General features: G+C 50.3%; 6 protein-coding genes and 1 long non-coding RNA gene across 8 annotated transcripts; 5 read left to right on the forward strand and 2 right to left on the reverse strand.

Moving 5' to 3' along the window:
* Positions 1-3084: 3084 nt before the first annotated feature.
* On the forward strand, positions 3085-12398 carry LOC111942543 (uncharacterized). Its single transcript, XM_086872484.1, has 4 exons — positions 3085-5486; positions 6724-6877; positions 10151-10229; positions 10416-12398. The coding sequence occupies exons 3-4, from the start codon at positions 10178-10180 to the stop codon at positions 11309-11311; spliced, it is 948 nt and encodes a 315-aa protein (XP_086728610.1). The 5' UTR covers positions 3085-5486; positions 6724-6877; positions 10151-10177; the 3' UTR covers positions 11312-12398.
* A 13494-nt stretch (positions 12399-25892) lies between these two features.
* Positions 25893-29890, forward strand: LOC147647131 (uncharacterized). The gene is made up of 3 exons (XM_086872634.1): positions 25893-25972; positions 27456-27534; positions 27721-29890. The coding sequence occupies exons 2-3, from the start codon at positions 27483-27485 to the stop codon at positions 28725-28727; spliced, it is 1059 nt and encodes a 352-aa protein (XP_086728760.1). The 5' UTR covers positions 25893-25972; positions 27456-27482; the 3' UTR covers positions 28728-29890.
* Positions 29891-30466: 576 nt separating this feature from the next.
* On the forward strand, positions 30467-47854 carry LOC147647132 (serine/threonine-protein kinase pim-1-like). The gene is made up of 4 exons (XM_086872412.1): positions 30467-30484; positions 46279-46645; positions 47280-47456; positions 47713-47854. The coding sequence occupies exons 1-4, from the start codon at positions 30467-30469 to the stop codon at positions 47817-47819; spliced, it is 669 nt and encodes a 222-aa protein (XP_086728538.1). The 3' UTR covers positions 47820-47854.
* A 967-nt stretch (positions 47855-48821) lies between these two features.
* On the forward strand, positions 48822-49454 carry LOC147647133 (uncharacterized). Its single transcript, XR_015281664.1, has 2 exons — positions 48822-48950; positions 49237-49454. It is a non-coding gene; the product is annotated as an uncharacterized LOC147647133 (long non-coding RNA).
* An 852-nt stretch (positions 49455-50306) lies between these two features.
* On the reverse strand, positions 50307-56039 carry LOC147647134 (uncharacterized). Its single transcript, XM_086872492.1, has 3 exons — positions 53511-56039; positions 52321-52486; positions 50307-51790 (listed from the first exon to the last, which is right to left on the reverse strand). The coding sequence occupies exons 1-3, from the start codon at positions 53701-53703 to the stop codon at positions 51670-51672; spliced, it is 480 nt and encodes a 159-aa protein (XP_086728618.1). The 5' UTR covers positions 53704-56039; the 3' UTR covers positions 50307-51669.
* A 548-nt stretch (positions 56040-56587) lies between these two features.
* Positions 56588-61380, reverse strand: LOC147647135 (uncharacterized). 2 transcript variants are annotated; one of them, XM_086872493.1, is made up of 7 exons: positions 61160-61380; positions 60732-60803; positions 59879-59992; positions 59153-59224; positions 58697-58768; positions 58423-58494; positions 56588-58335 (listed from the first exon to the last, which is right to left on the reverse strand). In XM_086872493.1, exons 1-7 carry the CDS (start codon positions 61254-61256, stop codon positions 57848-57850), a joined length of 987 nt encoding a protein of 328 aa, XP_086728619.1. In that variant the 5' UTR covers positions 61257-61380; the 3' UTR covers positions 56588-57847. The 2 variants fall into 2 exon arrangements, with proteins under 2 accessions (XP_086728619.1, XP_086728620.1); XM_086872494.1 differs by lacking the exons at positions 56588-58335; positions 58423-58494 and having other exon boundaries at positions 58495-59224; positions 61160-61355.
* A 76413-nt stretch (positions 61381-137793) lies between these two features.
* LOC147647136 (olfactory receptor 14J1-like) lies at positions 137794-138726 on the forward strand. The gene has a single exon (XM_086872527.1). It carries the CDS (start codon positions 137794-137796, stop codon positions 138724-138726), a length of 933 nt encoding a protein of 310 aa, XP_086728653.1.
* The last annotated feature ends 1463 nt before the right edge of the window (positions 138727-140189 follow it).

Raw genomic sequence — 140189 nt, forward strand, 5'->3', positions numbered from 1 at the left:
TCCTCATCTGGGTGGATTGGTTGTGAAGAAAGTCAGGAACTGGAACTGTCTGGTTGGGGATTATTTTGAGGACATCATGTAATCTAATTATATCATGGAAATGATAAATTAGTTCTCTGGCTCCCGATATGAATTCATTAGGGTTCCCAGGGCCTGGTCCATGGTGTTGCAGGATTTGTTCTGGTGGCTGTTCGTCTTTTCCCCATTTTTGGGTGCTCCCTCCAGCCAGGGCTGCATCAATTTTTGGCTTTTCTCTAATTAAATCAGCACATACTTGGATTCCCAACTGATTTCCTTGAACTTGTGGCAGAAAAAAAACCCCAGTGCTCTAATTCACCCTGGATAACATGGAAAGTGAGAGCAAAAGTTGAGGTGGGGAGTGGGATGATTCCCCCCCATTTTTTATAGTGAAGTTTTCACAACATTCTCCATTTGCTGTTTTCCTTTGCAGCTTAACCAATTTCTGTGCCAGAGTCAGATATCCTCACCATGGGCTCTGCCTTTAGCTGTGCAAATTCCATCTGTGCCCCCAGGCAGAGCTTGGGGTGAGGGGCAGAGGAATTCAGCCCAATTCCTCCCCCAAGCAGGAAGACCCTGGTACATTGTCCAGGCTTTGCCCCAGGGGTGTTAATTTGCATTTCTAAAGCTCCTCTGCTGGCTGCCTGGAATGAAGCTTCTCTTCCAGGGCAGCCATGGGATGACTCACATGGAGAACACCCCCCCCCCCCTTACAATTTTTTTATTTTTTTTTTTAATACAATTTTCTATTAACTGTTTAGCTTTTAAAGGGCCTCTTTTCAAACTCTTCTACTTTTCAAAATGCAGCTTAAAGGTGAACATGGAAAAACCCATACCATAATGTTGCCATCACTAAGAGCCATGCACAAATATAAAAACAAAAATTAGAAAGAAATCAAGTATTTTCTTTTTCTTCTCTTCTGACTAAAAACTGATTCTCACACCCCTGGCCCAAGCAGAACTGACAACAGAAAAGTAGAATTATTACGAAAAATTCTTCTAATGGTGTAATCCATTCACTGAAACTGTGAAAAGCAGAAACTCTCCAACAATGTCTTTAGAGAAATAAAGCATGACTTGATTCTGAACAGAATCATTTCAACCACACACAGTCTGCATGTGCAGAGAAAATCATTCCATGACATGTGAGTTTTACTAGATGTTTCCTAAACTTTATTCAGTCTGAACCCATAGAAATTCATTGGTTTAGTGTTCATTGTTTCCAAGTTGTGGAGTCCTTAGTGTTTGGTTTCCTGTTGCACCGGGATTTCTGTGTCTCTGATGTGAATTAGGTCTGCACTCCTGGATTTCCTGCTCAGCCTTTCCCAGACCCCCTTGGATCCCCATTCCTGGGCCCTGGGACCCCCCCCGCATCTCCTTCCCCAGCTCCGGGACCCCCTGCAGCCCCTTCTCCTGCACCAACAGCGCCCTGCACCCCCTTTCCCGGGGATCCTCCCCTGCCAGCCCCTGGATCCCCCGGTTCCGTCAGCCCGGGGACCCCCGGAGCCCCATTCCCGGCCATCCCGGGGCACCGCACCCCCAGGCCTCCCTTTCCAGGGAAAGCCGAGCTGGGCACGGGGCTCTCCAGCCGCTCTGGCATTTCTGATCACCCAAAGGAGGGGGAGAGAGCAGCAGAGAGAGAGAGAAGGAGATTGGGAATCGGGGCTCGGGCTCCCAGCGCCCGCTCCTGCTCCGCCGGGGCTGGGGAGCCGCAGCCGCAGGAAAAATGGGATCCGCGGATGCCGGGGCTTCCCCCGCTTTGGGCCGAAGCCGGCGGGTTCCAGGCAGAGTTTGGGCGCAGGGCCCGGGAGTTGAGCCCAGTTTGTCCCGGGGGTCCCGCAGTGCGCGGCCGAGGAGGGTCCCGGGGGATCCCGGGAGGGGATCCAGGGGAATTCCCTGGAATTGCCCCGTCCCCTCCCCCCGCGCTCCCTCGGGCACTTTCGCTTCCGCCTTGGCCGCCCTGCGCCGCCGGGATCTGCCCGGCGACCGGTGACGTCACTGCAGCCTCGGGCTGCCACTGGCGGGCAGCAAAGAGCGGCGCCAATGGCGGCGCCGGAGGCGGCTCTGGGGGCGGGGCCGGGGCTGTGGGCGGGGCCGCAGCGGAGCAGCGCGATGGCTCCAGCGCTGGGGCCGGGGGCGCTCCCGGGGGGCGGCGAGAGGTGAGGGGGACCCCGGCACCGGGACTCTTTGATCGCCCATTCCGGAGCGCCGAGGGGCCCCTAAACCCCCATTCCTGGGCACCGCCATCCCACCGAACCCCCATTCCCGGCCGTGGGTCCCACCCTGCACCCCCTTATCCGGCACCAGGAACGCCTGCACCCCTTTCCCGGCCGTCCCGCCTCCCGCAGCCCCCAGAGCCCCCTTCTCCTTGACCCATTTACCCCCCGGACCCCTATTCCTGCCTCTCCCAGCAGCCAGCCCCTCCTTTCCTCAGCACTCAGGACACCCGGGACCCCTATTCCCAGCCATCCCGGCTTTCCCTGCAATGTCCTGGGAATGGGGACAGCGGGGACCCTTGGAGCTCCCTTTCCTGGGTACAGGAACGCCCTGAACTCCAGCCATGCCACATCTAGCCAGCCCTAGCCTCCCCTCTTGGCACTCCTGGCATCCCCAAATGCCCTTCCCGGCTCTCCCCATTCCCCCTTTCCTTCAGCCGTGACCCCCCCGATCCCAAATCTCCAAATGTCCCCCCAGTTCTCCTCTCCCTGCGTTCCCTGCACGCGGCGATGTCGGAGCCCGGCCCGGGCTTCCCGCAGTCCATGTCCATGGGGTCCCTGGCTGGGATCCCCTTCCAGCGCCGCCGCAGCGAGCGGGGCCGGGCGGAGCTGAGCCGGGATCTTGGGATAGCCAGGGCTGGGATATTGGGATAGCCAGGGCTGGGATCTTGGGATAGCCAGGGCTGGGATCTTGGGATAGCCAGGGCTGGGATCTTGGGATAGCCAGGGCTGGGATATTGGGATAGCCAGGGCTGGGATACTGGGATAGCCAGGGCTGGGATCTGGGGATAGTCAGGGCTGGGATATTGGGATAGCCAGGGCTGGGATACTGGGATAGCCAGGGCTGGGATCTGGGGATAGCCAGGGCTGGGATATTGGGATAGCCAGGGCTGGGATCTTGGGATAGCCAGGGCTGGGATCTTGGGATAGCCAGGGCTGGGATCTTGGGATAGCCAGGGCTGGGATATTGGGATAGCCAGGGCTGGGATATGGGGATAGCCAGAGCTGGGATATTGGGATAGCCAGGGCCGGCACAAGGAGCGGCACCGGCACGGGGCCAGCGGGGAGCTGCAGATGCTGCAGCAGCGGCACAGCCAGAGCGGGGCTGAGCGGGGGGAGCCGGGGCTGGGGGATCTGTGGGGCTGCGATGGCAACTGTGGCACCGCCATGGGGATCCCTGAGATCCAGGCTGAGGGATTAACAAATTCCCTGGCTCACAGCTGCAGGGAATGTCTCCGGAAATATGTCAGATATGGGCAGGAGGTGCTGGAGTGTAAAGATGGGGAGGGCAGAATTCCCATGGGAATATGGGAATTGAGAATGCAGGATTTGGGAGAGCAAAATTTGGGAATGTGGGAATTCCCACGGAAATTCCATGGATGGATCTCAGACATCCCATTCCTGTGAGACCTCCAAGGATGGATTCTACAGCAGTCCAATTCCCATGTGAACTCTGTGGATGGACCTCACTGCCATGCCATTCCACAGAATTCCCTGGGCAGATCTCCCCATCCCACTGCCATGGGAGCTCCAGTCCGGTTCCCCCCAAACCCATCCTGGGGCTTGCCCTGTTCCTTGCCTTCCCCACCCCCCACAAGACTCCTGGGGGTCCCCCCATGACACAACCAGCCCCCCCAACTCTTCCTGGGTTCCCCCTCATCCCCCCCACAACGGGAATTCCTGGAAGTCCCCCCGTGTCCCCTCCCGCAGGACTTTGGGGGTCCCACCCGACCTGTCCGTGCACCCCCAGATTTCTTCCACAGCCCCCCTGTGATGGTGGAGGGTGGGGGCCGAGTGCTGGTGCCCCCCTGCCTGCAGCAGATCCAGCGGTGAGGGCAGTTTGGGGGGTCCCTCAGCATTTGGGGTCCCTGGGATTTGGAGTGACCCCCCGGGCCCCCCAGGATCTCCCTGAGCACGCTGACGCTTCCCGTGCGCAGTGAGAAGGTTCAAACCCGGCATGGGGTCCCCAGCACTGCCACCCACATTGCCCAGGTACCCCCAAACCTGCCGAGAACCCCCAAAGCCCCCGGGACACCCCAACCTCCCCTGATCCCAAACACAGCCCTGGATGCTCCAAAAACTCCCCAAAACCGCAAAACCCCATAGAGACATTGAGAAGGTTCATACCTGGCATGGGGTCCCCATGTCCATTACCAGCAGGTTCCCCAAAACAACCTTGAGATCCCCAATTTCATCGCTGGGATCGCCCAAATTCTCCCATCAGGACCCCTGTAAACCCTCTTGAGAACTCCCAAAAAACCACCGTGGCCCCAAAAACACCCAGAACTTCTGAAAATCCCCAGGAACCCCTCATGAAGGTTTATACCGAGCACGGGATCCCCATAGACATCATCGGCATCACCCAGGTACCCCCAACCCCTCCCGGGACCCCCAACCCCTCCCGGGCTCCACTGCCGGAACCAACGGGAGCGGTGTTGCCCTTTTAAGAGGAGTTACAGTGGGACCCGACAACACCGGGGGCCCTTAAAGCGGCCATGGTAGAGAGAACCCCCAAAATTCATCCTGGGGGGACAAAACATCCCCTACAGGGGCTTGGGGTGGGGACACCCCTAAAAATGTCACTTAAAGCCGTCATGATCCCCCCTCAAAAGGGGCTTGTGGGGCTGCGGCCGCACAAACACCCTAAAATGGGGAGGAAATAACACCCCTGTAGTGGTGGGATCCCCCCCAAAAATACCTGAAAAAGAGGAAAACTCCTCTTGAGAGGGGCCTGAAGACCCTGAAAGGCCCTGGAAGAGGGACAAGATCCCCTCCTGTGCTGGGGCCTCCCCGAGCCGGGAACTCTCCCGTTCCTGCACTCGGGGGAGCCCCGAACGACGGCGGCTCCTGGGCTGAGCCCCCCTCAGCCGGGGCTGCGGGGGGAACTGGGGGGGCTGGGACGGGGCTTGGGGCTCCTGGGGTGAACTGGGGGACCCTCAGTGCTCCCACCTCCCCCTGTTCCCCTGTCCCGCCCCGTTCCCATTGTTCCCCCAAAGCTCCGCTGCCCCCAGCTCGGTTTGGGGGGGACCCAGCCCTTTCCCATCGTGTCCCGGCCCGGCCCCGCTCACCCGAGGGCTCCGAACCACGCCCAGGGACAGAGGAGGGACAGAGGAGGAGGAAGAGGAGGGACAGAGGAGGAGGAAGAGGAGGAGCAGGAGGAGGAAGAGCTGGAGCAGGCAGAGGAGGCTCCACCTGCGCTCCCCGCTCTCTGCATCTGCAGCTCCTTCGGGACCATCGCCCCCCATCCCGCAGGTGCCCGGGGAGGGGGAGCTCGCCCCAAATCCCCCGGGGCTCCCTGGCTTTGGGGTTTTTTGGGGGGATGTTTGGGGATGGCAGGGCTCCAGAGCCGAGCCGCAGATGCCCCTCGGGGGCACCCCGGGGGTCCCCGGGAGGTGTTTTTGGGGGGTCCCGGTGGCGGTGGCGGCAGAGCCCCGGCAAAGGGGCCGGGGGGATGCGGGTCCGGCATGGCCGGGAAAGGGGTTCGGGGCTCCCGGTGCCGGCAGTGGCTGCTCCCAGCATTGCCCAGTTGCTCACCCCGTGTGGCTCCAGTTTCCTCTGCGCCCCACGATAAGCCAAATCACTTCCAGTCATTCCCTATTAGAGTACAATTTGTCTCCATTTTATCCCATTTTTCCACATTTTTATCCAATTTTTCCCCATTTTTATCCCATTTCTTTCCCATTTTTGCTCTATTTTTTCTAATTTTTATCCCATTTTCATATAATTTTCCCCTATTTTAATCCTATTTCTTATTTTTCCCCAATTTTTTCCCCATTTTTTTTCTTTTCCTCTCAATTTCCCCCTTTTTTATCTCATTTGTCCTCATTTTTTCCCTTTTTTTTTCCTATTTTTCCTCCATTTTTACTCAAATCATCCCCCATGTTTTCCTATTTTTCCCATTTTTTCCATTTTTAATCTATTATTTCCCCATTTTATGCTATTTTACTCCATTTTCTCCCAGTTTTTTCCCCATTTTTACTCCTATTTTCCCCGATTTCTTCCAATTTTCCCCCATTTCTGCCTCATCTTTACCTTTTTTTTCCTATTTTTGTCCCAGTTTTCCCCATTTCCCCCCTCTCCCATTTTTATCCTGGTTTTATCTTACTTCTCCACAATTTTATCCCAATCTTCTTCCATTTCTTTCTCCCATTTTTCCCAATTTTTCCTCCATTTCCATCCAATTATCCCAAAATTTTCCCTATTTTTATCCAATTTTTTCCCATTTTTTCCCCCCATTTTCCTCCATTTTTCCTGACATTTTTCTCACTTTTCCCCTATATTTTTGTAGTTTTCCCTAACTTTTCCCCATTCTTCCTCAATTTCTATCTTATTTTTCCCCATTTCCCCCTATCTTCCCCATTTAATTATCCCAAAAATTGAAATTTGGGGGAAAAATAATAGAAATTTTGGTGGGAAAAAAGGGTGCTTTGGTGGTAAAATTTCATGAATTTAAATCACAGCTTTCCCATGATTTTTCCATGATTTCCAGCCAGAAGGAGGTGTGGGATTCATCCCAATGTTCTGGAAGCTGGAAGAGGACCAAGCCATCAGTCTCCCAAAAAACCTGGAGTAGCTCATCCGCAATTCCACCTTTCCCCAGTCCCTGGATTCTCAGGTCTGGAAATTCTTCTACGATCTCCCAGGTAGGCAATTCCTAAAATTCCATGGAAAAATGGGATAGGGGGATTTAATCCTGGTTTTTTCCTGATTTTTCCCATTTTTTTCCCATTTTTTATCCCCATTTTATCCTGATTCTTCCAGATTATTTTCCTCTTTCTTTTCCTCATTTTGTCCCAGATTTTTCCAGTTTTTTTCCCAATATTTTTTCCAATTTTTTCACTCTTTTTTTCCCCCATTTTTTTCTGTTTTTTCCTAGTTTTTTCCTAATTTTCCCTTGCTTTTTTTCTGATTTTTTCCCTCCTTTTTCTCCCAAATTTTCCCATTTTTTTCCAGTTTTTTATCAAATTTTCCTGATTTTCCCCTGATTTTTCTCTCTTCTTTTCCCAAATTTTTTTATCTTTTCCCCAACTTTTTCTCAAATTTTTCCCTGATTTTTCTGGTTTTTCCCATTTTTTCCCTGATTTTTCCCAATTTTTTCCCTGATTTTCCCCCAATTTTTTCAATTTTTTTCTGATTTTTTTCAGGTTTTATTCCCTTTTTCTTTTCCTGATTTTTCTCTCATTTTTCACATTTTTTTTTCCTGATTTTTCCCTCTGATCTGTCCCAATATTTCCCCATTTTTTCCAAATTTTTCCTAAATTATGCTTGTTCATTTCCTAAATATTTCCTGGCTTTTTCCCAATTTTTTTAACATTTTCCCAGGTTTTGTCCCCCAGGTTTTTTTCCTCATTTTTCCCTTGATTTTTTTTTCTCTGATTTTTCCCAGTTTTTTCCACCATTTCTTTTCCTGATTTCCCCCCATTTTTCTCTGTATTTCCTAATTTTTTTACTGATTTTTCCCGATTTTTTCCCAGGTTTCTTTTTTCTCTCTTTTCTTGATTTTACCCATTTTTTCCCAATTCTTTTCCAGTTTTTTTCCCGATTTATCCTTTTTCCTTTCCCAATTTTTTCTGGCTTTCCCCATTTTCTTCCTGAAATTTTTCATTATTTTTTTCTGATTTTTTACAGATTTTTTAATCCTTTTCCTGTTTTTTTTCCCTGATATTCCCCTGATCTTTCTTTTTTTTCACATTTTTTTTCTGATTTTTTTGCAAGCTTTCTCAAACATTTTTGTTTTTTCCTTGATTTTTCAATTTTTTTTCCGAATTTTTTCTTGATTTCGCCTGATTTTTCCCAGGGTCTTTTTGGCTTTCTTTTCCTGATATTTCCCTGATTTTTCCCATTTTTTCACTTCTTTTTTTTTCCATGCCTTTCCTATTTTTTCCTGATTTTTCTATCTTCCTTTCCCATTTTTTTTCTAGCTTTTTCCCAATTTCTTCTCAAATTTCCCTGAGTTTTCCCTGTTTTTTTCCGAATTTTTTTCCCATTATTTTTCTACTATTTTTAGATTTTATGCCTCTTTATTTTCCTGGTTTTTCCAAGTTCTTTCCCAGTTTTTCTCCTGATTTTCTCAGGTTTTTTTCCAATTCTTCCTGATTTTTCCTTCTTTTCCTATTTTGTCCTGATTTTTTTCCCCATTTTTCCTGATTTTTTTCAAGATTTTTTCCACTTTCTTTTCCTGATTTTTTCCCCAATTTTTCCCATTTATTCCTTGACTTTTCTCTTTTTTTCCCAAATTTTTCCTGATTTTCCCTTTTTTTTTTTTTATTTCATCCTGGTTTTTTCTATTTTTTTCCCCTGATTTTTCCCTTCTATTTTCCTTTTATTGATCCTGCTTTTTTTCCCATTTTTTCCCCAATTTTCCAGTTTCCTTCACACTCCCAGTCTGATCCCAGTCACTCCCAGTATGAGGCCAGTGGCCCCCAGTTGCTCCCTGGCAGTGCCAGTGTGACCCCAGTAGCCTCCAGTGTGATCCCTGGGACTCCCTGTCTCCCAGTATATCCCAGTCAGCCCCAGCACGCTCCCAGTCATTCCCAGCTCCTCCCAGTTGCTCTCAGCATGATCCCAGTTGTTCCCAGCCACTCCCAGTCAATCCCAGTATGATTCCAGTCACCCTCAGTGGGATCCCAGTCTCAGCCAGCAGGGACCCAGCTGCTCTCACTGTGATCCCAGTATGATCCCAGTTGAGTATGATCCCAGAATAGTTGTAATTCTTCCCAGTTGCTACCAGTATGATCCCAGTTGTCCCTGGAATAGTCCCAGTCCATCTCAGCAGGGTCCCAATTACTCCCAGTTGCCTCCAGTGTGGTTCCAGCTGTTCCCAGTTGCTCCCAGCCACTCCCAGTCACCCTGAGTGCAGTCCCAGTTGCTGCCAGTATGGTCCCAGTCTTGCCCAGCATGGCCCAGCTGCTTCCACTGTGATCCCAGTTAGATCCCAGTTGCCCTCAGCGTGGTTCCAGTTGCTCCCTGTTTCTCCCAGTGTGATCCCAGTTGCACCCAGTAGCCCCAGGTATAGTCCCATCCCCTCCCAGCATGGTCCCAGTCATGCCCAGTTGCTTTCAGTTGGCCCCAGCATGGTTCCCGTTGTTCCCAGTGTGTTCCCAGTATATCCCAGTTGTTCTCAGCATGTCCATAGCCATTCCCAGACACTCCCAGTAACCCCAGTCAGGTGCTTGTTATCCCAGTATGATCCCAGTCACACCCAGTATATCCCAGTCCAGCATTCCCCAAATTCACAGTCCCCCACCCGTGGGATCATCACCCCCCCCATCCCAGCAATAACCAGGGAGGGGGAGCTCGGCCCAGATATCCTGGGGGGTCCCTGGGTTGGGTTTTTGGGGAGAATGTTCGGCGAATGAAGAACTCCAAAGCTGAGCAGAAAATGCCCCTTGGGGGGTCCTGGTGGCAGCTGCTGGCAGAGGCAGCCTGGAGGAGCAGAGCCCTGTGTCCCCCAGGACCCCCAGAGAAGGGGAGCGCCACAATTCACAAGACCCTCAACAGCCTGGAGAGGGGTCAGGGGGGTCTCCATGGACCACCTGCACCCCCAAGAAGAGAAAAAGGGGAGAAGGGACCCTGGGACCCCAAAAACCTCCAACATCCCTAAATGCTGAGATAGAAATGAGAGGAACTTTTTGGATTCCTGGCACTCTCAGAAGCAAGGGGAGGGCAGGGACCGAGTAGATGGGGGACCCACAGTACAAGCGTGACCCCCAGCAGCTGGGACAGGGGGGAACCCATGAACAGCAAAGGGGAGAGACCAGAGATGGGGAACTCCTGGGAGGCATTTTCAGGACTGAATCTTGGTGTTTAGGAGGTTTATATGGGCACAAGGTGCCCTGTGACTTCTAGAGAGGGCCTTGGGCAGGAGGAACACCCTATTCCAATGTGCTCATGAATTGTATTTTTCCCCAAACCAGGATTTCCCATTCCCAAACCTTGGCTGGATGGAGGAGGAGGCTGTGAGGAAGAGGAAGACGTCCCAGGACACCCAGGCAGGTGAGGAGGAAGTCAGTGCCCCTTTCCCCCTCTCTCCTGCTCCATCTCCCAGCCCAGCCTGGCCCCCGGCTGCAGGACAACCCCGCTGCCGACGCCGTCCTGCCGGGGACGCACTGGGGGGATCTCCTTCCCCTTCCCTCTGGCACGGAGGCAAATCCCATCCTCTCCTTGTCCTTCCTCCCCCAGACAAGGAGCTGAGGATGGAGACCAGGGAGGACAAATCCCCACAGCAGAACCTCGTGGAAGAGGCCGTTTTGAGCAGCTCCATGGCTCAGGAATCCAACAGGGAGGAAAATCCCCAGAGATCCCACAGGAGGAGGGGCTCCAAACTCAGCCCAGGGTGCTCTGAGGAGGAAAGGCCCACCCTGTGCCGGGAAGGCGGCCAGAGATCCAGCCAGGGCTCTGAGCTGGTGGTCCATGAGGAGCTTCAGGATGGGGAGAAGCGCTACAAGTGCTTGGAGTGTGGGAAGAGCTTAGGCCAGAGCTCATTCCTGATCCGCCACCAGATGATCCACACTGGGGAATGGGCCTATCAGTGTGGGGAATGTGGGAAAGGCTTCAGCTGCAACTCCCAACTCATCATCCACCAGCGCATCCACACTGGGGAGAGGCCCTACGAGTGTCCTGAGTGTGGGAAGAGGTTTCAGAGCAGCTCCCATCTCCTCAGGCACCAGCGGATTCACACGGATGAGAGGCCCTTCCGCTGCCCTGACTGCGGGGAGGGCTTCAAGCACAACTCCACCCTCATCACCCACCGGCGCATCCACACTGGGGAGAGGCCCTACGAGTGTGGGGAATGTGGGAAGGGTTTCAGCCAGAGGTCCCAACTGACCATCCACCAGATGATCCACACTGGGGAGAGGCCCTATGAGTGTCCTGAATGCAGGAAGAGGTTTCAGAGCAGCTCCCATCTCCTCCAGCACCAGTGGATTCACACGGATGAGAGGCCCTTCCGCTGCCCTGACTGCAGGAAGGGGTTCAAGTACAACTCCACCCTTGTCAGGCACCGGCGTATCCATGCTGGAGATGGCCCTACAAGTGTCCCCAGTGTGGGAAGAGCTTCACCCAGATCTCTAACTTGACCCAACAGCAACAGAGGCAGTGGTAAGGGAAGCCTCTGCCTCGAAGGTTGGGCCCTGCGAGCCCAGGAAGAAACTCCATCCTGGGCCCCTCGTGGGGTGACAGCCCAGGGATTTCTGATTGGGTTTGGGCCCCTGGGGTTTTTCCCTTGCTGTGTTCCCAGTGGTCCCTGACCTTGAACTCCACCCTGGTTCTCAAACCCCATCTCCCTGCCTCTGTTTGGGGCTGTCTCTGGATCTGAGTTTGTTCCTGAGCTGAATAAATGGTTTCCTGAGCAGAATCCCATCTCGTTGGTGTCCCCGACTGGTTCCTGGTAAATGTGGCCTCCGTGGACATGATGTTGCGGCCCCGGAACGCAAGACCCCACAAAATTGAGACCTGCCCCCAGAGCCCCCCAAAATTCCCTAAAATTCACCCAAGTCCCCCAAAATTCCTTTAATTTCCTTAAAATGCCCTTTTTGTCCCCCTCCAGGACCAGGTGCCTCGGCTGGATCTCAGGGACAGCCCCAGGAATTTGGAGGGGGTCTCTCCTCCCCTGCCACTCCCAAGAACCTGCTGCTTTTGGGAAAAAAAAAAAATTAAAAAATTCTTTGGATTCAAGGAGGGGTTCCCCCATTTTTGTCACATTTTTTGGGGGTTCTCCCCCAAATTTTATCTTTTTTTGTTTTTTAGTTTTTTGTTGGGTTTTTTTTTCTATTTTTTGGTGGCTTTGGCATTCTTCAAAGTGGGTTTTTTTTGGAGAGGGGTTCCCACAATTTTTTTGAGGGGTCCCTCAATTTCTTTGGGGGGAATCACCCCCTCCCTCAATTTTTCCTCTGTCCCCCTTTCCCCAAAATGGGGTGGGGGTGGTCTTTTTTTTCTTTTTTTTTTTTTATTTTTACCTTTTTTCCCTTTTTTTCCCCTCTTTTTATTTATGTGCATTTAATTTGGGGGGACTGGGGCAGGAATTTTGGAGAGGTGTCGCCAAGGGTGCTGGAAAAGTTGGGGGCACTCCCATCCCCAAAAAAACGGGAAAAATCCCAGGAAATCTGGGGTTTCCCCCCCTACCCAAAGTGCGAAAAATGTGAAATAAAAAATTTATGTTCTCAGCTTTTTGGTGATTTTTGAGGAAGGGAGTTGCAATTTTGGGGGGCTTCTTGGTCACTGGTTTTTTGCAGGGGATCTCCTGAGTTTTGGGGTGGAATTTGGGAAATTGGGGGGAATTTGGGGGTTTGGGGGGGAAATTTGGTGTTTTGGGGAGAACTTCTGGTTTTTTAGGGGGAGGATTTGGGGTTTTGGGGGGGAAATTTGGGGGTTTTGGGGAAAAATTTAGGGGGTGGGGAGAATTTTGGGGGGAAAATTTGGGATTTTTGGGAAAATTTGGAGTTTTGTGGGAAATTTTTTAGTCTTGGGAGGATCTGGGACTTTTGAGGGTGTATGGGGGGTTTTCGGTTTTGGGGGGGATTTGTGAGGAATTTTGGGATTTTGGGGGAGGAATTTGGTGGTTTTAGGGGGAAATTCAGGGGTCCTGGGAGAAGTTCTGATTTTGGTAAGGGGGATTTGGGGAGAATTTTTTTGGTTTGGGGGAATTTCCATTGATGGGGAGGGGTCCTGATCCCACTGAGGAGGGGCACTTTGGGGAGGCCTGAATTTGGGGAGGGGTCTCAAGCGGAATTCCCCATTTTGGGGCAGGGTTTGGGGTGGATTTGGGGAGATTTTCCAGCGATGGGGAGGCATCTCAGGAGTGCGATTTGAGGAGAGGTCTCATCAGAGCACCATCCTGAGCTGGAAGCGAGGGGGATGTTGGGAGTGGAATCTGGGGAGGATCCGGGGGGAGATTTTCCAGCCATGGGGAAGGGTCCCGGTCCCGGGGCAGTTCCTGAATTTGGGGAGCAGTCTGGAATTTGGGAGGGGTCTCATTGGGTAAGCAGGAGGGGCTAGAAGGGGGGCAGGATGTTGGCACAGCCGCTCTCCAGGGGGGCCGTGGGCAGCTCCTCGGGGGGTGCCGGGGGTCGCGGCTGCAGGCGCTGCAGCAGCGAGGTCAGGAACAGGAACAGCTCTGCCCGCACCAGCGCCTCCCCCAGGCACAGCCGCTGCCCTGTGGGGAGGGGGCGTCAGCACCGCCCCACCACAAAGGGTCGGGGGTCCCAAAAGGGGTGGGGGTCTCCAGAGAGTCTGGGGGTCCCAAAGGGATGGGGGTCTCTAGAGGCTCTGGGGTCCCAAAGGGGGCTGGGAGTTCCAAAAGGGGCTGGGGGTTTCAGGGATTGGGGATTCAAAAAGGGCCAAGGGGATTCCAAAGGGTCTGGGGACTTTGGGGGCTATGGGATCCCAAAAGGGTCTGGGGTCCCAAGAGGGTCTGGGCTACCCCAAAAAGGGTCTGGGGGGTCCCTAATGGGTCTGGGAGCTCTGGGATTGGGGTCCAAAAATGGTCTGGGTGTTTCAGGGGTGGGGGTCCCAAATGGGTCAGGAGTACCCACCCCGAGGAATTTTGGGATTCCAAAAGAATGTAGGGCCACACCCCAAAGGAATTTGGGGATTTTTGGGATTCCAGAAGGATTTAGGGCCCCACCCCAAGGATTTATGGGATTTTTGGGGTGCCGAGAAGGGCACAAAGGCCTCATTGCACTGGAACTGACCCTGCTCATCCAGGATGTTCCCAGGGTCAAATTTTGAGGATTTTTGAAGGATTTGGGGTTGTATAGGACCGAGCTCAGCAGGGGGTAAATGTCTGTGTCCTGTGGGGTCAGGTGTGGGGCCAGAAGTGTCATTTGGGGTCAGGTGTGGGGTCAGAGGAGTCCTTTAGAGTAATTTGGGGTTATTTGTGGTGATTTGGGTTCATTGGTGTCATTTGGGGTTACTAGGGTGTAAGAGACAGTCTGAAGTTTCCCTCATCTGCCTCACAACCATCACAAGAACAGAGACCGAGACCCTGAAGACCCCAAGGGAATTTGTGCAGGGGTTCTGGCCTGGTTGAGGTGGAAGCTTGCCAGGTGATGGTTTGCAGGTGTGCTTGTTGTGCTGTCAAGGTACACTGCCTTCATTCCTGCTGCTGAGCAGGGACTCGTAAGGAGCGGCCTGTTCTGTACCTTACCCCTGCTTCCCAGAGCAAGGGGTCTCATCACAATAGCCTGGGAATTTCCCCACCTCTTGGCCAGCTGCCCCTCGCTTTGAAACAGACTGTAAAAGTGACTTTTCTAAGTTACTTTCTTCGAGAGAGATCTCCCCGTGGAAGAAGACACCGGTGACCCCATCTCGTCTGTTGGTAACTATAACCACCTCTTTTCTCTCTTTACATTGGCTCTTTACCCCTCTCTCCCTCTTTCCCTCTCTCCCTCTTTCTCTCCCCCTCACATCTATCATGCAACCCATGTTGCTGGCACTAAAATAAAGGTGCATTATTGCTGTTGTGATTTAAACTGAAATCCCCTGGTGTCCTTTATGCACTCTGAGCTCAAACGAACCTCTCACGACTCCCACTTGTGTTAGGGGATCGTGACACTCGGCAGCGGGGTGACCCAAGGTGCGGCTTAGAGCAAATGCTCCACGGCACAAGGATATTGGTAGGCACATGGTGGAGACAAGGATGAGGAGGAGACCTCCAGTATGGGTTCCAAAGGCTTTTACTCCACTGCAGGGTCCAGGGACTGAAGACTGAGAACACAACTGTGTGGGGGGGTTTTTATATGGGGGAGGCCAGAGGGAGGGTACAAAATTTTAACCAATAGGAAGAAGCTGTGGGAGGAGTGGAAGGTTCCATTCAACAATACAATAGGGGAAACAAGGGGAGCAGAGTGGGTCACATGGGCCAATGGGGCATTGGAGATCAGGGGATTTCCGGAGGGGTGGTTCAGGTAGGAGGCTGGCCTAAGGGAAGACTGACAAATGGGTGTAATGACAGATGGGGAACATGAGAAAACAAGGGGTGGGCTTGAGGCAGGATTTGATAGGTGGGTAGGAGGATACAAACTAGGAGCAAACCAATGACTTAGGGGAATAATGGGAGAAACCACTCAAACAAAACACACCACAACAATAGAACTGTTAACCATTACAGGAGGTGGCATCTTCAGGAGGCAATGGATGTGAGTGAGCCCTTGCCACATTGACACTGATTGTTCTGTGTGGAAAGGGACACTGAGAACTTGCCTCCAGCATCCTCCATGGATCTCAAACTGCCATGTGCCAGGGCTTTCAGATAATCCATGTTCTGATCTCAATCTAGAAGGGAGAACAAATGAGAACCCTTTCCATGGTGCCCCCAGCAGAGCTGCATCCGCCTTTGTCCAGCAGGAAAAGGGATGCGGGAAAAGCGGGCAGGTGCCACCCTGCTCTATTTGTGTGCCAGACCTGAGCCTCAAATGTTTCTGGTTTCTTAGCTAATTTCTCCCTGGCTCCTCTTTAACATGAGCAAAAGAAGAGCATCACGCAATCCAGTCTGGCAAATAAGTGAACAGCTGAGTGCTTCCACTAAATTAAAAACCCAATGTGCTTGAAAGCCGACCTTCTGTTCACTCAGGCCTCCTCACCTTTGTAGATTGGGTGAGTTTATAATACTGGTATGTGGGTTTTAGGAGTATGTGGGTTTTTATCTGTGATAGAGATGAGGAAGTGTTGAACTCGTTCCAATGAGCTGCCAAAAGCAGTGACTTTAGTCCCTCTTTGGCTGGGGAGTAGCACCGGCCTTGTTGAACACTGGCAGCAGCACGAGCAGGACTCCTCCAGCAGCAGGGACACGCCACAAGCCAGCAGGGAACTGTGGCACCAGAGGGGACCGTGGCACCAGAGGGGACCGTGGCACCAGAGGGGAGGGTGGCACCAGAGGGGACTGTGGCACCAGAGGGGACGGTGGCACCAGAGGGGACCGTGGCACCAGCCATGCCCAAGGTCTGAACAGGGTGGCAAAGTCAGGTGGCGCTACCCGGCTGCATGAACAGCCCAGGCAAGGCGTGGTGAGGAGCCAGATCTGGGGGCCATCCAAGGAGTCCTGTCAAGAGCAAATGGTTCTAATATTCTCTCTGGGATGAAAAAGGAGCAATCTTTAGGGTGAACTCGTGCTAATAAATATTTGCTCACATATGGTGGGGTTTCTCTGCAAATGGGCTTTGATGGGAAATTTCTGACCACATTTAGTTTTACTCTTTAAGTCGAGCACCTGAGTAGCTTTCTTAAGGAATGGAGAATTGTTTGTAGCTCAGTATTTTCTCAGGAGGAGCCTTACATTTTAGCACAGGAGGAAGGTAAGGCAAAGTTTAAAAGCTTTCCCCTCCTGAAGTGACACACTTTCTGAGGAGTCTGAGGAGAATTCCCCTCAGCCACTGCCAGGGCTGTTTGCCTCCTCTGCAGGCTCAGGATTCTGGGAGTTCCACGAGCCTCAGCTCCCACAGTATTTTCCTCTGAATATTTCTTGTTTTGCAGTACACAGGGAGAATATTTTGTGCTAGATTCTCTTCTGGGTTTTGAGGTGAATCTTAGTAATTCTGTTGATTTTCCTGTCCAGACAAACTTTTGGTAGATAGGAAGGAAAAGGGAAGAAGTACCATGGAAAATCAATTGCTCAAAATCTGAGAGGCTCAACCACAGTAAAAATGAAGTCTAAATTGAGGATTTTTTTTATTTTTTTTTTTCCCTTGCTAGGTGGGGTAAAACATGAAGTGTTAATAAAGTTCTTTGAAAAGATTCAGCAAGCACCTAGCTATATGAAAATCAAAAGAATGAAGGATGAGACAGGGCATGGGAAGAATCTTCAGCCCTTCCCTGTTGAAAGTAAAACAGTAGGAAAACTGCCTCTGGCTGTTACCCACAGGTAACGTGTTATTTGCAGCAAAGAGCAGATGGGCCAAGCTGTTGGTGGCCCAAGGCCTGCCGTGGCTGGCCCACTTTCAGTCCTAACTGGACCAGGGTGGCCGGCTCGAGAGGGGAGGAGGTGGGGGGATCTCAGGGGGCTTCTGCTTCACAGCCGGGCTGGGGGGCCGTGGGGGAGGCACGGAGTGCTGGTGTTCTGCTTTCTGGAACGATTCCTCCTTCTGAGGCCACGTCTGAGAGCTGTCAAACCGGACAGTCTTTGGGCTCCCTGGGGGCGAGGGAGAGTCGCGCCTTCTTGGCCGGGAAGCTGGAGCTGCAGCAGCGCGACTGTGGAGAGAAGAGGTGGCTGAGGCCCCCAGCTGCTGCTGGCACACAGGGACCCTCCTGCACAGCAGGGCCCAGAGCTGCCAAGGCTCCCCAGCACGGCTGGAGCTGCTGGCACAGCTTGGCCCAGCTGGACAGCTGCCCCTCAAGGCCCTGGAGAGCAGGGGATGGCTCTGGGCAGGGTCCCTGGCCAGGAGCGGGCCCCAGAGCACCTCTGCCTGTCAAGGGCAATCTCGTCCCCGCTCTTTCTCCTGCCCACCTTGCTTTGCCTCTGCCCGCTGCTCCTGGGGCTGCTCTTGGCCAGGCAGCCTCAGTGGCAGCCAGAACTGGCTGCAGCCCCAGCGGGCTCCCCAGGACAAGGCCCAGCAATTAAGAGGCCAATGGAAGCCCTGGGCAGCAGCAGAACTCTCAGCAGAGTGTTTTGGGCAACCAAGGACTAGCCACAAGTCCACAGCAGCCTCATTGGGAATGTCTCCTGACTATGAGCAGCCTTTCAAGAAGCTGGAGGGTGGGGATGAACAACAACTTACCGTTTCTTGTCCTTCCACCACCGGAATCCAACATAGCAGAGGACCATGGAAAGGGGCACTGTGAACAGTGTCACTACAGTGCCTATCATGCAGGACTTGCGCACATCCTGCGGGCAGAACACTCTTGGGGTGCTCGGTGCATTCTCAGCATTTATATTGGACTTGCCAAGCGCTTCTGTGGGAGCAATGGGCAGCGTGAGGCCTGTGCTGTGCTCCACGGCTGAGCTGGCAGCACACTGGATACAGCCAGGACGTTCTCTGTTTCCCCCAGAGCTGGGGCCTGCAGGTACCTTGCCAGCCCTTGGCACAGGCTGTGCCACACAATAAAACCCAGAAGGCCAAGAGCAGAGCCCAGGGGCAGTGCAGCTGCTTGGGCAGTGGCTCCTTCCAGGGACACGGGCCAAACCCATCCCTGAGCAGCCACTGCCACCCCTGACCCTCCCTGCTCTGTGACAGCTCCCCCAGCCCAAGGGGACAGAGCCAGGCCCTGTCAGGGGCCAGTGCAGCCCCTGCCCAGTTGGGAGCCAGGGCTGGCTGTGGCCCTGGGATCGCAGCAGGGCTCCTGCTCAGGGCTGCTCCTGTGTCTTGGGCCTCTGGATGCTTAGGGCCAGCTCCAGGAGCAGCTGCAGTGGGATGGATGTTGGTGAATGAGTCCCATTTCCCAGGGGCTGGGAATGAGCACCAGAGGCCTGGAAGCCGCGGCACCTCCAGCTTTGGCTGCTGCTCAGCCATGCAAGGGCCAGCCATGGGGGAAGAGTTGCTGGCACACAGCCCGGCCGAGGGAGAGCCCAGCACAGCAATTACCTCCTGTGCCTGGGCCTGGCATCTCCTCCTTTCCTGCATCGGGAGCTGGCACAGAGACATTGCTTCCTCTAGCATATGTCATTGTCTGCACAGGCATTTCCTCCAGCACTTGAGAAAGGAAAAGGGACAGCTGGATAAGACAGAACTGTTCGCCATTAGGTGAGGTGGTATCTTCAGGAGGCAATACTTGTCAAATCATGGATAAGGATCAAGAGGAAAGGCCAGGTTATTGGGGCTGGGTCAGGGCCCTCCCTCCTCCAAACAGTCCCTACACCTGATCTAGCCCAAGACTGGGAAATTGCAGGGGATCTTAGGTTGTTTATGACCCATGGTGCAGTTTGGGATCCCTGTCAGCTGATGCCAAATGCCTTCCTGCAGAGGGTGGGGAAAAGCTGCAGCCAGGCCAGCCTGGGAAACAGCCCTGCAGGCCATGAAAGCAGCAGCAGGGCAGCAAGGCTGCCATGGATCCCTTCCTGCTGTGCCGGGCACGGTGTGTCCAGATGTGCAGAGAAAGCCCCCGGCTGCTGAGTGTCAGGAGAAGGCTGAGGGACATGGACCCACCACGGCGTCTCTCCAGATCACTCAACATCTTGTCCAGAAGTTGGGATGCCTCCAGGGATTTCTTGTCTTCTGTGTCTTGGTTCTTCCATCTAGGAGGACCTTAATGGAAAGTAGTTCCATTTCTCCTTCAGGCCAGAGTGGCAGTGAGTGCACTTGGGTGACTGCTGCCCTCCAAGGCACTCCCTCCTCTCCACCTTCCACTCAGGAGCAGGAGCAGGGGGACCATGTGCCTGCAGTGGCCTCACACTGGGATGGAAGGAGCCCCTTTGCATGGCAGACAGGAGAGAAAAAACTCCCTGGAGCTGCCAGCAGCTCTGAACTGAGCCCCAGGCAGGGCCAGGGCTTGGCAGGGCAGCTGGAGCAGCTCAGGTTCCCTGGGGCCAGAAAGAAGCCACACAAGTCACAGCCCTGGGGCACAGCCCTGGGCCTGGCCCCTTCCCTCTCTGCTCTTCTCCGTGGCTGCACAGGGCACACGGAAGGTGACACTGGCATTGCACATGGGAAGAGGATTGACAGCTAAATGCTCCTTCCTCCCACTGACAGCAATGCTGTGGGATCACTCAGGGCTCCAGAAGGGAGCAGGGCGAGGTTTCCAGAATCCATCAACCTTCAGACTCTCAAGGGAAATGGCACATGAGTGAGCTCTTGCCACCTTGACACTGATTATTCTGTGCAGAAAGGGACATTGAGAACTTGCCTCCAACATTCTCCATGGATCTCAAACCATTATGTGCCAGGGCTTTCAGGTACTCCATGTCACGATCCCAATCTAGAAGGGAGCACAGATCAGAACCATTCCATGGTGTGCTGGGATCCCATTCTGTTTTAGGGAACTGGGCACTGCAAGGTGAATGGGTAAGGCTGTGGGAGCCAGATGTCAGTGGACATGGCCAAAGGTGCAGAGGGGCCTGGGGAGCTCTGGGCTGGCTCTGGGCACTCTCCACCCTCTTTGCAGGCCCTGTGCAACATCTCTGGAGGGGCAGCAGGACCTGCGAGGGCCCTTGAGGATTCTCTCCCTCCCACAGAGGAAACCCTTTCTAAAGCCCTGGGGAAAACCATCCCCAACACTTCCCAGGGAGAAGGGAGCACTGTCCCAGGAAAGGGAAGCCAGGCTGCAGGCTCACCTGCTCGCCCTGCTCGCCACGGAGCAGCCTGGGCAGCCCTGTCAGGCAGGGCCACTGCCAGGAGGAGCAGGAGGAGGAGGCGCAGAGCAAAGGCCATGGTGCCTTGCCCACTGCCAGTCCTGCAGCTCTTGCTGCCACCACTGTCCTGACACTGCTGTCCCAATGTCAGCACCGCTGCTGCCGCCGCCGCTGCTGCCACAACAGTCGTGGTCAAGGACTGACTGCTCGGTCCTTGTGGTGCTGGGCAACCACGGGGCTCTGGGACCTCTGTGACCTCAGAGCCTGCTGTCACCTCAGCCTGCTGTCACCCCACAGGCTGCTGTGACCTCATGGCCAGGGTGGAATTGTGTGGGGAGTGGGATCTGCCTGCTTCACTAGGGAGCTCATCCTGCCCAGCAGCTCTGTCCAAGGGCTATGACAGGGTCCCAGCCCAGCTGATCTCACAGGCTGGGGGATGAAGGGATGGAGAGCAGCCCTGCTGAGAAGGACTTGTGGCTGCTGCAAGGTGAGAGGCTGAACATGAGCCAGCCATGTGCCCCCAAAGGAGGGTGCCCAGCAGCTTTAAGGAGGTGATTCCACCACCCCTTTGCTCTGCTGCAAGCCCACCTGGAGTACTGCATCCACCTCTGGGTGCCCAGCACAGGAAGGACATGGTCCTGTTGGAGCTGGTCCAGAGGAGGGACAAAATGCTCTGAGGGCTGGAGCCCCTCTGCTTTGGAGACAGGCTGGGATAGCTGGGGGTGTTCAGCCTGGAAGGGAGAAGGCTCCAAGGAGACCTGATTGCTCCCTTTCAGTACTTTAAGGGGGCTTGTAAAAAAGACAGGACAGAATTTTTAGTAGGGCCTGTTGTGACAAGACTGAGGGGGAATGTTTTCAAGCTAAAAGATGGTAGATTCAGACTAGACATAAGAAAGACATTTTTTACACAGTGGGTTTTGAAACCCTGGCACAGGTTGCCCAGAGAGGTGGGCATCCATCCCTGCTGACATTCAAGCTCATGCTCTGAGCAACCTGATCTAAAGGTGTCCCTGCTCTCTGCAGGGCACTGGACTAGATGGCCTTTAAATGTCCCTTCAAAGCCAAGCCATTCTGTGCTGCTGTGCACCAGCAGAGCAGTGCTGGAATAATGCTGGGGTGATGATGCTGGCACCTGTGTTTTGGTAGTTGTGCCATTTAGCTGTTGGCCAGAAGAGGATTGATGGGCTGCACAGTGAAGTCTGCAGAGAACAGTGTGCTCAAGGAGAAACAGGAGAGGAACAGGGCTTCCAGCTCAGATAAACGCCAGCATTTTGCTGCCCATTCCTTGTTAAGAAATAAAGGAATGTCCTGAAGATCCCTTCAATGTGGGTGCACTATTGGCTCTATCAGTACTTGTGTTCTGTAAAACAGGTGAGTTGTTACAGCTTCTTGCCCCATTTATCACTGGATAAAACCCAAATACTGCATTGCTCCATGTCTACTTTCTTCCAAGGAAAGGCAGATTTTGTTCATTCTCGAGTGGGACATATTCATCTGTTGACAAGCAAATTCTTCTTGCCATTCACACCATGTTGATTTGCTCTAATTGGATTGTAATTAAGATCTACCACTAACTGTAATTAAGACTGATGGATTGTGAGGCGAAGTGTTGCATAATTTGCCCTGGAGAGAGTTTTTCTCTAATTCAATGACATATGAAGACAGGTGTTGCCTACCATACTTGTGGCGTTAGTCTCCCGCTCTGTCCTTTCCTCTCACCCAAGGGGAGGATGGAGGTCTGCAGGTCTCATCTGTGCACAGAAAGAGTTAATATCTCACCCAGACCTGCAGATGCTCATGATGGTTTCTGCCGGGCAGTGGCCAAAGCAGTCACGGTGATGGATTTCAGGCAGCGCTGGGGCTGTGCCAAGATCTCAGGGGGCCCAGACAGAACAGTCGTGGCTGTTCTGCCCACATGGCTGGTCCCAGGCCCCTGCTCCCTTCAATCCCAGCTGCGGGCCGATGGCTTCCCCTCCCTGTGCCCGGCAGCCGCTGGGGCCGTGCGGGCCGTGGTGAAGGGGCCTGGCCCAGCCCAGAGCCGCTCCCGGGGCCTGGCGGAGCCCGGCTCGGTGCAGGCCAGGCTGGAGCAGGGCCGGCCTGACCAGCACCCAGTTAACTCTTCACAGCTGGAAACAACAGAGAGCTTTCCTGGGCTTGCCTGTCTTTAAAATGTGGATTTCACACAGGAGGATACAGCTTCTAAATTATTTAATACCTTGACAATTCTCAGAGCCAGCCAGCTGTTGGTTTTGCTAAGCACAGAGGAAGCTCTTAGCAGCTCCCTCCTAGAAAAAGTCATTTGCATGGGTGGCTTCTTCCCTCCTCACCAAGTATCAACTAATACAAAACCAGCACAGACACTCAGGGTGTAATAGGAAGCAATTTTGAAGCAATTGTTTTAAAGCAAAATCAGTTATTAAGCACAGATTGATGTCACTCCCCCAGACCACTGGAGACGGACAGTGACTCTGTCACCTCCCCCCTGGCCAGCCCATTCCAATTCCCAATCAGCCTTTCTGGGAAGAACTCCTTCCTATTGTCCAGCCTAAACCTGCCCTGGTGCAGCTCAAGCCTGTGTCTCCTTGTCCTGCCCTCCAGCAGATCCCCACTCGCAGCCAGCTTGGTGTCATCTGCAATTTGTGAGTGCTGGACTCGACCCCCTCAGCCAGACCCTCAGTGAAGATATTAACCAGGCCTGGGCCCAGCACAGATCCCTGGGGACACCACCAGGGACTGGACACCAGCTGGATGCAGCACCATCCCCACCACTCTCTGGGCCCGGCCTCCAGCCAGTTCTGCAGCCAGCAAAGAGTGCTCCGGTCCAAGCCGTGGGCTGCAGCTTTTCCAGGGAATGCTGCGGCTCTCCGTGTCCAAGGCCTTGCTCAAGTCCAGCTCGACACATCCAGAGCCTTTTCCGCACCCACCAGGCGGGTCAGCTGGTTATAAAAGGAGATCAGGTTGGTCAGGCAGGACCTGCCCCTCCTAAAGCCACGCTGGCTGGGTCTGAGCCCTGGGCCATCCTGGAGGTGCCATGTGATGGCACTCAAGGGGATCTGTTCCAAAACCTCACCAGGCACTGAGCTCAGGCTGACAGGCCTGCAGTTCCCCAGAGCCTCCTGCCAGCCCTTCTTGGGGATGGGCTCACACTGGCACCTCCAGTCCTCTGGGACCTCCCCAGTGAGCCAGGACTGATGAGGAGAAATGATGGAGAGCACCTTGGGGAGCTCATCCACCAGCTCCCTCATCCCCCTAGCATGGATCCCATCCGATCCCATCCACCTGTGAGCATCTGAGTGGCTCAGCAGGTCTCTGACTGCTTCCTCCTGGATTACAGAGGGCTCTTCTGCTCCCTGTCCTCATCTACCAGCTCAGGAGAACACTTGTCCTGAGGAAATCCTGTCTTGATGTTGAAAATTGAGGCAAAGAAGGAGTTAAGTACCTCAGCCTTTTCCTCATCTTTGGTTTCCATATCTCCCCCAATAAGGAATGGAGGTTGTCCATAGCCTTCCTTTTGCCATTAATGTATTTATAAAAACATTTTTATTATCCTTCACAGAAGCAGCCAGGTTAAGCTCTAATTGAACTTTCACCTCTCTGCTTTTCTTTCTGCATGACCTAATGACACCCTTAAACATTTCCTGAGTTGCCTGCCCCTCTGTCCAAAGGTGATGCACTCTCATCTTTTCCCTGAGTTCCTCCAAAAGCTCCCTGCCCACCTAGGTTGGTCATTTTCCTCACTGGCTCATTTTTTGTCACAGGGGGACAGGCTGTTCCTGCTCCTTCAAGACTTTTTTCTTGAAGTGTGTCCATCCTTCCTGGAATCCTTTGTTTTAAAAGGCTCTTTCCCTTAGAAAAACTCAGTACCTGATTTGGTACTCCCCAAATCTGCAACCTTAATTGGCTGAAGTCTCTTCTTCCTAAGTCCAGTGTAGGAGTTTTGTTGATGCCCCTCCTTCTTTCACAGAATATTTCAAAACTCGATGATTTCATGGCCACTGTACCCCAGGCAGCCTCCAACCACCACATCCCCCAGCAGCCCTTCTCTGTCTGTGAACAGCAGGAGACACAGCTTTCCTTGGCAGTGGCAAGTGAAGGAAACCTCCCCAAAGTGCAGCTTGGCAGGTTCAGCCTGGAGGGGAGGAGAAAGAAAAGTCCCTGCCAGGGTAGAATTTTGGTGCAGGAGGTGTCCCAGCGTGAGACTGGACCATGCCATGGCTGTGTGTGCCAGGAGCCGGCAGTCAGTGGGGCCCAGGGATGCTCCAAGGGACTTGGAGTTTTGCTTCTGACTCCTTGAGCAGCTTCTTCAACCTTCTCTCAGTGCCTGAGGGTGCTGGACTCAGCCCCAAATGCACCCTGGGTTTCATTAAAATACAGAAAGCCTCGGGGGCTCTTTCTCTTCCTTCCACTGTCTTCAAGTCCAAGGCTTGTGCAGCTGCTTGGAGTCAGTTTGGAGTTCTGTTAAGGAGGAAGATTTGAAAATCCACCACATTTTTTTTTTTGATTTTTAAATCAAGGGTGTATTTTTTTATTTTCTAGTTGAGAGGTGTCAGAAGCATTCCCCAAGTGATCCTAATGCTGAATGTCTCCTGAGGAGGTCTGGTCACAGAGAAGAATGAGCCCCTTGTGGGCTGCCCCTGTTTGGACAACCTGCTCCTCACCCCGAGCCTCAGCATGTCTGACATCGCCCAGCTGGGACTGACATCCCAAAACATTGAGAACATTTATCAACTTTTCTTTATCATTAAAATCTAATTAATTAATAAAAAATTTAATTTTTATAATAATATTATTCTGTATTTTTATAACCTATTTTTTATATTTTTATAAAAGAATTGATACATTTTTAGGAACGAAACCCGTTATTGATCCTTGCTTCTAAGTACCACAATCCCCTTCTTTAATTAATTGACCACTCTTTATGCTCATTATTCCTATTTTAGTCCTTTGATCATCATTTTTAAATTATTCTCAGACAGGGTAAAAGGGACCACTTTGGGGTCAATGGAGACTTTTCTGAGGAACATTTGGGGCAGTTTTGGGTCTGGGGAGGGAATTTAGAGAGAACTTGGGGGTCTGGAGGACACTTGGGAGAGCCGGGTGGGCCACTTGGAGGGGGACTTGGGGATTCTGTGGGACAATTCGGGGTTCGGGGGAGCACTTGGGAGTCCAGGGGGGCACTTGGAGGTCAGGGAGGGGAATCTGGGGGCCCTTCGGGGTCCGGGCGGGCACTTGGGGGGCTGTAACGGGGAATCTCTGGGCCGCGGGGGATGATGGGAGTTGTAGGCGCCGGTATAATACGGTTTAATGGGGCCGCGGAGCATCACGGGAGTTATAGGCACAGCTCCAATGGGTTCCAGTGAGGCGCGGGGCATGACGGGAGATGAAGTCCCGGCTGGAATAGCGCTCTATGGGCGCCGCGGAGCATGATGGGAGCTGTAGTCCCGGAAGTGGCTTCGAAGGCGCGTTTGGCGGTGTGGGGAAGCGCTTGGAGAATATTTTTGCGTCCAAGCCGTGGCTGCAGGTGCTCGGGGTGAATGTACACGGCTCGGGAGCACTTGGGAGGAGCCTGGGGAGCTGTGACCGGGCTCTTTAGGGCGGGGGGCACGGCAGGAGGTTTGGGCGCGGAACTGTGTTGTGGGATGATGGGAGATGAATTCCCAGCAGTGGCTAGAAGGGGAATCTGTGGGGTCGGGAGCATTCGGGGATCCAGGGACACTTTGGGGGGTCCCGAACGGGCAGTGAGGGGGCACTCGGGGATCCTGAAGGGTCTGGGGGACACATGGGACCTATGGGGGTCGATCCCGGAGTTCTGGGGAGCGCAGGGCATATTCCCAGTTCCTCACAGCCTGGTCTCAATTGCCCCCTGCAGGCTCCTACTGACTGCCAGTCTCATCCCAGTATGATCCCAGTATGATCCCAGTATGATGTCAGTACACAGCCAGTGCAATCTCAGCCACTGCCAGGATGATCCCAGTACAAACCAGTTCCTGCCAGTGCTGCCACTCCTGGGATCCCCCAGCCCTCTCTGCTTTCCCCCCTCCCACATCTCCCCAGAGGAGCCCCAAGGGCTGGCAGTCCCCAGCCAGGGTCCCCAGCCAGCCCCAGGTTGGATCTGCAGCCCCCAATTTTCCCAGTTTCCCTCTCCTTTTCCCCGGGCCGGGTTCCCCCCGTCCCCAGCGGGTGGGAGCAGCGGAGAGCCCCGCGCTGCCCATCCCGACCTGTCCCGGCTCCATCCCCGCTCCTGCCGTGGGCTGTGAGGGGTTTGGGGACGGGGCACCGAGGGTGTCACTGCTCCTGGGGGAGGAGGGGGAGGGATGGAAGAGGAAGGATGAAGAAGGAGAGAGTGAAGGGATGGAAGTAGGAGAAGGAGGTGGGGTTAGGGAGGAAGAGGAGGAGGAAGGATGGAAGGGGAGGAGAGGGAGGAAGAGGAGGGACAAAGGAGGATCAGGGAAAGGAGAAGGAACCACAAGGCTGAGCACTCCTTGAATTCATAGCCCCCTCCTGTGGGATCATCACCCACCATCCCACAGGTGATGGGGGAGTGGGAGCTTTGCCTGGATATCCCTGGGGGGGGTCCCTGAGTTGGGTTTATTTTGGGGGGGGGGGATGTTTGGAGAACATGTGGATGTGGAACTCCAAAGCTGAGCGGAAAATCCTACTTGGGGGGACATTGGGGGGTCTCACCATCCCTAAGTGGGGAAATGGAAACAGGGGGAACTTTTCGGATTCCTGGCACTCCCAGCAGCCTGGGGATGGTAGGGACCGAGCAGACAGGTTGTCCCCAGTACAAGCTTGACTCCCAGCAGCTGGGACAGGCGGGAACCCTTGAACCCGAAACAGGAGAGACTAGAGATGGGGAACTCCTATGAGGCATTTTCAGGGCTGAATCTTGGTGTTTTTTGGAGGTTTTATGGACCCCAGATATCCGGTGACTTCTAGAGATGAGCTTGGACAGAGGGACCTTCAAACTCAATGTCCTCATCCCTTGTATTTCCCCAAACCAGGATTTCCCATTCCCAAACCTTGGCTGGATGGAGAAGGAGGCTGCAAGGAAGAGGAAGATGCCCCAGGACACCGAGGCAGGTGAGGAGGAAGTCAGTGCCCCTTTCCCCCTCTCTCCTGCTCCATCTCCCAGCCCAGCCTGGCCCCCGGCTGCAGGACAACCCCACTGCCGACGCCGTCCTGCCGGGGACGCACTGGGGGGATCTCCTTCCCCTTCCCTGTGGCACGGAGGCAAATCCCATCCTCTCCTTGTCCTTCCTCCCCCAGACAAGGAGCTGAGGATGGAGACCAGGGAGGACAAATCCCCACGGCAGAACCTCGTGGAAGAGGCCGTTTTCAGCGGTACCACCGTGCAGGAATCCAACGGGGAGGAAAATCCCAGGAGATCCTGCAGGAGGAGGGGCTCCAAAGCCATCCCAGGGTGCTCTGAGGAGGAAAGACCCACCCTGTGCCGGGAAGGCGGCCGGAGATCCAGCCGGGGCTCTGAGCTGGTGGTCCATGAGCAGCTTCAGGATGGGGAGAAGCCCTACAAGTGCTTGGAGTGTGGGAAGAGCTTCAGACAGAGCAACAGCCTGATCCGCCACCAGATGATCCACACTGGGGAATGGCCCTATGAGTGTGGGGAATGTGGGAAGGGCTTCAGCTGCAACTCTCAACTCATCATCCACCAGCGCATCCACACTGGGGAGAGGCCCTACGAGTGTCCCGAGTGTGGGAAGAGGTTTCAGAGCAGCTCCCATCTCCTCCGGCACCAGCGGATTCACACGGATGAGAGGCCCTTCCGCTGCCCTGACTGTGGGGAGGGCTTCAAGTACAATTCCCACCTCATCACCCACCGGCGCATCCACACTGGGGAGAGGCCCTATGAGTGTGGGGAATGTGGGAAGAGCTTCAGCCACAGCTCCAGCCTGATCTGCCACCAGAGGATCCACACCAGGGAACAGCCCTATGAGTGTGGGGAGTGTGGGATGACCTTCAGCCGGAGGTCTCAACTGACCATCCACCAGATGATCCACACTGGGGAGAGGCCCTATGAGTGTCCTGAGTGTGGGAAGAGATTTCAGACCAGCTCCACTCTCCTTCTGCACCAGCGGATTCACACGGATGAGAGGCCCTTCCGCTGCCCCGACTGTGGGGAGGGCTTCAAGCAAAACTCCCACCTCATCACCCACCAGCGCATCCATACTGGGGAGAGGCCCTATGAGTGTCCCCAGTGTGGGAAGAGCTTCACCCAGAGCTCTCACTTGACCCAGCACCAACAGAGGCACCGGTAAGGGAAGCCCTGTGAGTGCCCCAAGTGCAGGAAGAGCTTTGTGCACTGCTCCAGCTCCATCCCCCATCAGAGGACCCACGTTGGGCAGAGCTCTGATGACCCACATTCCCAGTGATCTGTGTTGGGAACACACTGGGCTGGTGGTCATTCTGGTTTGGTTCTATCTTTTGATTCATCTTCATCTCTTTAAAACAGACAAAATTGGAATAAAAGTCTACAAATTCATCAAAGGCATCTAAAACCTCACATTTACTAATGCTTCAAGGGAATCTGGGAGATACTTGGGAGTATTCAGGGGTTGTGGGGTTATTTGGTGGAGTTGTCTCCATTTCTTGGCACTTAAGGAGACGAGAGGGTTCGATCTGTCACCTCAAAACCACTCAGTGCCACTGAAATCTACTCAGTCCCACCCAAAATGACTGGATTCCGCAGCCCCTCAGGGTGTGTTGCCTTAAATTTTAGCTTTCATATCTTTCATGTTCTGCACTGCCTAGGTTTGTAGTTTTGAACTTCACATTAGGTGTCACTGAGCTCTCTTCACAGAGTAGGTAGTGTAGGTTTTCCAAGCAAGGCAAACACCCCAATTCAGGAGCCAGCACCGTGGCCTCCCCCCCTGGCCACCCTGGCCAATCTACCCACAAGACATCAATGTGATGGATGGCAAAGCAATGGCGTTTATTGCAGGAGAATTTGACCTTTTATAACCTAGGGTCATTGTGTTACTCCCATCTGCTTACGTTACACTTGAGTGCTATTTGCTAATTACAGAAGGTTTTACTATCCTAACAGAGAGGGGTTTTTGCTAACTTTCCGTTACATCCCGAAATCTTCAGATCGCCAGGCCTTAAACTACAACAGGTAGACAAAACAATTCCTTTTCTAGCTTGATACCAAGGGCAGTCGTTACAAGTTCCAAGCCCAAAAGCATAAACAAGGGTGGACTGAAGAGAGAAAACAAGAAGGATGGGACTTCATCATCTGAAGCTGTCACTGCACAATGAGCCCCAATGTCCAGATGGACCTAAACTTCTAAAAATGTGAGACCTCGTGATGAGTTGTCCATTTTTGTGGCCATTTTTGGTCAGTCCTGGGTGTAGCTCTGGCCAGGCTCTTGTACTGCCCAAGGTGTATACTTTAAGGCCTTTTAATAAACTTTATTCTTAACTCTGTCCAGCCTCTGTTCTAGGTCAGCCTTCTGAAGGCATCAGGTGGAATGGGGTTGGAAGGGGATTGGGTGAAGTGGGATGCAGATCAGGAGGGGTGAGATGGGCATTGGGTGGGGCAGGATGGGTGGGATGGGGATTGGTGTAACTTTTCTCTTTTTGCTTCTTTTGGGCTGAATTCCCTGTGGATATAACTTTTCTCTAGTCTCTCAGCTTCCTTTGTGCTGAATTCCCTGTGGATATAACTTTTCTCTAGTCTCTCAGCCTCCTTTGGGCTGAATTCCCTGTGGATATAGCTTTTCTCTAGTCTCTCAGCCTCCTTTGTGCTGAATTCCCTGTGGATATAACTTTTCTCTAGTCTCTCAGCCTCCTTTGGGCTGAATTCCTCTGGGATCCTCCCTCATGGGGAGTCCCACTTATCTCAGTCCTTAACATTCGAAGAAAACTCCCGGGCTCATTAGATTCTGGTTTCTGGTGTTTATTGAAGGATCCTTACAAAAACCTGGCAGGTCTATCCAGACGAGCTGCACAAGCTTAAATCACCACAGCCTGGCTCATCTCGTTCTAATGATACAAAATGGCCCCGAACCACGCGGTCTTTTCACCTTTATACCAATTTTTACCCTATTAACTACAGACACGTGTATTGTTATTATATCTCAACAAACAGGTTTTCTAGATCTACTCACATAATTAAAAGTGCGACTAACTCTAAACCAATCATTCTTTGTGCTTCTAAAAACTGCAGAAGCATGGAGAAGAAGGAAGAAGAAGGATTAAAAACTACACCTTTTTTCCTTCATCTTTACTCCACGTGTGAAACCCTCTAAAAATCTATATTTTCACCTCAGTGTTAAAAGAAACATTTTTCTGCTTTCTATTATATTTCTTAAAAACCCTGGCTTGCTCAGGGATATTTGGAAGCCGTTCTGTCAATATTATATATGATTCATATATTCTTTAAATAATTGAATAGACAGAGAAATGTCCCTGCATTTCTAGACTCCTACACGTTTCCACAAAATCCCACAAAATTCCACAAAAATCCCACAAAATTCCATAAACATCCCACAAAATTCCCTAAATCTTCTCAAAACCCTACCATATTCCAGAAACATCCCACCAGATCTCTAAAAATTCCACAAAATCAAGAAAAATCCGTCAAAATTTTTCAAGTCTCCACAAAATCCCATAAAATTCTGGAAAAAAATGCCACCAAATTGCAGAAATATTCTCAAAACCCTACCAAACTCCAGAAAAATCCCACAAAATCTCCAAAAATTTCCACAAAATCTAAGAATAATCCCACAATATTTGTCAAGTCTCCACGAAATCCCTAAAGATTCCAGAAAAAAATCTCAGAAAATTCCCTAAATCTTCCCAAAGCCCTACCAAATTCCAATAACATCCCACAAAATCCCCACACATTTCCACAAAATCTAAGAAAATACCTCAAAATCCTTCAAGTCTCCTCAAAATCCCACAAAATTGCAGAAAAATCTCACAAAATTGCAGAAAAATCTCACAAAATTGCAGAAATCTTGTGAAAACCCTACCAAATTCCAGATACATCCCACAAAATCTCCACAAATCTCCAAAAAATCAAAAAAATATCCAACAAAATTCCAGAAAAAAACTCCAATACAATTGCAGAAATATTCTCAAAACCTCACAAAATTTCACTAACATCCTACCAAATTTTCACAAACTTCCACAAAATCTAGAAAAATACCACAAAATTCCCCATGTCTCCTCAAAATTCCTCAAAATTCCACAAAATTCCCACCAAATTTCTTCAATATTTTACAGAATTCAAGAAAAATCCCACAAAATATCAGAAAAATCATATGCAATTCCCTAAATTTTCTGAAAACCCCACCAAATTCTAGAAACATCCCACAATATCCCCACTAATTTCCACAAAATCGAAAAAAATACCTCAAAATTCTTCATGTCCCCTGAAAATCCCTTAAATTTCCCCAAAACTGCTACAAAATCTCCCCAGTATCCTGCAAAATTCAAGAAAAATCCCACAAAATTCATTAAATGTTCTCAAAACCCTGGCAAATTCCAGAAACATCCCGCCATATCCACAAAATTCCCACAAAATCTAAGAAAAATCCATAACAATTCTTCAAGTCCCCACAAAATCCCTCAAATTTGCAGAAAAAAATCTCCAAAAAATTCCCTACATCTTCCCAAACCCCTACCAAATGCCAGAAATATCCCAAAAAATTCCACAAATTTCCACAAAATCTAAGAAAATACCTCAAAACCCTTCATGTCAACTCAAAATCTTTCAAGATTCCACAAAACTCCCACAAAATCTCCTCAATATCCTACAAAATTCAAGAAAAATCCCACAAATTGCAGAAAAATCCCACACAATTCCCTAAATGTTCTCAAAACCCCAGCAAAGCTCCAGAAACACCGCACAAAATCCCCACAAATTTCCACAAAATCTAAGAAAAATCTCTCACAATTCTTCAAGTCTAAAAATCCCACAAAATACCAGAAAATTCCACAACAGTACAAAAAATCCCAGAAAACTCCCGAAATATCCCACCAAATCCCCACAAATTTCCACAAAATTTCAGAAAAATCCCACACAATTCTTCAAGTCTCTCCAAAATCCCTCAAGATCCTACAAAAATCCCACAAAATCACCTCAATATCCTACAAAATCTAAGAAAAATCCCACCACATGCCAGAAAAATCCCACAAAATCCCCACAAATATCCACAAAATCTAAAATAATACCTCAAAATTCTTCATATCACCTCAAAATCTTTCAAGATTCCACAAAACTCCCACAAAATCTCCTTAATATCCTACAAAATTCAAGAAAAATCCCACAAAATCACAGAAAATTCCCTAAATGTTCCCACACAATTCCCTAAATGTTCTCAAAACCCCACCAAATTCCAGAAACATCCCACAATATCCCCACAAATTTCCACAAAATCTAAAAAAATATCTCAAATTGTTCATGTCTTCTCAAAATCCTTAAAAAATTCCACAAACCTCCCACAAAATCACCCCAATATCCTACAAAATCTAAGAAAAATCCCAAAAAATGCCAGAAATATCCCACAAAATTCATTAAATGTTTTCAAAACCCCACCAAATTCGAGAAATATCCCACAAAATCCCCACACATTTCCACAAAATATAAGAAAATACCTCAAAATCCTTCATGACTCTTCAAAATCTTTCAAGATTCCACAAAACTCCTACAAAATCACCCCAATATCCTACAAAATCTTAGAAAAATCCCAGGAAATTGCAGAAAAATCCCATACAATTCCCTAAATGTTCTCAAAAACACACCAAATTTCAGAAATATAACACAATATCCCCACAAATTTCCACAAAATCTAAAATAATACCTCAAAATTCTCCGTGTCTCCTCAAAATCCCACAAAATCCCAGAAAATTCCACAACAGTACAAAAAAATCCCACAAAATTCCAGAAACATCCTACCAAATCTCCACAAAATTCCACAAAATCTAAGAAAAATCCCTCACAATTCTTCAAGTCACTACAAAATCCCCCAAGATTTTACGAAAATCCCACAAAATCACCCCAATATCCTACAAAATTCAAGAAAAATCCCACAAAATTCACTAAATGTTCTCAAAACCCCACCAAATTCCAGAAACATCCCACAATATCCCCACAAATTTCCACAAAATCTAAAAAAGTACCTGAAAATCCTTCATGTCTCCTCAAAATCCCACAAAATACCAGAAAATTCCACAACAGAACAAAAAAATTCCACAAAATTCCAGAAACATCCTACCAAATCTCAACAAAATTTCACAAAATCTAAGAAAATCCCTAACCATTCTTCACGTCTCCTCAAAATCACACCAAGTTTCCAGAAAAAACTCCCAACAGAATTGCAGAAAGCTTCTTAAAAACCTACCAAATTCCAGAAACATCCCACAAAACCCCCACACATTTCCACAAAATCTAAGAAAATACCTCAAAACCCTTCATGACTCCTTAAAATCCCTTAAAATTCCACAAAACTCCCACAAAATCACCCCAATATCCTACAAAATTCAAGAAAAATCCCATGAAATTGCAGAAAAATAACATACAATTCCCTAAATGTTCTGAAAACCCTACCAAATTCCAAAAACATTCCACAATATCCCCACACATTTCCACAAAATCTAAGAAAACACCTCAAAACCATTCATGCCTCCAGAAAATCCCTTAAATTTCCACAAAACTCCTACAAAATCTCCACAATATGCTGCAAAATTCAAGAAAAATCCCACAAAATTCATTAAAGGTTCTCAAAACCCCACCAAATTCCAGAAACATCCCACAATATCCCCACTAATTTCCACAAAATCTAAGAAAATACCTCAAAATCCTTCATGTCTCCTCAAAATCCCACAAAATACCAGAAAATTCCACAACAGTACAAAAAAATCCCACAAAATTCCAGAAACATCCTACCAAATCTCAAGAAAATTTCACAAAATCTAAAAAAATCCCTAACCATTCTTCACGTCTCCTCAAAATCCCACCAAATTCCAGAAAAAACTCCAACAAAATTGCAGAAAGCTTCTTAAAAACCTACCAAATTCCACAAACATCCCACAAAACCCCCACAAATTTCCACAAAATCTAAAAAAATACCTCAAATTGTTCATGTCTCCTCAAAATCCCTCAAAATTCCACAAAACTCCCACAAAATCACCCCAATGTCCTACAAAATCTTAGAAAAATTCCAAAAACTGAAGAAAAATCCAACAAAATTCATTAAATTGCTCAATACCCAACCAAATTCCAGAAATATCCAACAAAATCCCCACACATTTCCACAAAATTTCAGAAAAATCCCTCACAATTCTTCATGTCACCTCAAAATCCCTCAAGATTCCACAAAACTCCCACAAAATCTCCTCAATATACTACAAAATTCAAGAAAAATCCCACCAAATTGCAGAAAAATCTCATACAATTCCCTAAATGTTCTCAAACCCCCACCAAATTCCAGAAACATCCCACAATATCCCCACATATTTCCACAAAATCTAAGAAAACACCTCAAAATCTTTCATGCCTCCAGAAAATCCCTTAAATTTCAAAAAAACTCCAACAAAATCTTCACAATATACTGCAAAATTCAAGAAAAATCCCACAAAATTCATTAAATGTTCTCAAAATCCCACCAAATTCCTGAAACATCCCACAATATCATCACAAATATCCACAAAATCTAAGAAAATACCTCAAAATCCTTCATGTCTCCTCAAAATCCCACAAAATAACAGAAAATTCCACAACAGTACAAAAAAATCCCACAAAATTCCAGAAACATCCAACCAAATCTACACAAAATTCCACAAAAATCAAAGAAAAATCCCTCACAATTCTTGAAGTCGCTACAAAATCCCTCAGGATTTTACGAAAATCCCACAAAATCACCCCAATATCCTACAAAATTCAAGAAAAATCTCATGAAATTGCAGAAAAATCCCATACAATTCCCTAAATGTTCTCAAAACCCCACCAAATTCCAGAAACATCGCACAATATCCCCACAAATTTCCACAAAATCTAAAAAAATACCTCAAAATACTTCATGTCTCCTCAAAATCCCACAAAATACAAGAAAATTCCACAATAGAACAAAAAAATCCCACAAAATTCCAGAAACATCCTACCAAATCTCAACAAAATTTCACAAAATCTAAGAAAATCCCTAAGCATTCTTCACGTTTCCTCAAAATCACACCAAGTTTCCATAAAAAACTCCCAACAGAATTGCAGAAAGCTTCTTAAAAGCCTACCAAATTCCACAAACATCCCACAAAACCCCCACACATTTCCACAAAATCAAAGAAAATACCTCAAAGCCCTTCATGACTTTTCAAAATCCCTCAAAATTCCACAAAACTCCCACAAAATCACCCCAATATCCTAAAAAATCTAAGAAAAATCCCAAAAATTGAAGAAAAATCCCACAAAAATCATTAAATTGCTCAAAACCCCACCAAATTCCAGAAATATCCCACAAAATCCACACACATTTCCACAAAATCTAAGAAAATACCTCAAAAGCCTTCATGTCATCTCAAAATCTTTCAAGATTCCACAAAACTCCCACAAAATCTCCTCAATATCCTACAAATTTTCAAGAAAAATCCCACCAAATTGCAGAAAAATCCCATACAATTCCCTAAATGTTCTGAAAACCCCACCAAATTCCAGTAACATCCCACAATATCCCCACACATTTCCACAAAATCTAAGAAAACACCTCAAAATCCTTCACGTCTCCAGAAAATCCCTTAAATTTCCACAAAACTCCTACAAAATCTCCACAATATCCTGCAAAATTCAAAAACATCCCACAAAATTCATTAAACTTTCTCAAAACCCCACCAAATTCCAGAAACATCCTACAATATCACCACACATTTCCACAAAATCTAAAAAATACCTCAAAATTCTTCATGTCTCCTCAAAACCCCACAAAATACCAGAAAATTCCGCAACAGTACAAAAAAATCTCACAAAATTGCAGAAACATCCTACCAAATCTCCAAAAAATCTAAGAAAAATCCCTCACAATTCTTCAAGTCCCCTCAAAATCACACCGAATTCCAGAAAAAAAATCTAAAAAAAATCCCTACATCTTCCCAAAACCCTACCAAATTCCAGAAATATCCCACAAAATCCCACAAATTTCCACAAAATTTCAGAACAATCCCTCACAATTCTTCATGTCACCTCAAAATCTTTCAAGATTCCACAGAACTCCCACAAAATCTCCTCAATATCCTACAAAATTCAAGAAAAATCACACAAAATTCCACAAAAATCCCACACAATTCCCTAAATGTTCTCAAAACCCCACCAAATCTCCAGAAACATCGCACAAAATCCCCACAAATTTCCACAAAGTCTAAGAAAAATCTCTCACAATTCTTCAAGTGTAAAAATCCCACAAAATACCAGAAAATTCCACAACAGTGAAAAAAAATCCCAGAAAACTCCCGAAATATCCCACCAAATCCCCACAAATTTCCACAAAATTTCAGAAAAATCCCTCACAATTCTTCAAGTCGCTACGAAATACCCCAAGATTCTACAAAAATCCCACAAATCACCCCAATATCCTACAAAATTCAAGAAGAATCCCACAAAATTCCTTAAATGTTATCAAAACCCCACCAAATTCCAGAAACATCCTACAATATCACCACACATTTCCACAAAATCTAAAAAATACCTCAAAATTCTTCATGTCTCCTCAAAACCCCACAAAATACCAGAAAATTCCGCAACAGTACAAAAAAATCTCACAAAATTTCAGAAACATCCTACCAAATCTCCACAAAATTCAAGAAAAATCCCTCACAATTCTTCAAGTCCCCTCAAAATCACACCGAATTCCAGAAAAAAAATCTAAAAAAAATCCCTACATCTTCCCAAAACCCTACCAAATTCCAGAAATATCCCACAAAATCCCCACACATTTCCACAAAATTTCAGAAAAATCCCTCACAATTCTTCATGTCACCTCAAAATCTTTCAAGATTCCACAAAACTCCCACAAAATCTCTTCAATATCCTACAAAATTCAAGAAAAATCCCATGAAATGGCAGAAAAATCCCACACAATTCCCTAAATGTTCTCAAAACCTCAGCAAATCTCCAGAAACATCGCAAAAAATCCCCACAAATTTCCACAAAATCTAAAAAAATCCCTCAAAATTCTTCATGTCTCCTCAAAATCCCACAAAATAACAGAAAATTCCACAACAGTACAAAAAAATCCCACAAAATTCCAGAAACATCCTACCAAATCTCCACAAAATTCCACAAAATCTAAGAAAAATCCCTCACAATTCTTCAAGTCGCTGCAAAATCCCCCAAGATTCTACAAAAATATCACAAAATCACCCCAATATCCTACAAAATTCAAGAAAAATCCCACAAAATTCATTAAACGTTCTCAAAACCCCACCAAATTCCAGAAACAAATTACCACAATATCCCCACAAATTTCCACACAATCTAAAAAAATACCTCAAAATACTTCATGTCATCTCAAAACCCCACAAATATACCAGAAAATTCCGCAACAGTACAAAAAAATCTCACAAAATTCCAGAAACATCCTACCAAATCTCAAAAAAATTCAAGAAAAATCCATAACAATTCTTCAAGTCCCCTCAAATTCACACCGAATTCCAGAAAAAAATCTAAAAAAAATCCCTACATTTTCCCAAAACCTTACCAAGTTCCAGAAATATCCCAGAAAATCCCACAAATTTCCACAAAATTTCAGAAAAATCCCTCACAATTCTTCATGTCACCTCAAAATCTTTCAAGATTCCACAAAACTCCCACAAAATCTCCTCAATATCCTACAAAATTCAAGAAAAATCCCACAAAATCGCAGAAAAATCCCACACAATTCCCTAAATGTTCTCAAAACCTCCGCAAATCTCCAGAAATATCGCACAAAATCCCCACAAATTTCCACAAAATCTAAAATAATACCTCAAAATTCTCCATGTCTCCTCAAAATCCCACAAAATAACAGAAAATTCCACAACAGTACAAAAAAATCCCACAAAATTCCAGAAACATCCTACCAAATCTCCACAAAATTCCACAAAATCTAAAAAAATCCCTCAAAATTCTTCATGACTCCTCAAAATCCCACAAAATAACAGAAAATTCCACAACAGTACAAAAAAATCCCACAAAATTCCAGAAACATCCTACCAAATCTCCACAAAATTCCACAAAATCTAAAAAAATCCCTCAAAATTCTTCATGTCTCCTCAAAATCCCACAAAATAACAGAAAATTCCACAACAGTACAAAAAAATCCCACAAAATTCCAGAAACATCCTACCAAATCTTCACAAAATTCCACAAAATCGAAGAAAATCCCTCACAATTCTTCAAGTCGCTGCAAAATCCCCCAAGATTCCACAAAAATCCCACAAAATCGCCCCAATATCCTACAAAATTCAAGAAAAATTCCACAAAATTCATTAAATATTCTCAAAACCCACCAAATTCCAGAAACATCCCACAATATCCCCACAAATTTCCACAAAATCTAAAAAAATACCTCAAAATACTTCATGTCACCTCAAAATCCCACAAATATACCAGAAAATTACACAACAGAACAAAAAAATCCCACAAAATTCCAGAAACATCCTACCAAATCTCAACAAAATTTCACAAAATCTGAGAAAATCCCTAACCATTCTTCACGTCTCCTCAAAATCCCACCAAGTTTCCAGAAAAAACTCCAACAGAATTGCAGAAAGCTTCTTAAAAACCTACCAAATTCCAGAAACATCCCATAAAACCCCCACAAATTTCCACAAAATCTAAGAAAATACCTCAAATTGTTCATGTCTTCTCAAAATCCCTCAAGATTCCACAAAACTCCCACAAAATCACCCCAATATCCTATAAAATCTAAGAAAAATCCCAAAAATTGAAGAAAAATCCCACAAAATGCATTAAATTGCTCAAAACCCCACCAAATTCCAGAAATATCCCACAAAATCCCACAAATTTCCACAAAATTTCAGAAAAATCCCTCACAATTCTTCATGTCACCTCAAAATCTTTCAAGATTCCACAGAACTGCCACAAAATCTCCTCAATATCCTACAAAATTCAAGAAAAATCTCAAAAATTGCAGAAAAATCCCACACAATTCCCTAAATGTTCTCAAAACCCCACCAAATCTCCAGAAACACCGCACAAAATCCCCACAAATTTCCACAAAATCTAAGAAAAATCTCTCACAATTCTTCAAGTCTAAAAATCCGACAAAATACCAGAAAATTCCACAACAGTGGAAAAAAATCCCAGAAAACTCCCGAAATATCCCACCAAATACCCACAAATTTCCACAAAATTTCAAAAAAATCCCTCACAATTCTTCAAGTCGCTACAAAATACCTCAAGATTCTTCAAAAATCCCACTATCACCCCAATATCCTACAAAATTCTAGAAGAATCCCACAAAATTGCAGAAAAATCCCACAAAATTCATTAAATGTTCTCAAAACCCCACCAAATTCCAGAAACATCCCACAATATCCCCACAAATTTCCACAAAATCAAAAAAAATACCTCAAAATACTTCATGTCACCTCAAAACCCCACAAAATACCAGAAAATTCCGCAACAGTACAAAAAAATCTCACAAAATTCCAGAAACATCCTACCAAATCTCCACAAAATTCAAGAAAAATCCATAACAATTCTTCAAGTCTCCTCAAAATCACACTGAATTCCAGAAAAAAATCTAAAAAAAATCCCTACATTTTCCCAAAACCTTACCAAATTCCAGAAATATCCCAGAAAATCCCACAAATTTCCACAAAATTTCAGAAAAATCCCTCACAATTCTTCATGTCACCTCAAAATCTTTCAAGATTCCACAAAACTCCCACAAAATCTCTTCAATATCCTACAAAATTCAAGAAAAATCCCACAAAATCGCAGAAAAATCCCACACAATTCCCTAAATGTTCTCAAAACCTCCGCAAATCTCCAGAAATATCGCACAAAATCCCCACAAATTTCCACAAAATCTAAAATAATACCTCAAAATTCTCCATGTCTCCTCAAAATCCCACAAAATAACAGAAAATTCCAAAACAGTACAAAAAAATCCCACAAAATTCCAGAAACATCCTACCAAATCTCCACAAAATTCCACAAAATCTAAAAAAATCCCTCAAAATTCTTCATGTCTCCTCAAAATCCCACAAAATAACAGAAAATTCCACAACAGTACAAAAAAATCCCACAAAATTCCAGAAACATCCTACCAAATCTTCACAAAATTCCACAAAATCGAAGAAAATCCCTCACAATTCTTCAAGTCGCTGCAAAATCCCCCAAGATTCCACAAAAATCCCACAAAATCACCCCAATATCCTACAAAATTCAAGAAAAATTCCACAAAATTCATTAAATATTCTCAAAACCCACCAAATTCCAGAAACATCCCACAATATCCCCACAAATTTCCACAAAATCTAAAAAAATACCTCAAAATACTTCATGTCACCTCAAAATCCCACAAATATACCAGAAAATTACACAACAGAACAAAAAAATTCCACAAAATTCCAGAAACATCCTACCAAATCTCAACAAAATTTCACAAAATCTGAGAAAATCCCTAACCATTCTTCACGTCTCCTCAAAATCCCACCAAGTTTCCAGAAAAAACTCCAACAGAATTGCAGAAAGCTTCTTAAAAACCTACCAAATTCCAGAAACATCCCATAAAACCCCCAAAATTTCCACAAAATCTAAGAAAATACCTCAAAACCCTTCATGATTCCTCAAAATCCCTCAAAATTCCACAAAACTCCCACAAAATCCCCCAATATCCTATAAAATCTAAGAAAAATCCCAAAAATTGAAGAAAAATCCCACAAAAATCATTAAATTGCTCAAAACTCCATCAAATTCCAGAAATATCCCACAAAATCCCCACACAGTTTTCCAGCAAATCTAAGAAAATACCTCAAAAGCCTTCATGTCATCTCAAAATCTTTCAAGATTCCACAAAACTCCCACAAAATCTCCTCAATATCCTACAAAATTCAAGAAAAATCCCACCAAATTGCAGAAAAATCCCATACAATTCCCTAAATGTTCTCAAAACCCCACCAAATTCCAGAAACATCCCACAATATCCCCACAAATTTCTACAAAATCTAAAAAATACCTCAAAATTCTTCATGTCTCCTCAAAACCCCACAAAATACCAGAAAATTCCACAACAGTACAAAAAAATCTCACAAAATTCCAGAAACATCCCACCAAATCTCAACAAAATCTAAGAAAAATCCCTCACAATTCTTCAAGTCTCCTCAAAATCACACCGAATTCCAGAAAAAAAATCTAAAAAAAATCCCTACATCTTCCCAAAACCCTGCCAAATTCCAGAAATATCCCACAAAATCCCACAAATTTCCACAAAATTCCCTCACAATTCTTCATGTCACCTCAAAATCTTTCAAGATTCCACAGAACTGCCACAAAATCTCCTCAATATCCTACAAAATTCAAGAAAAATTCCACAAAATGGCAGAAAAATCCCACACAATTCCTTAAATGTTCTCAAAACCCCACCAAATCTCCAGAAACATCGCACAAAATCCCCACAAATTTCCACAAAATCTAAGAAAAATCTCTCACAATTTTTCAATGCTAAAATCCCACAAAATACCAGAAAATTCCACAACAGTGGAAAAAAATCCCAGAAAACTCCCAAAATATCCCACCAAATACCCACAAATTTCCACAAAATTTCAGAAAAATCCCTCACAATTCTTCAAGTCGCTACAAAATCCCTCAAGATTCTACAAAAATCCCACAAATCACCCTAATATCCTACAAAATTCAAGAAGAATCCCACCAAATTGCAGAAAAATCCCATACAATTCCCTAAATGTTCTCAAAACCCCACCAAATTCCAAAAACATCCCACAATATCCCCACACATTTCCACAAAATCTAAAAAAATACCTCAAAATACTTCATGTCTCCTCAAAATCCCTCAAAATTCCAAAAAACTCCCACAAAATCTCCCTAATATCATACAAAATTCAAGAGAAATATGACAAAATTGCAGAAAAATCCCACAAAATTCATTAAATGTTCTCAAAACCCCACCAAATTCCAGAAACAATCCACGAAACCCCTACAAATTTCCACATAATCTAAGAAAACACCTCCTTCATGTCTCCTCAAAATCCCACAAAATAATAGAAAATTCCACAACAGTACAAAAAAATCCCACCAAATTCCAGAAAGATCCCACCAAATTGCCACAAATTTCCACAAAATTTCAGAAAAATCCCACAAAACTCTTCAAGTCTCCTCAAAATCCCTCAAGATTCCAGAAAAAAATCTCACAAAATTCCCTGAATCTTTCCAAAACCATGCCAAATTCCAGAAACATCCCACCAAATCTCCACAAAATTCCAAACCAGCTAGGAAAACTCCCTCAAAATTCTTCAAGTCTCCACAAAATCCCTCAGAATTCAAGGAAAATCCCACAAAATTGCAGCAATCTACTCAAAAGCCCAACAAATTCCTGCAACATCCCACAATATCTAAACAAATTTCCACAAAATCTTAGAAAATACCTCAAAATTCTTCATGACTCTGCAAAAGCCTACAAAATTCCACAAATCTCCCACAAAATCTCCTCAATAGCCTACAAAATTCACGAAAAATCCCACCAAATTGTAGAAAAATCCCACACAATTCCCTAAATGTTCTCAAAAACCCACCAAATTCCAGAAATATCCCACAAAATCTAAACAAATTACCACAAAATCTAAGAAAATACCTCAAAATTCTTCAAGTCTCCTCAAAATCCCTCAAGATTCCAGAATGATCCCACAAAATTATTTAAACTTTTGCAAAATCCCATAAAACTCAAAAAAAATCCCATGAAATTGCAAAAAATTAAAAAAAAATCCCTCAATCTTCTTAAACCCCCAACAAATTCCAGAAACATCCCACAAAATATCCTCAAATTTCCACTAAATTCCACAAAAATCCCACAAAATTCCTGAAACATCCCACCAAATTCCAGAAAAGTCCCACAAAATTATTTAATCTACATTTGTCTTGGCAATTGTAGATCCTGGCTGCTCTTGCCCCTCTTCTACTTGCCACTTGAATTTTAGCAGTACAGCTGCAATTGCCTCTTTCAATCAGTGCTACCCACTGTGCTTTTGTCACAGGGAACTCAGGATTTTTGTTTCAGGCATCATGATCAGTAGAGATCAAAATGCTCCCAAGTCCCTCAGCACTAAGTCGAGGGGAATTAAAGCCACACAGGTCACATTTGCAGTGCTCAAACACAGCCCTGTTGCTGCTGCTGCTGCTGCTGAAATAGAATCAACTGACAGAGGCCATCACAGAAATTGCCTCTGCAGTGGCAAATAAAATGAAAAAATCCACCAGGAGAAAGAAATACCCAGACTTCCCAACTAGCTTCATTGTTTCTTCTGAGCAGCAGAAGAAAAAGGAACAGAGCACCTTTCAGGCAGCTCCACAAGCTCAGGGTTCTCATTTCATTGGGAATCTGAGATGCAATTGGCCTTGTTAAAAGGATAAAAGCAAGGGGAATGAATTGGGAATTATTAGGAAAAAATGACCCTTCTTACACACAAAGTTCACCAAGTCATTCCCTGCATTTCTCCTTTTCACATTCTTTCTCTCATCCACTGAGAGGTCCAGCTTATCATGTTCTGCTGCTTATCATCACCTGATTGTGCTCTTGATTTCTCCCAGTGCAAGAGATGTAGAATCATCTAAACTGAACACAGAAACAAACTCCCTCTGTCAGCCCATCTTCATGTTCCAGATCACTTTCCAGATATCCATGGGGCTGTTGGAATGATGAGCTCTCCACTGCTGGCTGCAGGCTCTGGAGATTCTTTCTCCACATTCAGCCAGGCTTGTATTCCCCAACAATTCCTGGTAGCCCATCATGTTTTCTTTGGGTAGAAGAGGAACAATGAAAACCTCACCAATGGCACAACTCCCCTGTGCACAAGGAAAAGAAAGAACAAGTTGTCAAGTTCTTCAAATATTTGTCCTGCTTTGCTGCAAGAGTTGTGCTGCACTCACAGTGTGGGAAGCCAAGAGAAGCTGCAGCTGGGGGCACATCTTGTGACAGGAGCTGTGCCTTGTTCTCCAGGACAGGTTTTTGGAAAGAACAGACGGGACTGGGGAGAAGATTCTGGGAAAACTGAAATAGCTTTGTGAAGAAATGAAAATAAAATCCAAAGAAACAACCACTAAGTTTTTTTACTATTTTTCTCTATTTTTATGTTCCCCTTTTCCATCTTGCACTGTTTCTCCATCCCATTCATTCCAAATGGCTCTCACCTCTAAGATCTGAGACTTGGCAAGTTTTAGACCCTGTAAAATACCCTGAGCTATACCCAGTTTGCCTTGCCCTGTTTTTCTTGGAAAGCAATGCTGGAGACACAAGTGCAGTGCTTGGCTCAGGTACAAATTCTGCATTCAGGGAATGTGCTCAGACGGTGTCTGAGCCTCAGCAGGGACAAGGCACAGCAGCAGCCAAGGGCATTGCTGTGCCCCTGTGCAGGAGTCCAGACTCTGGCTCTCGGCTCAGCAGGGCAAAGTTGCCGTGTTTGGCCAGGCTCAGGGGCTGCCCGGGGAGCGCGGGGCTCGGGGCGGGGCCGAGCGGGCAACGGACAAACGGACACGGGGACAAACGGCCCCGGGGCTTCAGTTGCAGCAGCAGCGGCGGCAGCAGCAGCAGCAGCAGCAGCAGGAAGCGAATTTAAAAATTTTCTGTCTCTCCTCTCCCTCTCCCGCGGTCCCGCATCCTCTCCCGGTCTCCCTTTCCCAGTGCCCCTTCATCTCCCAGTTTCCTCTTTCCCCGTGCCCGCCCGGGCCATGCCCCCAGCCCGCCCCCGGCCCCGGGCGGGGCTGCCCCGTCCCCGTCCCCGTCCCCTCCCCCGCCCATCCCGCCGAGGTCTCCTCTTCGCCTGGCTCTGGCTGTGCTGGGCGGGCATCAGTGCCAGGGGTTGGGGCGGCATCGCCGCCCTTTGGCTCCGCCTGGCCCGGCCCCGACCCCGACCCCGACCCCAGCCCCGGCCCCGGCCCCGGCCCCGGCCCCGGCCCCGGCCCCGGCTCCTCCCGGGGCCCGCGGAGGACACAGGCGGTGCGGCCGCTGCCGCCGCCTCCGCTGCGGCTTCCCCGGCCCGAGCTCCGCCGCTGTCGCGTTCCAATGAGGGAACGCCTGCGGGTGCCCGGCCCGGGGAGCTCGGGGAGCGCTCGGGGGCCGTTCCTGGCCCCGGGCCGAGCACTGACGGCCGCGTCTCTTCCCCAGGGAAGGCGCAGCAGGCCCTGCAGCAGCGCTACCGAGTGGGTTCACTGCTGGGGCGCGGCGGCTTTGGCAGAGTTTTTGCGGCCACTCGGCTCTCGGACGGACTCCCGGTGAGCAGAGGGGCCGGCGGCGGGCGGAGGAGGAGGAGGGGGCGGAGGAGGAGGATGGGGCTGGACACGGTGGGCGGTGAGCTGAATCCGCTGTTCCCTTTGGCTTGCAGGTGGCCATCAAAAAGGTGCCACGGAACCGCGTCCGGCACTGGGGCGAGCTGGTGAGTGAGCGGGGCCAGCGGCAGAAGCCGGGCCGTGCCGGGCGGGGATGAGCCGGGGCCCGGCAGGGTGGGAGCCGCCAGGACACCTGCAGGGAGAGCGGGCGTGGGGCCAGCGGAGGGCACAGAGCATCCCGGGCTGGCTGAGGGCTCCCCGAGCCCTGGCACGGCCTCAGCCCCACTGACGGCACCGTGCTCCTCCCGCAGCCCGACGGCACCAGCGCACCCCTGGAGATAGTGCTGCTGGACAAGGTGTCCACAGGCTTCCCCGGTGTGGTGCAGCTGCTGGAATGGCTTGAGCTCCCCAACACCATCGTGATGGTGCTGGAGCGCCCGGAGCGGTGTCAGGACCTGCGGCGTTTCATTCGGGCACGGAGGTTCCTGTCCGAGGAAGAGGCGCGGGAGCTGTTCCAGCAGGTGCTGGCGGCCGTGCGGCACTGCACCAGCTGCGGGGTCCTGCACCGAGACATCAAACCGGAGAACGTCTTGGTAGACCTGGACACCGGCCAGGCAAAACTGATTGACTTCGGCTGTGGCACCTACCTGCAGGACACAGCCTACACTCAGTTTGCAGGTGAGCCCACACAGGGGTGGTGATCCTGGTCCTGGCATCTCCTGGCCCAACCTGGGTGTGGCAGCAGGGATTCTCCCTTTTGCTGCCAGTCACAGCACTGAGTCTTCAGCCAAGTTGCTTCTGAGCAGAGCTGGGTGGGGACCCATCTTCCAGCCCTGCTGGCAGCCTTTGCTGCCACTCTGCCCAGGACTGGGGCTGGGGCTGGGGCAGCCAGCCTGACAAAATCCCCCGTGGGTGGGGATAGCAGAGAGGGGGAGGCAGAACCTGTGCACCAGCTGGTTTGGTGTACAGGTGAGAATGGGCTTGGACTGCTCTGCTCACCTGGTTTGCCTTGGTTCAAGATATTTTTTGGGCAATGCCAGCAGGGAGGATGTGGGTATGGTTTTTCCCCAGCACTGAGTGGTTATTTCACTTTGTGTGTCATGGTCAGGCCTTGCCAGGGTTTCTGCTGCCCTCTTCCAGCACCAGTGGCTTCTTTTCCAACCCCAGGTTTGTACCCAAGTCCCAGGTGCTGGTGAGAGGGCAGCAGGTCACCCCGTGTGCCACTGGGGCAGCCCCCACATGCCCAGGGATGCTGGGGCCAGGCTCTGGGAGCAGCAGCATCCCCCTGATGAGCTCCATCCATATTCCATAGGAACACCGTCATACAGCCCCCCGGAATGGAACGACTTCGGCTGGTACCATGGCGAGGCAGCGACCGTCTGGTCCCTGGGCATCCTGCTGCACGAGATGGTCTGCGGGGAGCACCCTTTCAGGAGGGGCAGGAACATCAGATGGGGCCAGCTCCCGCTGCCACAACGGCTCTCCCAAGGTGGATCCTCACCTCTGGGCACGGGGGGAACACCAGTGCTGGGAGACAGCAGCGGGCTCGTGAGCATCCCGCTCTGGCAGCTGCTGAGGAGGTGGCACATGTCCTGCTCTCCTGCTCTCCTCCAAAACAAAGAATTGATGGGAAAGTTTAGGCCCAGCTCTGAGCACATTCAGCGTGGCCTGGGCACGGGAATAGTGGGGCAAAGCAGACAGGAGCCTTCTCCAACTGACCAGTGGTTTGTGGTTTCTCTCCCCAGACTGCCAGATTCTGATCAGGTGGTGTTTATCCCTGAACTCCTTGGACAGGCCCTCATTAGAAGACCTGTCCTGTGATCCCTGGATGCAGGATATTCATCAGCCCTAGAAGAAGGGAGAGAGCCACAGGCACAGTGATGCAGGGACCTGGTAAGTTACAGCTCCACACATGCCCTGGCAATCAGCAGCAAAGAAACCCAGGCTTTTTTGTCCTGCCTGTGTCACTGCACTGGGGTCATCGAATGGGAACACACAGCCCTTGTGCTGGAGCTGAGCTGCTCTGCCCAGCACTGGTGGCACCATCTGAGCTGGTTTTGCTTGTCCTGGTTCACTGACAGCCGGGCCCTGGGCAGAACCCTGACAGCCTGGTGTCACCCCAGGGAAGAAGGAGCCCCTGGAGAAGCTGTACCAGGTGGGGCTGCTGCTGCTGCTGCTGGAGACATGGAGGACAGCAGCAAGGATGACAACCTCTTCCTCCACCTGGCCAGTAGGAGCTGGCGATGATGGACTTTGATTCTGGCACCTTCTTCAAAGCCAGGCTCCACAGTGAATTTTCAGGTAAGTCCAGACCCAGGGGGATGCTCCCAGATTTGTGCATTGGCCGGGAACCAAAGGTTTCCCCTTTGCTGGGGCAGATGCAACTGATTCCTCAGTGGCTGCCCAGCTGGTTTTTGGCAGGGCTGGGGGCGTGGGCTGGGGTGGTTACGAAATGGGAGTGGGATCCTGGCCCTGCCAACAGCCCCCAGCACCCACCGTGCCCCGGGCTGGGGCTGGGGCAGCCAGCCCAACACAAACAAACCCCCATGGCAGGAGCACAGGTGGGACTCCAGAACCTGAGCATGGCTGCTTTGCTGTGCAGCCAAGGAAGGGCTTGGGCTGCTCCACTCCCCTGCTTTGCTTTGGGATCACCGTGATTTTGGGGGACAGTGCAGGGGGAAAGGGAGAAAGCATGGGCTTCTCTCACCCATGGGTGGGTTTTTCCCCAGAATGTAGGAGTTGGGCCTTCCTCAAGCTCCTGACAGACATAAGATTTTTTACCATTTTTCTTGTTTCCCCTTTTTGTCTGTAACCTATTTTCATTAATTTGTTGTTTGTTTTTCTAAAGGAAGCGTTCCAGGTGGGGTCCAGTCTGGATCGGGAAGTGCTTGGGACCAGCTGTGGCGTGGATGGGCCGTGCCCTTGGAGAAGACTGAGGACATCGTTTGGGACCAGCTTTTCTTGTGGCAGCGGATGGTGTGAGGTGGGTCCTCATCTCCTTGGCATGGGTGGGACAAGAGCTTTTGGGAGATGGCAGCGGGCACAGGAGCATCCCGCTCTGGGCAGCTGCTGAGGGGCTGGATCTGCCGTGGCTGGCTGCAGGCTGGGCACATGTCCTGCCCTCCTGCTCTGCTCCCCAAGGCAGCAGTGATGGGCAGCTTTGGGCCCAGCTCTGAGCACGGCCAGCATGGCCTGGGCACCGCGGCTGGCTGGGACAAGGGGACAGGAGCCTTCAGCTGACGGGCGGTTTCTGCTTTCTCTCCTTGCAGCTGGGCTCTGCGGATGCTGAGGCTGCTCTGGGCTCTGCCAGGGCTCTGCTGGGCTCAGCTCCGGGCCGGGATCAGCCAAAGAAGAAACGCTGTGACCTGCAGCAGAGACTTGAGCATTTTGGCAATGCAGCTCAAGTCTGCAGAGTGTCCACCTCCAAGGGAAAACATGATACCCCCCCAAAATTAAACTTGTTCCATAACTTCTGAAATGAAATTCACCTGGGATGATTCCAAATGACATTTTTCAGCTTGCTCAAGCTGTAGCTCAGCCCTTCTCTGAACAGTTCTGTCCCACACCTGCCTTTTACTTCACAACTGCTCCCTCCTTTCCCCCAGTGAGTTCCCAGCCCATCACAGTCTCCATCACACTGCAGCCTTCCTTGATGCCCCTCACCACAAGGAAGGCCGAGCCCCAGTCTCAGGGACTCATCCTGTCACTGGCTGAAGAACAGCAATGTTTCAGAAGTCTGGTGGGAGTTTAGTGTCTTTCAGAGCTGCTCTCCAGCCCTCCGGTCTCCTCACTGCTGAGTTCCCACTCCCTTTTCCTCATCCATCAGGATGAGCTCTGTGAATCCCCTTGTGATAAATGGAAATGATTTGTGCTAACTAAATTGTAACTGTTTGGAAAGTTATTATTAGAAGCAATCAGGGGAATTGGTGTTACAAGCAGATGTACCCCTTTAAAAATGTTACGTGTCAAAATTAAGATAGATTATGTAGTTCTGGGATAAGTAATGTCCCAAGAGAAAATTGACCATGAGATGGACAAAGTTGGAACGACTTTAGGCATAGGGCCTGAAAATTATGAAATGTAAGACTAATTAGTGGAACACAATGCTTACTTGCATAACATAACACTTAGTAAGCATGCACAGCCTTTAAAGTTATCCAGAGGACAACAAGGATGAGTGTAAGCCTTCATCCAAAAGTCCACCAAAAGAAGACTGAAGACCCCCTAGCAACAAATGAAGTATGCACCATGACGAATAGTGACGTAAAGTCAAAGAATCAGAAATATGAGAAAACTTAAGAGAAACATTAATGAATATTATAAGCATACAGTATATGAGTTTTGTTTGAATTGCTTTGTTTTGTATGTGAGGTGGGGTGAGAAGTCCTCTCTGTAGCTCGGTCAGTTTTGCTTATGCTTTAATCATACTTAATTACTGGCAAACTATATTCACATACATACATACATACATACATATATATATATATATATGAAGATATTCACTAAATTGTACTCTTTTACTAAGTTGTATTCCTTTTATACCAAATTGCTATTCAAATTACTAAACTGAATTCTTTTACTAAATTTTATTCTTGTATTCAATTCACTAAATTGTATAATTTTTTCCCTTGTTATTTAATTGCTATTAACTCAATCGATCTAGTTGTCTGATTTTAATTTCATTTACAACAGCACCAAGAAGAAAAGGGTCTTACTGAGAGCAAGCAAACTTAATCCTCTGCCAGGACACAAATTTAGAGGGCAAAAAATTAAAAAAACCCACAGCATCAGCCACACTTCTTAGTGAGAAGGGTTGGAACTCTCTGCCCTCAACTTCCCCTGCAGGTTTACAAAGGGAACTGGGATCTAAGCTGTGCCCTCTGAACCAACAGAGCCAGCCTCCCTTCAGGGTGAGAAGCCACGGCCTCAGTTCCAGCCCTGGGTGCCTCCTGTTCCCCAGAGAATGGCTGTGGTTGTAAATGTGTGTTTGGCTGCAGCACAGGGCCAGGGTGAAGCTCGGCAGCCTCATCAGAGCCCACGGCCGTGGCCCTTCCCTGCTGTGGCCCTCACCTGGCCCGGCCCGGCCCGGCCCGAGCAGCCCGGACTGGCCTCAAGGGATGGGCTCCACCTGCCCGCTGTGCCCACAGGCCGGGCCCAAGGGCTTGCAAGAGGCTTCCTCCCAGCTTTGCAAAACCTCGGCCAAGAGCGTCCCCTTTGCTGTGCTGAGAAGAGTAAAAAACCCTCTCAATTTAACTCCACTGCACTCCTCATGGGGGATCCCTGCACACCTCAGGAGAGAGCCCAAATTTTCCCTGTGTGCCTCATGAGGTGCAGGCCCAGGTGATGCCACTGAAGGAAATGTGCCCTCACAGCCCAGGGACGCTCAGCATGGGCTCCCCCAGCTCCTCAGGGCCCCACCGCTGGTCACGGCAGCCCCTGCCTGGCTCCTGCCTGCCCACACTGTGGGCACCCCCAGCTGTTCCTGGACATGGAGCTCAGCCAGGGCTGGTGCTGTGTGGGCTTTGCTGGTGGTACCAGCTGGACACTGGGTTGAGAGCTCCATCTCTTTATTGGAACAAAAAGCATGGGCCAACCCCTGCTCTGGTGCACAGGGGCTGCCCAGTTTCAGTCCTGGCAGGGACCAGGGCCAGGGGGCTCAGGGGTAGAGGTCTCGCATGGGAGGTGGGGTTCTTGGGATGCCCTCAAGATGGGGATGCAGATGTAGCTTGGCACATGGGGACAGATGTGAAGAGCGGGGATGACAGATGCAGCTTCTCAGTGACCAAAGTCTTTCGCCAGTCTTCTGAAGGTGCAGAGGTGCTCCTGTGGAGAGAGGAGGTGGCTGAGGCCCCCAGCTGCTGCTGGCACACAGAGACCCTCCTGCACAGCAGGGCCCAGAGCTGCCAAGGCTCCCCAGCACGGCTGGAGCTACTGGCACAGCTTGGCCCAGCTGGACAGCTGCCCCTCAAGGCCCTGGAGAGCAGGGGATGGCTCTGGGCAGGGTCCCTGGCCAGGAGAAGGCCCCAGAGCACCTCTGCCTGTCAAGGGCAATCTTGTCCCTGCTCTTTCTCCTGCCCACCTTGCTATGCCTTTGCCCGCTGCTCCTGGGGCTGCTCTTGGCCAGGCAGCCTCAATGGCAGCCAGCACTGGCTGCAGCCCCAGTGGGCTCCCCAGGACAAGGCCCAGCAATTAAGAGGCCAATGAAAGCCCTGGGCAGCAGCAGAACTCTCAGCAGAGTTATTTGGGCAGTCAAGGACTAGCCACAAGTCCACAGCAGCCTCACTGGGAATGTTTCCTGGCTATGAGCAGCCTTTCAAGAAGCTGTTTGAGGCCGAGATCAGGAAAACACTCACCGTTTTGTCTTCCAGCAATACCAGATTCCGGCACAGCACGCCATCAGGAAAAGTGCTCCACCAGCCACAATGGCCATTAACTTAATCAAACCATGTGTTCCCTGGTAGAAAACTCTTCTCATGCTTTCCCAGATGTTCTGAGCACGTGCTGTGGTGCCGGCTGCATCTGTGGGGGCAATGGGCAGCGTGAGCCTGTGCTGTGCTCCACTGCTGATCTGGCAGCACGCTGGATATAACCAGGACATTCTCTGTTTCCCCCAGAGCTCGGGCCTGCAGGCACCTTGCCACCCCTTGGCGCAAGACTGCTCAACCCCCTGAGCTTGAATGCACAATTTCTCTGTGCTGTGCTGGTCTTCTCCAGGCAATACTTGTCAAAGACATGGATAAGGATCAGGAAAATTCCTAGGGTTTTGGAAATGCTCCAGGGCCCTCCCTCTTCCAAACAGACCCTAAACCTGAACTACCCCGATACCAGGAAATCTCAGGGGATCTCAGGGTGTGCATGGCCTGTGCTGCAGTTTGGGCTCCTGTCAGCTGATGCCAAATGCCTTCCTGCAGAGGCTGGGGAGAAGCTGCAGCCAGGCCAGCCTGGGAAACAGCCCCGCAGGCCGTGAAAGCAGCAGTGGGGCAGTGAGGCTGACATGGATCCCTTCCTGCTGTGCCGGGCACAGCGTGTCCAGATGTGCAGAGAAAGCCCCCAGCTGCTGAGTCTCAGGAGAAGGCTGAGGGACATGGACCCACCACAGTGTCCCTCCAGATCATTCAGAATTATGTCCAGATATTTGAGTTCCCCCACTGCTACATTACTATCTCCTATAGGTTTGTTCTTCTTCCTCAGGGGAACATAATATAAAGTATTTCCATTTCCCAGGAATGGATCCCACACAACCAGTGCTCAGCCTGTGGGATCAGCAGGGACACACCACACCCCTGTGATGGGAGCTGGGCTTGCTTGCAGAATCCAGCTCAGGAGCTGGGAAAGTCCTCCCTGCAGACACACCTGTGACTCAACAGCCACAGAAGCTTCTCTCATCTCTTCTGTACAGGCAGCACTGAGCCACAGGAGCAGTGAGAGGATCACGCAGGACGAGGGCACACACGTGCACGGCTCTGTCCTGGCACCTGCAGCGATGCCGCCCTGGCCAAGCCTTGAGCTGGCAGCTCTCCCAGGGGGAAAGGCCTTCACTTACCCTCATAATCTTCCTCATCATCAGGCTCAGTAACTGATATGGACGGGGAATCCAGATCATCCTCATCATCAGGTTCATCTGCAAAGAAAGGCAGGACAGAACAGCCCCTGTGACACTGCTGAAGATTCTTCTTCATGCTGGAGTGGCAGTGATTGCACCTGGGTGATTGGTGCCCTCCAAGGCACTCCCTCATCTCCACCTTCCACTCAGGAGCAGGGGCAGGGGGACCATGTGCCTGCAGTGGCCTCACACTGGGATGGAAGGAGCCCCTTGAATGGAAGTCAGGGGAGAAAGGACTCCCTGGAGCTGCCAGCAGCTCTGAACTGAGCCCCAGGCAGGGCCAGGGCTTGGCAGCGGCAGCTGGAGCATCTCAGGTTCCCTGGGGCCAGAAATGAGCCACACAAGGCACAGCCCTGGGGCACAGCCCTGGGCCTGGCCCTTCCCTCTCTGCTCTTTTCCATGGCTGCACAGGGCACACGGAAGGTGACATTGGCATTGCACACAGGAAGAAGATTGACAGCTAAATGCTCCTTCCTCCCACTGACAGCAATGCTGTGGGATCTCTCAGGGCTCCAGAAGGGAGCAGGGCGAGTATGGATACTAAATCTGAACCACAGTGCCTGTACAATTGCAGGCCGCATGGCTCCTCAGGCTGCCTGAGAAAATAGCCTGGGAAAAATATGAGAAAGAATTAAAACAATTCTCAGGGACACTAAACAGCCTTGCAGGTGTTGTTTTGCAGCCTGTTGTTTCTCCTTGCAGGAGACAGTCAAGGGGGGCAAAGTGCCCCTGACCAATGATAGTGATGTAATACTTTGCTAACCAATAAGAGTTTCCTTTCTGTACTTTTCCACGTATCTGTCTATAAGACAGAGCTGAAGCAATAAACTAAGGAATTCTCGTGTGGTGACTCCCTTGAGAGTCCATTGTCGTTCTTTAAAGCTGTTCCCAATCGGAACGACATCTGGTGACTCCGACGTGATGCTACACCGACCCCTGAGGTCCGGTAACCCGACATAAACTGCAGCCGACCCCTGAGGTCAGAAGGCAACCGACGTGATCTGCTAATCCCCTGAGGGTAAGCAGCGAGCGGGAAAAAGCCAGCCCTTCCCCCTAGAGGGGTAAGTGGAATTCTCCCGGGCTTTCCAAGAGGAAGCTGGTTCTGAAAACCAACGGGATAATGGAGCCTGCCTGTGAGTGGGTTTGGAACGGCCATCTTGGTGAAGCAGAGCTCAAAATTCCCGGGTCTGAGCCGTTAGCGTGTGCATAATTGCATTCGCGGAGCCGCCAAGATAAAGTCCTCATAATGAAGGACTGTACTTCAGCTGATGAACAGCTTGCCTACCTTGCATGGCAGGATGCCCTGCCCTGCATGGGACTCAGTGTTTCTGAAGATGCCATGCGTGCTTTATTTCAGTGGGTGAAAGAGCAAGGTTTTGATATAACTATGGACAATGCCTTTGATCTCGAGATTTGGCTGTCGATAGAGCACCATTTATGGTCAGAATTCATTAACGGAGATATCAGCGTGTGTAGCCTAGCAGCTACCTGGGGAGTGCTTTTTAAAACGCTGAAACGGAGCCAGTCTGAGGACAGTGAAACCGGGAGGAGAAACTTTGATGCTGAAAGTTCTTCCGTTGTACAAGATAAGAGACCGGGAGATGAAACCGTAGATGAGCTGCATAGTGCTCTTTTAGCTCTGCCCAGACCCTCGGACTTCGGCGGCGAGCGAGAGCAATCTGCGGCCCAGAGATCTCCCTCTCCAGAGAGGTTTGAGCGGCCGCCATCCGCGGAGCTCGGCACGCGAGCTTTGCCAACGGGAAAGCGGCAGGAAAGCAGAGACTGCCCGCCTCCGCCTGTGCCACCCGCAAAGCCTCCGCCGGCGCCAAAAGCGCCACCGCCGGCCGCCGCAGAACCTGCTTTCTCCAGCGCCTCCGCGCTGTCCGAGCTTCTTCCTTCTGTGCCGCAAACAGAAACGCAGACATCCCCGCTGCGGCCCGTCAGCGCGGCGGGGGAGAGAGAGAGAGTCAGCGCTCAACTCCCCCGCGCCCGGCGCGCGGGCCGCCGCCGCTGAGGAGTCCAGGCGCGGATCCAGAGCGCGGCGGGCCGCTGCCGCCGCCGAGGCGGGGGGAGGGGAAACAGCAACCGCGTTCCCCCTGCGCCTGCCCGCCGCCACCAGCCGTGGTCCGGCCGGCCGCCGGCCGACCGAGGGCGGAAGAGCGGCGGGGAGAGGGGAGGTAGCGGCCTCGCCTTCCCCCTGCGCCTGCCCGCCGCCGCCGGCCGCGAGAACCCCAAAAAACCCGAACTCAAGCCCAAATCTGGGGCCGGGGCCAGGCCCGTGGCAGGCATCGCCCCCCCCGCGCGTCCGAAGCACCGGCGAGAAAGCGCGGGGGGGGGCCGGCGAACCTCACTCGCCCCGCGCGTGCGCGGGAGGTGCTAGCCCTGCGCCCACTGCGCTCCCCCTGCGCTCCAGCGGGGAGGCGCGGGAGAGAGAGAGAGCGCTTGCCGTGCTGCGCTCCCGATCTGAACTCTAGCAGCGGCCCCCCCGCACCCATAAAGGTGGCGGGGGGAAAGAAAGACAACGGCGGGCCACTCCACCGGGACCTTCTGCACCAACCCAAAGAAATACCTTGACAAAGTCTGTCAACTCCAGCGGCCTGAGCCGTGCCAGCGTCCTGCAGTCCCTGCGGGACCCAAATTTACTCACTCAGTTTGTATCTTTTAAGTTTCGTGTTTACAGAACTGACAAGTTTTGTGTTTACGAAACTGACAACCAGCCACGAAGAGATAGTAACTTCAAATTCCCTAAACCTTCCTGAAATTCATGAACTACTGTTCAAACCCGATGAACAGCAACAGCAACCATGTAAACTTTATAAATCCCTCAAAAATCCCTCAATTGTATTTGAAAAAAAAAAAAAAAAAAAAAAAAAAAAGCGGGATAAGAAGAGGGGATCAAAGCAGCATAAATTGCATATAAATTGCATTGTGCATTGTTTTTATCACTTTGGTGTTCTTTCAAACTACTCTATTGACATGTTAGACTGGCAATTCAAACAGACTAACAATGTTGTATATAGTTTTGTATAGTGTGTGTATTAATTCACTGAATTAGAAATATTAGACTCAACCATCAAGTCCTTGCAAAGAGAACAAATCCTAAATACCAAAACATAAACCAAAATTCTAAATTAATTCTAGATCAGCATCCATTCAAAGTTCTAGCAAAAAACTTCTTGAGCTGTGTTAGTTCTTTATTCTACAAGGGCCCAGTAAAATACAGAACAAACACTGCCTTTTTATTTAACAGAAAAGGGTGAGTTATGGATGCTAAATCTGAACCACAGTGCCTGTACAATTGCAGGCCGCATGGCTCCTCAGGCTGCCTGAGAAAATAGCCTGGGAAAAATATGAGAAAGAATTAAAACAATTCTCAGAGATGCTAAACAGCCTTGCAGGTGTTGTTTTGCAGCCTGTTGTTTCTCCTTGCAGGAGAGAGTCAAGGGGGGCAAAGTGCCCCTGACCAATGATAGTGATGTAATACTTTGCTAACCAATAAGAGTTTCCTTTCTGTACTTTTCCACGTATCTGTCTATAAGACAGAGCTGAAGCAATAAACTAAGGAATTCTCGTGTGGTGACTCCCTTGAGAGTCCATTGTCGTTCTTTAAAGCCGTTCCCAATCAGAACAACAGGGCGAGGTTTCCAGAATCCATCAACCTTCAGACTCTCAAGGGAAATGGCACGTGAGTGAGCTCTTGCCACCTTGACACTGATTGTTCTGTGCAGAAAGGGACATTGAGAACTTGCCTCCAGCATCTGGCAAGGTCTTCAAACCACCATCTACCACCACTTCCAGATGTTCCATGTCACGATCCCAATCTAGAAGGGAGCACAGATCAGAACCATTCCATGGTGTGCCGGGATCCCCTTCTGCCTTAGGGAACTGGGCACTGCAAGGGGGTCAGGTAAGGCTGTGGGAGCCAGATGTCAGTGGATATGGCCAAAGCTGCAGAGGAGCCTGAGGAAAGCTCTGGATTGGCTCTGGACATTCTCAACACCTTTTCCATGCTCTGTGCAAAATCCCTGAAAGGCAGGCACTGCCAAGCAGCAGAGATGGCAGCTCAAGCCTCAGCAGGGCTCAGGCCCAGAGACACAGCAATTACCTCCTGTGACTGTGCCTGGCATGGCCTCCCTTCCTGCAGCAGAGGCTGCCCATGAGCCACTGCTTCCTCCAGGAAACGCTGCCTTCAGCACAGCCTTTGGGTTCATCTCTTGAGAAAGGAAGAGCCACAGCTGGATCAAATGGAACCATTCCCCACTGGGGAGGTGGCATGTTCAAGAGGCAATATTTGTCAAAGTCATGGATAAGGACAAGGAAAACACCCAGGTTATTGGGGCTGGCCAGGGTCCTCCCTCCTCCAAACAGGCCCTATACCTGATCCAGCCTGAGACCAGGAAATTGCAGGAGATCTCAGGCTGTGCATGGCCCATGGTGCAGTTTGGCTCCCTGTCAGCTGATACCAAATGCCTTCCTGCTGAGGCTGGGGAGAAGCTGCAGCCAGGCCAGCCTGGGAAACAGCCCTGCAGGGCATGAAAGCAGCAGCAGGGCAGTGAGGCTGCCATGGATCCCTTTCTGCTGTGTTGGGCACTGCATGTCCAGATATGCAGAGAAAGCCCCCGGCTGCTGAGTGTCAGGAGAAGGCTGAGGGACATGGACCCACCTTGTCCTTCTTGCAGAATTTTCTTCAGCATTTGCCTCATGGGTTTGGATGGCTCATGGGGTTTCATAACTCCTGTAGCTTTGGTATTTCCTCTTGGAGGACCTTAGAGCAAAATAATTCCATTTCATAGGAATGGATCCCAGAAAACCAGTGCTCAGCCTGTGGGGTCAGCAGGGACACACCACTCACCCCTGTGATGGGAGTCAGGCTTGTGTGCAGCAACCAACCCAGGAGCTGGGAAAGTCCTCCCTGCAGACACACCTGTAACTCAACAGCCACAGAAGCTTCTGTCATCTCTTCTGATCTGAACAGGCAGCACTGAGCCTCAGGAGTGGTGAGAGGATCACGCAGGGCGAGGGCACACATGTGCATGGCTCTGTCCTGGCACCTGCAGCGATGCTGCCCTGGCCAAGCCTTGGGCTCTGAGCTGGCAGCTCTCCCAGGGGGAAAGGCCTTCACCTACCCTCACCATATTCCAGAGCCTCAGTCCTGGGTGTGGGTTGGGAAGCCAGATCACCTTCAGCAAGAGGTTTGGCTGAAAAAAAAGGTAGGACAGAACAGCTCCCGTGGCTCTGTAGGAGACCCTCAGGCTCCCTGGGGCTGGCAAAGGAGCCACACAAGGCACAGCCCCGGGACACAGCCCTGGGCCCGGCCCCTTCCCTCTCTGCTCCTCTCCGTGGCTGCACAGAGCACATGGAAGGAGACACTGGCATTGCACACGGGAAGAAGATTGACAGCTAAATGCTCCTTCTTCCCACTGGTAGTGACCTGTGGGATCACCCAGGGCTCTAGAAGGGAGCAGGGCGAGGTTTCCAGAACCCAACAAGCCTGAGATTATGTTAAGAGATATGGCACATGAGTGAGCTCTTGCCACCTTGTCATTTTGTGTTCTGTCAGTAAAGGGAATAGAAGAACTTGCCTTCAGCATTCTCCAAGATATTCAAAGTATCATTCAGTAGCACTTCCAAATAATTGAGGTTGAGTTCCAAATCTAGAAGGGAGCACAGATCAGAACAGTTTCCATGATGTGCTGAGATCCCCTTCTACCTTAGGGAACGGGGCAGTGCAAGGGAGTCGCGCTAAGGCTGTGGGTGCCAGATGTCAGTGGACATGGCCACAGCTGCAGAGGGGCCTGGGGGCTCTGGGCTGGCTCCTGGTCACTCTCCACCCTCTTTGCAGGCCCTGTGCAGCATCCCTGGGAGAGGTGGCTGGAACAGCCCAGGCCCCACTGGGGCCCTCTCTCTGCCACAGCTGAAAGAATTGTAAAAGCAATGGGGAAGAACTACAGCAGGCAGTGCCACAACTGTCCCTCAGGCCCTCCCTCCCTCCTGCCCACGTTCTGCTGGGACAGCTCTCCCATCCCATAGGGACAGAGCCAGGTTCTTTCAGGATACAGTGGAGCCTTGCCCTCCCCCTCTGCCTATTCCCCACCATGGGCACCCCTTTGCAGCTGCTGCCAGGATTTGGGACCTGTCTCCCATGGAGGGACCCCAGCAGGACTGCTCAGTAGCCAAGTGCCCTGAGCCTGCTGGGGATAATTCCACTGGGCTGTGCCGGTCTTGTCTGGGCTGTGCCTGCACTGCCAAGCAGCAGAGATGGCAGCTCAGGCCTCAGCAGGGCTCAGGCCCAGGGGCACAGCAATTACCTCCTGGGACTGTGACTGTGCCTGGCATGGCCTCCCTTCCTGCAGCAGAGGCTGCCCATGAGCCACTGCTTCCTCCGGGAAACGCTGCCTTCAGCACAGCCTCTCCTTCCGTCTCTGGAGAAAGGAAGAGGGATACATGCATCAGGTGGGGCTGTTTGTTCCCCAACATGAAGGTGGCATCTTCAGGAGGCAATAGTTGTCAAAGATATGGATAAGTTTCAGGAAGGCATCCAAACTTTGGAGCCAGGCCAGCCACATCCACCACAAGACTGGGAAATTGCAGGGGATTTTAGGGTGTGCATGGCCCGTGCTGCAGTTTGGGCTCCCTGACAGCTGATGCCAAATGCCTTCCTGCTGAGGCTGGGCAGAAGCTGCAGCCAGGCCAGGCTGGGAAACAGCCCTGCAGGCTGTGAAAGCAGCAGAGGGGCAGCAAGGCTGACATGGATCCCTTCCTGCTGTGCCGGGCACAGCGTGTCCAGATGTGCAGAGAAAGCCCCCGGCTGCTGAGTGTCAGGAGAAGGCTGAGGGACATGGACCCACCACGGCGTCTCTCCAGATCACTCAGCCTCTTGTCTCCTGTAGGTTTGTTCTCTCCTCTAGGAGGATCTTAACAGAAAGTATTTCCATTTCAGATGAATGGATCCCACGGAACCAGGGCTCAGCCTGTGGGATCAGCAGGGACACACCACTCACCCCTGTGATGGGAGCTGGGCTTGCGTGCAGCAACCAGAAAAGGAGCTTGAAATGTCCTTGCTGCAGACACACCTGCAACTCAACAGCCACAGCAGCTTCTGTCACCTGCTTCCTGCCAGGGTGTCAGTGTTTATTCCTTGTTGGGACAGTGAGAACGTACCTGCATGGGGCTCCAGAGGCAGAAAATCTTCATGAAGCCAAGCTGCTGGAGAAGCCTTCCTACCACCATTGTCTAGAAGGGAGCACAGATCAGAACCATTCCATGGTGTGCTGGGACCCCCTTCTGTTTTAGGGAACTGGGCACTGCAAAGGGGTCGGGGAAGGCTGTGGGAGCCAGATGTCAATGGACATGGCCAAAGCTGCAGAGGGGCCTGGGGAGCTCTGGGCTGGCTCTGGTCACTCTCCACCCTCTTTGCAGGCCCTGTGCAACATCCCTGGAGGGGCAGCAGGGCCAGCCCAGGGCCCCTCGAGACTCTCTCCCTCCCATAGAGGAAACCTTCCCTAAAGCCCTGGGGAAAACCATCCCCAACACTTCCCAGGGAGAAGGGAGCACTGTCCCGGGAAAGGGGACTGAGGCTGCCGGCTCACCTGCTCGCCCTGCTCGCCACGGAGCAGCCTGGGCAGCCCTGTCAGGCAGGGCCACTGCCAGGAGGAGCAGGAGGAGGAGGCGCAGAGCAAAGGCCATGGTGCCTTGCCCACTGCCAGTCCTGCAGCTCTTGCTGCCACCACTGTCCTGACACCGCTGTCCCAATGTCAGCACCACTGCTGCCGCCGCCGCTGCTGCCACAACAGTCGTGGTCAAGGACTGACTGCTCGGTCCTTGTGGTGCTGGGCAACCACGGGGCTCTGGGACCTCTGTGACCTCAGAGCCTGCTGTCACCTCAGCCTGCTGTCACCCCACAGGCTGCTGTGACCTCATGGCCAGGGTGGAATTGTGTGGGGAGTGGGATTTGCCTCCTTCACTAGGGAGCTCATCCCGCCCAGCAGCTCTGTCCAAGGGCTATGACAGGGTCCCAGCCCAGCTGATCTCACAGGCTGGGGGATGAAGGGATGGAGAGCAGCCCTGCTGAGAAGGACTTGTGGCTGCTGCAAGGTGAGAGGCTGGACATGAGCCAGCCATGTGCCCCCAAATGAGGGTGCCCAGCAGCTTGAAGGAGGTGATTCCACCACTCCTCTGCTCTGGTGTGAGCTCACCTGGAGTACTGCATCCACCTCTGGGTGCCCAGCACAGGAAGGACATGGTCCTGTTGGAGCTGGTCCAGAGGAGGGACAAAATGCTCTGAGGGCTGGAGCCCCTCTGCTTTGGAGACAGGCTGGGATAGCTGGGGGTGTTCAGCCTGGAAGAGAGAAGGCTCCACGGAGACCTGATTGCTCCCTTTCAGTACTTTAAGGGGGCTTGTAAAAAAGATGGGACAGAATTTTTAGTAGGGCCCATTGTGACAAGGCTGAGGGGGAATGTTCTCAATCTAAAAGATGGTAGATTTGGACTAGACGTAAGAAAGACGTTTTATACACTCTGGGTTTTGAAACCCTGGCACAGGTTGCCCAGAGAGGTGGGCATCCATCCCTGCTGACATTCAAGCTCCTGCTCTGAGCAACCAGATCCAAAGGTGTCCCTGCTCTCTGCAGGGCACTGGACTAGATGGCCTTTAAATGTCCCTTCCAAGCCAAGCCATTCTGTGCTGCTGTGCACCAGCAGAGCAGTGCTGGAATAATGCTGGGGTGATGATGCTGGCACCTGTGTTTTGTTGGCCATTTAGCTGTTGGCCAGAAGAGGATTGATGGGCTGCACAGTGAAGTCTGCAGAGAACAGTGTGCTTAAGGAGAAACAGGAGAGGAACATGGCTTCCAGCTCAGATAAATGCCAGCATTTTTCTGCCCATTCCTTGTTAAGAAATAAAGGAATGTCCTGAAGATCCCTTCAATGTGGTTGCACCATTGGCTGTATCAGTACTTGTGTTCTGTAAAACAGGTGAGTTGTTACAACTTCTTGCCCCATTTATCACTGGATAAAATCCAAATACTGCATTGCTCCATGTCTACTTTCTTCCAAGTAAAGGCAGATTTTGTTCATTCTCGAGTGGGACATATCTATCTGTTGACAAGCAAATTCTTCTTGCCATTCACACCATGTTGATTTGCTCTAATTGGATTGTTATTAGGATCTACCACTCACTGTAATTCAGACTGATGGATTGTGAGGCAAAGTGTTGCATAATTTGCCCTGGAGAGAGTTTTTCTCTAATTCAATGATACATGAAGACAGGTGTAGCCTACCATACTTGTGGCATTAGTCTCCCACTCTGTCCTTTTCTCTCACCCAAGGGGAGGATGGAGGTCTGCAGGTCTCATCTGTGCACAGAAAGAGTTCATATCTCACCCAGACCTGCAGATGCTCATGATGGTTTCTGCCGGGCAGTGGCCGAAGCAGTCACGGTGATGGATTTCAGGCAGCGCTGGGGCTGTGCCAAGATCTCAGGGGGCCCGGCCAGAACAGTCGTGGCTGTTCTGCCCACATGACTGGTCCCAGGCCCCTGCTCCCTTCAATCCCAGCTGCGGGCCGATGGCTTCCCCTCCCTGTGCCCGGCAGCCGCTGGGGCCGCGCGGGCCGTGGTGAAGGGGCCTGGCCCAGCCCAGAGCCGCTCCCGGGGCCTGGCGGAGCCCGGCTCGGTGCAGGCCAGGCTGGAGCAGGGCCGGCCTGACCAGCACCCAGTTAACTCTTCACTGCTGGAAACAACAGAGAGCTTTCCTGGGCTTGCCTGTCTTTAAAATGTGGATTTCACACGGGAGGATACAGCTTTTAAATTATTTAATACCTTGACAATTCTCAGAGACAGCCAGCTGTTGGTTTTGCTAAGCACAGAGGAAGCTCTTAGCAGCTCCCTCCTAGAAAAAGTCATTTGCATGGGTGGCTTCTTCCCTCCTCACCAAATATCAACTAATATAAAACCAGCACAGACACTCAGGGTGTAATAGGAAGCAATTTTGAAGCAATTGTTTTAAAGCAAAAGCAGTTATTAAACAGAGATTGATGTCACTCCCCCAGACCACTGGAGAGGGACAGTGACTCTGTCACCTCCCCCCTGGCCAGCCCATTCCAATTCCCAATCAGCCTTTCTGGGAAGAACTCCTTCCTATTGTCCAGCCTAAACCTGCCCTGGTGCAGCTCAAGCCTGTGTCTCCTTGTCCTGCCCTCCAGCAGATCCCCACTCGCAGCCAGCTTGGTGTCATCTGCAATTTGTGAGTGCTGGACTCGACCCCCTCAGCCAGACCCTCAGTGAAGATATTAACCAGGCCTGGGCCCAGCACAGATCCCTGGGGACACCACCAGGGACTGGACACCAGCTGGATGCAGCACCATCCCCACCACTCTCTGGGCCCGGCCTCCAGCCAGTTCTGCAGCCAGCAAAGAGTGCTCCTGTCCAAGCCGTGGGCTGCAGCTTTTCCAGGGAATGCTGCGGCTCTCCGTGTCCAAGGCCTTGCTCAAGTCCAGCTCGACACATCCAGAGCCTTTTCCGCACCCACCAGGCGGGTCAGCTGGTTATAAAAGGAGATCAGGTTGGTCAGGCAGGACCTGCCCCTCCTAAAGCCACGCTGGCTGGGTCTGAGCCCTGGGCCATCCTGGAGGTGCCGTGTGATGGCACTCAAGGGGATCTGTTCCAAAACCTCACCAGGCACCGAGCTCAGGCTGTCAGGCCTGCAGTTCCCCAGAGCCTCCTGCCAGCCCTTCTTGGGGATGGGCTCACACTGGCACCTCCAGTCCTCTGGGACCTCCCCAGTGAGCCAGGACTGATGAGGAGAAATGATGGAGAGCAGCTTGGGGAGCTCATCCACCAGCTCCCTCATCCCCCTAGCATGGATCCCATCCCATCCCATCCACCTGTGAGCATCTGAGTGGCTCAGCAGGTCTCTGACTGCTTCCTCCTGGATTACAGGGGGTTCTTCTGCTCCCTGTCCTCATCTACCAGCTCAGGAGAACACTTGTCCTGAGGAAATCCTGTCTTGATGTTGAAAATTGAGGCAAAGAAGGAGTTAAGTACCTCAGCCTTTTCCTCATCTTTGGTAACCATATCCCCCCCAATAAGGAATGGAGGTTGTCCATAGCATTCCTTTTGCCATTAATGTATTTCTAAAAACATATTTATTATCCTTCACAGAAGCAGCCATGTTAAGCTCTAATTGAACTTTCACCTCTCTACTTTTCTCTCTGCATAACCTAATGACATCCTTAAACATTTCCTGAGTTGCCCGCCCCTCTGTCCAAAGGTGATGCACTCTCATCTTTTCCCTGAGCTCCTCCAAAAGCTCCCTGCACACCCAGGTTGGTCATTTTCCTCACCAGCTCATTTTTTGTCACAGAGGGACAGGCTGTTCCTGCTCCTTCAAGACTTTTTTCTTGAAGTGTGTCCATCCTTCCTGGAATCCTTTGTTTTAAAAGGCTCTTTCCCTTAAAAAACTCAGTAGCTGATTTAGTACTCCCCATATCTGCATCTTTAATCGGCTGAAGTCTGTTCTCCCTAAGTCCAGTGTGGGAGTTTTGTTGATGCCCCTCCTTCTTTCACAGAATATTTCAAAACTCAGTGATTTCATGGCCACTGTACCCCAGGCAGCCTCCAACCCCCACATCCCCCAGCAGCCCTTCTCTGTCTGTGAACAGCAGGAGACACAGCTTTCCTTGGCAGTGGGAAGAGAAGGAAACCTCCCCAAAGTGCAGCTTGGCAGGTTCAGCCTGGAGGGGAGGAGAAAGAAAAGTCCCTGCCAGGGTAGAATTTTGGTGCAGGAGGTGTCCCAGCGTGAGACTGGACCATGCCATGGCTGTGTGTGCCAGGAGCCGGCAGTCAGTGGGGCCCAGGGATGCTCCAAGGGACTTGGAGTTTTGCTTCTGACTCCTTGAGCAGCACCTTCAATCTTCTCTCAGTGCCTGAGGGTGCTGGTATCAGCCCCAAATCCAGACTGGGGTTCATTAAAATACAGAAAGCCTCGGGGGCTCTTTCTCTTCCTTCCACTGTCTTCAAGTCCAAGGCTTGTGCAGCTGCTTGGAGTCAGCTTGGAGTTCTGTTGAGGAGGAAGATTTTCAAATCCACCTTTTTTTTTTTTTTTTTTTTTTTTAAATCAAGGGTGTATTTTTTTATTTTCTAGTTGAGAGAAGAGGTGACAGAAGCATTCCCCAAGTGATCCTGATGCTGAATGTCTCCTGAGGAGGTCTGGTCAGGGAGAAGAATGAGCCCCTTGTGGGCTGCCCCTGTTTGGCCAACCTGCTCCTCACCCCGAGCCTCAGCATGTCTGACATCGCCCACCTGGGACTGACAGCCCAAAACATTGAGAACATTTATCAACTTTTCTTTATCATTAAAATCTGATTCATTAATAAAAACAAAATTTTACTTTTTTATAATAATTCTGTATTTTTCTAACCTAATTTTTATATTTATATGAAAGAATTTATACATTTTTAGCAACTAAAAACATTATTGGTCTTTGTTTCTAAATACCAAAATTCCTTTCATAAATTAATTAACCACTATTTCTCCCTCTTTATGCTAATTACACCTATTTGTAATCCTTAGATTATCATTATTAAAATCTCCTCAGACAGGGTAAAAGGAGCAAGTTTGGGGTCCATGGAGACTTTTCTGAGAAACATTTGGGGCAGTTTTGGGTCTGGGGAGGGAATTTAGAGAGAACTTGGGGGTCTGGAGGGCGCTTGGGAGAGCCGGGTGGGCACTTGGAGGGGGACTTGGGGATTCTGTGGGACAATTCGGGGTCAGGGGGAACACCTGGGGGTCCAGGCGGGCACTTGGGGGGCTGTAACGGGGCTCTCTGAGCCGCGGGGGATGATGGGAGTTGTAGGCGCCGGTATAATGAGGCTTAATGGCGCCGCGGAGCATCATGGGAGTTGGAGGCGCATCTCCAATGAGTTCTGGTGAGTCGCGGGGCATGACGGGAGATGAAGTCCCGGCTGGAATAGCTCTCTATGGGCGCCGCGGAGCATGATGGGAGCTGTAGTCCCGGAAGTGGCTCAGAAGGCGCGTTTGGCGGTGTGGGGAAGCGCTTGGAGAATATTTTTGCGTCCGAGTCGTGGCTGCAGGTCCTGGGGGCGAATGTACACGGCTCGGGAGCACTTGGGGGGAACCTGGGGAGCTGTGACCGGGCTCTTTAGGGCGCGGGGCACGGCAGTAGGTTTGGGCGCGGAACTGTGTTGTGGGATGATGGGAGATGAATTCCCAGCAGTGGCTGGAAGGGGAATCTGTGGGGTCGGGAGCATTCAGGGATCCAGGGACACTTTGGGGGGCCTCGAACGGGTGCTGAGGGGGCACTCGGGGATCCTGAAGGGTCTGGGGGACACATGGGACCTATGGGGGTCGATCCCGGAGTTCTGGGGAGCGCAGGGCATATTCCCAGTTCCTCACAACGTGGTCTCAATTGCCCCCTGCAGGCTCCTACTGACTGCCAGTATGATCCCAGTATGATCCCAGTATGATGTCAGTACACAGCCAGTGCAATCTCAGCCACTGCCAGGATGATCCCAGTCCAAACCAGTCCCTGCCAGTGCTGCCACTCCTGGGATCCCCCAGCCCTCTCTGTGTTCCCCCCTCCCACATCTCCCCAGAGGAGCCCCAAGGGCTGGCAGTCCCCAGCCAGGGTTCCCAGCCAGCCCCAGGTTGGATCTGCAGCCCCCAATTTTCCCAGTTTCCCTCTCCTTTTCCCCGGGCCGGGTTCCCCCCGTCCCCAGCGGGTGGGAGCAGCGGAGAGCCCCGCGCTGCCCATCCCGACCTGTCCCGGCTCCATCCCCGCTCCTGCCGTGGGCTGTGAGGGGTTTGGGAACGGGGCACCGAGGGTGTCACTGCTCCTGGGGGAGGAGGGGGAGGGATGGAAGAGGAGGGAGGAAGAAGGAGAGAGAGAAAGGATGGAAGTAGGAGAAGGAGGTGGGGTTAGGGAGGAAGAGGAGGAGGAAGGATGGAAGGGGAGGAGAGGGAGGAAGAGGAGGGACAAAGGAGGATCAGGGAAAGGAGAAGTAACCACAAGGTCAAGCACTCCATGAATTCATAGCCCCCTCCTGTGGGATCATCACCCACCATCCCACAGGTGATGGGGGAGTGGGAGCTTTGCCCGGATATCCTGGGGGGGTTCCCTGGGTTGGGTTTGTTTTGCGGGCAGGGATGTTTGGAGAATGTGGAACTCCAAAGCTGAGCGGAAAATCCTACTTGGGGGGACATTGGGGGGTCTCACCATCCTTAAGTGGGGAGATGGAAACGGGGAACTTTTCGGATTCCTGGCACTCCCAGCAGCCTGGGGATGGTAGGGACTGAGCAGACAGGTTGTCCCCAGTACAAGCTTGACTCCCAGCAGCTGGGACAGGGGGGAACCCTTGAACCCCAAACAGGAGAGACTAGAGATGGGGAACTCCTGGGAGGCAATTTCAGGGCTGAATCTTGGTGTTTGGGAGGTTTTTATGGAAGGCTTGTGATTTCTAGAGATGGACTTGGGCAGGAGGAACCCCCTATTCCAATGTGCACATGAATTGTATTTCTCCCCAAACATGGATTTCTCATTCCCAGACTTTTGGCTGGATGGAGGAGGCAGCTGTGAGGAAGATGCACCAGGACACCCAGGCAGGTGAGGAGGAAGTCAGTGCCCCTTTCCCCCTCTCTCCTGCTCCATCTCCCAGCCCAGCCTGGCCCCCGGCTGCAGGACAACCTCGCTGCCGACGCCGTCCTGCCGGGGACGCACTGGGGGGATCTCCTTCCCCTTCCCTCTGGCACGGAGGCAAATCCCATCCTCTCCTTGTCCTTCCTCCTCCAGACAAGGAGCTGAGGATGGAGACCAGGGAGGACAAATCCCCACGGCAGAACCTCGTAGAAGAGGCCGTTTTCAGCGGTACCACAGTGCAGGAATCCAATGGGGAGGAAAATCCCCAGAGATCCTGACGGAGGAGGGGCTCCAAACCCATCCCAGGGTGCTCTGAGGAGGAAAGACCCACCCTGTGCCGGGAAGGCGGCTGGAGATCCAGCCGGGGCTCTGAGCTGGTGGTCCATGAGCAGCTTCAGGATGGGGAGAAGCCCTACAAGTGCTTGGAGTGTGGGAAGAGCTTCAGCCACAGCAACAGCCTGATCTGTCACCAGATGATCCACACTGGGGAATGGGCCTACGAGTGTGGGCAATGTGGGAAGGGCTTCAGCTGCAACTCCCAACTCATCATCCACCAGCGCATCCACACTGGGGAGAGGCCCTAGGAGTGTTCCAAGTGTGGGAAGAGGTTTCAGAGGAGCTCCAATCTCCTCAGGCACCAGCGGATTCATACGGATGAGAGGCCCTTCTGCTGCCCTGACTGTGGGGAGGGCTTCAAGCGAAACTCCAACCTCATCACCCACCGGCGCATCCACACTGGGGAGAGACCCTATGAGTGTGGGGAATGTGGGAAGAGCTTCAGCCACAACTACAGCCTGATCTGCCACCAGAGGACCCACACTGGGGAACGGCCCTATGAGTGTGGGGAGTGTGGGATGACCTTCAGCCGGAGGTTCCAACTCATCATCCACCAGGTGATCCACACTGGGGAGAGGCCCTATGAGTGTCCTGAGTGTGGGAAGAGGTTTCAGAGCAGCTCCCATCTCCTCCAGCACCAGCGGATTCACACGGATGAGAGGCCCTTCCGCTGCCCTGACTGCAGGAAGGGCTTCAAGTACAACTCCCACCTCATCACCCACCGGCGCATCCACACCGGGGAGAGGCCCTGTGAGTGTCCCCAGTGTGGGAAGAGCTTCACCCAGAGCTCTAACTTGACCAAACACCAACGGAGGCACCGGTAAGGGAAGCCCTGTGAGTTCCCCAAGTGCAGGAAGAGCTTCGTGTGCTGCTCCAGCTCCATCTCCCATCAGAGGACCCATGTTGGGCAGAGCTCTGATGACCCACGTTCCCAGTGATCTGTGTTGGGAACACACTGGGGTGATGATCATTTTATTTTGGTTTCAATTATCTTTGGATTTATCTTCATCTATTTAAAACAGAGAAATAGTGGTAAAAATCAACAAATTCATCAAAGGCATCTAAAACCTCACATTTTACTAGTGCTTCAAGGGAATCTGGGAGATACTTGGGGTATTTGGGGGTTGTGGCGTTATTTGGTAGAGTTGTCTCCATTTCTTGGCACTCAAAGAGACGAGAGGGTTTGATCTGTCACCTCAAAACCACTCAATGCCACTGAATTCTACTCAGTCCCTCTCCAAAATTATTCAATTCCACAGTCCCTCAGGGTGTAATGTCTTAAGTTTTAGCTTTCATATTTTTCATATTCTGCGCTGCCTAGGTTTGTAGTTTTGAACTTCGTATTAAGTGTTAGTGAGCTCTCTTCACAGAGTAGGTAGACAAAACAATTCCTTTTCTAGCTTGATACCAAGGACAATTGTTACAAGTTTCAGGCCCAAAAGCATGAACAAGGGTGGACTGAAGAGAGAAAACAAGAAAGATGGGACTTCATCATCTGAAGCTGTCACTGCACAATGAGCCCCAATATCCAGATGGACCTAAACTTCTAAAAATGTATGACCTCATGATGAGTTGTCCATTTTTGTGGCCATTTTTGGTCAGTCCTGGGTGTAGCTCTGGCCAGGTTCTTGTACTGCCCAAGGTGTATCCTTTAAGGCCTTTTAATAAACTTTATTCTTAACTCTGTCCAGCCTCTGTTCTAGGTCAGCCTTCTGAAGGCATCAGGTGGAATGGGGTTGGAAGGGGATTGGGTGAAGTGGGATGGAAATCAGGAGGGGTGAGATGGGCATTGGGTGGGGCAGGATGGGTGGGATGGGGATTGGTGTAACTTTTCTCTTTTTGCTTCTTTAGGGCTGAATTTTTTGTGGATATAACTTTTCTCTAGTCTCTCAGCCTCCTTTGGGCTGAATTCCTCTGGAATCCTCCCTCATGGGGAGTCCCACTTATCTCAGTCCTTAACATTCGAAGAAAACTCCCGGGCTCATTAGATTCTGGTTTCTGGTGTTTATTGAAGGATCCTTACAAAAACCTGGCAGGTCTATCCAGACGAGCTGCACAAGCTTAAATCACCACAGCCTGGCTCATCTCGTTCTAATGATACAAAATGGCCCCGAACCACGCGGTCTTTTCACCTTTATACCAATTTTTACCCTATTAACTACAGACACGTGTATTGTTATTATATCTCAACAAATAGGTTTTCTAGATCTACTCACGTAATTAAACGTGTGACTAACTCTAAACCAATCATTCTTTGTGCTTCTAAAAACTGCAGAAGCATGGAGAAGAAGGAAGAAGAAAAATTAAAAACTACACCTTTTTTCCTTCATCTTTACTCCACGTGTGAAACCCTCTAAAAATCTATATTTTCACCTCAGTGTTAAAAGAAACATTTTTCTACTTTCTATCATATTTCTTACAAACCCTGGCTTGCTCAGGGATATTTGGAAGCCGTTCTGTCAATATTATATATGATTCATATATTCTTTAAATAATTGAATAGACAGAGAAATGTCCCTGCATTTCTAGATTCCTACACGTTTCCTCAAAATCACACAAAATTCCACAAAAATCCCTCAAAATTCCATAAACATCCCACAAAATTCCCTAAATCTTCTCAAAACCCTACCATATTCCAGAAACATCCCACCAGATCTCTAAAAATTCCACAAAATCAAGAAAAATCCGTCAAAATTTTTCAAGTCTCCACAAAATCCCATAAAATTCTGGAAAAAAATGCCACCAAATTGCAGAAATATTCTCAAAACCCTACCAAATTCCAGAAAAATCCCACAAAACCTCCAAAAATTTCCACAAAATCTAAGAATAATCCCACAATATTTGTCAAGTCTCCACGAAATCCCTAAAGATTCCAGAAAAAAATCTCAGAAAATTCCCTAAATCTTCCCAAAGCCCTACCAAATTCCAATAACATCCCACAAAATCCCCACACATTTCCACAAAATCTAAGAAAATACCTCAAAATCCTTCAAGTCTCCTCAAAATCCCACAAAATTGCAGAAAAATCTCACAAAATTGCAGAAAAATCTCACAAAATTGCAGAAATCTTGTGAAAACCCTACCAAATTCCAGACACATCCCACAAAATCTCCACAAATCTCCAAAAAATCAATAAAATATCCAACAAAATTCCAGAAAAAAACTCCAATACAATTGCAGAAATATTCTCAAAACCTCACAAAATTACACTAACATCCTACCAAATTTTCACAAACTTCCACAAAATCTAGAAAAATACCACAAAATTCCCCATGTCTCCTCAAAATTCCTCAAAATTCCACAAAATTACCACCAAATTTCTTCAATATTTTACAGAATTCAAGAAAAATCCCACAAAATATCAGAAAAATCACATGCAATTCCCTAAATTTTCTGAAAACCCCACCAAATTCTAGAAACATCCCACAATATCCCCACTAATTTCCACAAAATCGAAAAAAATACCTCAAAATTCTTCATGTCCCCTGAAAATCCCTTAAATTTCCCCAAAACTGCTACAAAATCTCCCCAGTATCCTGCAAAATTCAAGAAAAATCCCACAAAATTCATTAAATGTTCTCAAAACCCTGGCAAATTCCAGAAACATCCCGCCATAGCCACAAAATTCCCACAAAATCTAAGAAAAATCCATAACAATTCTTCAAGTCCCCTCAAAATCACTCAAATTTGCAGAAAAAAATCTCCAAAAAATTCCCTACATCTTCCCAAACCCCTACCAAATGCCAGAAATATCCCAAAAAATCCCACAAATTTCCACAAAATCTAAGAAAATACCTCAAAACCCTTCATGTCAACTCAAAATCTTTCAAGATTCCACAAAACTCCCACAAAATCTCCTCAATATCCTACCAAATTCAAGAAAAATCCCACAAATTGCAGAAAAATCCCACACAATTCCCCAAATTTTCTCAAAACCCCAGCAAAGCTCCAGAAACACCGCACAAAATCCCCACAAATTTCCACAAAATCTAAGAAAAATCTCTCACAATTCTTCAAGTCTAAAAATCCAACAAAATACCAGAAAATTCCACAACAGTACAAAAAAATCCCAGAAAACTCCCCAAATATCCCACCAAATCCCCAAAAATTTCCACAAAATTTCAGAAAAATCCCACACAATTCTTCAAGTCTCTCCAAAATCCCTCAAGATCCTACAAAAATCCCACAAAATCACCTCAATATCCTACAAAATCTAAGAAAAATCCCACCACATGCCAGAAAAATCCCACAAAATCCCCACAAATATCCACAAAATCTAAAATAATACCTCAAAATTCTTCATATCACCTCAAAATCTTTCAAGATTCCACAAAACTCCCACAAAATCTCCTCAATATCCTACAAAATTCAAGAAAAATCCCACAAAATCACAGAAAAATCCCACACAATTCCCTAAATGTTCTCAAAACCCCACCAAATTCCAGAAACATCCCACAATATCCCCACAAATTTCCACAAAATCTAAAAAAATATCTCAAATTGTTCATGTCTTCTCAAAATCCTTAAAAAATTCCAAAAACCTCCCACAAAATCACCCCAATATCCTACAAAATCTAAGAAAAATCCCAAAAAATGCCAGAAATATCCCACAAAATTCATTAAATGTTTTCAAAACCCCACCAAATTCGAGAAATATCCCACAAAATCCCCACACATTTCCACAAAATATAAGAAAATACCTCAAAATCCTTCATGACTCTTCAAAATCTTTCAAGATTCCACAAAACTCCTACAAAATCACCCCAATATCCTACAAAATCTTAGAAAAATCCCAGGAAATTGCAGAAAAATCCCATACAATTCCTTAAATGTTCTCAAAACCCCACCAAATCTCCAGAAACATCCCACAATATCCTCACAAATATCCACAAAATCTAAGAAAAAACTTTCACAATTCTTCAAGTCTCCTCAAAATCCCACAAAATAACAGAAAATTCCACAACAGTACAAAAAAATCCCACAAAATTCCAGAAATATCCTACCAAATCCCCACACATTTCCACAAAATTTCAGAAAACTCCCTCACAATTCTTCAAGTCTCTTCAAAATCCCTCAAGATTCTACAAAAATCCCACAAAATCACCTCAATATCCTACAAAATTCAAGAAAAATCACACCAAATGCCAGAAATATCACACAAAATTCATTAAATGTTCTCAAAACCCCACCAAATTGCAGAAACATCCCACAAAATCCCCACACATTTTCCACAAAATCTAAGAAAAATCCCTAACAATTCTTCATGTCTCCTGAAAATCCCTCAAATTTCCAGAAAAAAATCTCAAAAAATTCCCTACATCTTCCCAAAGCCCTACCAAATTCCAGAAACATCCCACGAAATCCCCACACATTTGCATAAAATCTAAGAAAACACCTCAAAACCCTTCATGTCACCTCAAAATCCCTCAAGCTTCCACAAAACTCCCACAAAACAACCTTAATATCCTACAAAATTCAAGAAAAATCTTACAAAATTGAAGAAAAATCCCATACAATTCCCTAAATGTTCTCAAAACCCTACCAAATTCCAGAAACATCCCACAATATCCCCACTAATTTCCACAAAAATCTAAGAAAATACCTCAAAATTCTTCATGTCTCCATAAAATCCCACAAAATACCAGAAAATTCCACAACAGTACAAAAAAATCCCACAAAATTCCAGAAACATCCTACCAAATCTCCACAAAATTCCACAAAATCTAAGAAAATCCCTAACCATTCTTCACGTCTCCTAAAAAACACACCAAGTTTCCAGAAAAAACTCCCAACAGAATTGCAGAAAGCTTCTTAAAAACCTACCAAATTCCAGAAACATCCCGCAAAACGCCCACAATTTTCCACAAAATCTAAAAAAATCCCTCAAAATCCTTCATGTCACCTCAAAATCCCAGAAGATTGCACAAAACTCCCACAAAATCACACCAATATCCAACAAAATTAAGAAAAATCACACCAAATGCAAGAAAAATCCAACAAAATTCATTAAATTGCTCAAAACCCCACCAAATTCCAAAAACATCCCATAATATCCACACAAATTTCCACAAAATCTAAAAAAATCCCTCAAAATCCTTCAGGTCTCCTCAAAATCCCACAAAATACGAGAAAATTCCACAACAGTACAAAAAAATCCCACCAAATTCCAGAAACATCCTACCAAATCTCCACAAAATTCCACAAAATCTAAGAAAAATCCCTCACAATTCTTCAAGTCTCCTCAAAATCCCATGAAAATTCCAGAAAAAACTCCAACAAAATTGTATAAAGATTCTCTAAAACATACCAAATTCCAGAAATATCTCAAAAAAACCCCACAAATTTCCACAAAATCTAAAAAAATCCTTCAAAATCCTTCATGTCACCTCAAAATCCTTAAAGATTGCACAAAACTCACACAAAATCACCCCAATATCCTACAAATTCTAAGAAAAATCACACCAAATGCAAGAAATATCCCACAAAATTCATTAAATGTTCTCAAAACCCCACCAAATTCCAAAAACATCCCACAATATCCCCACTAATTTCCACAAAATCTAAGAAAAAACCTCAAAACCCTTCATGTCTCTACAAAATCCCTTAAATTTCCACAAAACTCCTACAAAATCTCCACAATATGCTGCAAAATTCAAGAAAAATCCCACAAAATTCATTAAATGTTCTCAAAACCCCACCAAATTCCAGAAACATCCCACAATTACCCACAAATTTCCACATAATCAAAAAAAATACCTCTAAATACTTCATGTCACCTCAAAATCCCACAAAATACCAGAAAATTCCACAACAGTACAAAAAAATTCCACAAAATTGCAGAAACATCCTACCAAATCTCCACAAAATTTCAAAAAATCTAAGAAAATCCCTAACCATTCTTCACGTCTCCTCAAAATCACACCAAGTTTACAGAAAAAACTCCAACACAATTGCAGAAAGATTCTCAAAACCCTACCAAATTCCAGAAACATCCCACAAAACCCCTACAAATTTCCACAAAATCTAAAAAATACTTCAAATTGTTAATGTCACCTCAAAATTTCTCAAGATTCCACAAACTTCCCACAAAATCACCCCAAAATCCTACAAAATCTTAGAAAAATTCCAAAAATTGAAGAAAAATCCAACAAAATTCATTAAATTGCACAAAACCCCACCAAATTCCAGAAATATCCCACAATATCCCCACAAATTTCCACAAAATCTAAGAAAATACCTCAAAATCCTTCATGTCTTTTCAAAATCCCACAAAACAACAAAAAATTCTACAACAGTACAAAAAAATCCCACAAAATTCCAAAAACATCCTACCAAATCTCCACAAAATTCCACAAAATCTAAGAAAAATCCCTCAAATTTCTTCAAGTCTCTTCAAAATCCCTCAAGATTCTACAAACATCCCACAAAATCACCCCAATATCCTACAAAATTCAAGAAAAATCCCAAGAAATTGCAGAAAAATCCCATATAATTCCCTAAATGTTCTCAAAACCCCCACCGAATTCCAAAAACATTCCACAATATCCCCACTAATTTCCACAAAATCTAAGAAAATACCTCAAAATCCTTCATGTCTCCAGAAAATCCCTTAAATTTCCACAAAACTCCTACAAAATCTCCACCATATCCTGCAAAATTCAAAAATATCTCACAAAATTCATTAAATTTTCTCAAAACCCCACCAAATTCCAGAAACATCCCACAATATCCCCACTAATTTCCACAAAATCTAAGAAAACACCTCAAAATTATTCAAGTCCCCTCAAAATCCCACAAAATACCAGAAAATTCCACAACAGTACAAAAAAATCCCACAAAATTCCAGAAACATCCTACCAAATCTCCACAATATCCCACAAAATCTAAGAAAAATCCCCCACAATTCTTCAAGTCTCCTCAAAATCACACCAAATTTCAGAAAAAAATCTAAAAAAATTCCCTACATCTTCCCAAAACCCTACTAAATTCCAGAAATATCCCACAAAATCCCACAAATTTCCACAAAATCTAAGAAAATACCTCAAAATCCTTCATGTCTCCTCAAAATCCCTCAAGATTCCACAAAATTCCCACAAATCTCCTCAAAACAAAATTCAAGAAAAATACCACAAAATCGCAGAAAAATCCCACACAATTCCCTAAATGTTCTCAAAACCCCACCAAATTCCAGAAACATCCCACAATATCCCCACTAATTTCCACAAAAATCTAAGAAAATACCTCAAAATTCTTCATGTCTCCATAAAATCCCACAAAATACCAGAAAATTCCACAACAGTACAAAAAAATCCCACCAAATTCCAGAAACATCCTACCAAATCTCCACAAAATTCCACAAAATCTAAGAAAAATCCCTCACAATTCTTCAAGTCTCCTCAAAATCACACCAAATTCCAGAAAAAACTCCAACAAAATTGCAGAAAGATTCTCTAAACCCTACCAAATTCCAGAAATATCTCAAAAACCCCCACAAATTTCCACAAAATCTAAGAAAACACCTCAAAACCCTTCATGTCTCTACAAAATCCCTTAAATTTCCACAAAACTCCTACAAAATCTCCACAATATCCTGCAAAATTAAAAAACATCCCACAAAATTCATTAAATGTTGTCAAAACACCACCAAATTCCAGAAACATCCCACAAGTACCCGCAAATTTCCACAAAATCAAAAAAAATACCTCAAAATACTTCATGTTACCTCAAAATCCCACAAAATACTAGAAAATTCCACAACAGTACCAAAAAATTCCACAAAATTGCAGAAACATCCTACCAAATCTCAACAAAATTTCACAAAATCTAAGAAAATCCCTAACCATTCTTCACGTCTCCTCAAAATCACACCAAATTCCAGAAAAAACTCCAACACAATTGCAGAAAGATTCTCAAAACCCCACCAAATTCCAGTAACATCCCACAATATCCCCACTAATTTCCACAAAATCTAAGAAAACACCTCAAAACCGTTCATGTCTCCAGAAAATCCCTTAAATTTCCACAAAACTCCTACAAAATCTCCACAATATCCTGCAAAATTCAAAAACATCCCACAAAATTCATTAAATGTTCTCAAAACCCTACCAAATTCTAGAAACATCCCACAATATCCCCACTAATTTCCACAAAATCAAAAAAAATCCCTCAAAATTCTTCATGACTCCTCAAAATCCCTCAAAATTCCACGAAACTCCCACAAAATCACCCCAATATTATATAAAATCTAAAAAAAATTCCAAAAATTGAAGAAAAATCCCACAAAATTCATTAAATTGCTCAAAACCCCACCAAATTCCAGAAATATCCCACAAAATCCCCACACATTTCCACAAAATCTAAGAAAATACCTCAAAGCCCTTCATGTCACCTCAAAATCCCAAAAGATTGCACAAAACTCCCACAAAATCACCCCAATATCCTACAAATTCTAAGAAAAATCACACCAAATGCAAGAAATATCTTACAAAATTCATTAAAGGTTCTCAAAACCCCACCAAATTCCAGAAACATCCTACAATATCCCCACACATTTCCACAAAATCAAAAAAAGTCCCTCAAAATTCTTCATGTCTCCTCAAAACCCCACAAAATAACAGAAAATTCCGCAACAGTACAAAAAAATCTCACAAAATTCCAGAAACATCCTACCAAATCTCCACAAAATCTAAGAAAAATCCCTCACAATTCTTCAAGTCTAAAAATCCCACAAAATACCAGAAAATTCCAGAACAGTGCAAAAAAATCCCAGAAAACTCCCAAAATATCCCACCAAATACCCACAAATTTCCACAAAATTTCAGAAAAATCCCTCAAAATTCTTCAAGTCGCTACAAAATACCCCAAGATTCTACAAAAATCCCACAAATCACCCCAATATCCTACAAAATTCAAGAAGAATCCCACAAAATTGCAGAAAAATCCCACAAAATTCATTAAATGTTCTCAAAACCCCACCAAATTCCAGAAACATCCCACAATATCCCCACAAATTTCCACAAAATCAAAAAAAATACCTCAAAATCCTTCATGTCTCCTCAAAATCCCACAAAATACCAGAAAATTCCACAAATGTGCAAAAAAATCCCACAAAATTCCAGAAACATCCTACCAAATCTCCACAAAATTCCACAAAATCTAAGAAAATCCCTAACCATTCTTCACATCTCCTAAAAATCACACCAAGTTTCCAGAAAAAACTCCAACAAAATTGCAGAAAGCTTCTTAAAACACTACCAAATTCCAGAAACATCCCACAAAACCCCCACAAATTTCCACAAAATCTAAGAAAATACCTCAAAACCCTTCATGACTCCTCAAAATCCCTCAAAATTCCACAAAACTCCCACAAAATCACCCCAATATCCTATAAAATCTAAGAAAAATCCCAAAAATTGAAGAAAAATCCCACAAAAATCATTAAATTGCCTCAAAACCCCATCAAATTCTAGAAATATCCCACAAAATCCCCACACATTTCCACAAAATCTAAGAAAATACCTCAAAACCCTTCATTTCATCTCAAAATCTTTCAAGATTCCACAAAACTCCCACAAAATCTCCTCAATATACTACAAAATTCAAGAAAAATCCCACTAAATTGCAGAAAAATCCCACACAAATCATTAAATGTTCTCAAAACCCCAGCAAATTCCAGAAACATCCCACAATATCCCCACACATTTCCACAAAATCTAAGAAAATACCTCAAAATCCTTCATGTCTCCAGAAAATCCCTTAAATTTCCACAAAACTCCTACAAAATCTCCACAATATCCTGCAAAATTCAAAAACATCCCACAAAATTCATTAAAGGTTCTCAAAACCCCACCAAATTCCAGAAACATCCTACAATATCCCCACACATTTCCACAAAATCTAAAAAATACCTCAAAATTCTTCATGTCTCCTCAAAACCCCACAAAATAACAGAAAATTCCGCAACAGTACAAAAAAACTCACAAAATTCCAGAAACATCCTACCAAATCTCCACAAAATCTAAGAAAAATCCCTCACAATTCTTCAAGTCCCCTCAAAATCACACCGAATTCCAGAAAAAAATCTAAAAAAAATCCCTACATCTTCCCAAAACCCTGCCAAATTCCAGAAATATCCCACAAAATCCCACAAATTTCCACAAAATTTCAGAAAAATCCCTCACAATTCTTCATGTCACCTCAAAATCTTTCAAGATTCCACAAAACTCCCACAAAATCTCCTCAATATCCTACAAAATTCAAGAAAAATTCCACAAAATGGCAGAAAAATCCCACACAATTCCTTAAATGTTCTCAAAACCCCACCAAATCTCCAGAAACATCGCACAAAATCCCCACAAATCTCCACAAAATCTAAGAAAAATCTCTCACAATTCTTCAAGTCTAAAAATCCCACAAAATACCAGAAAATTCCACAACAGTGCAAAAAAATCCCAGAAAACTCCCCAAATATCCCACCAAATACCCACAAATTTCCACAAAATTTCAGAAAAATCCCTCAAAATTCTTCAAGTTGCTACAAAATACCCCAAGATTCTACCAAAATCCCACAAATCACCCCAATATCCTACAAAATTCAAGAAGAATCCCACAAAATTGCAGAAAAATCCCACAAAATTCATTAAATGTTCTCAAAACCCCACCAAATTCCAAAAACATCCCACAATATCCCCACAAATTTCCACAAAATCAAAAAAAATACCTCAAAATCCTTCATGTCTCCTCAAAATCCCTCAAAATTCCAAAAAACTCACACAAAATCTCCCTAATATCATACAAAATTCAAGAGAAATATGACAAAATTGCAGAAAAATCCCACAAAATTCATTAAATGTTCTCAAAACCCCACCAAATTCCAGAAACAACCCACGAAACCCCTACAAATTTCCACACAATCTAAGAAAACACCTCCTTCATGTCTCCTCAAAATCCCACAAAAGAATAGAAAATTCCACAACAGTACAAAAAAATCCCACCAAATTCCAGAAAGATCCCACCAAATTGCCACAAATTTCCACAAAAATTCAGAAAAATCCCACAAAACTCTTCAAGTCTCCTCAAAATCCCTCAAGATTCCAGAAAAAAATCTCACAAAATTCCCTGAATCTTTCCAAAACCATGCCAAATTCCAGAAACATCCCACCAAATCTCCACAAAATTCCAAAGCAGCTAGGAAAACTCCCTCAAAATTCTTCAAGTCTCCACAAAATCCCTCAGAATTCAAGGAAAATCCCACAAAATTGCAGCAATCTACTCAAAAGCCCAACAAATTCCTGCAACATCCCACAATATCTAAACAAATTTCCACAAAATCTTAGAAAATACCTCAAAATTCTTCATGACTCTGCAAAAGCCCACAAAATTCCACAAATCTCCCACAAAATCTCCTCAATAACCTACAAAATTCAAGGAAAATCCCACCAAATTGCTGAAAAATCCCACACAATTCTCTAAATGTTCTCAAAAACCCACCAAATTCCAGAAATATCCCACAAAATCTAAACAAATTACCACAAAATCCAAGAAAATACCTCAAAATTCTTCAAGTCTCCTCAAAATCCCTCAAGATTCCAGAATTATCCCACAAAATTATTTAAACTTTTGCAAAATCCCATAAAACTCAAAAAAAATCCCATGAAATTGCAAAAAAATTAAAAAAAATCCCTCAATCTTCTTAAACCCCCAACAAATTCCAGAAACATCCCACAAAATATCCTCAAATTTCCACTAAATTCCACAAAAATCCCACAAAATTCCTGAAACATCCCACCAAATTCCAGAAAAGTCCCACAAAATTATTTAATCTACATTTGTCTTGGCAATTGTAGATCCTGGCTGCTCTTGCCCCTCTTCTGCTTGCCACTTGAATTTTAGCAGTACAGCTGCAATTGCCTCTTTCAATCAGTGCTACCCACTGTGCTTTTGTCACGAGGAACTCAGGATTTTTGTTTCAGCCATCATGATCAGTAGAGATCAAAATGCTCCCAAGTCCCTGAGCACTAAGTCGAGGGGAATTAAAGCCACACAGGTCACATTTGCAGTGCTCAAACACAGCCCTGTAGCTGCTGCTGCTGAAATAGAATTGACTGACAGAGGCCATCACAGAAATTGCCTCTGCAGTGGCAAATAAAATGAAAAATCCTCATCTCTGGGCACGGGGGGAACACCAGTGTTGGGAGACAGCAGCGGGCTCGTGAGCATCCCGCTCTGGCAGCTGCTGAGGAGGTGGCACATGTCCTGCTCTCCTGCTCTCCTCCAAAACAAAGAATTGATGGAAAGTGTAGGCCCAGCTCTGAGCACATCCAGCGTGGCCTGGGCACGGGAATAGTGGGGCAAAGCAGACAGGAGCCTTCTCCAACTGACCAGTGGTTTGTGGTTTCTCTCCCCAGATTGCCAGATTCTGATCAGGTGGTGTTTATCCCTGAACTCCTTGGACAGGCCCTCATTAGAAGACCTGTCCTGCGATCTGTTGGGAAGGTAGAATTAGAAAGAAATTATAAGTATGACTTTGTAGCCAGAAAGGCTAAGGAAGAAATACAAATGATAGCACGGTTTGAATAATTCAAAGAAACCGGGCTGGTATGCCAGAACACATTCTTTCCTGCAATAAAACCAAGCTGAGACCCCTCATCCCAGCCTTATAAGGAAAGGTCTGAAGGACCCTGAGATAACTAAAAATATGCAAAAATAGCGATTTCTATAGGTTGTACACAAATGTTACTATATTAGTATACTTAGAAAGATTGGTTAGTAAAGGAATAGAATATTCAAAGGTATAGGTTATATAAGTAGTGGTATAGAAGAGCTCGGTCTCTTTTTTTTCCGTCTCTCTTGCGCTCTCTCTCTTGCCCTCTCTTGCCCTCTCTTGCTCTCTCTCTCTTGCTCTCGCTCTCTCGCTCTCTCTCTCTCTTTCTACCCCATGCCCTGAAATAAACTTCTAACACTTAACTCGATTATAGAGGTCTTTGCCGTGTCTCTGACCGTCCCCAGAAAGCGTCTCCTACAGCGATCCCTGGATGCAGGATATTCATCAGCCCTAGAAGAAGGGAGAGAGCCACAGGCACAGTGATGCAGGGACCTGGTAAGTTACAGCTCCACACATGCCCTGGCAATCAGCAGCAAAGAAACCCAGACTTTTTTGTCCTGCCTGTGTCACTGCACTGGGGTCATGGAATGGGAACACACAGCCCTTGTGCTGGAGCTGAGCTGCTCTGCCCAGCACTGGTGGCACCATCTGAGCTGGTTTTGCTTGTCCTGCTTCACTGACAGCCGGGCCCTGGGCAGAACCCTGACAGCCTGGTGTCACCCCAGGGAAGAAGGAGCCCCTGGAGAAGCTGTACCAGGTGGGGCTGCTGCTGCTGCTGCTGGAGACATGGAGGACAACAGCAAGGATGACAACCTCTTCCTCCATCTGGCCAGGGGGAGCTGGCGATGATGGACTTTGATTCTGGCACCTTCTTCAAAGCCAGGCTCCACAGTGAATTTTCAGGTAAGTCCAGACCCAGGGGGATGCTCCCAGATTTGTGCATTGGCCGGGAACCAAAGGTTTCCCCTTTGCTGGGGCAGATGCAACTGATTCCTCAGTGGCTGCCCAGCTGGTTTTTGGCAGGGCTGGGGGCGTGGGCTGGGGTGGTTACGAAATGGGAGTGGGATCCTGGCCCTGCCAACAGCCCCCAGCACCCACCGTGCCCCGGGCTGGGGCTGGGGCAGCCAGCCCGACACAAACAAACCCCCATGGCAGGAGCACAGGTGGGACTCCAGAACCTGAGCACGGCTGCTTTGCTGTGCAGGCAAGGAAGGGCTTGGGCTGCTCCACTCCCCTGCTTTGCTTTGGGATCACCGTGATTTTGGGGGACAGTGCAGGGGGAAAGGGAGAAAGCATGGGCTTCCCTCACCCATGGGTGGGTTTTTCCCTAGAATGTAGGGGTTGGGCCTTCCTCAAGCTCCTGACAGACATAAGATTTTTTACCATTTTTCTTGTTTCCCCTTTTTGTCTGTAACCTATTTTCATTAATTTGTTGTTTGTTTTTCTAAAGGAAGCGTTCTAGGTGGGGTCCAGTCTGGATCAGGAAGTGCTTGGGACCAGCTGTGGCGTGGATGGGCCGTGCCCTTGGAGAAGACTGAGGACATCGTTTGGGACCAGCTTTTCTTGTGGCAGCGGATGGTGTGAGGTGGGTCCTCATCTCCTTGGCATGGCTGGGACAAGAGCTTTTGGGAGATGGCAGCGGGCACAGGAGCATCCCGCTCTGGGCAGCTGCTGAGGGGCTGGATCTGCCGTGGCTGGCTGCAGGCTGGGCACATGTCCTGCCCTCCTGCTCTGCTCCCCAAGGCAGCAGTGATGGGCAGCTCTGGGCCCAGCTCTGAGCACGGCCAGCATGGCCTGGGCACCGCGGCTGGCTGGGACAAGGGGACAGGAGCCTTCAGCTGACGGGCGGTTTCTGCTTTCTCTCCTTGCAGCCGGGCTCTGCGGATGCTGAGGCTGCTCTGGGCTCTGCCAGGGCTCTGCTGGGCTCAGCACCGGGCCGGGATCAGCCAAAGAAGAAACGCTGTGACCTGCAGCAGAGACTTGAGCATTTTGGCAATGCAGCTCAAGTCTGCAGAGTGTCCACCTCCAAGGGAAAACATGACACCCCCCAAAAATTAAACTTGTTCCATAACTTCTGAAATGAAATCAATCTGGGGTGACCCCAAATGACATTTTTCATCTTGCTCAAGCTGTAGCTCAGCCCTTCTCTGAACAGTTTTGTCCCACACATCTTCTGCCTTTTACTTCACAACTGCTCCCTCCTTTCCCCCAGTGAGTTCCCAGCCCATCACAGTCTCCATCACACTGCAGCCTTCCTTGATGCCCCTCAGCACGAGGAAGGCCAAGCCCCAGTCTCAGGGACTCATCCTGTCAGTGGCTGAAGAGCAGCAATGTCTGTCTGTGCCAGGGGCTCTTGGATGTCTCTGTATCCATGGACAGAAGGGTCTGTCTGTGCCAGGGGCTCTTGGATGTCTCTGTATCCATGGACAGAAGGGTCTGTCTGTGCCAGGGGCTCTTGGATGTCTCTGTATCCATGGACAGAAGGGTCTGTCTGTGCCAGGGGCTCTTGGATGTCTCTGTATCCATGGACAGAAGGGTCTGTCTGTGCCAGGGGCTCTTGGATGTCTCTGTATCCATGGACAGAAGGGTCTGTCTGTGCCAGGGACTCTTGGATGTCTCTGTATCCATGGACAGAAGGTCTGTCCTTGCAAAGGTTTCCATAATATCTTGGTACCCATGGGTATGGAATGAACACAGAGGGTGAAAGTGTCAGTCACGTTGTTTGCACACTCCTACCTTTCCATACAAGACACATCCGTGCACACCCCCACGTACAGATACATTAAAAGGATAGGGATGGATAGAGATTTCCCACAGAGCTCTAACTTTGGCAGAACTCACCTTGTAAGCCATGGCCAGGGCATTTTTTTCCCAGCTCTGTGTCAGTAGGTGTCCAAGAGCTGAAGGGAACAGCATTTAGAAGCAGTTTCAGGATTTCTAGGCAGGAAAGGGAGCTGACAACCATCCACATAACTCACCATATTCGTCGGGATGGGCTGCTGGTTCTTTAGGAATATGGCACAATGGAGACACGAGACTTGGGATAATCCCAGCTCTCTGTGGATCTGTGCAAAGGTGGAGCAGCAGAAACACCTTGTGTCTTCTTTGGGGACACAAGGTCCAAGGAGCTGGGGTGGCAGAGCGTGACCTGGGCTGGTGGCAGGTGAAGTCCCATTTCATGACATCCCGGAGTGGCAAAGGACAAAGCTCCAAGCAGCCACAGCCCCACTGAGGAAGTCCTTGGAGTGCTGCACATCCCATAGGAAAAGCTGCATTCCCTCAGTCCATTCGGATTTATCACTTTCATTTGCAACACTTTAGGTCCAAGTTTCAAACTGCAAAATTTTTACACTCAAGACACAGTCATGAAGAACATGTATTTCAATTTCCTATTCCTTTAACTGCAGTGCAAAATATCTTAATATTGGAAAACATCCATCAAATCTCTAAAAGAAGGCAGCTAATGGATCCTTTCCACTAGCACGTGTACAAACCAAGGAACTAAAATCAAAGCTGAGTTCTCTTTTTCAAAAGATCAGTTACCTCTTTCTTACTCCAGAGTTATAGAACATTTTTCACTACACATTTGAGGGTAATTTTTATCTTTCTTTTTTTTTTTTGTGTTTTTTTTGTTTTGTTTTGTTTTTTGTGTTTTGTTTCTTGTTATTATGTTTTGGGTTTTTTTATACATAAAGCATGTCCTAGAAAAGGCACGTCCTTTGCTCCTGGTTCCCGTGTGGAGCAGCTCCCTTCCCGCTGGCTGAGCTGCTCAGGCAGAGCCCGGCAGCTCCTGGCCCTGCAGGGCTGAGGCTTTTCCCCGTTGCTGGGCACAGACTGATGGAGCAGCACTGCTGAACACGGGCACACGCAGAGGGAGCAGAGCAGCTGCCTTTGCCCACCTGAAGCTCCAAGGCCAAACTCTGAGCAGGCACGGCTGCAAGAGACTCGCAGGCTCCCTGTTGGCTCTGCTGCCCCACTTGTGCCCGGCCCAGCTCTGCGGGAGGCAGAGGGAGAACAAGGGGCAGCTCCCTCCCAGCCCCAGCCCAGGGACCCCTCGAGGCAGCCCCGGGCCTTGGGCCACTGTCAGCACCCGCTGCTCCAGCCACCGCTTCTGCTGGCACTGACAGCAACAACCAAACTGGGGCTGGTCCCCAGGGAGCAGCAGCAGTGCCTGCATCTGATCCCTCAGCCTGGGGCAGCCCCCTGGGGGAACAGAGGGCACAGCAAGAGGGACAAAACCAGGCAGGGGCAGAGACTGGGAAGAGCCAGAGCTGGGAGCAGCAACAGCTGCTTCATTGCACTCCTGGAGAAAGCTCTTGGCTGGCTCAAAGCACTGAAAGGTGTGAAAGGCAGAGAGGAGGCCACACCAAACAATGCTCCTGTTTTCACACTCTCCTGTATTAAATGGAAATGATTTGTGCTAACTAAAGTGTAACTATTTGTAAAGTTATTATTAGGAGCAATCAAGGGAATTGGTGTTACAAGGCAGATGTACCCCTCTACAGATGCTACATGTTAAAATTAAGGTACAGGATGTAGTTTTGAGATAAGAAATGCCCTAAGACAAAATCGACCTTGAGATGGATAAAGTTGGAATGACTTTAGGCATAGGGCCTGAAAATTATAATATTTAAGACTAATTAGTGGAGCACAATGCTTACTTACATAACACAACGCTTAGTATGCACACACAGCTGTTGGGAAGGTAGAATTAGAAAGAAATTATAAATATGATTTTGTAGCCAGAAAGGCTAAGGAAGAAATACAAATGATAGCACGGTTTGAATAATTCAAAGAAACCAACCGGGCTGGTATGCCAGAACACATTCTTTCCTGCAATAAAACCAAGCTGAGACCCCTCATCCCAGCCTTATAAGGAAAGGTCTGAAGGACCCTGAGATAACTAAAAATATGCAAAAATAGCGATTTCTATAGGTTGTACACAAATGTTACTATATTAGTATACTTAGAAAGATTGGTTAGTTAAGGAATAGAATATTCAAAGGTATAGGTTATATAAGTAGTGGTATAGAAGAGCTCGGTCTCTTTTCTCTCTTGCGCTCTCTCTTTTTTTCCGTCTCTCTTGCCCTCTCTCTTGCCCTCTCTCTTGCCCTCTCTTGCTCTCTCTCTCTACCTCTCTACCCCACGCCCTGAAATAAACTTCTAACACTTAACTCGATTATAGAGGTCTTTGCCGTGTCTCTGACCGTCCCCAGAAAGCGTCTCCTACAGATTGGCGAGCCAGGCAGGAGCAGATCGTTTTCTTCAGCTGTAAGAGACCCTCATGGACGGTAACTAACACTTATCTGTCGTGCCTGCTTTCCCAGTACCGTGAGCAAGGACCACGCTGCTTAGCAGCGAGTTGGGCCGAAGCTCTTTAAAGTTGCAAGGGGAGTTCCTGAGTCCAGAGACGCTGAGGATCGGTGTCTTTTGGAGCTCTGGGAGGCTCAGCCCGGGAGTGGAGCACAGCGAGGTGCCTGGCACCGCTTGGTGCTGTGCTGGAAAGGGGTTCTGAGCTCGCTGCAGTGTTGCAAAGCAACAGCTAGAAGCGGAGCTTGGTGAAGGAACCCGAAAAGCAGCGTCTGGAGCCGCAGCAGGGGAGCCTGGGCAGCCCCCACGAGAAGCTGGGATTGGATACGCTGTTTTCTCTGGTACTGAGGTTAGTGCGCACAAGTTTTAATCATGGGACAATCTTACTCTATTCACGACAGAGACCTCTATAAGCGACTAAAACATTTATTACGCTCTGAGTCCAATAATTTACCGAAACAAGAGCTAAAAGATCTTTTAGAATGGACTCTACTTAACTTCCCCAACGCTGACCGTTCAGCTGTATTTACTAGAGATTTTTGGGACACGGTCGGTATTAAACTCTTTAATAATATCTCACACCGCGATATGACAGCCGTGCAGCTGGTCCCAGCGTGCAGAGCCCTTGTAGAACTCTTTCATAATAAGCAACAACCATCAGTGGCTGTCGCGTCGGATCCGGTCCCTACTACGCGTTTGTCCCTGGCCACGGAGACCCGAAACGTGGCCAGGCCCGTTCCGGCCCCCCGAAACTCAGCGACTCCGGCATCCGCAGTTTCGCGCATCCCTTCCCCACCCCCCCCAGCCCCCGTGATTTCGCAATCTGTTCCGGTGACCCCATCCCCCTCGGCAGACCCTGCGGCCCCCGCCCCCGCTCCCCCTCCCCCTCCCGATACTGTTCCCGCCCCCAGTGTGGCAAGCGGCGAGCTCCCCGCTCCCTCAAGAATCCCCGTCTCCGCTGTCACAACCCCCGCGCTGCCCACCCCCGGCTCTGCCCTCGCGGTGCACCCCGCCCCTCCCGCTCCCGTCACCGGTGCGACCCCGCCCCTTGACTCCGCCCCTGCGCCTCCGCCCAGCGATGTCATCGTGGCTCCTCCCCCCGTCGGTGCTGTCGCCTCAACTCCACCACCCCTCCTCCCCACCGGAGAATCTCCCGCTCCTCCCCCGCTGCACCCTGCGGCCGTCATCGCGGCTACCGCCTATATTCTATCTGCGCTACAAAATCACACTTCAGCCTCTTCCTTAACTCTTCCACTACCTCCTGTCACCGCTGAGTCAGCCCCGCCGTCAGCAGCGGGTCACACCTCGGCCCCTGAGCCGACACAGACCACTGCTGCCTCGAACATCTCGTTGTTTCATTTTTCTCCGCCTCCCGTTTTGCTGCGGCCCGCAGACGTTCCAGCCTCCGCTGCCCGGTCCACCCCGACCCCCTCAGCTCCTTCTGCTGTTTCTCTCTGGCCACGCGGTCCCGAGCCGCAGCAGGTCCCAGTTCTGTCTGCCACGAGGGCCGCCACCACCGACCCTGGACCGGAACTTACACAAACGCAGTGTCAGCCACAGGTTTCCACACGGTCACAAAACACCGCGCTACTCCCGCCAGCGTCTGGTCCTGTGTATTCCCCCGATCCTCTACCAGACCCGGCTGTAATATCACCAAGAACTGCCGCTTCGCTGTCAGATGCCCCCGCGCATTATAACTGCGAACAACCGAAACCTGCTTCCCTGCCCCCGGCCGTGCCGCAGCTCCCAGAGGCTTATCCGCAAATGCAGCATCCCGTTCTGCCCCCTGACCGTCCCCTATCGCAGCTACTGTCAGCCGACACTACAACTACAAGGCCGCCGCTACACCTGGCTACACAAAAGGTACAAAAGGAAGGGGGAATTTCTAACACAGTATCTGCATTAATAAATACAGGAGAGACAGTGAACTATTCTATGCATGCAACAGCTAATCCCCTGACTTTACCACTTCAAAGTGAGATTGTAAAATCCGAAGCTCCACTACACATAAATTCCCAAGAATTTTATGATGATAGCCAACTTACAAACTGGCTGGAAGTCAAAAGACAAATTTGCAAAGAAGAAAACATAAACCCCCTAGCAATGCCGGTGTTATTTAGTCAGCAGGCGGGCGGTCCAAGAACATGGACAGCTATTCCACCCCAGGAGATAAAAGAACTGCGAAAAGCGATAAAGGACAGTGGCATTTGCTCTCCATATTTTAAACAACTGCTGAAAAGTACACTAGAAGAGCATACTCTCACACCCAATGACTGCAAAAATCTTGCTAGCATTACCCTTACAGATTCGCAATTTATGCTATGGGAATTGAAATGGAAGAGACTACTCAGAAATGTATTGGACAATTATAGACGTAGTAATGATCCAGATTTGCGTGCTCTCACCCTGTCAAAGCTCACAGGTGAACCTCCAGATGACCGAAATGAAAATCAGATAAACCTGCCTAGGGTAGCATTAGATGACATAAAAAAAATGGCACGGCGAGCCTTCTTGCAAATTCAGCCTGCTGGAACTTTTGAAAAAGCTTATAACCTTATTAGCCAAGAAGCCTCTGAGCCATTCACAACATTTGTGGATCGTGTAATTCAAGCTGCTGAACGCCAGTGTGGTGATGATATAGCCCGTCCAATTATGATACGGGACATTATCGAAAATAATGCTAATGCCGAATGTAAGAAGGTGATCAAAGCCCTGGGAAAAGAAAAGCCAACAGTGCCAGAAATGATAGACGCTTGTAACAAAATAGGAAGTCCACAACATGTAGCAGCAATTCAAGCAACTGAATTGGGGAGAACCTTAGGGGAGAAGCTGGAAAAAGCTCTTTTAGCACAAACATCACAAGCTGCAGTAATCGCGGCTCAAGCAGAAGCACGAGATCAAAAGCTCAATGAAACCCTACTGCACATCGAAGTCTGCTGAAACCTCCACACCAGCCAGTGACCCTGCAAAAAAGAGCCAAGAAGCAGACGCCCAAGCCTGATCTACGCAGAATCTTCAAGAAGAAAGTGATCTACCAGAAGCAGCTCAAGAAAAAAAATGGAGTTCTGTCGTTTACCCAAGTGCATGTTGTTTTTATCTTTTTGTTTTAATCTGTATAGTGATAATTGTAGTTTTAATAGCTATACCTTGTATACTCCAATGCATGCAGAAACTAATGAGTCGAACCGTATCTAATATCTTAGTTATTCATAGACAAAACGGGGGAGATGTTGGGAAGGTAGAATTAGAAAGAAATTATAAATATGACTTTGTAGCCAGAAAGGCTAAGGAAGAAATACAAATGATAGCACGGTTTGAATAATTCAAAGAAACCGGGCTGGTATGCCAGAACACATTCTTTCCTGCAATAAAACCAAGCTGAGACCCCTCATCCTAGCCTTATAAGGAAAGGTCTGAAGGACCCTGAGATAACTAAAAATATGCAAAAATAGCGATTTCTATAGGTTGTACACAAATGTTACTATATTAGTATACTCAGAAAGATTGGTTAGTAAAGGAATAGAATATTCAAAGGTATAGGTTATATAAGTAGTGGTATAGAAGAGCTCGGTCTCTTGCCCTCTCTCTCTCTCTCTCTTTTTCCGGCTCTCTCACTTCTGTTATGTTCTGTAACTCTCTTTCGTAGAAATCTTAAGTCTTAAACTCATGTATTCGTATCTTACCCTCTTTTGTATTGCTCTCCCTGAGCCCGCCTTGAGCTCTATCTGTTGGCTCATAGCAGGCTCTCTCTCTCTCTCTACCCCACGCCCTGAAATAAACTTCTAACACTTAACTCGATTATAGAGGTCTTTGCCGTGTCTCTGACCGTCCCCAGAAAGCGTCTCCTACAGTTACAAGTTAATGACAACTTGAAAACACTTTAGCATTATTTCACAAACTTTAAAAAAACACTTAACCACAAATGTTGCAGCCAAGAGATCACTTAACAACATCTGTTATAATTACAGTTCCTGACTGGGGACTTCAGTCTCTGGGTTTCCTTCTTTAGGTTATTTTCAAGTCCTTGGTGTTGGGGACAACAGTCCAGTTAGAGGGATCTTTTTCGGAGTTTACTTCCCCATCTGGTGGTGCCACTGGTCCTTTAACTCAAGTCACGTGTGTCCACCCTTTTTCCCGGGTTCTCACAGCCGTATGTGTGGTGAGTTGAACTTGGTAGGGTCCTTCAAACTTTGGAGTGAGAGGAGAGTTAGCCCAAGATTTTACCAATACCCAGTCCCCAGGGTTGATATGGTGTGTGTCTACCTCTAAGGGAGGAGTTTGAGGGAGATACCCTTTTTTCCTGAGGTTTTCTAAAGTTTTAACAACAGTTTCCAAATACCTCCTTGAGGTTTCTTCCCCTTCAGTATACTGGGCAGTGCTGTAAGGAGTAATTAGGAAGGGGAGTCCAAATAGCATTTCATAGGGGGATACCCCTAAATCTGCTCGAGGTCGGGTTCTTATCTGTAATAAAGCCAAAGGGAAACATTTTATCCAATCTAATTTAGTCTCCAGAGTCAGCTTGGTTAAGGTCGTTTTTATGGTCTTATTCATCCGTTCTACCCGACCGGAGCTCTGGGGATGCCATGGGGTGTGTAACCTCCACTTTATCCCCAGGGCTTCAGTGGTTTCCTGGAGGACACAGGCAGTGAAATGGGGGCCTTGGTCCGAGTCTATGTTAGTGATTAACCCATACCTGGGGACAATATGTTCCAAAAGTATTTTGACTACTACTCTCACACATTCATTCCAAGTGGGAAAAGCCTCTGGCCAATGGTTCAGGTGATCTACGATCACTAGCAGGTGTTTGTATCCCTGTCCTAGAGGCATTTCTGTGAAATCAATTTGCACATTTTGGAAGGGTCTCTCCGCTAGTTCCCTCCCCCCTGGTACGGGTTTCGTCATCACTCGTTGGTTTACCCTTTGACACGTTACACAGCCCTGAGTGATGGCCTTTGCTATATCATAAACCCCTATGCAGATGTTCTCCCTCAAGAAATGGTCCCATAGACCCTGCGTCCCCCAATGTGTCAATTTGTGTATTTCATCCAATACCCTGCTGTTGCAGTCCGCAACTCCAGGATCTCGTCCAGAGAAGCAGCAGGATTCTGGGGACCAGCATCAAACAACAACCGAGACGGGCTCCCGTTCACGAAACCATTTATTCAGCATGGGAACAAAGTCAGGTCCAGAACAGAGAGCCCCGAACAGAGGCACAGCAGGGGTTTTTGAGGGACAGAACCCCCGAGGGTTTCCACCTTTGAGGGTGGAGTTCAGGGTCAGGGACCAGTAGAAGCACAGCACGGGAGAACCCCTCAGGGACTCAAATCCAATCAGAACTCCTGGGCTGCCCTTCTCAAGGGATTTGGGGTAGGACAATGTAACTCTTTGTCCCCCTGAGGCCGCTGCCACATCTGCTCCTTTTTTATTTTTTTTTAATTTTTTTTTTTTTTAATTTTAATTAGGAGCTTAAAATGTTTCCAAACATATACCTTAAAATCTCACCTCCTCCACAGAGCACCCGCTTTGCTTTGTGGGACAACAAAAACTCAATAACAAAACACATTAAGCAAACAGAAAAAACAATATTGAAAACAAACATTTAAATCTCGGACCATGCTGGGCAAATGAAACAGCGATGGTACTTAATGCAAACATAATGGTTTTTCAGTTCAGTCTCTTGCAGTTTAGGATTCCCTTGGAGGAAGGGTGCAGCTCTTAGGTCTCCTCTCACGAGGGGCAGAGTTCTTCGATCTCCAGTTTTGGCTCTGGTTCCCATATGGGTGTAGCTGCTTTAGATGATCTCAGTGAAACACTGGCTTTGGGAGCTCAGTTCCAGTTTCGATCTCCCCGGAGGAGGTGTTGCCCAGGATGGAAAAGGCAGAGCCCCCAGGGGTGGAGCACCGAACAAAGCGGTGGGAGCGAAGCAGGAGTTACTGGGGGAAGGGAAGGTTCGGGGCTGGAAAAGAAGGAGCAAGGTGGGAAACAAGGGATCCCAGGCCGCGTGGCCAGAGCCATCTTGGGATGGGGGGGAGGCCGGGATGGACTTTCCTGGACCGGGAACGGGGAATATGGAAAGACAGGGGGTGAAGGAGGACACGGAACAGGGGGCAGACGGCAGCAGACCTGCATCACTCTGGATGTTCTCCGTCCCTTGCCTGCCTTCAGAACAGGGATGGGATGGCAGAAAGACACCGGGGTGATGGGGAGTTGGCAGCAGCCCCGAGCCATCTTGGCTTTTTTCACCCTTTGTCCTGCCCTTAGGAACAGAGGAAAGGGGAAGGAACAGGGAGGTATACACCAAAAAAAAAAAAAAAAAAGGAACTTCACAGAAGACAAAAACAGTCCACCAGAAGAGCCATACCGTCCATAATTGTCCATAATGTTAATATAATCGTACATAATGTTAATATAATCGTCCATAATATGTCTCGTTGGGTGATGTAAGGTGTCCCAGTGTCTGGTCTCGGCTCCCAAACCTCCGTAAGCCCTTTTCGTCCCCATGCCCGAGGCACTCCCAACCCAGCCTTCCTGCCAGGTACTCTCGAGTCCTCATTTCTTAGGCGGGTTCTCGCCGTCTCTCAGGCCATCAGCCGGTGACTTACGAGGTGTCCATGGAGCCGGATCCTGCTGTTCTCATGCTTCGCTGGATGCCACGCAATCTCTCACCATATGTTGCAGTCAGCAACCTCAGGATCTCGTCCAGGGAAGCAGCAGGATTCTGGGGACCAGCATCAAACACCAACCGAGACGGGCTCCCAGTTCATGAAACCATTTATTCAGCATGGGAACAAAGTCAGGTCCAGAACAGAGAGCCCCGAACAGAGGCACAGCAGGAGTTTTTGAGGGACAGAACTCTCAAGGGTCCCCACCTTTGAGGGTGGAGTTCAGGGTCAGGGACCAGTAGAAGCACACCAAGGGAGAACCCCTCAGGGACGCAAACCCAATCAGAACTCCTGGGCCGCCCTTCTCAAGGGGTTTGGGGTGGGACAATGTAACTCTTTGTCTCCCTGAGGCTGCTACCACCACTATAATATTTTTTCCCCCTGATCTATCATGCTGAGCACCATGCAAGGCTGTAGAGAGGTCAAGAGAACCTCTGTTTTTAAAACTCTGCCCTGCAGCTATTCCTTACGGTGCTGTCAGCAGGGAAGACATTTTGTCTTCTAAAACCTTACTTCTGATAGTTTTTCCCATCTGAAAACTATCTGGGCCAGGGGCAGCACCCAGGGACCTGCCCTGCCTGGGGAAACTTATAACTGGATCTTATAACGAAGTATCAGAAACAAGGGCACACACTCTGTATTCCAGACTCCAACATTTTATTCTTATTCTTAATTTTCCATGTTTTAACTACTACTACGTCTTCATCTACTTCAGCTTCTACCTCTTCTTCCTAATATTCCTATTCTTATTCTTGATCATTTTTTGGTTTCTGGAGGGTCTTTTGCAGATTTTCGTTGGGGGGGGAGGGGGAGGCGGGGTTTGGGGTTTTTTTCTTTTCTACTACTACTTCTAAACACAACTTTCTTTTCTTTTGTTAGAACTGTGTGTGTTGCAGTCCAGCAGGCCGCCGTCGTGTCCTGGGAGCAACATCTCCTGTCTGTGTCCATTCCTCATGGCCAAAGGGCCCCAGGATCAGCATGGAGTCCTTTCCTGAGGAGAGGAAATGGCCTTGGAGTCCAGCAGGGAGGAGCTGGAGCCAGTGTCCCTGCAAAGGGCCAAGAGCCGTGTGGCTGTGGCCCTCGGGGACCCGGTGCAGGGGTGCCGCTGGCGGTGCCAGGCTGCCGCTGGGAGCCGATGATTTTCCAGGTGCCTTCCCGGCCGGACGATGGGCCGGGATGCGGCGCTGAGCCCCGGCAGTGAGGGTCCCCCTTCGGGTGCCGCTTTGGGCTGCCGTGTGCCCTCCGGGAGTCGCCCCGGGGGTGCCGCAGAGCGGCCAGGGCCGGCTCGGCCCGCAGGGCCAGCGCAGGCCGGGGCAGCCCGTGCGGCTCCCTCGGGGCGCCGGGCAGGCCGCGGGGCAGCCGCCATCTGCAGCCCGGTGCTGCTGGCAGCGGGCGCTGATCCTGTGGCTGTGCCGCCAGGCAGGGGCAGTGGAACAGCCCCCACAGCTCCCACAGCGCCTGCAGCGCCCACAGAGCCCGCCTCAAGAGTGAGCGGCCTTTCCTGTGGGGAAGCAGCTGCCCAGGAGAAGAGACATCTTCCACCGTGGCTTGGGCTGCCAGAGGGCCAGGCCCGGCACAGAGTTGCTCTTGCGGGCACAGCTCGGGCTCCTGGCACTCCACCCAAGCTTCTCAAGGGACAGGCAGCAGGATTCCCTCTCGGGCTAAATCTGCCAGTCTCTGCTGCCTGGCCTCTTCTCCTTCCTCGTGCAGCTCCAGGACGCTCACCTCATCCCAGTCATCGTCCTCCCGCTGCCAGGCCTTGAGCTGCTGCACAGGATGTCGCAGTATTCCCTGCTGTCCTGAGCCAGCTCTCCATCACTGTCATCATCCCAGCTGGACCTGGAGGATTTTCTCTTTGCTTTGCCTCCAGTCACCTCCTGGCCATCCTGGCACAGCTCTTGCTTGCGGCAAGCTTCCCAGTCCAAGAGTGCCCGGCGGCTCGTGCCTTCTCCTGGGGACAGCCGCTGCTCAGGAGATTCTTCCCAATCTGAGAATTCCTGACAGTGATCGCTGTCCGCCTGCCACGGCTCCTGCTCCCTGCACTCGCCCCACTCGGAGACAACTGGGGAGGGCTCTTGCTCCCTGCCCTCATCCCAGTCCCAGAAATGCCAGTAGCTCCCCCATACTTGGACCAGCTCTTGCTCAAGGCCTTCGTCCCACTCAGAGAGCTCCTGGCAGCTCTGGGCTTCTCCTGGGGACAGCTGTGGCTCAGTGCAGGCTTCCCCTGGAGTCCCTTGCTGGAACTTGTTCATTTCTCCTCGGCAGAGCTCTGGCTCTTCCTCAGCGCAGGACTCCACGGCTCCTCTCCTCCCTCTGCTTGCCCTCTCAGCCTCCTCCTGCTGCTCCCTCAAGGCCTGGGCTCTCTGTGAGCCGGGCCAGGGCCTGGGGGGCTGGGACTTCGGCTTCGCCTTCTCCTCCTCCGTGCCTGCAGTCCTCTGGTGCACACAGGTACCTGGACACAGCCACTGTCCTGGGACTGACCCAGGCCCCACAAGCCCTTTATATACCCCCCAGCCGGGGCGGGGCTCTGCCATGTCACAATGGACTTTGGGCACCGCAAGGTCCCGCGTCACCACGGGCCCTTAAACACCGTGCCTGTGTCACAAAGGCCTCCTCAGCACCTCGTGCCTGTGTCACAAAGGCCACCCTGGCACCCCGTGCCTGTGTCACAAAGGACACCGCAGCACCCCATGCCTGTGTCACAAAGGCCATCACAGCACCCCGTGCCTGTGTCACAAAGGCCACCCCGGCACCCCGTGCCTGTGTCACAAAGGCCACCCTGGCACCCCGTGCCTGTGTCACAAAGGCCACCCCAGCACCCCTTCAACAGCCCAAGGCACCAGGAGCGGCCTGGAGCAGCCCAGGCCTTGGGGGATTGCAGCCCCTTCTTCTGAGCTGCTCCTTCAAATGATCAGGAGTGGCTGGGGCCAAGTGAAGGTGCAAAAGGAGACCGTGTGTGTCTTCGTTTGAAAGACAGGGGCCTGCTAAAGGAGGCAGGAGGCTCCTTTGCAATGGAAAATGTAAACCCCCTCGCTCCCAATTATTATCCCTTTGAAAGGCACTCTCTGGCAAAGATAGGAGGACAGGAAGAACAGTTTGTGCTGCTTTTGCATGAATTGCTATTTGGTGAGCAGGGAAGAAGCCCCCCATGGAAATGATTTTCCTGAGAGGAGCTGCTAAGCGAGAGCTGCCTCTGTGCTAAGCAAAATCCAAAAGCTGGCTAGCTGTGGGAACTGACTACCTATTAAAGCATTTAAAAAGCTGGATCCACCTCTGTGAGATTGACATTTTGCAGACAGGCAAGCCCGGGAAATCTCTCTCTTGCTTCCACCTTTGAGGAGGTACCTGGCTGCCGGTCGGGCCGGGCCCCGCTGCACTGCGGCCCTTGCAGTCGTGCTGACAGTGGCCACAACAATCCTTAAAGCTTCAGGGTCCCCTGACACCCGGGCAACCGAGGAGGAAATCAAAGGAGCGGGTTCACTGGAGTCCCCAAAACCAACTGGAATAGGAAAATCAAGTAGGGATGAGGCCCTACTTGTTAATCCTGTGGGACAAATTGCATTACAGTTCAGTTCCACCAGTCTAACCTTTTACACATAAACCTTTGACAAAGTCTGGGGCTGGGATTGGATCCAGCTGCTGCCAGTCTCCTCTCTTAGAAGGAATTTAAAAGCCGAGGTGTCCTGGAGGGGTTTGAGGATCCCTGCTGGCTGTTGGGTGTCATTTCTCCACCTCATGACTCAGCAGGAGTTTCTCCAATAAAGAAATAAAGCTTTTGCCTGAAGCTCCCACTCTGCCCATGACAGGAAGCCCTGGGAGTGTCTGTGACATCCCGGCTCTTTGGCAGCCTGGGGACTCCTGGGATGTCACCGTGGAGCCCGCGGGAGTGCCTGTGACAGAGCAGTGCCTTTGCAGCCCAGGGTCCCCTGGGATGTCACCATGGAATTGCTGTGACTGTATCTGAGCACACGGCCCTTCAGCATCCCCAGAAACCCCTGGGAGGTCTCTCTGGAGCCCCTGTCTCTGCCTGTGACATTCCGGCTCTTGAACAGCCTGGAGACTCTTGGAATGTCCCCATGGAGCCCTTCTGAGGGCCTGTAAAAAATCTGACCCTTGGTAGGCAACCATCACCAGCCCCATGTAGCGATGGTCTGATTCCATGGCAACTATCACCAGGACCTGTTGCCATTGTCTGTTTCCATGGCAGCCATCACAGCCCCTGCTGCTATGGTCAGTCCCTTGGCAGCTCCATGGAGACCCTATGACAGGGGTGGTTGCCATGGACACCAGCTCAGGCCTGGAGCCAGAGTCCGTTGCCATGGCAACCATTTGCAGTCCCATCCCCAGGCTCATGGGATCCCAGAGCCACAGAATTGGCTGAGTTGGGAGGGAGCCATGGGGATCCTCCAGTCCAACTGCTGGCCCTGCACAGGACACCCCAACAATCCCAGCCTGGGCCTGGCAGCGCTGGCCAAACGCTGCTGGAGCTCAGCCAGCCCTGGAGCTGGGAGCCTTCCCTGGGGAGCCTGTTCAGTGCCCCAGCAGCCTCACGGGAAAAACCTTTTCCTCACATCCAGCCTAAACCTGCCCGCCTCAGCTCCAGCCGCTCCCTCCACTCCTGGCCCTGGGCACCAGAGGGAAGAGGTTCCCGCAGCCCCCAGCCAGGGACCCGCTCCCAAGGCTGCTGCCATGGCAACCAGGCCTGGCACCAGCTGGGATGCTCGGTTTCCACGGGCTGGGCTTCAGGAATGGCATTCCCCAATTTCCTGCTCCTGCTGAAACCGCGCTACCGCTCTCTTCCCTCCCACCTCCCATGGAAAGCACAAAAGGCAAAGATCCCAGGCTGGGATAAGAACAATTTATTTGAAACAGCAACAAGATAAGGAACAAACGGGAACAGAAACAATGTGGATAACAGAAGGGATAAGACAAACTATTCATAGGGAAAACTAAAATGCGACTGACTGGCTCTTCCTGGCCACATATTTCCTCCTGCCAAGAAAGGACACTCTTCTCCTCTGGTGAGAGAGAGGGAGTCCTTTTCCCGCCCCTGGCAATGTCCTGAGATGGGATTGAATATAATGACAGGGCCATGGCCAGACTCTCATGTTCTTTGATCTCTCATCATGTCATTGCCATGGGCAGGAAGAGGGACAGGTGTATTCCCAGCATGGATCCCAGGGAACACGGATCACCAGGTCTATTCCCAATGTGGATTCTCCAAGAGGGGATGAAGCTGGAGCTGTGGAGAAAGCTCTTCCTGCACTTGGGGCACTCACAGGGCTTCCCTTAGTGGTGCCTCCGTTGGTGTCTGGTCAAGTGAGAGCTCTGGGTGAAGCTCTTCCCACACTGGGGACACTCGTAGGGTCTCTCCCCAGTGTGGATACGTTTGTGTGTATTGAGGTCGGACCTGTTTCTGAAGCTCTTCCCACATTCCCCGCACTCATAGGGCCTCTCCCCAGTGTGGATGCGCCGGTGGGTGATGAGGGTGGAGTTTCGCTTGAACCCCTCCCCACAGTCAGGGCAGCGGAAGGGCTTCTCATCCGAGGAGACTGGAGCTGCTGTGAAACCTCTTCCCACACTCGGGACACTCATAGGGCCGCTCCCCAGTGTGGATGCGCTGGTGGATGATGAGGTGGGAGCTCCAGCTGAAGCCCTTCCCACATTCCCCACACTCGTTGGCCCATTCCCCAGTGTGGATCATCTGGTGGCAGATAAGGCGGTTGCTCTGGCTGAAGCTCTTCCCTACTCCAAGCACTTGTAGGGCTTCTCCCCATCCTGAAGCTGCTCATGGACCAACAGCTCAGAGCCCCGGCTGGATCTCCGGCCGCCTTCCCAGCACAGGGTGGGTCTTTCCTCCTCAGAGCACCCTGGGATGGGTTTGGAGCCCCACCTCCTGCGGGATCTCTGGGGATTTTCCTCCCTGTTGGATTCCTGCACTGTGGAGCTGCTCAGAACGGCCTTGTCCACGAGGTTGTGCCGCAGGGATTTGTACTCCCTGGTCTCCATTCTTAGCTTCTTGTCTGGGGGAGGAAGGACAAGGAGAGGATGGGATTTTCCTCCGTGCCAGAGGGAAGGGGAAGGAGATCCCTCCAATGTGTCCCCAGCAGGATGCAGGAGAGAGGCAAGGGAGAGGCAGGAAAGGGGCCCTGACTTCCTCCTCACCTGCCTGGGTGTCCTGGGGCATCTTCCTCTTCCTTGCAGCCTACTCATCCATCCAGCCAAAGTTTGGGATTGGGAAATCCTGGTTTGGGAGAAAACAAGGAATGAGCACGTTGAGTTTGAAGGTCCCTCTGTCCAAGTCCCTCTCTAGAAGTCGCTGGGTACCTAGGAGGTCTTGGTTTGAATGGAAAGGTGTTTGCTAAGGAAGGCAGAAACTGCCATTGAAATTGATAAAAATGTAAGCAACCACCCTCTCCGAATTATTATATTCTTGATATTAAAGTGATCTCAGATAAAGATATAGGAATAAAAATAGTTCTTTAGTAAAGGAAGAAAAATTAAAATGCAGCAGTACAAAAGAAAAAAAACAACAAATAAACAACACTCTGAGAGAGTCAGAATACAATCTGACACCCTGTTTGTCAGGGTGCTTGTAGCAGTCCAATTAAATGGTGGCTGCAGTCCTCCTGGAGTGACTGATGTGGTTCTGTTGAAGCAATGATCCCATAGGAGATTGTAGCTTACCTCTGAAGTTCTGGTGCTGTAGATGGGTCTGGTCTCTCGTCTGAGAATCCAGTGGAGAAAGACTGCCTGTGGTGTTCTGATTCCCAGATTATATCCATGCAGGAATGCTTGGCTCCTCCCCCTGGGTGCAGCATCTCACAATGGGATGATGTCATTTTATCAGTTCTGCAGTGAGACTCAATGGCCCATTAACAGAAGATATCCCCCTGGAGGAAGGATGGGTGGTGGAAGAGATAAAGAACACTGCCCCACCTGGTTTTAATAGCTGGCCCATTAACAGAAGATATCCCCCAATTATGAGGGATGGGTCATGGAGGAGATAAAGAAAACTGCTTTACCAGGTTTTAACAGATGGTGATAGAATACATACTTTTGGTTACATCTTGCATTGCAACCCAGGACATGGGGTGCATAAAAATTTTACACCACCAAAATTCCATCCTGAAAATGGAGTTCCCCATGTCTCATCTCTCCCTTTTGGTGTTCAGGGTTTCCCCCTTGTCCCAGCTCCTGGGGGTCCCGCTTGTACTGGGAGTCCCCGGTCTACTCGTTCCCTCCCCTGCCCAGTGTGCTGGGAGTGCCAGGAATCTGGAATGTTGCCCCCATTTCTATCTCAAAACTTTGGGATGCTGGAAGTTTTTGGGGTCCCGGGGTCCCTGCTCCCCTTATTCTCTGCATTGGAGTGCAGGGGGTCCAAGGAGTCTCCCCTGCCCCTCTCCAGGCCATTGAGGGTCCCATGAATCGCAGTGCTCCCCCTCTCTGGGCTCCCCCCTTTGGGGTCATGGGGGTCACAGGGCTCTGCTCTCCCAGGCTGCCTCTGCCAGAAGCTGCCACTGGGAACCCCCAATGTCCCCCCAAAGTGCATTTTCTTCTCAGCTTTGGAGTTCTTCATTCTCCAAACATCCTCCCTCAAAAAAAAACCCAATCCAGGGATTCCCCCCCCAGGATATTTGGCCCAGCTCCCCCTCCCTGGTCACCTGTGGTGTAGGGGGGTGATGATCCCACAGATGGGTGCTGTGAATTCAGGGAGTGCTCAATTGGGATACACCGGGCCTGAGATCATACTGAAATAACAAGCACTTGACTGGGATTACTAGAAGTGTCTGGGAATGGCTATGGACCTGCTGAGGACAACTGGGATATACTGGGAGTGTCTGTGACCATACTGGGGATGACTGGGAACACACAGGGAACAATGGGAACCATGCTGGGGACAACTGGGAGCCCATGCTAATGACAACTGGGAGCGAGTAGGAGCGACTGGGTCTACACTGGAGGCAACTGGGCATAACTGAGACCATACTGGGAGCGGCTGGGATCATTTTGGGAGGGACTGGGACTCTACAGGGGACAACTGGGTGCAACTGGGATCACACTGGGAGGAACAGGGGGCAACTGGAACCATGCTGAGGGCAACTGGCATCCTACTGGGATCACAGTGGGAGCAGTTGGGCCATGCTGGGCAAGACTGGGACCATACTGGCAGCAACTGGGACTGCACTCAGGGTGACTGGGAGTGGCTGGGAGCAACTGGGATCAGGCTGGAAACACCTGAGGAGTGACTAGGAGCAACTGGGATAGACTGGGAGAGACTGAAACCACAGCACAGGTAAATGGGAACAACTGGAAGCACGCTGGATAATCCTGGGAGCAGCTGTGCCCATGCTGGGGTCATACTGGGATCCTACTGGAAGTAGCTAGGATAATATTGGATGTGCCTGGAAAGGTGCTGGAACCATGCTGGAGGTGACTGGGAGCAACTTGGCCCATCCTGGGAATGACAGGGAGTCACTCTGGCCATGACTGGAATCATACTGGGAGGGCCTCGGTGTGACTGGAACCATACTGGGGGTGACTGGGTGCAACAGCTCATTCTGGGAGGGACTGGGATTGTAGTGGGAGTGACTGTGATCATCCTGGAAGTGTTTTTCTGTAGATCTTACGTGTTTCTGGTCTCTTTTTATTCTCCTTATTATCCTATGTACCTGAAATAGTTTTGGATATCTTAATGTTACCCAAAATCTTAAGGGCTAATGGTTTTTAGGTTAAATTAGCTAAGTTTGCAAAGTTAATGCTGTGGTAAGAGTTTTATCTTCAACTGGATTTTGTATTAAACCCTTTGCCATAGTTCCTTGATTGTCTATATTTTGCCAGTTAAATTTTGTGTCATTTTGACCTCTTAGCTCAGTTGGTCAGAGCATGGTGCCAGCATCACCGAGTTTGTGGGTTCAATCCTTGTGTGGGCCATTATCTTAAGAGCTGGACTTGATGGTCCTTGTGGGTCCCTTCCTACCAAGAATATTCTTTGCATCTGTCCATGTTGAGATGATCTGGTTGTTGTTTCTCCTGTGCACCAAATTCAAGCACAGGAACCTTTGGTTACCACCAGCATTGAAGTGTTCTGGGGTGTTACAGCCCTGCAGGCTCACAGTGGCCTCTTGTTTCCATAAGGCTTCAGACTGTCCCAATGGTTCCTTGGTTCCATGGGCCCAAGAGTGCCACAATGATTCCCTTGGTTCCACAACTTCCCATGGTGTCACACTGACCAATGTTTCCATAAGGATCTGAGTGTCACACAGGTTTATGGCATATGTCCTTGCTGCCCCTCACATCCCACTGCCCCACAAAGAGCCCCGAGCCACCCGTGAGGGACAGGCCCTGCTGGGCCAGGCCTGGGCTCAGGGCTTGGCCTTTCTGCTTCCTCCAACCCAGCCAGGGCTTGCTCAGCATTGCAGTTCCCTGCTCAGAGCCTTTGGCTCTCGGCAATCCTGGCCTCCAGGATCTGCTCTCACCAGTCCCTGGGGAGCCTTTGGCAGTCCCTGCCCTCAGTGGGGCTGATTGATGCTCCAAGGGACTTGGAGTTTTGCTTCTGACTCCTTGAGCAGCTTCATCAGTCTGAAGGAGGGACAAAGGAGGATCAGGAAAAGGAGAAGGAACCATGAGGTCAAGCACTCCCTGAATTCACAGCCCCCCCAACTCTGGGATCATCACCCCCCATCCCACAGGTGACCGGGGAGGGGGAGATCAGACCAGATATCCTGGGGGGTCCCTGGGTTGGGTTTTTTTTAGGGGATGTTTGGAGAATGAAGAACTCCAAATATGAGTGGAAAATGCTCCTTGTGTGGATACTGGGGGGTCCCAGCATCCCTACGTGGGGTGATGGAATAGGGGGAACATTTCAAATTCCTGGCACTCCCAACAGTCTGAAGAGGTCAAGGACTGAGTAGACAGGGGACCCCCAGTACAAGCATGACCCCCAGCAGCTGGGACAGGGAGGAACCCCTGAACACCAAAGGAGAAAGACCAGAGATGGGGAACACCTGGGAGGCATTTTCAGGGCTAAGTCCTGGTGTTTGGGAGGTTTATATGGACCCCATGTCTTGGGTTGCAATGCAAGATGTAACCAAAAGTATGTATCTATCACCATCTGTTAAAACCTGGTAGAGCAGTTTTCTTTATCTCTTTCATCACCCATCCCTCATAACTGGGGGATATCTTCTGTTAATGGGCCAGCTGTTAAAACCAGGTGGGGCAGTGTTCTTTGTCTCTTCCACCACCCATCCTTCCTCCAGGGGGATATCTTCTGTTAATGGGCCATTGAGTCTCACTGCAGGACTGATAAAATGACATCATCCCATTGTGAGATGCTCCAGCCAGGGGGAGGAGCCAAGCATTCCTGACTGGATATAATCTGATAATCAGAACACCACAGGCAGTCTTTCTCCACTGGATTCCCAGAGCAGAGACCAGACCCATCTACAGCACCAGAACTTCTGAGGTAAGCTACAATCTTCTATGGGATCATTGCTTCAACAGAACCACATCAGTCACTCCAGGAGGACTGCAGCCACCATTTAATCAGACTGCTACCAGCACCCTGACCAACAGGGTGTCAGGTTGTATTCTGACTCTGTTGGTGGGTTGTTTATTTGTTGGGTTTTTTTTTTGTACTGCTGCATTTTCATTTTCCTTTCTTTAGTAAAGAACTATTATTCCTATTCCCAAATCATTACCTGAGAGCACTTTGATTTCAAGATTAAAAGAATTCAGAGGGGATGGGATGTTTACGTTTTTATCAATTTCAATGGTGGTTTCTGCTTTCCTTAGCAAACACCTTTCCTTTCAAACCAAGACACCGCAGATGACCCGATGATTTCTAAATATGGACTTGGTAAGAAGTACCATCAGAGTCCATGTGCTCATTCCTTGTTTTCCCCTAAACCAGGATTTTCCAATCCCAAACCTTGGCTGGATGGAGAAGGAGGCTGTGAGGAAGAGGAAGATGCTCCAGGACACCCTGGCAGGTGAGGAGGAAGTCAGTGCCCCTTTCCCCCTCTCTCCTGCTCCATCTCCCAGCCCAGCAGGGCCCCCGGCTGCAGGACAACCCCGCTGCCGACGCCGTCCTGCCGGGGACGCACTGGGGGGATCTCCTTCCCCTTCCCTCTGGCACGGAGGCAAATCCCATCCTCTCCTTGTCCTTCCTCCCCCAGACAAGGAGCTGAGGATGGAGACCAGGGAGGACAAATCCCCACAGCAGAACCTCATGGAAGAGGCCACTGTGAGTAGCTCCATAGCACAGGAATCCAACAGGGAGGAAAATCCTGGGAGATCCCACAGGAGGAGGGGCTCCAAACCCATCCCAGGGTGCTCTGAGGAGGAAAGACCCACCCTGTGCCGGGAAGGTGGCCGGAGATCCAGCCAGGGCTCTGAGCTGGTGGTCCATGAGCAGCTTCAGGATGGGGAGAAGCGCTACAAGTGCTTGGAGTGTGGGAAGAGCTTCAGCCAGAGCAACAGCCTGATCCGCCACCAGATGATCCACACTGGGGAATGGCCCTACAAGTGTGGGCAATGTGGCAAGGGCTTCAGCAGGAGCTCCCACCTCATCATCCACCAGCGCATCCACACTGGGCAGAGGCCCTACGAGTGTCCTGAGTGTGGGAAGAGGTTTCAGAGCAGCTCCCATCTCCTCAGGCACCAGCGGATTCACACGGATGAGAGGCCCTTCCGCTGCCCCTACTGCAGGAAGGGCTTCAGGCGAAATTCCGCCCTCATCATCCACCGGCGCATCCACACTGGGGAGAGGCCCTACAAGTGTCCCCAGTGTGGGAAGAGCTTCTCAGACAGGTCTAACTTGGCCCAACACCAACGGAGGCACCACTAAGGTAAGCCCTGGGAGTGCCCCAAGTGCAGGAAGAGCTTTCTCCACAGCTCCAGCTTCATCCCACCTTGGAGGACCGACACTGGTAAGAGACCTGGTGATCCATGTTCCCTGGGACCCATGCTGGGAAGACACCTGTACCTTTTCCTGCCCATGGCAATGTCATGATGTGGGATTAAAGAACATGAGGGTCTGTCCATGGCCCTGTCATTATATTCAATCCCATCTCAGGTCATTGCCAGGGGCCGGAAAAGGACTCCCTCTCTCTCACCAGAGGAGAAGAGTGTCCTTTCTTGGCAGGAGGAAATACATGGCCAGGAAGAAACAGTCGGTGGCATTTTAGTTTTCCCTGTAAATAATTTGTCTTATCCCTTCTGTTACCAGAATTATTTCTGATTGTGTTCATTCGTCATCTCATTGCTGTTTTCAATAAATTGTTCTTATCCCAGCCTGGGATCTTTGCCTTTTGTGCTTTCCATGGCAGGTGGGAGGGAAGCGAGCAGCAGCGCAGTTTCAGCAGGAGCAGGAAATTGGGGAATGCCATTCCTGAAGCCCAGCCCCTGGAAACCGAGCATCCCAGCTGGTGCCAGGCCTGGTTGCCATGGCAGCAGCCTTGGGAGCGGGTCCCTGGCTGGGGGTGTGGGAACCTCTTCCCTCTGGTGCCCAGGGCCAGGAGTGGAGGGAGCGGCTGGAGCTGAGGCGGGCAGGTTTAGGCTGGATGTGAGGAAAAGGTTTTTTCCCGCAAGGCTGCTGGGGCACTGAACAGGCTCCCCAGGGAAGGCTCCCAGCTCCAGGGCTGGCTGAGCTCCAGCAGCGTTTGGCCAGCGCTGCCAGGCCCAGGCTGGGATTGTTGGGGTGTCCTGTGCAGGGCCAGCAGTTGGACTGGAGGATCCCCATGGCTCCCTCCCAACTCAGCCAATTCTGTGGCTCTGGGATCCCATGAGCCTGGGGATGGGACTGCAAATGGTTGCCATGGCAACGGGCTCTGGCTCCAGGCTGGTGTCCATGGCAACCACCCCTGGCATGGGGTCTCCATGGAGCTGCCAAGGGACTGACCATAGCAACAGGGGCTGTGATGGTTGTCATGGAAACAGACCATAACAATGGGTCAGATGTTGCCATGGGAACAGACCACAGCAGGGAGACAGCTCTGGCCAGGAGCAGCTCCTGAGCACAGCCCAGCAGGGCTGGGGCCCTGCCAGGGCAGCTCAGGGACACAGAGAGCAGGCCCAGACAGAGCTGCCAGGGGCTCAGCACTGGCAGGGGCTGTGGGATGTGCCAGAGGGGGCTGTGTCCCAGCAGCACCTCTGTGTCTGTGTCCTGGAGCCCCAGAGCAGCTGTGATGTCAGAAAGGGGCTGTGTGACAGCTCTGAGTGGGTTGTTTGAGGTCACAGCTGGGGCTGTGACATGACAGAGTTTGTTGTGTGATGTCACTGAACAGCTACAGCATCATAGAGGGGATTCTGTGACAGCACAGAGCAGGCTGTGACTTCAGAGTGTGGCTGTATGACATCACAGTGTGGCCTGGGTGATATCACTTAGTGGGTTGTGACATCACAGAGAGGGCTGTGACACCAGAGGTTAGATGTACAACATCACAGAGAGGGTTGTGACATCACTGAGCCTGGGTGATATCACTTAGTGGGTTGTGACATCACAGAGAGGGCTGTGACACCAGAGGTTAGATGTACAACATCACAGAGAGGGTTGTGACATCACTGAGCAGACTGTGGCACCACATGGTTGTGATATGAAATCCTAGAGTGGGCAGTGACATCATAGAAAAGCCATGTGACATCTCAGGACAGGTTGTATGACATCACAGTGCCAACTGTGACATCACAGAGTGAACAATGACATCAAATGTGGCTGTTTGACATCACAGAACGCTATGTGACATCACAAGGTGTTTTTGTGGCATATAGGAAGAGACATGACATCACAGAAAGGTGGTGTGACATCCCAGGGCAGGTTGTGTGATGATGAGTTCGGTGGGAGAAATGCAGCACTCAATATGAATGATCAGCAAGTCTCGTTTATTGGTAACTCTAACACCACTTATATAGCATCAATAATTAGGCTCATACATAGTGCAAAAAGCAAGCTCATTATTGGATACTTCATTTAAGGTCAACTCCACCTAATTCTACATTCCTGTGATCGCTCATCTCTGCTGAATTCACATTCTTCTGATCACAGCGTCCTGTTCTCAGTTAACAGTTATCAGCAAGGCCTTCCTGACTTTGCAACATCTCACACCAACTGTACTCTATTGTGTAATTCTTTCCCAGCTAACTGCTGCATGGGAATATGACCTTTGCTCTCTAGCCATTCCTCTATAGTGTGACACCACTGAGTGGGCTGTGACATCCCTGGTGGCTGTGTGACATCTCGAGGTCACTGGGGAGGTGACTCTGCCCCAACCTCCCTCACAGTTCCCCCCAGAGAAGTCCAACGCTGCCCTTGCAGCAGCCTGTCTGCACAGAAACACTTCCAGGGCTCTCTGCATTTCCCTTCCCTCACTCTTGCCTCACTCACACACCTCCCAACAACCCACTTGCTGCTTTCAGCTGCAAGGAGTTCAAAGCTTGTCTGTCCTTCAGCAGCTGCTCTAATTCTGCCTTCAGCCAACTCTGGGGTTGTGTTTATTGTAGAACTCCCTGTGTGTCTGAAACATTCCTTGTGTGGCTCTGCCTTGGGGAAGGGGAACCTCCTTGGTGGCACCTTGGCCTTGGCACACACTTGAGGAGGGTGTCTGTTTGCCATGGGGAAACTCAGCAGTTTTAGATTGCTAAAATCAAAGAAGGAAAACCCCTCTTTGCCTGAGTGCAGCCAGTTCTGTGAGCAAAGCAGGTCCCAGGGGAGTGAGGAGAGACAGGATGGGGCTGGGGAATGTGGAGCAAGGTTGTCCCCACTGGGTCAGACCTCAAGGCACAGCTTCTCTGACCTGGCCAGACCTCCTTAGGAGAGACCCTGGATCAATATCCATCACTGAATGCTGCAATCACCTCTGCTCTAAAGAGAACAGGAATAAAAGACACCTTTAAAATAGGAATACCTATTTCTTAGAAGTTCTTTGAACTATTTCTCCATAACTGTTGTAGGAAACTTTCCTAAGAACTGCAGCAGACCAGAGGGAAATCAAGGCACAGCCATGGTTTGTTAGGATTTGCTTGATCCTAATGAGCCCCGTGGTGCATTTGGAGCTGAGCCCTTGAACCTCGGGGCCTGAGAGGAGATTGCACAAACCTTTCCAGGAGTCCAAGTCAGAGGAAAAACCCAAAGTGTCTCCAGGCATTAATGGGTGCCACTGAGGTCCATCCCCAACACAGACTCCTCATGGACTCCTTGGAGGTGAGGACGCAAGAATTGCACAAAAACCTCCCAGAGACTCAGTGTGGGAAGGAAAATCCAAAGTAGCTGAAAAAGCCCTGAGTATCTCAAAGTATTGATGAGCCCCACTGAGTGTCAATGCAAAGCTCCCAAGGGACTCGTTAAAGCAGATAATTGGGGCCAGGATTGCACAAACTTCTCAGAGACTCAGGGTGGGAAGGAAAAAGGAAAGTGCCTTAAGAACCTGAAGTACCTTGAAGCATTAATGAGCTCCACTGAGTGCTGTTACTGACAAAGGCTCTCAAGGGACTAATTACAGCAGATAATTGGAGGCCAGGATTGCACAAAGCTCTCAGAGACTGCAAAGCAAAAGCCAAAGTCCTTTGAAAAAGCTGCAGTCCCTGGGAGCATGAAGGAGCCCCCAGGGCCATTCCTGAGCAAGGCTCCCCAGGGACTCCTTCCAGCAGATCCCTGAGGCCACTGGCATGTGGGCTAGGGGGGATGCTGAGGGCAGGCCAAGGGGGTGACAGTGGCCAGCCTTGCTGGGGCTGTGCCAGGAGGCCCCAGGGCCTCAGGACAAGGTGTCTCCTCACAGCCCTTGCTGGCACAGCATTGGCTGCTGTGGCCCAGGGCACCAAGCCTTGGCTTCTCTTTGTCCCCAGCTGTCATCAGTGCCTCCAGTTCTCTGCTCTGCCTGGGGCCTGGGGACACTTTCTCAGTCACGTCCCTCAGTGGGACCCATTAAAAGGAAAAGAAACTTTGGAGTTGGATTCTGACTTGGAGTTCTTGAGAGCTTTCTTCCCCTCCCTGTCAGGGACTGATGTTCAGGGCCTCAGCACAAAGCCCCAAGAGGCTCATTAAAGTCCTGCTGCTGTGTCTGTGCTGCTGAGCTGGGCCGGGCTCCTGGCACAGAGGCAGCTGCTGGAAACCAAGAAGAGCTTCAAAAGCACATTTCTCTTGCTGAGCAGCTCTTCTGCCAGCCCAGCAGGGCTGGGGCACTGCCTGCAGCCACCCTGGGCACAGCCCAGAGGCACAGAGAGCTTCAATCAGTCAGGGCTGGGAAGGTGCTGAGAAGTGCCTGGGGCAGAATCCCTGCCAGCCCTTGACACAGGAAGCCTCTGGCTGCAGGACAATGCAGCTGCAGCTCCTGGAGGCATCTCCTAAAGCTGGAACATGCCAGTGCCTACAGACTCTGTGAGTACATTCTCTGCCTGTCCCTTGTGCAGAGCAGCCAGGGGTGCCCAGGGCTGTCCTGCAGAGCAGGGTCCTGCAGCCCAGGGCGCTGTGCTGGGGCAGGGACTCTGCTGCCTGCCAGGGACAGCTCTCAGCCGGCCCGGGGAGCTGCTCCCAGTGCTGGGGAGAAGCTGTGGGGGGAAGAAGCCACCCTGAGCAGGGCAGGGGCTGCTGCTGAGAGGGGCTGTGTGGGGCAGGGCTGCTCCCAGCTCCAGTCCTGCCTGGGCACAGCTCCAGAGGACACTTCCCAAAAGAAGGTGAGACTGAAATTGCTGTAAAGATCAGGAGCTTTCCTGAGACTGTGTTCAATTTCTCTCTTTAAGCAGGGTGGGAAAGTTGAGATGATAGCAAAAAGATTTTTGCTTTTTATGCATTTTTAATATATTTTTAGATCTGTAAACTATTATCATGTAATTATAAAATTTTAATTCTTAATTAACTCTATTAAACTATTATTCTATAGTATAGTATAGTATAGTATAGTATAGTATACTATACTATACTATACTATTATATTATATTATATTATATTACATTTATATTATAATTAAGGACAACTATTATCCTTAATTAACTCTAATATGTTTCCTAACCTTACTCTTAGATTTTAGAACAATAATCTGATCTTCTAAATAGATTTCTGAAATACTGTATTGTCTTATCATCAGGGAGAGGAGCTACAAGAAGAACATTTTGTTTTGTAACCAGAATGTGAGCAGTCATAACAAAAACTGGGGCATAGAAACCCTTGGACCTACTCCAATGGGTTGACTCAGGGATGTGTAACTGGGGCAGCTGAATCTCCTATTGAATGTTTCTGTTAAATATCCTAATTAATCAACCTTAATAAATTGTTGAAATAAGGGGCCGGGTGCACCCCATCCCCACTGGGATACATGGAAGTTTCCAATAAAGGTCTGGATTTTACTTTACTGTTCTAACACTGTTGCAAAGGTTTGGGGTTTTTTTCTCTTTTGATTATAGACAACGAAGGAGATGAGAGAAGCAGAAGAGGAATTGTAATCCCAGAATCACAGAACATTCTGAGTTGAAGGGGGCACACCAGGAACAGCAAAGTAATGTTTGAACATGTACAGAGATGACAGAATTGTAAGTTTGGGTGCTCAGTCTCTCTGCTGGGAGGCTCCTAAACAGCCTAAATGCACTGCTCTGATATTGCCATTGGTATCTGGGGCTCTCAGGGAGGCTCTGGCATCTGCAGCAGCTGAGTCAGGCCCTGCCCTTGGGATTGCTGCCAGGCAGGTGTGTCCATGGGAATGGGGTGTCCCAGCTTCCCTGTGACCTGTGGGGCTGTGGGCAAAGCAGTCCATGGCAAAGGGGAATGAGCTGAGCCCCCTCCCTGAGATCCCATCATGGGCACACCTGGGGATCTCCTTGCTGTGTCCTTCCAAGCTCTGAGCTGCCCTCCTGGCTGCAAATCTGTGCCAGAGCCTCTCAGAGTTCCCTGAATGTCCCACAGGGAAGGGCAGAGATGCCACAGCTGAGGAAATGCTGTTGGCTCTGCCAAGGGAGCCGTGAGTGTCCTTGGCAGAGGAGGGTGCTGAGACCTTGCCCAGAGACCTTTAGAGAGGGTGAGACATTCAGGGATCCCTCTGCTCTGGGCAGGGTCTGGTTTATGCCAGGGTGACACAGGAGTGTGACTGTGCTCTGATTCCAGCCAAAGGTGCAAACCCAGGGCAGTTGGGAACAAGCCCATCCAGCCCCTCACCTTCCCTAAGCCACAGGGAATCCTTTGCCTCTCACATCTCTCAGTGGGAAATTCTGAGTGCAGCAGAAATGCTGGGGATTTCTGACCTCAGAGAACCAGGAATGATTTGTGGGCAGGAAAAGAATATTTAAAATTTCTTCCTGCTCTCAATATCTTTTAGAAGTGGGAATAAAGATGGCAACAAGGCCTTCTGCATTAGGAGTGATTCCCCTGACAAATCCTGAATATCCAGCTTTTCCCCTCTGTTACATGGCCACAAACCCAGGGCAGCAGGGCAAGGATGGCTCCTGGAGAGCCCCCAGGCACGGGCCTGGCTGCTCGACAGCACAGCTGGAGCTCAGTCAGGGACCTGGGTGAAGTTTTCCCAGAGCTGGAACAAGGGTGGGTGAGTCCCAGTGGGACAATCTACAGGGAATGGCCCATGTTTGACTCAAAGCAATCTCTCCTGACTTGTCACTGTCCTTTGTCCATGAACAGGTCCCCATGTGCAGCCACAGCAAATGTCCAACAGCAGCTCCATCAGCCACTTCCTCCTGTTGGCATGGGCAGACACGCGGCAGCTGCAGCTCCTGCACTTCTGCCTCTTCCTGGGCATCTCCCTGGCTGCCCTCCTGGGCAACGGCCTCATCATCAGCGCCGTAGCCTGCAGCCACCACCTGCACAGCCCCATGTTCTTCTTCCTGCTCAACCTGTCCCTCAGCGACCTGGGCTCCATCTGCACCACTGTGCCCAAAGCCATGCACAATTCCCTCTGGGACACCAGACACATCTCCGACACAGGATGTGTGGCACAGCTCTTTTTCTTGCTGTTCTTCCTTGTAGCAGAGTTTTCCCTCCTGACCATCATGTGCTACGACCGCTACGTGTCCATCTGCAAACCCCTGCACTACGGGACCCTCCTGGGCAGCAGAGCTTGTGCCCACATGGCAGCAGCTGCCTGGGCCAGTGCCTTTCTCTATTCACTGCTGCACACAGCCAATACATTTTCCCTGCCCCTGTGCCATGGCAATGCCCTGGGGCAGTTCTTCTGTGAAATCCCACAGATCCTCAAGCTCTCCTGCTCCAATTCCTACACTAGAGAACTTGGGCTCATTGCAGTCAGTGTCTGTCTGCTACTTGGTTGTTTTGTGTTCATTGTTTTCTCCTATGTGCAGATCTTCAGGGCTGTGCTGAGGATCCCCTCTGAGCAGGGACGGCACAAAGCCTTTTCCACCTGCCTCCCTCACCTGGTTGTGGTCTCTCTGTTCCTCAGCACTGCCATATTTGCTCATCTGAAGCCCCCCTCCATCTCCTCCCCATCCCTGGATCTGGCAGTGTCAGTTCTGTACTCAGTGGTGCCTCCAGTCCTGAACCCCATCATCTACAGCCTGAGGAACCAGGAGCTCAAGGCTGCAGTGTGGACACTGATGACTGGATGGTTTCAGAAACATTAAACAGCTGGACAATTTCTGCAAATCACTTGTAATAAAAGTCAACTTTGATACTTCTTGTTTTAATTTTGGAGGTTCTTTTTCTTCATTTTACTTTCTAATATTGTGTACAATAAAATGTTATTATTTGTGCCATTTCTCATTTTGTTTCTCCCTCCACCTTCCTTGTGGCCACAGACTATGTCCATGAGGGCCTGTGCTCTTGGTGGCTTTCAATGAACGAAAGGATCTCCCAGCAAAGTTTTCTGCAGAGATGCCCATTTTGTTCCCTTCTCTGGAGCTGCAGCAGCAGTGTCTGTGTGCAGAGCTGGGGCAGATCAGTGCTGGCACAGCAGCTGTGCCCAGGAGCAGCAGCACTTGGTGTTGCCAGTGCTGCTCCTGTGCCACTGCCCCGCTGCCCTCCTGGCCCTGGTGTTGCTGCAGGGCCTGAGTGCTCTCGGGGCCGGGCACAGCCCTGGGGGTGGCAGTGCCGGGGCTGCAGCAGGGACAGGCCATGGGCACTGCTGGGGCAGCGCTGACGCCTCAGGGCAGGGCCTGGGGGCTCCAGGCTCCTTGCCCAGGCTCTCTCAAGAACACGGCCAGGCCAAAGCTCAGCACAGAAAACCCCCGTGAGCAGCCCCAGGCTGGCCGTGGGCAGGCTGGGGGCAAACAGCATGGCTGGGGCTCTGCAAGGTCCCTGGGGGAGACGGGAAGGAGCAGCAGAGCAGGGGCTGATCCATCCCCACTGCGCTGGACACCCCAGGGCAGCGTCCCAGAGCGTCCTCATGGAGCTGCCAACAGCATCCCCCCTGTGCAGCCCTGGCCTCTCCCCCAGCTCAGAGAGGTGCCGCATCCTTGCAGGCACAGACACGGCAGCACTGGCTCAGGAGCCCCTGTTTGCACTGCCCAGAGCAGGCGTCAGCACCCCCATGGTGCTGCTATGGGGAGATGAACCTGAGGGGGCACAAATGCCATCAGCCCCTGGGGCCAGGAAGGGCTGGGGGATGGGAGGGAAACCACTCAGGTTTGTCGTGGCCTCTGAAGTCACACAGAAAGTTTGTTCCCATGAGCTGTGAGTTTCCTGTGCCACTGCAGACCTTGTTGCTCAGAGCCAGGGCTGCCTGGCAGCCACCCCCAAACTGACCTGAGCATTTCCTTTGCTTCACCTTTGCTTTCTTTACTCTTCCTGCTCCAGATTTCCTATTCATTTTGATTAATAACCCCAGCTCCCTCATCTGCTCCTCACAGGACTTGTGCTCCAGACCCCTCACCAGCCTTGTTGCCCTTCTCTGGACAACCTCCAGCCCATCCATGGCCTTCCTAAATTGGGGGCCCAGAAGTGGACACAGCGTTTCAGGTGCTGCCCAATCAGTGCTGAGCACAGGGGAAGAATCCCTGCCCTGCTCCTGCTGGCCACACTGTTCCTGATCCAGGCCAGGAGCCATTGGCCTCCTTGGCCACCTGGGCACACTGCTGGCTCATGCCCAGCCTGCTGTCCATCAGTGCCCCAGCTCCCTTTCTGCCTGGCTGCTGTCCAGCCACTCTGTCCCCAGCCTGTAGCACTGCAGGGGTTGTTGGGGCCAAAGTGCAGGACCCGGCACTTGGACTTGTTAAACCTCACCTTGTTGGGTTTGGCCCCTGGATCCAGCCTGTCCAGCTCCCTGTGCAGAGCCCCCCTACCCTGCAGCACATCAACACTCCCAGCCAACCTGGTGTCACCACGGTTCCATGGGGCCCTAGAGTGTCACAATGGTCTCCAGGATTCCATGAGGCCTCCCAGGGTCACAATGTCCCTTTGGTTCCATGGGACCTCTTGGTGTCACAACGTCCCTTGGATTCTTGGGCCCTGCAGTGTCACAATGGCACCTTGGTCCCCCAATGCCCCACAGTGTCTCAGTGGATCTTTGCTTCAATGAGGTCTCTCAGTGCAGCAATGCTCTCCTTGGTTCCACAGTGTCACCATGGCCTCTTGGTCCCAAGGGCACCACAGTTTCAAACAAGTTTCCTTCATTCCATGAGTCCCTGAGGAGCAACACTGGCCCCTTGGTTCCATAGGGCCCTGCAGTGTCCCAAGGGCCCCATCTTGACACGAGGTCCTGCTCTGTCACAATGCTCTGCATGGTTCCACAAGGCCCTGCGGTGTCACAGGGGCCTCTTGGTTCCATGAGCCCAAGGAAGAGGTGGCCTCTGGAGTAGCAAAATTCATTAGCATTCTCCAGGTGGCTGAGGATCCCTCCTCATCAGAGCAGGAATGAACAGAAATGGGCACAGCTTTCTGGCTATCCCAGCTCTGGGATGGGCCCTGGGCCTGGAGCAGGAGCAGCTCCTGAGAGCCCCAAGACCGGGGCTCTTGTGCTGGCCTGGGCAGATGGGATGGCAGGAGGGGCTGCAGAGCTCTCAGCACCTCAGGGAGAGGGGAGCAGGGCACCCAGGGAGCCTCCTTTTCCCTTGGCCAAGCACCTTCCCCCATGGCTGGGGCTGAGGCCTCTCTGAGCTGCAGCTGCTGCTGTGCCCTGCAGAGGGGCTGAGGCCGTGGGGCAGTGCCCAGAGCAGCCTGCCCTGAGCAGAGCTGTGGGGCCAGAGCCAGCTGGGCTGTGCTGGGGAGAGGCCCTGGCTGCTGCTGAGAGCTCAGGGCAGCTGGGACAGCCTGGAGGGAGCTGGGCTGGGCTCAGAGAGCCTGCCAGAGAAACCAGCAGTGTCCATCTCAGCCTGTGTGAGCGTGCAGGGGCAGGACTCAGCCCAGGCCTTGTGGGGCAGGGACAGCGCCTGCAGGGCAAGGGATTGAAAATAGGCAAGTGGCTGAGAGAGGAGGCTGCTCTGTGTCCTTGGTGGCATGAGCAGAGCAGGGAGGGGACCCAGGACATTTGTCACCACCAGGCTCTGTCCCCAGGCATTGGCAGCCCTGGCTGCTGACCCCAGGTTTGGCCTGGCTGAATTTGGCTGTGGCCCAGCTCCATCCTCCTGCAGGGCTCAGGGCCTGTTGCTGGCCATGGCCAGCCCTGCCCAGCCTCTGTGCTGGCCCAGAGCCCGGCAGAGCCCGGGGCAGGGCTGTGTGTGCAGGCCCACAGGTGCCACAGGCTCTGCAGGAGCTGGGAGAGGCTGCCCAGCAGGGAGGCCATGGGGCACAGAGCCCCAGGGCTGCTGTGGGCACCACGGCACAGGGGCCGTGCCCACCTGCAGTGCTCCTGCCCTGGGCTGGGTCTGCACAGGGGCTGGGCCAGCGGGGCACAAAGGGGCCACGGAGCCGCTGCCAGGGCTGGCAGCAAGGCCAGGCACAGAAAAGGAATTGCTGTGCACAGCCTGTGCTGGCCAGGGCTGGCTGTGCCAAAGGCAGGGCTAAGCCTCTCTTGGTGGCTGCAGGAAAAGTCCAGAGCCCAAAGAGCCTCCATGGCTGTGTGGAGACCAAGACCAGAGGAGGGAAATGCAGGGCTGCCACCAAGCAGTACCCTCGTCCCCCAGACAACTCTCTCAAGGAGACATTTAAAAGGAATTACAATTTTTTGTGTCTTCTGAGTTGGATGCACTGGAGAAATACCAGCAAGAGATTCTGAGGAGCTCAAAACAACAAAACAGCCTTTACTGGCAACTATAAAAAATCAGAGAAACTTTGACAAATGGTTTAATATGACATTCAATAAACAAAAAACTTCTCAAAACATTAACTTGGCCCATTCAACTCCACAAACTCTAAGCCTGTTCATTTTAAGTTTCTCAAAGTTTGCAAGAGGACAGAAATAGGAAACACAAAATGAAAGAAAGACAAAAAAGCCTTAGAGAAACACACACAGAGATACCAACTCCTGGATTCAGATAGAAATTCCAAGAGGAGGTAGGGTCAAGATGTGTGTTTGCCTTGTAGTCAGCCTTAAGTTCCCCTTGGTCTTCCTGGGCCCTTTCCCCAGGTGGGATTTCCCATCATTTGGTCACTCAGGAGCTGGGCTGGGGGCTCCAGAGGTGGGTGAGGAGCATTGCCTTTGGTGTGCCAGGGACTGGCAGACACTGCAGGGCTGGGATAGAGGCTCTGGGGGGATTGGGGTTCCAGGGCAGTGCAGTGCTGGGGTTACAGGGCAGGACAAGGCTGGACCTGACCCTTCCTCCCCTTTGAAACACAAAATGTTTCGAGCCAACAATCTCCTCCATTCTCTCACAACAGGCAAAGCTGGAGGTGGAATCTCAGTTCTGGCCATGGACACCTGGCTGAGAAGGACAGTTCTTTCCCATAGGAAGGAAAGCACAGAGCCCCAGGGTTTGGAAGGCAGGTGAGAGCTGGATATCAGGAGGCCAAGGCTGACAGACAACCCTGACAGACTTGTCAGTAATGGCAGATTTCATCTGGGAGCAGTCTTTGGGTGTAGGGAATATTGGAGGTGGAATCCCAGTTTTGGCCATGGGAACCTGCAGAAGAAGGACAGTTCCTTCCCATGAGAAGGAGAGCACGGAGCCTTCCCAGTGTTTTCTGGGGAGATGAGAGGTAACCCTCCTGAACCATTGCAAGAGAGTTTTCCTAGCAATGTTCCTATGGGAACAATCCCTCAATATCAAGAAATTTGGAGGTGAAATCCCAATTCTGGCCATGGGTGCCTGGAGAAGGAGGACAATTCTTTTTCATAGGAAGGAAAGCACATAGCCCCAGTGTTCCAGCAGCAGATGAGAAGTGACCCTCAACATGCCCCGGTCAGCTGCACCAGTCAGGCCAAGCCAGACCTGTTCCACGTTCCCTTGGTTCCATTGGGCCCTGTGGTATCACAATAGATCCTTGGTTACCTGGTGCCACACTGTGTCGGAATGTTCTGCTTGGTTCCATGGGGCCCTGTGCTGGTGCATTCCCCCCTCCCCTTCTCAGGCCGCCCTGCCAGCTGAGAAATGCTCCTTGGGCCTGGGCCTTGGCCAACAGCCCCTGGGCTCAGCTCCTCTGCAGCTCATCAGAAACACTGTCTGCTCCCAGGCACTGCTGCTGCCCAAGCAGCTCCTGCTTGCTTCAGGAGCAGCCCTGGGAACTGTTTCTGTTCCCTGCGTGGCACAACATCCCTGTTCTCAGCCTTGCAAAGAAAGCTGTTGATGCCAAGTGCGGCCAGGATGAAACATTGCTGTGCCTGAAGCCCCTCTCTTGGGGCCCTACAAACAGCGCTCCAAAAGGAGCCCCTTGCAGCTCTCCTGGGCCAGCCACCTCCCTCGGAGTGGGGCCTCTGTGAGCCGGGAACTCTCCCGTTTGCTGCACTCGGGGCACCCCCAAACAAGGACGGAGCCTGGGCCGATCCCCCCACTCCTCCAGGCTCAGCCCTTGGCCCGCTGGGGAGATGCCAAAGCATCGGCAGGGAGCATTTCCCTGCCCTGCAGGGGAATTTCTCACAGCTGCCTTGCACTGCATCTTTGTGTCTGTGTGCACACACCAGTGCTGTGCCCTGGCAAATGTGGCAGAAATGCTGCTCTGGAAGGGGCTGGAGTGCCTTGGAGATCTGAGTCAGGCAGGCCTGTGAGTGAGGGTAAGTCACGAGGTATAAGCTAAGTTAAATGCTGCCTAGTGTTCTTCTTTTGCTCCATTGTTAGGATTAATATAAATTATGAGCTAATTAAAATACTGTTTAGTATTATTCCTCTGCTAATTTGATAAGTCATAGGTTGTGAGTAAGGTTAAACACAGTAAATGCTGTATTTTAATTAGCAAAATGTTTTGCTAAATTGTGACATTTGAGGTTTCATTTAAGGTTAAGGTATAACTGAAGTCCTGTTAAGTTTGTGCTCTGTTAAGTGAGCCAACTCTGGGATGTTGTCATGTGTTGTCATACAGCTGTACTGTGATGTCACAGAAGACTGTGATGTCAAAAATTCAACCTGTGATGTCACAGTCTGTTCTTTGATGTCACATCCTGGTCTGTGATGTCACAGAGCCACCCTCTATGATGACAGTCTCTGCTCAATGGTCTCACACCATCCTTTATGATGCCTGAGTCAGCTCTGTGATGTCATAACCCCATCAGTGATGTCACACAACCATCTCTGTGATGTCATACAGATACCCTGTAATGTCACAGCACATACATTGACCTCACAACCAGGTCTATGATGTCATAGAGCCATGTCATGATGTCACAGCCATCTATGTGATGTCACACAGTCCACTCTATGATGCCATAGCTGCTCAGTGAGGTCACACAACAAACTCTGTCATGTCACAGCCCCATCTGTGACCTCACACAACCCACTCGGAGCTGTCACACAGCCCCTTTCTGACATCACAGCTGCTCTGGGGCTCCAGGACACAGCCACAGAGGTGCTGCTGGGACACAGCCCCCTCTGGCACATCCCACAGCCCCTGCCAGTGCTGAGCCCCTGGCAGCTCTGTCTGGGCCTGCTCTCTGTGTCCCTGAGCTGCCCTGGCAGGGCCCCAGCCCTGCTGGGCTGTGCTCAGGAGCTGCTCCTGGCCAGAGCTGTCTCTCTGCAGCGCTGCCCTTGCCAGGAGCTGCCTCTGGGCCAGGAGCCCGGCCCAGCTCAGCAGCACAGACACAGCACCAGCACTTTCATCACCCTCTCGGGCCTTTGGGGCTCTTGGCATCACACTCAGTCCCTCAGAGTGTGCTCCAGAAACTCCTCAAGAGCTGCAAGTCAGATGGAAACACTGAAGTTTCTTGTAGTTGAAATGAGAGACACGAGTGAGAAAGCGTCCCCAGGTTCCAGGCAGAGCAGAAGACTGGAGGCCCTGATGGCAGCTGGGGACAAGCAAGGGAAAGGTGTCTGTGGTGCTGAGCAAAGCTGGATGTGTTTCAGGAATGGCAAGGGCCAAGGGCTGAGCCCCAGCCCCTGGCAAGGCAGATGCTGTCCCTCCCTCATTGCTCAGGGCTCTTCCCGGGCCACTGGCATGTGGGGATGTGCAATGCCAAGGGCAGCACCATGGGGCGGCCCCTGCCAGGCTGCTGAGCAGGGACAAGGAGGCAATGAGGCCCCAGGGCTGCCAGGGTCACTTGTCCCCTGCTGGCCTCAGGCCCAGGGCCAGCAGCCATGGCCAAAGGGCTGCACAGGTTGCCTCTGGCAGGGCCTCGCAGCTGCTGCCCATCCCTGTGCCCTCTCCAGCCCAGGCTGCCCTGTGGTGTCCATGCCCTGCGCCTCTGTCCCTGCAGGCTGTCGTCATTCCCCGGCTGCCCCACCTCGCTGGCCCCTTCCTTTGCTGACAGCTCTGTGTCCTGCCTGCCTCTGCCTGGCCACACAAAGCCTTGGGCTGCTCCAGACTCCTTCTGGGGGATGTGTTGCACCACAGCCCTGTCCTGGGACACAAATTCCTTTCTCCTGGTGTCCACTCTGGGCCTCCCCAGCTGCACTTGGCATCAATTCTTTCTTTCTCTGGCTGTTTTCCACTATGTCAAAAAGATCCACAGTCTCTGAAACTGCTCCTTAAACACTCTCATGGCTCTCCTCCACTGTCCTCAGTCTCCACCCCATGGAGCACAGAGCTCCTTTGTCCCTATAGAGTGGTCATGTGCCTGAGGCCTCAAAACCCCACCTTGGGAGATCTCTGGGCATTCTCCAAGGGGTTTTCAAATGAAAACAGACTGCTTATAGTCTAAGAAAATCACAAGAGGACAAGGCCAACCTAACCCCTCTGTCCTGGCTGCTTTTGTCTTGGAGCAATTCTTAGATCTATGGAATTTGGGATGCCAAATTCTAAATGGTCCCAGGACAAGAAGGCTGGAGCTTTTCCATAGGAAGGAACAGAGCCTCACAGGGGCTGATGCGAGGTGACCACCAGAGGCCAAGGCCAGCCCGAGCTAGCTGGTTTTTTTTGGGAGATACCCTTGGATACAGGAAATGTTTAAGGCAGAGTACCAATTTTGGCAATGGGCACCAAAAAAGATGGATGGTATGCCATTGTTAATCTGTGGGACAAATTGCATTATGGTTCAATTCCACCTGTTCAGTCTTTTACACATAAACAAAGTCTGGGACCGGGATTGGAGTGGACAGCCACCCCAGTCTCTTCTCTTAGAAGGAATTTAAAAGTCTAGGCATCTTAGAGGGTTTTGAGGATTCCTGGTGGCTGTTGAGTGTCATTTCTCCACCTCATGATTCAGCAGGAGTTTCTCCAACAAATAGATAAAGCTTTTGCCTGAAGCTCCCACTCTGCCCGTGACAGGAAGCCCTGGGAGTGTCTGTGACATCCCGGCTCTTTGGCAGCCTGGGGACTCCTGGGATGTCACCGTGGAGCCCCCAGGAGTGCCTGTGACAGAGCGGTGCCTTTGCAGCCCAGGGTCCCCTGGGCTGTCACCATGAAATTGCTGTGACTGCGTCTGACCACACGGCTCTTCAGCATCCCCAGAAACCCCTGGGAGGTCTCTCTGGAGCCCCTGTCTCTGCCTGTGACATTCCAGCTCTTGAACAGCCTAGAGAACCTTGGAATGTCCCCATGGAGCTCCTCTGAGGGCCTGTAACAAATGTGATCCTTAGTAGGCAACCATCACCAGCCCCATGTAGCGATGGTCTGATTCCATGGCAACTATAACCAGGTGCTCTTGCCATTTTCTATTTCCATGCCAACCATCACAGCCCCTGTTGCTATGGTCAGACCCTTGGCAGCTCCATGGAGACCCAATGCCATGGGATGGTTACCATGGACACCAGCTCAGGCCTGGAGCCAGAGCCCGTTGCCATGGCAACCATTTCCAGTCCCATCCCCAGGCTCATGGGATCCCAGAGCCACAGAATTGGCTGAGTTGGGAGGGAGCCATGGGGATCCTCCAGTCCAACTGCTGGCCCTGCACAGGACACCCCAACAATCCCAGCCTGGGCCTGGCAGCGCTGGCCAAACGCTGCTGGAGCTCAGCCAGCCCTGGAGCTGGGAGCCTTCCCTGGGGAGCCTGTTCAGTGCCCCAGCAGCCTCGCGGAAAAACCTTTTCCTCACATCCAGCCTAAACCTGCCCGCCTCAGCTCCAGCCGCTCCCTCCACTCCTGTCCCTGGGCACCAGAGGGAAGAGGTTCCCGCAGCCCCCAGCCAGGGACCCGCTCCCAAGGCTGCTGCCATGGCAACCAGGCCTGGCACCAGCTGGGATGCTCGGTTTCCACGGGCTGGGCTTCAGGAATGGCATTCCTCAATTTCCTGCTCCTGCTGAAACCGCGCTGCTGCTCGCTTCCCTCCCACCTCCCATGGAAAGCACAACAGGCAAAGATCCCAGGCTGCGATAAGAAGAATTTATGAATAACAGCAACCGGATAAGGAACAAACAGACACAGAAACAATTTTGGTAACAGAAAGGATAAGACAAACCATTCACCTGGAAAACTAAAATACCACCAACTGACTCTTCCTGGCCACGTATTTCCTCCTGCCAAGAAAGGACACCCTTCTCTGGTGAGAGAGAGGGAGTCCTTTTTATGCCCCTGGCAATGACCTGAGATGGGATTGAATATAATGACAGGACCATGGCCAGACTCTCATGTTCTTTAATCCCACATCATGTCATTACCACGGGCAGGAAAAGGTACAGGTGTCTTCCCAGCATGGATCCCAGGGAACATGGATCACCATGTCTCTTCCCAATGTCAGTCTTCCAATGTGAGATGAAGCTGGAGCAGTGCACAAAGCTCTTCCTGTACTTGAACCAATCGCAGGGCTTCCCTTACCGGTGCTTCCGTTGGTCTGGTCAAGTTAGAGCTCCGGGTGAAGCTCTTCCCACACTGTGCACACTCGTAGGGCCTCTCCCCAGTGTGGATGTGCCGGTGCCTGATGAGGTGGGAGTTGTACTTGAAGCCCTCCCCACAGTCAGGGCAGCGGAAGGGCCTCTCATCCGTGTGAATCCGCTGCTGCAGGATGTGATCGGAGCTCCTCTGAAACCTCTTCCCACACTCGGGACACTCATAGGGCCTCTCCCCAGTGTGGATGCGCTGGTGGATGATGAGGTGGGAGCTGCAGCTGAAGCCCTTCCCACATTGCCCACACTCGTAGGCCCATTCCCCAGTGTGGATCATCTGGTGGCAGATCAGGCTGTTGCTCTGGATGAAGCTCTTCCCACACTCCAAGCACTTGTAGCGCTTCTCCCCATCCTGAAGCTGCTCATGGACCACCAGCTCAGAGCCCTGGCTGGATCTCTGGCCGCCTTCCCGGCACAGGGTGGGTCTTTCCTCCTCAGAGCACCCTGGGATGGGTTTGGAGCCCCTCCTCCTGCGGGACCTCTGGGGATTTTCCTCCCTGTTGGATTCCTGCATTGTGGAGCTGCTCACAACATCTTCTTCCACGAGGTTCTGCCGCGGGGATTTGTCCTCCCTGGTCTCCATCCTCAGCTCCTTGTCTGGGGGAGGAAGGACAAGGAGAGGATGGGATTTGCCTCCGTGCCAGAGGGAAGGGGAAGGAGATCCCCCCAGTGCGTCCCTGGCAGGACGGCGTCGGCAGCGGGGTTGTCCTGCAGCCGGGGGCCCTGCTGGGCTGGGAGATGGAGCAGGAGAGAGGGGGAAAGGGGCACTGACTTCCTCCTCACCTGCCTGGGTGTCCTGGGACATCTTCCTCTTCCTTGCAGCCTTCTCATCCATCCGGCCAAGGTTTGGGAATGGGAAATCCTGGTTTGGGAGAAAACAAAGAATGAGCACGTTGAGTTTGAAAGTCCCTCTGTCCAAGTCCCTCTCCAGAAGTCACCTGTAATCTGGGGTGTCTTGATTTAAAAGGAAAGGTGTTTACTAAGGAAAGGAGAAGCCTCCATTGAAATTGATAAAAATGTAAGCAACAGCCCCTTCCAAATTATTATAATCTTGATTTCAAAGTGATCCCTGATAAAAATATAGGAATAACAGTTCTTTACTAAAGAAATTAAAATGAAAATGCAGCAGTACAATAGAAAAAAACCACAAAAAAACAGCACTCTGAGAGAGTCAGAATACAACCTGACACCCTGTTGGTCAGGGTGCTGGTAGCAGTCTGATTTAATGGTGGCTGCAGTCCTCCTGGAGTGACTGATGTGGTTCTGTTGAAACAATGATCCTGTAGAAGATTGTAGCTTACCTCTGAAGTTCTGGTGCTGTAGATGGATCTGGTCTCTCCTCTGGGAATCCAGTGGAGAAAGACTGCCTGTGGTGCTTTGATGCTCTGATTATATTCATGCAGGAATGCTTGGCTCCTCCCCCTGGGTGCAGCATCTCACAATGGGATGATGTCATTTTATCAGTCCTGCACTGAGACTCAATGGCCCATTAACAGAAGATATCCCCCTGGAGGAAGGATGGGTGGTGGTAGAGATAAAGAACACTGCCCCACCTGGTTTTAACAGCTGGCCCATTAACAGAAGACATCCCCCAGTTATGAGGGATGGGTGATGAAAGAGATAAAGAAAACTGCTCCTCTAGTTTTTAACATGGTGATAGAATACATACTTTTGGTTACATCTTGCATTGCAACCCAAGACATGGGGTCCATAAAAATTGTACACCACTAAAAATTGGCCCTGAAAATGCTTTCCAGAAGTTTTCCATTTCTGTTCTCTCCCTTTTGGTGTTCAGGGGTTCCCCCCTGTCCCAGCTGCTGGGGGTCCCGCTTGTACTGGGGGTCCCCTGTCTACTTGGTCCCTGACCTCTTCAGGCTGCTGTGAGTGCCAGGAATTTGAAAAGTTCTTCCCATTTCGATCTCCCCACTTAGGGATGCAGGAAGTTTTTGGGGTCCCAGGGTCCCTGCTCCCCTTATTCCCTTCTTGGGGGTGCAGGGGGACCAAGGAGTCCCCCCTGCCCCTCTCTATTTAATTGAGGGTTCCTCGAATCATGGTGCTCCCCCTCTCTGGGCTCCCCACTTTGGGGTCCTCAGGGACACAGGGCTCTGCTCCTCCAGGCTGCCTCTGCTGGAAGCTTCCACTGGGAACCCCAAATGTCCCCCCAAAGGGCATTTTCTTTTCAGCTTTGGTTTTCTTCATTCTCTAATCATCACCCCCAAAAACCCAACCCAGGCACCCCCCAGGATATCTGGGCTGGGCTCCCCCTCCCTCGTCACCTGTGGGATGGGGGGGTGATGATCCCATGGGTGGGAGGGGGCTGTGAATTCAGGGAGTGAATCCCAGTTCGACTGGGATATACTGGGCCTGAGATCATACTGGGATAACAAGCACCTAACTGGGATTACTAGGAGTGTCTGGGAATGGCTATGGACATGTTGAGAGCAGCTGGGATATACTGGGAGTGTCTGTGATCATACTGGGGATGACTGAAAACACACTGGGAACAATGGGAACCATGCTGGGGACAACTGGGAGCAACTGGGAGTGACAGGGTCTACACTGGGGGCAACTCCAGCTGGGCATAACTGGGACCATGCAGGGAGCAGCTGGGATCATCTGGGGAGCAACTGGAACTATACTGGGGCCAACTGGGTGCAACTGGAATCACACTGGGAGGAACAGGGAGCAACTGGAACCATCGTGAGGGTAACTGGCATCCTACTGGGATCACAGTGGGAGCAGCTGGGCCATGCTGGGCAAGACTGGGACCATGCTGGCAGCAACTGGGACTGCACTCAGCGTGACTGGGAGTGGCTGGGAGCAACTGGGATCAGGCTGGAAACACCTGAGGAGTGATTGAGAGCAACTGGGATATACTGGGAGAAACTGAAACCACAGTGCAGGTAAATGGGAACAACTGGAACCATGCTGGATAATCCTGGAAGCAGCTGTGCCCATGCTGGGTCATACTGGGATCCTACTGGAATTAGCTGGGATCATACTGGGAGTGAGTGCAAAGGTGCTGGCTGGGACTGGAACCATACTGGAGGTCACTGGGAGCAACTGGGCCCATCCTGGGAGTGACAGGGAGTCACTCTGGCCATGACTGGCATCATACTGGGAGGGCCTGGGTGTGACTGGAACCATACTGGGGGTGGCTGGTACAACAGCTCATACTGGGATTGACTGAGATTGTAGTGGGAGTGACTGGGATCATCCTGGAAGTGTTTTTCTGTAGATCTTCTGTCTTTCTGGTCTCTTTTTATTCTCCTTCCTATCCTACGTACCTGGAATATTTTTGGATATCTTAATGTTACCCAAAATCTTAAGGGTTAACACTTTTTAGGTTAAATGAGCTAAGTTTGCAAAGTTAAGGCTATGGTAAGAGTTCTTTGTGTAGTTGGATGTTGTATTAAACCCTTTGCCATAGTTCCTTGATTGTCTGTATTTCGTCAGTTAAATTTTGTGTCATTTTGACCTCTTAGCTCAGTTGGTCAGAGCATGGTGCCAGTATCACCGAGGTTGTGGGTTCAATCCTTGTGTGGGCCTTTATATTAAGACCTGGACTTGATGGTCCTTGTGGGTCCCTTCCTACCAAGAATATTCTTTGCATCTGTCCATGTTGAGATGATCTGGTTGTTGTTTCTCCTGTGCGCCAAATTCAAGCACAGGAACCTTTGGTTACCACCAGCATTGAAGTGTTCTGGGGTGTTAAAGCCCTGCAGGCTCACAGTGGCCTCTTGTTTCCATAAGGCTTCAGACTGTTCCACTGGTCCCTTGGTTCCATGGGCCCAAGAGTGCCACAACAATCCCCTTGGTTCCACAACTTCCCATGGTGTCACACTGGCCCCTTGGTTCCATAAGGATCTGGAGTGTCACACAGGTTTATGGCATTTGTCCTTGCTGCCCCTCACATCCCACTGCCCCACAAAGAGCCCCGAGCCACCCGTGAGGGACAGGCCCTGCTGGGCCAGGCTTGGGGTCTGGGCTTGGCCTTTCTGCTTCCTCCAACCCAGCCAGGGCTGGCTCAGCATTGCAGTTCCCTGCTCAGAGCCTTTGGCTCCCGGCAATCCTGGCCTCCAGGATCTGCTCTCACCAGTCCCTGGGGAGCCTTTGGCAGTCCCTGCCCTCAGTGGGGCCAATTGAAGCTCCAAGGGACTTGGAGTTTTGCTTCTGACTCCTTGAGCAGCTTCTTCAGCCTGAAGGAGGGACAAAGGAAGATCAGAGAAAGAGAAGGAATCACGAGGTCAAGCACTCCCTGAATTCACAGCTCTCCACCTGTGGGATCATCACCCCCATGGCACAGGTGACCGGGGAGGGGGAGCTCAGCCGAGAAATCCTGAGGGGTTGTGTTTATTGGGGCGGATGTTTGAAGAATGAAGAACTCCAAAGCTGAGTGGAAAATGCCCCTTGGGGGGATACTGGGGTGTCTCAGCATCCCTAAGTGGGGAGATGGAAACAGGGGGAACTTTTCAGATTCCTGGCACTCCCAGCACGCTGGGAAGGGGAGGGACCGAGTAGATAGGGGACTCCCAGTACAAGTGGGACCCCCAGCAGCTGAGACAGGGGGGAAACCCTGAACATCAATAGGAAGAGAACAGAGATGGAGAACTCCTGGAAGGCATTTTCAGTGCTGAATTTTGGTGGTCTAAAATTTTTATGGACCACATGTCTTGGGTTGCAATGCAAGATGTAACCAAAAGTATGTATTCTCTCACCATCTGTTAAAACCTGGTAGAGCAGTTTTCTTTATCTCCTCCATGACCCATCCCTCATAACTGGGGGATGTCTTCTGTTAATGGGCCAGCTGTTAAAACCAGGTGAGGCAATGTTCTTTATCTCTTCCACCACCCATCCTTCCTCCAGGGGGATATCTTCTGTTAATGGGCCATTGAGTCTCACTGCAGGACTGATAAAATGACATCATCCCATTGTGAGATGCTGCACCCAGGGGGAGGAGCCAAGCATTCCTGCATGGATATAATCTTGGAATCAGAACACCAGAGGCAGTCTTTGTCCACTGGATTCCCAGAGCAGAGACCAGACCCATCTACAGCACCAGAACTTCTGAGGTAAGCTACAATCTTCTACAGGATCATTGTTTCAACAGAACCACATATGTTTCTCCAGGAGGACTGCAGCCACCATTTAATTGGACTGCTACCAACACCCTGACAAATGGGGTGTAAGGTTGTATCCTGACTCTCTCAGAGTATTGTTTTTTTGGGTTTTTTTTCTTTTGTACTGCTGCATTTTCATTTTTATTCCTTTACTAAAGAACTATTTTTATTCCTATATCTTTATCTGAGATCACTTTAGTATCAAGAATATAATAATTTGGAGAGGGTTGTTGCTTACATTTTTATCAATTTCAGTGATGATTTCTGCCTTCCTTAGCAAACACCTTTCCTTTCAAACCAAGACCTCCTAGATACCCAGCAACTTCTAGAGAGGGACTTGGACAGAGGGACCATCAAACTCAACGTGCTCATTCCTTGTTTTCTCCTAAACCAGGATTTCCCCATCCCAAACTTTGGCTGGATGGATGAGAAGGCTGCAAGGAAGAGGAAGATGCCCCAGGACACCCAGGCAGGTGAGGAGGAAGTCAGTGCCCCTTTCCCCCTCTCTCCTGCTCCATCTCCCAGCCTAGCCTGGCCCCCGGCTGCAGGACAACCCCGCTGCCGACGCCGTCCTGCCGGGGACGCACTGGGGGGATCTCCTTCCCCTTCCCTCTGGCACGGAGGCAAATCCCATCCTCTCCTTGTCCTTCCTCCCCCAGACAAGGAGCTGAGGATGGAGACCAGGGAGGACAAATCCCCGCAGTAGAACCTGGTGGAAGAGGCCATTGTGAGCAGCTCCACAGCACAGGAATCCAACAGGGAGGAAAATCCCCAGGGATCCCACAGGAAATGGGGCTCCAAACCCATCCCAGGGTGCTCTGAGGAGGAAAGACCCACCCTGTGCCGGGAAGGTGGCCGGAGATCCAGCCGGGGCTCTGAGCAGGTGGTCCATGAGCAGCTTCAGGATGGAGAGAAGCCCTACAAGTGCTTGGAGTGTGGGAAGAGCTTCAGCCAGAGCAACAGCCTGATCCGCCACCAGATGATCCACACTGGGGAATGGGCCTACAAGTGTGGGCAATGTGGGAAGGGCTTCAGTTTCAACTCCCAACTTGTCATCCACCAGCGCATCCACACTGGGGAGAGGCCCTACGAGTGTCCTGAGTGTGGGAAGAGGTTTCACAGCTGCTCCAATCTCGTTCAGCACCAGCCGATTCACACGGATGAGAGGCCCTTCCGCTGCCCCGACTGTGGGGAGGGCTTCAATCGAAACTCCGCCCTCATCAGGCACCGGCACATCCACACTGGGGAGAGCCCCTATGAGTGTGGGGAATGTGGGAAGAGCTTCAGCCAGAGATCCAACCTCAATACCCACAAACGTATCCACACTGGGGACAGGCCCTACGAGTGTCCCCAGTGTGGGAAGAGCTTCACCCAGAGCTCTCACTTGACCAGACACCAACGGAGGCACCAGTAAGGGAAGCCCTGTGAGTGCCCCAAGTGCAGGAAAAGCTTTCTCCACAGCTCCAGCCTATCCCCCCTTGGAGGACCGAGGTTAGGAAGAGACCTGGTGATCCATGTTCCCTGGGATCCATGCTGGGAAGACACCTGTACCTTTTCCTGCCCATGGCAAGGACATGATTTGAGATCAAAGATTGTGAGGGTCTGGCCATGGCCCTGTCATTATATTCAATCCCATCTCAGGTCATTGCCAGGGGCATAAAAAGGACTCCCTCTCTCTCACCAGAGGAGAAGAGTGTCCTTTCTTGGCAGGAGGAAATGCATGTCCAGGAAGAAACAGTCGGTGGTGTTTGAGTTTTCCCTGTGAATGGTTTGTCTTATCCTTTCTGTTACCAAAATTGTTTCTGTTCCTGTTTTTGCCTTTTCTTGTTGCTGTTCTCAATAAATTGTTCTTATCCCAGCATGGGATCTTTGCCTTTTGTGCTTTCCATGGGAGGTGGGAGGGAAGCGAGCAGCAGCGCGGTTTCAGCAGGAGCAGGAAATTGGGGAATGCCATTCCTGAAGCCCAGCCCGTGGAAACCGAGCATCCCAGCTGGTGCCAGGCCTGGTTGCCATGGCAGCAGCCTTGGGAGCGGGTCCCTGGCTGGGGGCTGCGGGAACCTCTTCCCTCTGGTGCCCAGGGCCAGGAGTGGAGGGAGCGGCTGGAGCTGAGGCGGGCAGGTTTAGGCTGGATGTGAGGAAAAGGTTTTTCCCGCGAGGCTGCTGGGGCACTGAACAGGCTCCCCAGGGAAGGCTCCCAGCTCCAGGGCTGGCTGAGCTCCAGCAGCGTTTGGCCAGCGCTGCCAGGCCCAGGCTGGCATTGTTGGGATGTCCTGTGCAGGGCCAGCAGTTGGACTGGAGGATCCCCATGGCTCCCTCCCAACTCAGCCAATTCTGTGGCTCTGGGATCCCATGAGCCTGGGGATGGGACTGCAAATGGTTGCCATGGCAACGGGCTCTGGCTCCAGGCCTGAGCTGGTGTCCATGGCAACCACCCCTGGCATGGGGTCTCCATGGAGCTGCCAAGGGACTGACCATAGCAACAGGGGCTGTGATGATTGCCATGGAAACAGACAGCAGCAAGAGGGGAAGTTGGTGATGGTTGCCATGGAAACAGACCATAGCAACAGGTCGTGGTGATGGTTACTTATCTGATTTGTTACAGGCCCTCAGAAGGGCTCCATGGGGACATTCCAAGAGCCTCCAGGCTGTTCAAGAGCCAGAATGTCACAGGCACAGATAGGGCCTCCAGAGAGACCTCCCAGGGGTTTCTGGGGATGCTGAAGAGCTGTGTGCTCAGACACAGTCACAGCAATTCCATGGTGACATCCCAGGGGACCCTGGGCTGCAAAGGTACCGCTCTGTCACAGGCACTCCTGGGGGCTCCACGGTGACATCCCAGGAGTCCCCAGGCTGCCAAAGAGCCGGGATGTCACAGACACTCCCTGGGCTTCCTGTCACGGGCAGAGTGGGAGCTTCAGGCAAAAGCTTTATTTCTTTATTGGAGAAACCCCTGCTGAGTCATGAGGTGGAGAAATGACACCCAACAGCCAGCAGGGATCCTCAAACCCCTCCAGGAATGCCTAGGCTTTTAAATTCCTTCTAAGAGAGGAGACTGGGAGTGGCAGGCTCCAATCCCAGCCCCCAGACTTTGTCAAAGTGTTATAGGTAAAGATTGGACAGGTGGAATTGAACCATAATGCAACTTGTCCCACAGGATTAACAAGGGAATATCATCCATCTTTTCTGATGTCCATTGCCAAAACTGGTACTCTCCCTAAAACATTTCCTGTATCCGAGGCTATCTCCCAGAAAAAACTGCAAACTCTGGCTGGCCTTGGCCTCTGGTGGTCCTGACACATCTTCCCCTGAAACAGTGGGGCTCTGTTCCTTCCTTCCTGGGGAAAGCACCAGCTTTCTTGTCCAAGGATCATTTTTAATTTGGCCTCCCAAATTTCATATATCCAAGGATTGCTCCCTGAAAGAAGCTGCTGAGGCAGAGAGGTAGGGTTGGCCCTGTCCTCTGGTGATGTTCTTACACTATGAGAAGATGGTTTTAATTCGGAAACACCTTGCAGAAATCTCAGAGATCGGCCAAAGAGCGGACTGGCGGCCTCGGGCACATGACCACTCTATAGGAACAAAGGAGCTCTGTGATCCGTGGGGTGGAGACTGAGGAGAGTGGAGGAGAGCCATGAGAGTGTTTAAAGAGTGGTTTCAGAAATGGTGAATCCTTCTGACATACACAGAGTTGTCAGCAAAGGAAAGGGCCAGCGAGGTGGGGCAGCCAGGGGATGACGACAGCCTGCAGGGACAGAGGCGCAGGGCATGGACACCACAGGGCAGCCTGGTCTGGAGAGGGCACAGGGATGGGCAGCAGCTGCAAGGCCCTGCCAGAGGCAACTTGTGCAGCCCTTTGGCCATGGCTGCTGGCCCTGGGCCTGAGGCCAGCAGGGGACAAGTGACCCTGGCAGCCCTGGGGCCTCATTGCCTCCTTGTCCCTGCTCAGCAGCCTGGCAGGGGCCGCCCCATGGTGCTGCCCTTGGCATTGCACATCCCCACATGCCAGTGGCCCGGGAAGAGCCCTGAGCAATGAGGGAGGGACAGCATCTGCCTTGCCAGGGGCTGGGGCTCAGCCCTTGGCCCTTGCCATTCCTGAAACACATCCAGCTTTGCTCAGCACCACAGACACCTTTCCCTTGCTTGTCCCCAGCTGCCATCAGGGCCTCCAGTCTTCTGCTCTGCCTGGAACCTGGGGACGCTTTCTCACTCGTGTCTCTCATTTCAACTACAAGAAACTTCAGTGTTTCCATCTGACTTGCAGCTCTTGAGGAGTTTCTGGAGCACACTCTGAGGGACTGAGTGTGATGCCAAGAGCCCCAAAGGCCCGAGAGGGTGATGAAAGTGCTGGTGCTGTGTCTGTGCTGCTGAGCTGGGCCGGGCTCCTGGCCCAGAGGCAGCTCCTGGCAAGGGCAGCGCTGCAGAGAGACAGCTCTGGCCAGGAGCAGCTCCTGAGCACAGCCCAGCAGGGCTGGGGCCCTGCCAGGGCAGCTCAGGGACACAGAGAGCAGGCCCAGACAGAGCTGCCAGGGGCTCAGCACTGGCAGGGGCTATGGGATGTGCCAGAGGGGGCTGTGTCCCAGCAGCACCTCTGTGGCTGTGTCCTGGAGCCCCAGAGCAGCTGTGATGTCAGAAAGGGGCTGTGTGACAGCTCCGAGTGGGTTGTGTGAGGTCACAGCTGGGGCTGTGACATCACAGAGTTTGTTGTGTGAGGTCACTGAGCAGCTATGGCATCATAGAGGGGACTGTGTGACATCAGAAAGCAGGGGGTGACACCGCAGTGTAGCTGCATGACATCACAGCATGGTCTGGGTGATATCACTTAGTGGGTGGTGATATCACAGAGAGGACTATGACACCAGAGGTTAGATAAAGAATATCACAGAGAGGGTTGTGACACCAGAGTTTAGATGTACAACATCACAGAGAGGGTTGTGACATCACTGAGCAGACTGTGACACCACATGGTTGTGATATGAAATCCAGGAGTGGGCAGTGACATCACAGAAGAGCCATGTGACATCTCAGGACAGGTTGTATGACATCACAATGCTGACTGTGACATCAGAGAGTGAGCTATGACATCAAATGTGGCTGTGTGATATCACAGGAGGCTATGTGACATCACAAGGTGGTTTTGTGGCATATAGGAAGAGATGTGACATCACAGAAATGTGGTGTGACATCCCAGAGCAGGTTGTGTGACACCACTGAGTGGGCTGTGACATCCCTGGTGGCTGTGTGACATCTCGAGGTCACTGGGGAGGTGACTCTGCCCCAACCTCCCTCACAGTTCCCCCCAGAGAAGTCCAACGCTGCCCTTGCAGCAGCCTGTCTGCACAGAAACACTTCCAGGGCTCTCTGCATTTCCCTTCCCTCACTCTTGCCTCACTCACACACCTCCCAACAACCCACTTGGTGCTTTCAGCTGCAAGGAGTTCAAAGCTTGTCTGTCCTTCAGCAGCTGCTCTAATTCTGCCTTCAGCCAACTCTGGGGCTGTGTTTATTGTAGAACTCCCTGTGTGTCTGAAACATTCCTTGTGTGGCTCTGCCTTGGGGAAGGGGAACCTCCTTGGTGGCACCTTGGCCTTGGCACACACTTGAGGAGGGTGTCTGTTTTCCATGGGGAAACTCAGCAGTTTTAGATTGCTAAAATCAAAGAAGGAAAACCCCTCTTTGCCTGAGTGCAGCCAGTTCTGTGAGCAAAGCAGGTCCCAGGGGAGTGAGGAGAGACAGGATGGGGCTGGGGAATGTGGAGCAAGGTTGTCCCCACTGGGTCAGACCTCAAGGCACAGCTTCTCTGAGCTGGCCAGACCTCCTTAGGAGAGACCCTGGATCAATATCCATCACTGAATGCTGCAATCACCTCTGCTCTAAAGAGAACAGGAATAAAAGACCCCCTTTAAAATAGGAACAGATATTTCTTAGAAGCTCTTTGAACTATTTCTTCATAACTACTGTAGGAAACTTTCCTAAGAACTGCAACAGACCAGAGGGAAATCAAGGCACAGCCATGGTTTGTTAGGATTTGCTTGATCCTAATGAGCCCCGTGGTGCATTTGGAGCTGAGCCCTTGAATCTCAGGGCCTGAGAGGAGATTGCACAAACCTTTCCAGGAGCCCAAGTCAGAGGAAAAACCCAAAGTGTCTCCAGGCATTAATGGGTGCCACTGAGGTCCATCCCCAACACAGGCTCCTCATGGACTCCTTGGAGGAGAGAACTGGAGGCCAGGATTGCACAAAAACCTCCCAGAGACTCAGTGTGGGAAGGAAAATCCAAAGTAGCTGAAAAAGCCCTGAGTATCTCAAAGTATTGATGAGCCCCACTGAGTGTCAATGCAAAGCTCCCAAGGGACTTGTTAAAGCAGATAATTGGGGCCAGGATTGCACAAACTTCTCTTAGAGTCTGTATCAAAAGGAGATAGCAAGTATCTAAAAATAATTGAAGTACCTTGAAGAACTAATGAGCCCCACTGAGTGTTGTTACTGACAAAGCCTCTCAAGGGACTAATTACAGCAGATAATTGGAGGCCAGGATTGCACAAAGCTCTCAGAGACTGCAAAGCAAAAGCCAAAGTCCTTTGAAAAAGCTGCAGTCCCTGGGAGCATGAAGGAGCCCCCAGGGCCATTCCTGAGCAAGGCTCCCCAGGGACTCCTTCCAGCAGATCCCTGAGGCCACTGGCATGTGGGCTAGGGGGGATGCTGAGGGCAGGCCAAGGGGGTGACAGTGGCCAGCCTTGCTGGGGCTGTGCCAGGAGGCCCCAGGGCCTCAGGACAAGGTGTCTCCTCACAGCCCTTGCTGGCACAGCATTGGCTGCTGTGGCCCAGGGCACCAAGCCTTGGCTTCTCTTTGTCCCCAGCTGTCATCAGTGCCTCCAGTTCTCTGCTCTGCCTGGGGCCTGGGGACACTTTCTCAGTCACGTCCCTCAGTGGGACCCATTAAAAGTGAAAGAAACTTTGGAGTTGGATTCTGACTTGGAGTTCTTGAGAGCTTTCTTCCCCTCCCTGTCAGGGACTGATGTTCAGGGCCTCAGCACAAAGCCCCAAGAGGCTCATTAAAGTCCTGCTGCTGTGTCTGTGCTGCTGAGCTGGGCCGGGCTCCTGGCACAGAGGCAGCTGCTGGAAACCAAGAAGAGCTTCAAAAGCACATTTCTCTTGCTGAGCAGCTCTTCTGCCAGCCCAGCAGGGCTGGGGCACTGCCTGCAGCCACCCTGGGCACAGCCCAGAGGCACAGAGAGCTTCAATCAGTCAGGGCTGGGAAGGTGCTGAGAAGTGCCTGGGGCAGAATCCCTGCCAGCCCTTGGCACAGGAAGCCTCTGGCTGCAGGACAATGCAGCTGCAGCTCCTGGAGGCATCTCCTAAAGCTGGAACACCCCAATGCCTACAGACTCTGTGAGTACAGCTCTGAGTATTTCTGGTGGAGGGGAGGTGAATGATCATGAAGGTCTGATATGCTGAGGGTTCCTGATCAGTCATGGAATATTTGAAAGATAAGGATTTTGATAAAAATGAGGACATTTTCTAAGACTTTGTATTCAGTTTCCTACTATTGCAGAATGGCAGGGAGGGGGGATTAAGATTAAAGGTATTATGAATTTTGTCAATGCCTGAGATAGCTGAACTGTTAATTTTAGTGATCAGTAGGTTTACAGGGGATTCCTAATGTGCTTTCAGCCACTCTGCCCATGGACTGCACCATGTAAATTATACAAGGAGCACAGCAAGTCAGGGGCTGCATAAAAGGGAAGTTTGTGCTTTTTTAATCTAGTTCTTTGGGTTGCCTGGATGGGAAATTGCACATTGATATTCAGCTCTCATTTAATTTCTCTATTCAACCTCTGATGACAGGTTGCAATAAATTAAAAAAAGTAAATTCTCAGATCTTAACCAGGCACTGACAGAAATCAGCACAGGGTCCCTTACAGGCAGCATCAGTGTCCTTTTCCAGCCTCCTCAGGGTTGCTCTGCCATTGCCATCAGAGCCTGCAGAGCCAGAGCTTCCCCTGGGCAGTGCCCTGAGCTGGGAGGGCTCTGCAGGGCAGAGCTGAGCCCCCAGGCCTGGGCTGGGCTGGGGCAGTGCTGGCAGGGCCCAGCCCTGGGCACAGGGCAGCAGCTGCTGGCAGGGACAGCTCCAGGCAGCAGAGCCCTGGGCAGGCAGTGGGGGGAAAGTGCCACCAAGCTGTGCTGGGATTTTAGTTTAAAGTTTAAAGTTTAAAGTTTAAAGTTTAAAGTTTAAAGTCTTTTCCCAAATTAACTATTCCATGATTACTTTTATACAGATCCCCATGCCAAGACACAGCAAATGTCTCAATGCAAATACCTGAGGGTGATTGTCCTGCACTGGTGCTGCCTGGCAGGGGCTGGGCAGGGCTGGGGAAGGAAAGGCTTTTCCTCAGGGTCTGGCTCTCTCTCCTTGCCTTGCCCAGGTGCTCCTGGCATTGCTGACAGCTCTCTGGGAATGGCAGCTCCAGCTGCAGGGCAGGCCCAGCCCTTGGGCTCCTCCTGTGCAGGCTGGGCACAGCAATGGGATGTCCCAGCTCCCTCTGCCCCAGGAGCTCTGGGCAGGGCAGGCTGGGAGGCTGGGAATGACCCGACTCTCCTCCAGCAGTGCCATGGACAGGACCCTTGGTGTGTCCTTGGGATGCCACCCAAGCTGTGAGCTGTCTCCAGGGGACACTGGGGACAGGAGTGTCCTTGGCCAGGAGTGGGGCTGAGACTCTGAGAAAGGCTGAACCAGTTTGCTCTGCTGTGGGTCCCTCTGCTCTCAGCTGTGTCAGGCTGATTTCCAGGGGAACACAGTGCCTGCCCTCGATCTCAGAAAGGGCAGCTGGGGACAGATGGAGTGACAGAGCAGCTCCCCTGACCCTTCACTGAGTTACAGCCAATGCTCCTGCATTGCACATTTCTCTCTGATCTCTCTGGGCACACCCAAACCCTCTCAAACTGCCTTTGGGCATCACCATTCCTGACCCCTGGGACAGGAGATGCAGCCAGGCTCCTCTGCCTCAGGAGCAGTTTGGGATGATGCAGTCCAACCCCAGGACTGGCCCCTGACCCCGTTCCCATGACCCCACTGCTGCAGAGCAGAGCTGACTCCTCACTGTCCATGGGCAGAGCCCCTGCTCATCACAGCAATGGGGCCAGATCCCAGCAGAGCTCCAGGCACGGGGCTGAAGGAAGGGCTCTGAGAAAAGGAAAATTGGGTGGCACAGAGCAGCAGGGGCAGGGCTGGGAGAAACGGCTTCTATAGCTCAGTAAAGTCTCCCCTGACTTGTCACTTTCTCCTCCTTCAACAGCACTCCATGGCCAGAGTGAAGAAATGTCCAACAGCAGCTCCATCAGCCACTTCCTCCTGCTGGCATTGGCAGACACGCGGCAGCTGCAGCTCCTGCACTTCTGCCTCTTCCTGGGCATCTCCCTGGCTGCCCTCCTGGGCAACGGCCTCATCATCAGCGCCGTAGCCTGCAGCCACCACCTGCACAGCCCCATGTTCTTCTTCCTGCTCAACCTGGCCCTCACTGACCTGGGCTCCATCTGCACCACTGTGCCCAAAGCCATGCACAATTCCCTCTGGGACACCAGACACATCTCCTACACAGGATGCGCTGCACAAGTCTTTTTTTTTGTTTTCTATGCCACAACAGAGTATTTCCTCCTGACCATCATGTGCTACGACCGCTACGTGTCCATCTGCAAACCCCTGCACTACGGGACCCTCCTGGGCAGCAGAGCTTGTGCCCACATGGCAGCAGCTGCCTGGGCCAGTGCCTTTCTCTATTCACTGCTGCACACAGCCAATACATTTTCCCTGCCCCTGTGCCATGGCAATGCCCTGGGCCAGTTCTTCTGTGAAATCCCTCAGATCCTCAAGCTCTCCTGCGCCAAATCCTATCTCAGGGAACTTGGGCTCATTGTGCTAAGTGCTTTTCTGTATTTTGGCTGTTTTGTGTTTATTGTTTTCTCCTATGTGCAGATCTTCAGGGCTGTGCTGAGGATCCCCTCTGAGCAGGGACGGCACAAAGCCTTTTCCACCTGCCTCCCTCACCTGGCTGTGGTCTCCCTGTTCCTCAGCACTGCAGCATTTGCTCACCTGAAGCCCCCCTCCATCTCCTCCCCATCCCTGGATCTGGCAGTGTCAGTTCTGTACTCAGTGGTGCCTCCAGCCCTGAACCCCCTCATCTACAGCCTGAGGAACCAGGAGCTCAAGGCTGCAGTGTGGAGAATGATGACTGGATCATTTCAGAAACATTAAACTGTTGGCCACTTTCTGCAAATCACTTGTAATAAAAGTAATCTTTGATACTTATTGTTGGTTTCATTTTGGAGGTTCTTTTTCTTTGTTTTACTTTTCAATATTGTCCACAAAGAAATGTCATTGTTTGTGCCATTTCTCATTTTGTTTCTCTTCACCTTCCCTGTGCCCACACACTGTGTCAATAAGGAGCTGAGGTCTTGGTGGCTTTAAAGGAACTAAAGGATCTCCCAGCAAAGTTTTCTGCAGAGATGCCCCTTTTGTTCCCTTCTCTGGAGCTGCAGCAGCAGTGTCTGTGTGCAGAGCTGGGGCAGATCAGTGCTGGCACAGCAGCTGTGCCCAGGAGCAGCAGCACTTGGTGTTGCCAGTGCTGCTCCCGTGCCACTGCCCCGCTGCCCTCCTGGCCCTGGTGTTGCTGCAGGGCCTGAGTGCTCTCGGGGCCGGGCACAGCCCTGGGGGTGGCAGTGCCGGGGCTGCAGCAGGGACAGGCCATGGGCACTGCTGGGGCAGCGCTGACGCCTCAGGGCAGGGCCTGGGGGCTCCAGGCTCCTTGCCCAGGCTCTCTCAAGAACACGGCCAGGCCAAAGCTCAGCACAGAAAACCCCCGTGAGCAGCCCCAGGGTGGCCGTGGGCAGGCTGGGGGCAAACAGCATGGCTGGGGCTCTGCAAGGTCCCTGGGGGAGACGGGAAGGAGCAGCAGAGCAGGGGCTGATCCATCCCCACTGCGCTGGACACCCCAGGGCAGCGTCCCAGAGCGTCCTCATGGAGCTGCCAACAACATCCCCCCTGTGCAGCCCTGGCCTCTCCCCCAGCTCAGAGAGGTGCCGCATCCTTGCAGGCACAGACACGGCAGCACTGGCTCAGGAGCCCCTGTTTGGACTGGCCAGAGCAGGTGTCAGCACCCCCATGGTGCTGCTGTGGGGAGATGAACCTGAGGGAGCACAAATGCCATCAGCCCCTGGGGCCAGGAAGGGCTGGGGGATGGGAGGGAAACCACTCAGGTTTGTCGTGGCCTCTGGAGTCACACAGAAAGTTTGTTCCCATGAGCTGTGAGTTTCCTGTGCCACTGCAGACGTTGTTGCTCAGGACCAGGAAATCCCAACCCTCTGAATCACACCTGGGATCGAGATTAGTGGAACTGCTGGAATGACAAGGACTGGAATGCTGGTGGAAAAGCCTGCACTAATTTAATTAACCCAATTTCCTGATGGAAAATAATACAGGAATTTCCTTTCTGGAATTGGAAAAGCAAGGAAACGGTTTTTTAGGAGGTGTCATAGGCACTCCCAGACTGGGGGTCTCCCTAACCCATCCTTTCTGGATTGAGGAATGGAAGTTCCTGGGATGAGCCAGGATTAACAAACCTCTCCCTCAGGTGTGTGTTCCACGATTTTCCCAGGTTTTCCCAGCTCAGGTGAGTCATGTGCAGCATTCCAAAGGGATGGAGCTGTTAAGTGGGAAAT

This window comes from Cyanistes caeruleus, unplaced genomic scaffold (genome assembly GCF_971803275.1).
Source record: "Cyanistes caeruleus unplaced genomic scaffold, bCyaCae1.hap1.1 HAP1_SCAFFOLD_65, whole genome shotgun sequence".
In the NCBI taxonomy this organism is placed as follows: Eukaryota; Metazoa; Chordata; class Aves; order Passeriformes; family Paridae; genus Cyanistes; species Cyanistes caeruleus.

What these genes read in the sequence shown, in the direction of transcription:
- LOC111942543 (XM_086872484.1), top strand. Translation starts at nt 10,178, where the DNA reads ATGGAGGAGGAGGCTGTGAGGAAGAGGAAGACGTCCCAGGACACCCAG. An exon ending in GTCCCAGGACACCCAGGCAG is followed by an intron (nt 10,230 to 10,415) that starts GTGAGGAGGAAG and finishes TTCCTCCCCCAG; the next exon opens with ACAAGGAGCTGAGGATGGAG.
- LOC147647131 (XM_086872634.1), top strand. Translation starts at nt 27,483, where the DNA reads ATGGAGAAGGAGGCTGCAAGGAAGAGGAAGATGCCCCAGGACACCGAG. An exon ending in GCCCCAGGACACCGAGGCAG is followed by an intron (nt 27,535 to 27,720) that starts GTGAGGAGGAAG and finishes TTCCTCCCCCAG; the next exon opens with ACAAGGAGCTGAGGATGGAG.
- LOC147647132 (XM_086872412.1), top strand. An exon ending in AGCCTACACTCAGTTTGCAG is followed by an intron (nt 46,646 to 47,279) that starts GTGAGCCCACAC and finishes CATATTCCATAG; the next exon opens with GAACACCGTCATACAGCCCC. An exon ending in GCCACAACGGCTCTCCCAAG is followed by an intron (nt 47,457 to 47,712) that starts GTGGATCCTCAC and finishes TTCTCTCCCCAG; the next exon opens with ACTGCCAGATTCTGATCAGG.
- LOC147647134 (XM_086872492.1), bottom strand. Translation starts at nt 53,703, where the DNA reads ATGAGGGAGTGCCTTGGAGGGCACCAATCACCCAGGTGCAATCACTGC. An exon ending in TGATGAGGAAGATTATGAGG is followed by an intron (nt 52,487 to 53,510) that starts GTAAGTGAAGGC and finishes TTGCCCCCACAG; the next exon opens with ATGCAGCCGGCACCACAGCA. An exon ending in TATTGCTGGAAGACAAAACG is followed by an intron (nt 51,791 to 52,320) that starts GTGAGTGTTTTC and finishes CTCTCTCCACAG; the next exon opens with GAGCACCTCTGCACCTTCAG.
- LOC147647135 (XM_086872493.1), bottom strand. Translation starts at nt 61,256, where the DNA reads ATGGCCTTTGCTCTGCGCCTCCTCCTCCTGCTCCTCCTGGCAGTGGCC. An exon ending in GGCTCTGGAATATGGTGAGG is followed by an intron (nt 58,495 to 58,696) that starts GTAGGTGAAGGC and finishes GTTGAGTTACAG; the next exon opens with GTGTGTCTGCAGGGAGGACT. An exon ending in GCCTGACTCCCATCACAGGG is followed by an intron (nt 58,336 to 58,422) that starts GTGAGTGGTGTG and finishes TTTTGCTCTAAG; the next exon opens with GTCCTCCAAGAGGAAATACC.
- LOC147647136 (XM_086872527.1), top strand. Translation starts at nt 137,794, where the DNA reads ATGTCCAACAGCAGCTCCATCAGCCACTTCCTCCTGCTGGCATTGGCA.